We start from the raw sequence: 144,179 nt of genomic DNA, 5'->3' as shown, positions 1-144,179 counted from the left end.
AACATTTCCCTTCTTCAGTCACTGAATGCCAGCGGGAGGAAGAAGAGGTGAAGGTTGTAGTAGGAAAATGGAGAAGATCGGTACCAGTAAAACAGAATAGGACAGGGAGGATGCACAGGCCCCCTGGAGCAAGCGGGCGGGGTCACCATTGTGACCCTTGACGCTACCCCAGTCAACTATGGGGTTTTACCATCCCCCCCAAGTCCTTACTGTCCTGAGCCCACTATAAGGCTGCTTTCATACTGATGCAGTTTACCCACACCATGGGGGCAGCACATGTGCAGCTTTCCTGCGACTTAGCTGTGCTTTGCCATAGACTTCTATTTTATCCTGCAGGTTTGGTGCATTTTCTGAAAGTGCACCAAAACTCATCAAAAAAAGTTTTGGTGCACTTTCAGAAAATGCACCAAACCCGCAGGATAAAATAGAAGTGCGCTTCCCTGGCTTGAGGTTGAAGGACACAAAAGGGCTCCAAGGGCCAAAGGTTTAGCCCCCCTGCTCTATGCCCTATGTTCATAAAAGTACATGAGATTTTGAATATATTCAGGTGCAGTGGTGACTGGTGCTCAATTTTCTTGGGGGGGGGGAGGCCCCACCCAGCTGGCCAACCCCCCCCAGCCAGCCAACCACCCCCCACCCCTGGGGCTTGATCGATTGCCGCTTTCCCTCTGCCCCCCCACCGCTTGATCGATGACCGCTTCGTTCACCTGTCACCAGCCAGGCCCCCCTGCAAGCCCTGCACTTACCCCATCCAGGTCGCGGCTTTCGTCGGTTTTTACCCCTGCGTCTCCTCCCATGTCCCAGCAGTCGCTTCTCCTCCCGGCCAATCAGGACTCGCGGCTAATCAGGGTCTTAGGACTCTCAGCCAATCGGGTCTCAGGACCCGCTTCCTGATTGGCCAGGAGGAGAAACATGAAGACATTAGCAAATATTAATTCACTAATGTCACACAACTGGGTGAGCTCGGGCTGCAGTGCTTTTTGAAGCTAATTAGAGCCTCAGGCTCTAATCGTGTGCTTCCAAAAAAAAAATCCATAGAAATCTATGCGTCCGGTGCCCTGCATGTAGATTAGGGGCCGGGCGCATGAATTAGGGGTATGAGCGGCCGCCACTTTTCAGGTGCTTTTGGTCCTATAGGCTTCGATGTAATTGCCTGTAAACGTGCGCTGCAGGCGTTGTGCACCTGAGGAATTCCTCTCCTCTGAGGGCCCTTTCACACAGGTGATCCGATTAGGTCCGCCTGTCAGTTCTTCACCTGCATACTTCTGGGTCTCATCAGGCCCGCTAAAAAAAAATGGAGGAGCAGTGCATCCACTTTGGGTGGACCAGATCAGAGGCGGCCCTTTCCTCCCGGCCGCCCATAGAGCAGAGCAGGGTCTGTCCGTGTCCAATGAGAGGACATGGACCCGTCATCCGCCCGATCTGTTGCGATTGGCAGGGGGATCAGCTCACAGATCTGCTGATTACGACAGAAGGGGCCCATTTGAAAAGGCCCCGACAGAAAACCACTCTTTCTTCTTGTTATATTTTTGCCTATGGATTGGATACAGTAAATAATAAAACCCTTTTTTTTTTTCATTTTTTGTTTGTCCTAAAAAAAAGGACATACTTATTATGACAAAGGTTTTGCTGCATAAATGGGTCCAATAAATAGTAAAAATTGTGGTCTATAGCAGTGTGGGGGGGGGGGGGGGGAGCTGAAGTGGTTGATACAATAATATGTATATGAGAATATTACACAATTGGTATAAATGATACAAAAAATGACATTTGCTACAAAGTAGAGTGTGATCTGAGCCATGAGGACATTAACCAGTTAAATGCTGCAAATGAAGGAGGTCACAAGAAAGCAAATTCCTGCACAATGTTAGTATGTGGGGGGGGGGGGGGGTAAGATCTAGGACAAACATTGGGGAGGTGACCCCAGATCAGTTGGTGAGAGCTATAGCTATCCATATCAGCTGTGGGAAAGAGCTTTAGGGCCAAAGCACCATCTACCCCGGGGGCCCCATCACAGATAAAAATGCTTCATCGGCACAAAAAGGCACCTGTCACTACACCGGGGAGAGGGGATACATCGTATAATATTGTATAATGCTGAATAATTATGCATAGCATTGTATAAGACTCTATGATACTGTATAATATTGCAAATTATTTTAGAACACAATGTCTTAATTCTACAGTGAAGGATTCACCCCATACCACCCTAACTTACTCTATGGGGACAACTCTTACAATAACCTCTTTAAATGCCTAAATTACTCCACCCAAAACTGAAGCTGTTAAGTGGACCCCCAACAGCAGTTTTGGTGAGGGACCCCCACTCTTCCAGTGGCTGACTGGTTAGCACCTCTGCCTGGCAGCACTGGGGTTGTTGCTTCAAAGCCCAACCATAGTACTACCTACCTGGAGTTTGCATGTTGTCACTGTACTGTACCTGGGTGGGTTTCCTTCCACACTCCAAAGATATGGCGGTAGCTTGTACATGTCTGGTATGTGTACAACTCTGTTTGCTATCCCCTCTAAATCCCTCCCAATTTGTCCACACCCAACACTTGTGGTGCATTTCACATGCCACTATTATACCCACTTCCTAAACTGCCCCTTCTCCATCCCGGAACATAGCGAGCATGGTCTATAGGGTGTCCCTGGATTTGATTTTGAGAATCTGTTCATTTCATTCTATAAGTCAATGAATATTTCTGATTTTCAGAGCATGGACAACCTATGTTCTAGCAGAACATGCTGTGCAGGAGAGGACTGGACTTGGAGGCTGGAGGGGCATTTCTGCAAAATGGTGGTGGTGGTGGGGGGGGGGGGGGCACAGAGCAGCTATAATGTCAGTATAGTGGAAGCTGTTGTAGGGAAAGGATAAGGAAAGCTGAGAGACTTGGGTCAGTTAGGAAATTGTACTTTAATTCTGATTGCTAGCTCCTTGGGCAAACTCCATTGCTGTATTTTTTTTTTATATTAGTAATAAGGCTTTTTTGTCTTTCATTTTATTTTGGGGTTGATTTTAGGTTAACATTAAAACAAATGTGGGTTTTTGTTTCAGGGGTGGTATTTTGGGGTTTTCGTCCCTTTTCTTGTTTTTTGTATTTTTACTTTCATTTTATAGGGCTATTTTAAGTTTGGGACGCTCACAGCGGAGCATCTATTTATTACTGACCATCAGTTCTTCCAGCTGCCTGTTGTTCACAGCACGTTGCGGCATCTTTTGCAAAAGTGTGCAAGTGTATAAACAGTGTGCACCTGAAACTGCATTATATCACTCACATTCACTGCACCCCTCCATCGCTATAGTAAAATAATGGTTAGGGACACATCATTTAGACCCACTATCCCTAATTAAAACTTTTTGGCCAGAGTTACACTATTGTCTGATCTACAGTCACTTCATTGTTGTGGTAAAACACTGGCCTGCACACTGGCCTTTTCTTATACCTCCCCTACACCTATCCTATACTTCCCTTGTACCTGTCCAATACCTTCCCTACACATGTCCTATACCTCCCTACAACTATCCTAGACTTCCCTGTACCTGTTCTAGAATTCCTTGTATCTGTCCTAGACTTTCCTATAACTCCCTACATCTGTGCTAGATTTCCCTGTACCTGCCCTATACCTTCCCTACAACTGTCCTATACTTCCCTTGTACCTGTCCTAGACTTCTCCTTTACCTGTCCTATACTTCCATGTGCCTGTCCTAGACTTCCCTGTACCTGCCCTATACCTCCCTACAACTGTCCTATACTTCCCTTGTACCTGTCCTATACTTCCATGTGCCTGTGCTAGACTTCCCTGTACCTGTCCTATACTTCCATGTGCCCATCCTAGACTTCTCCTGTACCAGTCCTAGACTTCCCTGTACATGTCCTAGACTTCCCTGTACATGTCCTAGACTTCCCCTGTACCTGTCCTATACCTTCCCTACAACTGTCCTTTGCTTCCCTTGTACTTGTCCTATACCTACCCTATACCTGTTCTAGAATTCCTTGTATCTGTCCTAGACTTTCCTATAACTCCCTACAACTGTGCTAGATTTCCCTGTACCTGCCCTATACCTTCCCTACAACTGTCCTATACTTCCCTTGTACCTGTCCTAGACTTCTCCTTTACTTGTCCTATACTTCCATGTGCCTGTCCTAGACTTCCCTGTGCCCGTCCTAGACTTCCCTGTACCTGCCCTATACCTCCCTACAACTGTCCTATACTTCCCTTGTACCTGTCCTATACTTCCATGTGCCTGTGCTAGACTTCCCTGTACCTGTCCTATACTTCCATGTGCCCATCCTAGACTTCTCCTGTACCAGTCCTAGACTTCCCTGTACATGTCCTAGACTTCCCTGTACATGTCCTAGACTTCCCCTGTACCTGTTCTATACCTTCCCTACAACTGTCCTTTGCTTCCCTTGTACTTGTCCTATACCTACCCTATACCTGTTGTAGACTTCCCCTGTACCTATCCTATATATCCCTGTGCCTATCAGATAACTCTCCTGTACCTGTCCTATACTTCCCCTGTACCTGTCCTAAATTTCCCCTGCACCCGTCCTATATTTCCCTGTACCTGTCATTTACCTCCCCTGTACCTGTCCTATACAGTACATCCCCCGTTTCTTTCCTCTACCTCCTCTGTAGCTGTCTTATGCATCCCTGTACCTGCCTACGCCTGTCCTATACCTTCCCTTCACCTGTCCTATATATATTTTCCTTTACTTTTGTAAGCATGTTCTATATGACCCCCTACACCTGTCCTATAACTTTTCTATAACTGTCTTACCCATGTCCTATACCTCCCCTGTACCTGTCCTATACCTTCCCAACACCTATTCTATACTTCCCCTGTACCTGTCCTATACCTTCCCAATACCTATTCTATACTTCCCCTGTACCTGTCCTATACCTTGCCTATACTTGTCTAATACCTTCTCCAAACCTGTCCTTTACTCCCTCTACACATGTCCTATACCTCACCTACATCTGTCCTATACTTCTTCTACTCCTGTCCGATACCTCCACTCTACCTGTCCTTTACCTCCTCTACACCTGTCCCATACCCACCCCTATACCTGTTCTATACCTTTTCTATACCTTTGCTACACCTGCCCTATATCCCCCTTATTTTTACCCTCATGAAATCTTTGTTTTAACCTTTTCTTTTAAATCTTTTTTAATCCTTTTTGTATGTTAAGGTTCCTATTCTTCCTTTTTCCTTCTTTTTTCCATCTCAGTGGATCAGTGCTGTTGATCTCTTCCAAACTTTTTCAATCACTCCCTGTCTACATGCCCTTGTTCCAGAGAGAGCTGTACATCTACATTAATGACAGTGTTGTGTGTTGGCTCATCAATTGTCTCCAAAACTTGCTATGGTAAAGGTTATATGGTGTTGGCTCATCAATTGTCTCCAAAACTTGCTATGGTAAAGGTTAGATGGTGTTGGCTCTCCATTAGGGCAGTATTTATATTTCCTGTCACTCTAGGTCTACTCTTCCACCAAATGGCAAAGTATGCAGAAAAAGCAAATATTACTGATGGTAACATGATGTGTGCTTGATTGAGGGCTGCCCCTCCCCCAGCCTTGCCGCCTCAAACCACGGGCTATATTGGCCATGCAGAAATCTGGCCTTGAGGGCCATCAGGGGTATAATTTGATCTCAGCACCATCAGGTTATGTAACATTCCTTGCAATGAAACAGTAAATTAACCAAAATATTGTGTTGGGAAAATCTATTTATCTATCCAACACATTCTGAAATTCTATGTACGTAGCTATCTATCCATCCTCTTTTGCTATCTATCTGGAACCAAATAGTTTTAGTGGAGGGGGGGAGTGTGTAGCCAGGTGCCGCCGGCTTTAGCCCTCACTAGCCTCTGCTGACTGTGTCGGAGCAGCTCTGTGCTTGAGAGCTGCAAGGTGTGGGTGTCTGCCCACTTTGTTTCCCCTGGCTTCTGCTCCTTTCTGCCTTCTGGGGGCCGCTGCTCGGGCCAGTCGTCAGCAGAAAGAGGATGCAGCAGCCGCATTGCAGACTGAGACAGGTAGATGGCTGCAGAAACTACAGACCCCAATAGAATCTGGAACCGGAGAAGGGGTTAGAAGGTATTTTTAATAAACTGCCTTGGGGCTTTTGGTGCCAGGGGAACTTAGAGAAAGGTAACACTGTCTATATGTCCACCCGCCTTCTGGAAGCCTGCTCAGAGGAGACCCGATTTGGTGACTGGGGGTGAAGACATCTGTTGCAGAGCAGCATTGGCTGCTCCAACAGTTGAACAGAAAGGCTGTAACATTCACCTATCCTCTGCTCCCACCTCTGTTCAATGGAGGCTTTGGGGAGAGATTGTTCTATACCTCCTCTATATCTTTGGCTTTGGGGAGAGACGGAAGGGGCCCCTTTTGCTGTGGACCCCTGAACTAATGAAAGGGCTATCTGCCCAGCGCTGACATTGCTAACAGAGACTGATTCACTGAGAGCAGGACACCAAGTGCACCCAGTTCACACTGCGTCTATAGCAGCCTTACACAGCAACTCTACCAGACTTATACTGCACTTATACTACCAACTCTATACCACCACTCCATACAAAAATGAGTCATTGTAAACACCCGGAAGTTCCTGTGCTGGTCGGGATCTCCATCTAGGTGGACATGGCAAGGTCCCTCTTTAGCAAAGAGGAGGTGCTGCTGATTTGCCGGATTGAATATGAAAATGCCTCTTCTACATAAGCCAGTTTCACTATCCATAGCTTGATGAAGGAGTGCGGCTACCAGAATATCGTAGCCCGTACGCTCAAGAAACGCGTCGCGGCCCTTTGACTTCACAGCCTGTGCGCTTGCCCTCCATCTGCATTCCAAGCCTCACCTGGATTTCCATCATCACCGCGGCCGGCATTAGTGGTATACCAGGAGCTACACGCAGACCTGCCAGCACCACTGTGACTCACTGGATGAACTGCCCCATGAAGGATCATTCCTCTGGCTTCCTATATGCTTTGTTTACACTACTAAAATGTGAGTTGTTTGCATATTGCTTTTAAAATTAAAAATGGCCTTTTATACTACACCCAGGGGCACCTCCCTTCCTTGTGTTTTTTCTATAGATTCTGGAGCTTGGTTTCAGTTCCCTGGAAGGCAGCCCTGCTTGTGGACTATACATTTATCCCTTTTTTACATAGACTTGTTACATGGACCTGTAATGGACTATTCATGTTGATTTTCCCTTTTACATTGCACATGTATCTTTTAAAATTGTAGTTTCTAAAATCGTTTGCTGCTTATTGTAATGTTGCTAAATATTTTCCATTTTTTTTGCGCCTTTTCCTTGTACAACTCTATACCACCACTATATTCAACTGTTACTTGTGACATCATAACAAGGGGCAGGTTCTCCGGGTGATGTCACCAGATGGCCACGCCTCATAGCTATATAAGAAATGTCAGACAGCGGGAGGCAACACAATGGAGGAAGACAGCATAAGAAGAAGATCGGCTTTTTTTGTTTTTAGTGGATAACCGGCAGCGAGGAAAAAGACAGCACAAGGAGGAGACAGCTCGGGGAGAAGACTGCACCGGAGGGAGAAGAAACTATTGCAGGAAGAACACATCGGTACCGGAAAAAGAAGACACGTTGGAGCTACAACGGGGGGCATTTTTCTTTTTAATAAAGGACTCAAAAACCGTCTCATTTATTTTTAACATTTCACTGCTTTTTGGGGTGAATGGGTAGGGGTACAATGTACCCCAGACTCATTCACATGGGGGGGCGGATTCCGATAAACCCCCTGCCCGCAGACCCCTACAACCATCGGCCAGGGTTGTAGGGAAGAGGCCCTTGTCCCCATCAAACATGGGGGCAAGGTGCTTGGGGCAGAGCCCTCCACCCCAAGTACCCATCCCCCATGTTAAGGGCATGCAGCCTGGTATGGTTTAGGAGAGGGGGGGCGCTTGCTCGTTCCCTCTCTTTCCTGAACTGCCAGGCTGCATGCTCGGATAAGGGTCTGGTATAGATTTTGGGAGGACACCACCCCTTTAAAAAAAAAAATTGGCATGGGGGGTCCCCTTCGAATCCATACTAGACCTGAAGGGCCTGGTATGGACCTGGGGGGGACCCCACACCGTTTTTTTCGCAATTTTTTTTCCCAGCAATTTTTTTTTTACATTCAGCTGTTAGCTGGGAACCTCACTGACAGCTGATGACTCATCGGTTGTTAAGGATGCTTTAGCTTGCTCCTTAGCAACCAGCTATACACAGTAATAAAACGGAAAAAAGAACGCAAAACACATCAAAAATCGCATCACAAGCACAACACTTACATTACTGGTGCAATTCCAATGAAGTCTATTACATGCAAAGCATGGGAAAAAAAGTCCCATATCCTTTCTAAAAACGCACACTGGCTGCAAAACGCATAGATCCCTGCCAGTTTTCTTTATTTTGTAAACAATGGCTTGGGGAGCCAGTCGGTATGATCAGGCCACAATGTAGTGTACTTGGAACAAGATGAGAGATTTTTTTGGATAAATTCTGGAGTCTGTTTCTCAGACTTTGGATAGAAGTAGCAGGTGAGGAAAAATTGGTCTTTGGGTGTTGGTGGCGCCTTCACACCATAACCCTATAGAGCAGTGATGGCGAACCTTGGCACCCCAGATGTTTTGGAACTACTACTACTACTACATTTCCCCTGATGCTCATGCACTCTGCAGTGTAGTTGAGCATCATGGGAAATGTAGTTCCAAAATATCTGGGATGCCAAGGTTTACCATCACTGCTATAGCGGTACTCTTGATGAAAGAATTGGTCTTGCTGTCAAAAATTTTAATTAGATGCACCTGTCAAACAAGTGCAGAAAAATTGGTCCTTGGGTGTTAATAATGCCCATAAAACCTATACCATTTCTTCCAGAGAAAATCAACACCCACAATGATAGGCAGCCTAGACAGTCTTGCAGAGATTCCACATCCCAAAAACACTTAATCTGCGATATCTGCATCAGGGGCTTCATAGCTACCTCAACTTCAGAGTAGGAACCAACATCAGAATCAAGCAATATCTGGGCATCGTCAAGGAGCAAGTGGCTGACGATGTGTTCAAATAATTCAGCTGACTCCTCCATGCCTGATGCTGGGGCTATGGCAGGAATAGCTGTGGACAAGGAGGCAGAATAAGACACTCTGGCAGCTGCAGTGGACTGCGCACTAGTCTCTGCTTGGGTGACGGAGGATGAGGAGGATGAGGAGGATGAGGAAGGTTTAGTAATTCCATCACCTCCTCTGCATGCTGTGGCTGAATAACACGGGCAAACTCACTAAACAGAGGAAATGACGCCCTGCCTGAAAACTTACCACATCCACCTTTGCCTGTGCACGCATACACAATGCTGCTGGCCCCTCACAGTGGCATAGGAACGTCTGCCTCTCCTATGTTGGCCATCCAAACATGATGGGGGGGGGTTAATATTACTGAAATGTAATAGAGCACTTTAATCAATACAAAGTGGTGTTTGGTGCACTTTAACTTGGGGACTGCCGCTGACAGAAATGTCAAGACTATAAAAAAAAAAAAAAGGAGAAACAACAGTGCTGCAGTCAGAAAAACTGCGGCTCACAATTTCAAAAAAAGGGAAAACACGGAACAAAAAACCCCCCAAAAAAACCCACAGCAACCCAAAAAAAAGGGGGGGGGTATACAGCACTGTATACAGCACTAAATGTGTAAAACACTGCACTACACAGACACACTCCTCTGTCACACTACAATATACGGCAGTAAAACTACACGGACGCACTACACTGACGCTGCACTATCACTAGATTCACACTACACTGACACTCTACACTCACAATAGAATCACAATAGCACACTAATGCCGCGTACACACGGTTGGACTTTTCGTCTACAAAAGTCCGACGGACGCCGACGGACCAAAGCCAGGTGACAATCCAATCGTGTGTGGGCTTCCCCGGACTTTCAACTGACTTTTCCAGCCACAAATCTGACGGACTTTAGATTTGGAACATGCTTCAAATCTTTATGTCATAACTACGCCGGACCCAGAAATCCGCTCGTCTGTATGCTAGTCCGACTGACAAAAACCCACGCTAGGGCAGCTATTGGCTACTGGCTATCAACTTCCTTATTTTAGTCCGGTGTGCGTCATCACGTACGAATCCGTCAGACTTTTGTGTGATCGTATGTAGGCAAGTCCGTTCGTTAGAAAGTCTGCCGCAAGTCCGCCGCAAGTCTGTCGGATGGGCTGTCGGACTTTTGTAGCCGAAAAGTCCGACCGTGTGTACGCGGCATAACTCGCTAGTAGCACCAAACAGAGCTCTGTTCTATCTCTCGCCACTCCAATATCACACTGCAAATGGCTCCTCTGGGAGGGAACCTTTTATACTGTGGGGTGGGCCTATGAGCAATGAGCCATGAGTGGGCACAGTCATCATTACTTTCTCCAATCTTGGCTCTCACAGTGCTCTGTGCCCTGATTGGGCAAAACCTTCATTGCCTCAGCCAATCAGGGCTTAGAATGCACTGTGCAGCGCGCACTGCATTGTGGGGCGTTTGGCGGGCCGAACAAATGGTGGAACGCCTTGCCAATTCAGGTGTTCGCTGAACGGGTGAACAGCCAATGTTTGGGCTGAACTTTTGCTTGGCTCGAACTGTTCTCCCAACAATACTGGGCACTTACACCCCCTTCATGCCCAGGCCGATTTTCAGCCTTCAGCACTCTCACACTTTGAATGACAATTGCGCGGTCATGAAATACTGTACTCATTTGACGTTTTTAGCATTTTGAGACAGATAGAGCTATTTTTTTTTTTGTGGTATTTAACCACCGCTGGGGTTTTTTATTGTTTATGAAACAAACAAAAAAAGACGGAAAATAAAAAAAAAACAAAAAACGTTTTCTTAGTTTCTGTTTTAAAATTTTGCAAATAAGTAATTTTTCTCCTTCACTGATGTGCGCTGATGAGGCTGCACCGATGGGCACTGAGAGGGTGCACTGATAGGTGGCACTGATGAGGAGGCAGTGATGAGGCGGTGCTGATATGCGGCACTGATAGGCGGCACTGATAAGGGAGCACTGATGAGGCTGCACTGATAGGTGGCACTGATATGCAACACTAATGGGCACTGATAGGTGGCACTGGTGGGCACTGATAGGCAGCAATGATAGGCGGCACTGATGGGTACTGATATGCAGCACTAATGGGCACTGATAGGTGGCACTGGTGGGCACTGATAGGCAGCAATAAAATAAGGCACTGATATGCAGCATCAATGGGCATTGATAGGTGGCACTGATGGGCACTGATGAGGAGGCACTGATGAGGCGGTGCTGATATGCGGCACTCATAGGCGGCACTGATAAGGGAGCATTGATGAGGCTGCACTGATAGGTGACACTGATAGGTGGCACTGCTGGGTGACACTGATAGGCTGCACTGATAGGTGGCACTGATAGGCAGCACTAATGGGCACTGATAGGTGGCACTGGTTGGCACTGATAAGCAGCAATGATAGGAAGCACTGATGGGCACTGATAGGCAGCACTGATGGGCACTGATATGCAGCACTAATGGGCACTGATAGGTGGGCACTGATAGGCAGCAATGATAAAAGGCACTGATATGCAGCATCAATGGGCACTGATAGGTGGCACTGATGGGTACTGATGAGGATGCACTGATTAGGCGGTGCTGATATGCGGCACTAATAAGGGAGCACTGATGAGGCTGCACTGATAGGTGGCACTGATAGGTGGCACTGATGGGTGACACTGATAGGCGGCACTGATGAGGCTGCACTGATAGGTGGCACTGATAAGCAGCACTAATGGGTACTGATAGGTGGCACTGGTGGGCACTGATAGGCAGCAATGATAGGAGGCACTGATAGGCAGCACTGGTGGGCACTGATAGGCAGCAATGATAGGCCGCACTGATGGGCAGTGATATGCAGCACTAATGGCCACTGTTATGCCCCGTACACACGGTCGGATTTTCCGATGGAAAATGTCCGATCGGAGCGTGTTGTAGGAAATTTCAACCGTGTGTGGGCTCCATCGGACATTTTCCATCGGATTTTCCAACACACAAAGTTGGAGAGCAGGAGATAACATTTTCCGACAACAAAATCCGTTGTCGGAAATTCCGATCGTGTGTACACAAATCCGACGGACAAAGTGCCACGCATGCTCAGAATAAATAAAGAGATGAAAGCTATTGGCCACTGCCCCGTTTATAGTCCCGACGTACGTGTTTTACGTCACCGCGTTTAGAACGATCGGATTTTCTGACAACTTTGTGTGTGTATGCAAGACAAGTTTGAGCCAACATCCGTCGGAAAAAATCCTAGGATTTTGTTGTCGGAATGTCTGAACAAAGTCCAACCGTGTGTACGGGGCAATAGGTAACACTGGTGGGCACTGATAGGCAGCAATGATAAAAGCCACTGATGGGCACTGATATGCAGCACTAATGAGCACTGATAGGTGGCACTGATGGGCACCAATAGGTGGCACTGATGGGCACTGATAGGCGGCACTGATGGGCTGCACTGATGGACACTAAAGGAGCTGCACTGATAATCAAGGTACTGATAATTATCTGTGTCCATGTCCCCTGTCAGAATTGCCAGTTACCGGCTCTCCTCTCCTCACTCTGTGACAGAGCGTGAGGAAAGTACTGCCAATAACTGGCAAGTCTGTTTACACTGTGGTCAGCTGTAATTGAACACAGCTAATCACTTGGTATAGGGCTGCAGTGATTGGCCCTTATACAATGATCACAGAGTGCACCAGATGCAAGCCCCAGGGGGCGCCATGAAAGGTGTGGTTCAGGGAGGACGTCCATTGACACCCTCCTGGAACAACAGAGCCGTGCTCCAGCCATCTTTCGGCTATAGTACGGTAAGGAAGTGGTTAAAGTAGCGGAGTGCTGAAAAACAAAAAATATCCTGGTCATGATGGGAGTAAAACCTTTTGGAGGTCAAGTGGTTAACCAGTGGCTCCTTTGGGGGTAGCGCTACATATCTATCTCATATACACATTCTAAATTTCAGAGATATTTAATCTACCCGGGCAAGCAGACCAACCCGAGATTGTCACCTCTATGAAGAATCTTCCACTCCCGACTGTCACTATAAATTATTCTATTATACCACTAATATGGAAAACATTAATAACTATTCACCAAACAGACAGTTCTAGGTTGGAGCCCGGATCTATAATTATTAATGAGAGCCCTCCTATACTATTGTAGATGGTCAATTTTGTCTATTGTTTTCAAGTTTATACATTGCCATCTGATGTTTATATCTTATGTTTTTACAATGTATACAAAATGTTTCTTTTTTTTTGTTACAAATAAACATTTAATACAATGTGCACACCTGAGCACTCTGGATTATCTACAGAAATAAATGTAGAAAAACGCCATATTATCCCCGTTTAAACTGGCCAGTCATGTTACAAATTACAATCTGATCATACAATCTTTGCACAATCTCCTTTAGATTTATTAGATCTATGTAATATGTGATCCTACCTACACAATCTTTACATTTTTGTTTGTATTAAAAAAAAAAAAAAATATATATATATATATATATATATAGTGCCTTGAAAAAGTATTCATACCCCTTGTCCACATTTTGTCATGGTACAACCAAAAACGTAAATGTATTTTATTGGGATTTTATGTGATAGACCAACACAAAGTGGCACATAATTGTGAAGTGGAAGGAAAATGATAAATGGTTTTCAATTTTTTTTACTAATAAATATGTGAAAAGTGTGGGGTACATTTGTATTCAGCCCCCTTTACTCTGATACCTCTAACTAAAATCTATTGGAACCAATTGCCTTCAGAAGTCACCTAATTAGTAAATAGATTCCACCTGTGTCTAATTTAATCTCAGTATAAATACAGATGTTCTGTGAAGCCCTCTGAGGTTTGTTAGAGAATCTTAGTGAACAAACAGCATCATGAAGGCCAAGGAACGCACCAGACAGGTCAGGGATAAAGTTGTGTAGAAGTTTAAAGCAGGGTTTGGTTATAAAAAATATCCCAAGCTTTGAACATCTCACGGAGCTTTGTTCAATCCATCATCCGAAAATAGAAAGAGTATGGCACAACTGCAAACCTACCAAGACATGGCCGTCCACCTAAACTGACCGGCCGGGCAAGGAGAGCACTCATCAGAGAAGCAGCCAAGAGGTCCATGGTAACTCTAGAGGAGCTGCAGAGATCCACAGCTCAGGTGGAAGAATCTGTCCACAGGACAACTATTAGTCGTGTTCTCCACAAATCTGACCTTTATGGAAGAGTGACAAGAAGAAAGACATTGGTGAAAGAAAGTCATAAGAAGTCCTGTTTGTGAGAAGCCATGTGGGGGACACAGCAAACATGTGGAAGAAGGTGCTCTGGTCAGAGGAGACCAAAATTCAACTTTTTGGCCTAAAAGCAAAATGCTGTGTGTGGGGGAAAACTAACACTGCACATCACCCTGAACACACCATCCCCACCGTGAAACATGGTGGTGGCAGCATCATGTGGGGACGTGGGGATGCTTTTCTTCAGTAGGGACAGGGAAGCTGGTCAGAGTTGATGGGAAGATGGATGGAGCCAAATACAGGGCAATCTTAGAAGAAAACATATTAGAGTCTGCAAAAGACTTGAGACTGGGGCGGAGGTTCACCTTCTAGCAGGACAACGACCCGAAACATACAGCCAGAGCTACAATGGAATGGTTTAGGTCAAAGCATATTCAAGTGTTAGAATGGCCCAGTTACAGTCCAGACCTAAATCTAATCGAGAATCTGTGGCAAGACTTGAAAATTGCTGTTCACAGACGCTCTCCATCCAATCTGACAGAGCTTGAGATATTTTGCAAAGAAGAATGGGCAGAAATGTCCCTCTCTAGATGTGCAAAGCTGGTAGAGACATCCCCAAAAAGACTTGCAGCTGTAATTGCAGTGAAAGGGGGTTCTACAAAGTATTGACTCAGGGGGGCGCCATTCAAATGCCCCCTCCCACACTTTTCACATATTTGTAAAAAATGTGGAAAACCATTTATCATTTTCCTTCCACTTCACAATTATGTGCCACTTTGTGTTGGTCTATCACATAAAATCCCAATAAAATACATTTATGTTTTTGGTTGTAACATGACAAAATGTGGAAAATATCAAGGGGTATGAATACTTTTTCAAGGCACTGTGTGTGTGTGTGTATGTATATATATATATATATATATATATATATATATATATATATATATATATATATATATATATTTATATATTTATTTATTTTTTTATTTTTTTACTTTCATTTTTTAATCCCCCATTTATGCATGTAGCTAGATTTTCTATATGAGAGTAGAGAATTTGCCATTCTTCCTTAGGCCCCAAAGGAAATGTATCAATCTTCTGCTCTTCCCACATGTTCTTATTATTTACATTTTATTCTGCAAGGCAGAACAGGGGGAAAAAATAGTTACTCTCATCAACCAATCAGGATCCACCTTGCACTGACTGGAGTTCAGTAAAGTTGATTCTGATTGGCTGCACTTTGCTCCCTGCACTGTTTTTCTCAGTTGGCCCCTTTGTTATATTTTAATCTGACTCCACTCCCAAAAAAAAATTATAAATAATAAAAATAGTAAAATAATAAAATTTCTTATAATAAATAATAACATGAATAAAGAAGACAAAGGCAAATACAGTTTATATACCTTATGTAACATTCCTCATGCTGTAATCTATATGATAAATGTATATAATTTATCAGTGCCAATGACAGTCACAAAAACCTCACACAAGCATTCACAAAGCAGTCACGAATAATCACTGCATTGTGTCTAATATATATATCCAATGAACATCAGCTCCATCTAGTGGCCATTGCGTGGTATTTTCATAATTGAGGCATTTTAGGAAAATTCTGTATTATGGCTACTAGATGGAGATAATGATCATAGGAAATAAACATATTAGACACAAATGGGGTTGATTTACTAAAACTGGAGAGTGAAAAATCTGGTGCTGCTTTGCATAGAAACCGATCAGCTTCCAGTTTTTTTTTTTTGTCAGAGCTTAATTATAAGCTGAGGATAGAAGCTGTTGGCTACCATGCAGAGCTGCACCAGATTTTGCACTCCCCAGTTTTAGTAAATCAACCCAATCAAGTCTATAATGTTTATTTCCTATGATCATCAGCTCCATCTTGTGGTGTTTTCTTAACTGAGGCATTTCAGGAAAATTCTGCATTATGGCCACTAGATGGAGCTGATGATCATAGGAAATAAACATATTAGACACAATATGGTGATTATTCAAGACAGCTGAGTGAATGCAATTTTTCTTAGCCCCATTGAAAATGTCACCTTATGACGAAACGCGTCTGGGAGGTACGTGCTGACGTCACCACGTCGCCCCATTGAGGAGGACGGGAGTTTGTTTGTTGCCGGCCGGCATCGTTCTATCCTATATCGTTTTTAAACAAATCGCTTGTAAGTGTTATTCCTTTATTTATTTAATAAACCAGTTTATACGATATCACACTATTCTGGCATTGTTCCATCTTTTCTGGGCATTGTTCCCGTGCATCATGTGAATCGTGGAGCCCTCAGTTGAGGCTGTGGGTGACGGATATCCACACTTCTATCTACTAAAGCTGTTTATCCGGTTGTTAATTGATCTGCCTTCTGGAGTCTGGCATATGGTAAGCAGGTCCTTTGTACGGTGGTGGTGCCCCTATTAGCTTTATCAATGGTAGAAGTTCGGTCGATGTTTCACGCAACTGCAGGATTCACAACTTGATATTTACCATCTGGTAAGCAGGTTTTCCGTGAGGTGTTGGGTGCACTACTGATTTTCTCACTCGCAGATGGTTTATTCACTTTTATGATTTGCACTTATCAATTATTATCTGGTAACTAGTTTTACCATGACCAATAATGGTTTTTCATTGAGTTTATTGTATTTATGATTTTTATTGAATTTCCAACTGCTGGGACTATTACCTAGGACTCGAATATATTTTTGTTAATAATTTTTCACACAGATTATTTTATTCATTGAATTTTTAAGCGCGGCATTTTTATATTTTTTCAATTTTTCGTATGTGTTATTGGGAAAGTGTATCATCCATATGTGCATTTTTTGTTTTGTTTTATACATAGACCCCAATGAAGATCTAGCTGGGGTGCTTGCACTGTTTCTTGCTCATAACCTGTTGTGCCAGTTCAACCGGAGGAGTGAGACTACCACCAAAGGTAAATACAACAAGCTCACCAAATGTATAGATCTAAAGCCTTGTACACACGATCGGATTGTTGGCCAACAAAACCGTGGACTTTTGTCCGAAGGGCGTTGCCCCAAACTTGTCTTGCAGACAAACGGCAAATACGAATGGGCTCCTTCAAGCTAATTTCGTGTTAGTAGAAGTTTGGTGAGTGTTGATTCGCGCTTTTCATTTCGCACTTTTCATTTCGCGCTTTTCAGTTCGTTTCTGAACGGCCGTTCGTCAACCGGAGGAATCGTTGCGGAATCGGAGGAGATAACGTGTTATTTATTATTGGCCTTGGAGTTATTGCTTTGACATTATTTTTTGGTTGAATAATGATGATTTGATTTGGTATATTTTCTATATTTTTGGATGCATAGAATGCACTTTTTGGTTAAGTTCTATTGGCAGATAACATGTCTAATTTTATTTGTTTTCTTAATGCACAATAAAAAAATTGTGTAGAATAATACTTGGCTATGTGTTTTACTTCAAATGACAGTTTGGGAGTCGGCAGTTACATTTTATAAAATACAATGTAATATTGACAAGGGACACCAACATAGTTATATCTTTGATCTTGAAAAACTACGGGATAATGGTGTTTTGGTAACTTGACCAAAAAAAAAAAAAGGATAATAATATTATTCTTGATATCACTAGAAAAAAAAAAAGCCTTTGAAAATTTGTTTGCAGAAACTCCATCAGTATCACCAGCAAAGCAGCTTCATTATTATCCCATTAAAGAAGAAGAGAATTGTGCTCTACATTTCGAGATTTCATAATTTGCCGCGTCACGAATGTTAATTCTCCATTACGAACGCTAGTTTACAAGACTGACCGCTTCCGGCTCGTCCTTGCTTCCGAGCATGCGTGTTTGTACTTTGAACTTTTGTCCGACGCACTTGTGTACACACGATCGGAAAATCCGACAACAGACATTTATCTGCGGAAAATTTAAAAGCCTGCCATCCATAATTTGTCCACGGAAAATCCGACAACAATTGTCCGATGGAGCGTACAAAACGGTGGGATTTTCCGCCAACAGCCTGTCATCGAACGAGGCTTTAGGGTTACCAAGGTGTCAGAAGCTTATAGCTGCAGAGGAAAAACTCTCCTGATGAGAAACGATCCTGGTTGGGCTCCTCTTTGATCTGGTGGCTTCTGAAGCCTACCCCCCCCTCCCCACACACACATAAACACACAGATCCATGTTAGAAAATAAATACAAATAAAAACAAGAATAAAAAATAAATAAAGACAAGATATAAAACTGTTCACAGCAGAGTGTCAATGTGGCACCCGACATCACAAGTCCAGTAGCTCCATCCCGTGTGTTTCATCCATATGGGCCCCATCATGGGCTCTTGATCGGCATGGGCTTGTGACATCAGACGCCCAACTGACACCCCGGTCTGAGCAGGTTCATATCCCATTTGTATTTATTTTGATTAGCAAAGTAATAATTGCATTGTTATGTTTTCTTTGATTTCTTTCATGGATCCTTGGGGTTGAGCTTGAGAAGCCACCAGATCAAAGGAGGACAGGATTGGTGGTCTCACTCCTCCTGTTAAACTGGCACAACAAGTTGGGAGCAAGAAATCAAGTGACACAGCTAGATCGTTATAGGCTTATTCCCTAATAAGACACCCAACTGTGGTCTTACCTTGAGGGGGGGATCAATCAGTGGGGGGTGTAGAGATCCAACCTGAGCAAGTCCTCACCCAACTTTGTTCAGTGGGGGGGATGTCTGCACACCTCAGCCTCTCCATATACAGAAATCATTTTTACCCAATCTGAACTATATCAACTGATAATTATCCAATGAAAACTAAGAACAAAAAAAACTTCTGAGAAGATTTTCATGCCGCATGAGAACATCCAAGCTTATAAAAAGATGACATTGATACTTTATTATTAATCGTATAGCAACAATATAACAATAAGTGACAACATATAAATATATAATACAATATACGATACATGTATAACAAATTGATGCATACAGTATATACCGTATGTATCATATATTGTAACACATATATAATACATTGTGTGAATAATATACAACAAATATATAAAACTATATATGATACATATAAAACACATATAATATATGATACATGTATAACAAATGTATAATACAAAATATACGATACATACAGTATATACTGTAACACGTATATAATACATTGTGTGAATAATATATAACAAATATATAATACTATATATGATACATGTAAAACACATATACAATATATGATACATACAGTATAAAAGAAATATAAAATACAATGTGTGATACATATATAAAAAATATATTCACTACTGTAATACAATATATGATTCATATAACACATATATAATACAATATATGATTAATATATAACAAGTATATAATACAATGTTACATAACAAATATATACAGTAATACAATATATGATACATACAATACAATATACAGTACGATACATATAAAAACAAATACATAATACAATACATGATTCATATATACCAAATTTATAATACAATGTGTGATATACATATATAACAAATATATGATACATCTAAAAACCACACAAATAAAATCCCCTAACATAGCGCACCGTGTACTGCTAGCATCTTGTTGTTTTCATAAGATAAAATATCTTCCAAATACACAGAATGGTTCTGAGTCCCTGGAGGCCGGGTATCACTGATTACATATTCACTTATTGGATCCATACTCATGATAGAGGTTACCCACAAATATTATAATTTTATAAAATGACACCCAACCACATGTATAGTCAGCATTTCACAATTAGGAAGTCAATATCACATGATCACACTATAGTAAAATTCCTCAGGAGGATAAATGATGGTAAAAGTCTTTCTTATCACTGCCTGCTACTCCGAGCACAAAGATCCTGTAGCATTTATAGCGATCCTCGCAGGTAATACAGATCAGCATACAGATAGACAATCGTAAAGAATATGCATGTAATAATGTTTCCACTACTCCCTGCGTGTATTCACTGATATACAGTATATATGGTTGAAGCCCTATGGCCGATACGGATATGAACAACATAGACTTACCATAAGACTTACAACATGAAATGGACCTGAAGTGTGCCCTGGTCTGATGGACGGCATACCAAAATAAGGGGTCATGCCCAAGATTAGAAATGAATATTTTGTGACGAGAAATTAATTTGAGAAATGCCCTGAAAAGGTGATGGGAGGGTGGGTATCGCGCACAGGAAACCGACCATGACCACAGGCGTGCGGGCTGGTTAAATACCCCCCCGGGCCCCTCCCATAAATTCAGGCCACCATACTGGCCTTCTTACTTATGGTTGAAGCCCTATGGCTAGGGATGAGCTTCGTGTTCGAGTCGAACCCATGTTTGACTCGAACATTGGCTGTTCGGTCGTTCGCCGAATTCCGAACGTTATGGCCCGTTCGCGCCATCTACTGCGGCATCGCAGTGCATTGCTGGCTGATGATTGGCCAAGCATGCACTATGACCCGCATGCTTGGCCAATCACAGTGCCGTCGGTAGAGAGAGCTGTAATTGGCCAAAGCCAGGGTGGCTTTGGCCAATTATGGCTCAGGGGGTTTAGAACACGACCCACACTATATAAGGCCGCCTGCACGGCGGCCCTGTGTAGTGTGTTCCGGCATGCTTAGATAGAGGGAGAGAGACAGTGTCATTTCATTTGAGTTAGCTAGATTAGGCAGGACAGTCAGTGAGTTAGCTGCACTTACAGTGTATTGTGTATATATATGCATCCCAGGTGTTGCATATATATATATATATACACTGTATTCAGTTTAGCTAGATCCATTCTTGTTATCTTCTTACTGACAGGCAAGCTTGTCTTGTTACAGTATTTACAGCTACCTGAAGAAAATTGCTGGTGTTCTTTTGATCCTATTAGTACCACAGTCAGGCAGCTAGACTATTTACAGTTAGTGCAGTGCGTCCTGCTCACAGTGTTCAGCTAAACCTACAAGTTATTTTTTTGCAATCTCTGCACAGTGTTCATCTAAAGCTACAAGTTAGTGCAGTGCGTCCTGCTCACAGTGTTCAGCTAAAACTACAAGTTAGTGGGGTGCGTCCTCCTCACAGTGTTCAGCTAAAACTACAAGTTAGTGGGGTGCGTCCTCCTCACAGTGTTCAGCTAAAACTACAAGTTAGTGCGGTGCGTCCTCCTCACAGTGTTCAGCTAAAACTACAAGTTAGTGCGGTGCGTCCTCCTCACAGTGTTCAGCTAAAACTACAAGTTAGTGGGGTGCGTCCTCCTCACAGTGTTCAGCTAAAACTACAAGCTAGTGTGGTGCGTCCTCCTCACAGTGTTCAGCTAAAACTACAAGTTAGTGTGGTGCGTCCTCCTCACAGTGTTCAGCTAAACCTACAACTTATTTTTTTGCGAGCTCTGCACAGTGTTCAGCTAAAGCTACCTGTAGAAGGTTGGTTGTGTTCTCATACTACAGACAGGCAGTTGATTTTGCTAGCTGCAGTATCACTACATATATATATATATATATATATATATATATATATATATATATATATATATATCCCAGCTTAGTGCAGCTACAGGCCATTAGTATGTCTGGAAGGCCAAGAATGAGAGGCAGACAGTCACAAGCCAATAAGAGAGGGCAAGCAGGCTCTGTGTCTAGTGCTGGTCATGGAGACGGTGCATCCTCATCAGCACGTGGCCATGGGACACGCTTGGCCTTTTTTTCGGCAGCTGCCCGTGTTGAGCCGCAACATGTGGAAGACTTGGTTGAGTGGATGACCAAGCCGTCCTCATCCTCCTCATCCTCTCTCACCCATGCCCAGGGTACTTTGTCTGGCAAAGCAGCGGCCTCTTCCCTCGGCTCAATGTCATCAGTGACTCCTTCCCTAGCCCCACCATGTCCTCCCGAGGAGTCCCTCGAACTGTTTGACCACAGTGTTGGGTACATGCTCCAGGAGGATGCCCAGCGTTTGGAAGGCTCTGATGATGATACTGAGCTCGATGAAGGCAGTAATGTGAGCACGGACAGAGGGGGTGCCCAAGAATGACAGCAATCTGGCAGTCATGCTCCCCCTGCTGCAGCATACTGCCAGGTTTGCTCCAGTGATGAGGAGGGAGGGGATGATGAGGTCACTGACTCAACGTGGGTGCCTGATAGGAGAGAGGAGGAGGAGGACCAGCCTTAGGCCCCTTTCACACTGGGGCGGTTTGCAGGCGTTATTGCGCTAAAAATACCGCCTGCAAACCGCCCCTAAACAGCCTCCGCTGTTTGTTCAGTGTGAAAGCCGAGGGCTTTCACACTGAAGCGGTGCGCTGGCAGGACGGTAAAAAAAAGTCCTGCGAGCCGCATCTTTGGAGCGGTGAAGGAGCGGTGTGTTCACCGCTCCTAAACCGCTCCTGCCCATTGAAATCAATGGGACAGCACGGCTATACCGCGGTAATACCGCGGCTATAGCCGCGCTGTACGAGTGGGTTTAACCCTTTTTCGGCCGCCAGCGGGGGTTAAAACCGCACCGCTAGCGGCCGAATACAGCCGCAAAAACGACGGTAAAACAGCGCTAAAAATAGCGCTGTTTTACCGCCGACGCCCCCACCGCCCCAGTGTGAAAGGGGCCTAAGGGCAGCACATTGACTGCATCACACCCCAAAGCTTCATATGTGCAGGGCGCTGCAGTCTCTGCGCGTTATTCAAAAAGTTCTTTGGTGTGGGCCTTTTTTGAGACGAGTGCATCAGATCGCACCGCTGCTATTTGCAACATATGTCTCAAGCGTATCTCGCGTGGCCAAAACATCTCCCGCTTGGGTACCACATGCTTGACCAGACATATGTTGACCTGCCATGCAGTTCGTTGGCAAGCGTATCTAAAAGACCCACACCAAAGAACAAAGAGGATTTCTCCTTGCTCCTCATCAGCTGAGATCTCCAACCCCACTATACCTTCAGTCCTCTCTGAGTCCTGCACTGAGAGGAATGAAGGTGTAGAATTAGGTGTGTCACAGCCAAGTACTTGTGGGCAATCTGCTTTTGGTACACCGACGTCAGATTGTACCAGGCAAATTTCCCTGCCCCAGCTGCTGCACTGCCGAAAGAAGTTTGCTCCCAGCCATCCACATGCCCAGCGGTTGAATGCTAGCTTGGCAAAATTGCTAGCACTTCAACTGCTGCCTTTTCAGTTACCTAAGTTTCACGGCACATTGGGTGACTCTGCTGGCAGGGAAGGATGCAGGACAAGGTGCAGTAGTGTTGGAGGTTGTTCCGCCATCACGCCTCCGAAATGTCACTACTAATGATTGTGACACACCTCTCTCCTCCACCCCCTCCTCTTCTTCTTCCTCCATGGCCTCTTCCTGTGCTTTGTCCTCGGAACCAGTGGTGCTCCGTAGCCGTTCAAGGGGCTACGCAAGTACGCAGGCCAAATGATGCCATGCGGTGCTTGAGCTGGTGTGCTTGGGGGACAGGAGCCACACTGGGGCAGAGGTTCTGTCAGCTCTGCAGGGGCAGGTTCAGAGGTGGTTGATGCCACGCCAACTTAAGGCAGGAATGGTGGTTTGCGACAATGGCACCAACCTCCTCTCTGCCCTCCGACAGGGAGAAATGACCCATGTGCCCTGTTTGGCTCACGTCCTTAACTTGGTGGTGCAGTGGTTCTTGGGCCGGTACCCAGGCTTACAGGATGTCCTGAGGCAGCCCAGGAAAGTCTGTGTGCATTTCCGCTGGTCATATAATGCCAGTGCTCAGCTGGCGGACCTCCAAAAGGAGTTTAACCTGCCCAAGAACCGCCTAATCTGTGACATGCCCGGCAGGTGGAACTCAACGTTGGCCATGCTGCAGCGGCTGCACACACAGCAGAGGGCCATCAATGAGTACCTGTGCGACTATGGCACCAGGACAGGGTCAGGGGAGCTTGTTTTTTTTCCCCCATGCCAGTGGGCCATGATCAGGGATGCATGCACTGTGCTGTCACCATTTGAGGAGGCCACGGGGATGGTGAGCAGTGACAGTGCATGCATCAGTGACACTGTCCCCCTTGTCCACCTGTTGGAGCACACGCTGCGTGGAATAATGGACAGGGCACTTGAGGCAGAACAAAGGCAGGAAGAGGAGGACTTCCTTAGCTCTCAAGGCCCCCTTTATCCAGACAGTGTTCCTGCGTGCCTGCTGATCACACAGGAAGAGGACGAGGAGGAGGAGGAAGATTGTGTCAGTATGGAGGTGGAGCCTGGCACTCAGCATCAGCAGCAGTCTTTAAGGGATTAGTCCCAAGAAACACATGGACTTGTACGTGGCTGGGAGGAGGTGGCTGCGGACCATGTCGTCCTTAGTGACCCAGAGGACTCCGGACCGAATGCCTCAGCAAACCTACGCTGCATGTCCTCCCTGATCCTGCAAAGCCTGCGTAAGGATCCTCGTATTCGTGGTATCAAGGAGAAGGACCAATACTGGCTGGCAACCCTCCTTGATCCACGTTACAAGGGTAAGGTTGCGGACCTTATCTTGCCATCGCAGAGGGAGCAGAGGATGAAACATCTTCGGGAGGCCTTGCAGAAAGGTCTGTGCAACGCGTTCCCAGAGACTGGGAGGTTACAAACTCCTGTTTCTGGACAACGTGTTGCTGAGGCTTCGGTCAGTCAAAGAAGGAGCGGTGGAGAAGGTGGCCATCTGACCGATGCGTTCTGACAATTTTTTGGTCCGCAACCCCAAGGTATGATCGGTTCCAGCAACCATCGCCAGCGTCTGTTTTACATGGTGCAGGAATACCTAGGGGCAAGGTCTGACTTGGGCACCTTTCCCACCGAAAATCCTCTGAGTTACTGGGTCTTGAGGATGGATCACTGGCCAGAGCTTGCACAGTATGCATTTGAGCTACTGGCCTGTCCTGCATCCAGCGTTCTTTCGGAACGCACATTCAGTGCTGCTGGAGGCTTTGTAACCGATCACAGGGTGCGTCTGTCCACCGACTCGGTCGATCGACTGACCTTCATAAAAATTAATCAGTCTTGGATCACCACCAGCTACCAAGCACCTGATGCTGATGTAACCGAATAATTTTTTTCAGATCCCTTCAAAGACTGCCTATGCTGATGCTGAGTGACTATCCCTGAGTAATTATCCTCTTCCTCCTCAATGATCACGCTGATAGCTTGTAAGAACATTTTTGGTTCTGGGCGCCACCACCAGAGCCTAAGGCCCAATTTTTCAGCCCCTGTTTAACAGGGGCGTGTAATTACAATTTTTGATGCAATACTTTGCAGCAGGGCTCGTTTCTGCGTTCCACCTAGAGCAGGGGTCTTCAAACTGCGGCCCTCCAGGTGTTCAGGAACTACAATTCCCATCATGCCTACTCATGTCTGTGAATGTCAGAGTTTTACAATGCCTCATGGGATGTGTAGTTCTGCAACAGCTGGAGGGCCGTAGTTTGAGGATCACTGAACTAGAGTATCTGTGAGGGGTTGCAGTGTTGTGGCACCAGCACCAGTGCCTAAGGCCCAATTTTTCAGCCCCTGTTTAACAGGGGCGTGTAATTACAATTTTTGATGCAATACTTTGCAGCAGGGCTCGTTTCTGCGTTCCAACTAGAGTATCTGTGAGGGGTTGCAGTGTTGTGGCACCAGCACCAGTGCCTAAGGCCCAATTTTTCAGCCCCTGTTTAACAGGCGCGTGTAATTACAATTTTTGATGCAATACTTTGCAGAAGGGCTCGTTTCTGTGTTCCAACTAGAGTATCTGTGAGGGGTTGCAGTGCTGTGGCACCAGCACCACCACCACCACCAAAGGCCCGATTTTTCTGCCCTTGTTCAACAGGGGCATGTAATTACAATTCTTGATCTAATATTTCACAGCAGGGCCCATTTCTGCACCCACCAAGAGCGAGTGAGGGCTTACAGTGTTGTGGCACCAGCACCACCACCACCAAAGGCCCAATTTTTCTGCCCTTGTTCAACAGGGGCATGTAATTACAATTCTTGATCTAATATTTCACAGCAGGGCCCATTTCTGCGCCCACCAAGAGCGAGTGAGGACTTACAGTGTTGTGGCACCAGCACCACCACCACTAAAGGCCCAATTTTTCTGCCCCTGCTCAACAGGGGCATGTAATTACAATTCTTGATCTAATATTTCACAGCAGGGCCCTGTGAGGGCTTACAGTGTTGTGGCCACAACAACACCTAAGGCCCAAAAGGTCCAAATTTCTGCTGAGTATATAGGGCAGGCCCCTACTTTCAATCATCTAACTTACAAACGACTCCTACTTGCAAATGGAAGGAGACAACAGGAAGTGAGATGAAATCTACCCCTAGGAAATTCTCTCCTGTAAGAGTTAATATGGGAAAAACATTTCTCCTTTCCACTGATGCTTTCCAATCCTTGTTTCACAAAAAAACCCACATTTTCAAAAAACATTTGTCATTGGGACAAAAAGTGAGGTGAAATCTTCTGAAGAGGAGGACAGACAGCAAAACAAATGTCACAGGGGTGATAACCCTTCCCTATGTTTTCCAAAAAGCTTAAAAAAGATTTTTTGGCTGGAGCTAAACACGTTAAAAATGTACCCGTTCAAAATTACAAACAGATTCTACTTAACAACAAACCTACAGTCCCTGTCTTGTTTGCACCGCCTGTATACTGCTGTTCAGAGTATATAGGGCCTGGTGGCCCCACACCTTTCCTTATTTTAATTTGGGTGCGGGGTTCCCCTTAATATCCATACAAGACCCAAAGGGCCTGGTAATGGACTGGGGGGTACCCATGCCGTTTGTCTCACTGATTTTCATCCATATTGCCAGGACCCGACATTACATTAAACCTGCAAGCAGTTTTAAATGAGATTTTTTTCCTTTAAAAATGACATTTTGTGCATGGACTGTTCTAAACACGGGAAACACGCGCCACTTTACAGGCATACTATAGACACACCCCAGGATATTTAAAGGAATATTTCACTTTTTTTTTTTTTACTGTAAGCATCATTAAAATCACTGCTTCCGAAAAAACGGCCGTTTTTAAAAAAATGTTTTGTATTGATACATGTCCCCTGGGGCAGGACCCGGGTCCCCAAAACCTTTTTAGGACAATACCATGCAAATTAGCCTTTAAAATGAGCACTTTTGATTTCGAACGTTCGAGTCCCATAGACGTCAATGGGGTTCTAACGTTCGTGCGAATTTTCGGTCCGTTCGCAGGTTCTGGTGTGAACTGAACCGGGGGGTGTTCGGCTCATCCCTACCTATGGCCGATACGGATATGAACAACATAGACTTACCATAAGACTTACAACATGAAATGGACCTGAAGTGTGCCCTGGTCTGATGGACGGTATACCAAAATAAGGGGGCAAAAACATTCAGGTATGGGTGTAGTTTTATTAGTTTTAGCTTTATTTATTGAGCAAGTTTGGTGAATGCTTGTGCCATTTCCACCTGAGGATTGGGGATGGACCGGGCGAAGCAGGCAGACTTCCAGTCTCTTAATGACGTGATCTGGGACCCCATGCAAGGGATGCTGCCGAGACTGCTCCAATACGGAAAGAGTGACCGGAGCACAGACTAGTGTTGAGGTGTAGGTTGCGTAGAAGAACCCCCACGTGTTTGACAAACTGGCAGGCACTCAAGGGTTTGATTGGAAAAGGTAGTAGGGGACTAGAGTTTGACTGTTCCGGTAGGAGTGACAGTGGGCGGTCGAGTATGGTTACTTGACACCAGACGTTGATGGTTTTATAGAGATGGATGTCTACCCCGGAGCCTGATTGCTGGGTTTTAGAAACTGCAAGGTGGAGAATGAAATGGTCTTGGTAGCGAGCCAAGTGATGTCTATGCAGAATTCGGCCTGCGGGGTTGCTGCAGGTGAACTCGCTAGGCTGCAAGAACTCGTAGTAGGCTAAGTAAATGGCTGCTTGTATGACCAGGCTGGGGGGAAGGCCAAATGGCGAACTAGCAAGGATAGTAAACATGTCCCTGAAGATGGCACTTGTTATAGGCAGATGTTTGGCATTGATTATGGGTTGTCATTTTGGATGCTGCGTAGGATGGCTCGGATTGCATGGGATAAAGATGGTTTTTACGGGATCTCATAAGGCTAGAAAGTGCTGGACGCCGGCTAAATATAGTTGGATAGTGTTATGGGATAGGGCCAAATGATTATGGCAATATGAGATAAAAGCCAGTATGTGCTTGGTGTCTGTTGTTGTTTCCGCAGAGCAGGATGTTAGGAATTTGCTGAACATGTTCAAGCTGTGTGGTAGGCTTTGAGCGTGTTGTGGGACAGAGACTGGTTGATAAGCTGGGTCGCTCCGTGCAGATGCTGTACTAGTCCAGAGTCAGTTGAGACCAAGGAGGGATAAGGGCTGGTACTGGGTCGGCTCCGGGTTTCTGCTGAAAAAAGGAAGTGTAATTAAAGTGGGACAGTGTGTCTGCTGCGAGGTTGCACTTGCCTGGAATGAAGGTACAGTGGACATTAAACTGGTGCTGTAGAGATAATTGTACCAGCCTGCGTAGGAAGGACATAATTGAGAGCGACTTGGACCTGCCTTTGTTAACAAGATCGGCCATGGCCTGGTTGTCGGTGGTGAAGGCCACGGTTTGTCCTGTCCAGATATGACCCCAGAGTTGAGCGGCTGCCACGACCGGGTATAGTTCGAAGAGGGAGGAAGTCCAGGTAAACCCGAGGATTAGGAGTATCTCTGGAGGCCATGGTCCTGCAAACCAATGGTGGGCAAAAATTGCAGCGAAGCCTGTGGAGGCTGTGGCATCTGTCACTACCTGTGGTGATAGGGCGATATTGATGGTATAAACATTGATATACCGTTCCATGTAGTAAGGAACTCCTCCCACATTGACAGGTCTGCTACTGCCGCTGTGTCTAAGTTAAGGATCTGATTGCGGTCCTGTGTCTAGGAGAGGAAGACCAGGAGGCGTGACACAAAAGATCGACCCTGGGGAATGATCCGCATTGCAAAATTGAGCATTCCCAAGAGAGATTGAAGCTGCTTCTTAGTACACCCCCTTGTATGGGTGAAGTCTTGGAGGACTGACCTGATGCGAGTCAGCTTGTCGAGGGGCAGGCTGGCCTGCATGGAGCAAGTGTCTAGGTTGACTCCAAGGAAGGTGATGGTGTGTGCTGGGCCGTCTACTTTGTGTTCCGCAATGGGAACATTGAGATCCCAAAGACAACTCTTAATTTGTCGAGGTCTCCTCGGAGCACACCGGCTGTTCAATTAACAAGACGTCGTCCAAGTAGTGGATGACTTTTTGACACTGAGCTTGGTGCGACAGTATCCAGGTGAGGGACTGTGCATAAGTGTCAAAGAGCCAGGGGCTACTCTTAGAGCCAAAGGTCAGTTTGGTAGCAAAGTAGTACGACTCTTTCCACTTAATGCCGTGCCAGCACCAGAGGGACGGGTGGATAGGCAGAAGTTCGAATGCATCCGAAATGTCAGCCTTGGAGAGCCAGGTGCCTGTGCCTAGTTTGATAATGGCCTGAATTGTCATGTCTACAGAAGCATACTTCAAGGAGAATTCCTCCGAGGGGATTAGGGAATTCAGGCTCGGAATGTGGGAAGAATGAGGCACAGACAGGTAGTACACCAAATGGACTTTATTTGAGAACTTGCCCTTGACAAGCCCAATAGGGCTAACTCTCCAGGTGCTGAAAGGGGGCTGAGTGAAGGGGCCTATGATGAAGCCTCATTCCAGTTCGGCCTGTAACAGCTGGTCTATGGCCTGTTCCTTGGTGGCCGCTGAGCGGAGGTTCCTAGATTCATAAGTTGTGTGGGGGAGGACATTTACTCTGCCTCGTCAGGACTTTTTCTGCTGCTTGACCTGGCATAGATTTTTTGGGTGCACCCTGTGGCATACAATGCAGACGTGTAGCAGGCGGCATTGGCTGAAATTGCACGACCCGTAATTAAAATTATTGCAGATGGCTGCTTCTCCTACTGTCTGAACGGAATGTCAAAACTTGTCCACCTGGGGTTTGTCTGCAGGGGCCGGACTCTTCCCTGTGATACCTGCAGGAAGGGGTGTCAGAACCTGGGCCGCGGCTGGGTCATGGATGGCCGTGGCCGGGCGACCCTCCAAGAGTGCCACTCTAGCTTGGACATCTGTGACTGTGGTAGACAAGGATGACACCGTGGTGTGGAGTTGAGAGATGGCGGCAGATATCGACTGAAGGGACGCCTGCTGGGTGCTGGACCCAACTGTGGCTGGCGGATGGAAGAGGAGCCAGGAGAGCTCGGCCTTCCTGGCTGTAGCTGAGAAGGGCACACGCCTGCGCCTCAGTTCCACTGTCAACTTGGCGATAGTCCATCCCCTGAGGGACTGCACGCTGCCACTCTCTGAAACCGGAAAAGGTGACAGAGGGGCTGTGAAGTCTTCACTGCCGGCCTCAGACATGGCTCTGGGTGACTTGTGCCCTAGATGCGATGTCCTGTCTTTGTGGTCGAAAGTTGATCAACCGGAAACTATATTAGGGGAGACATGAAAGTCGGGTTGATCTTCTTTTCTATAAACACATACGTACATGGTTCCTGCCCCTTTGTTTTTTTTTCTTTTTTACCTGGAGAAATAATGTCCAACCTGGTGCAGGATGGACCTACTGAACTTGACTGACCTAGAGGAGAAATGACAGATGACAAGTGGTGAGAGGCTTTGACTACCTAAATTAGAAGATAACTAAGTGGCCAAATTGTGTAACTTTGTCATGCGTTTGTGCGACTATTAGGGGAAGTAGCAGTGAGGCAAAAGTTTTAACTAATGAATTGTGAATTGAGACCCTGACTGAACTTCAAAGGAAGACGGGGTGTGTTTTTTTTTTTTTTTTTGCGTCGTAGAGGCATCTGAGGTCGAACATCCGTGGAGCCATGTTTAAGAAAATAGAGAATGCACGAAGGACTTGATATGAAGTGACTGCCGGACCTGGGGAGGAATGACTGGCAACACGCAAACGATACCTGTAAGGCTGAAATGGTGGGTGCGAATTGGTGCGTTGTTGGTTCGAGTGGATTCGACTCGAAGCGACAGGTGTGTGAAATGAAATGAGTGAAATGTTTTGCCATGATATAGGCATGAACTGGTGTGCCGCGACTGCGACAAACAACGAGTCGGACTGTGGAGCACGGAATGAAAGGAGGCCAAGACAACTGGGGCACACCGGGACGAAACGGTGCATCTCGGATGCTACTGGATTTGAATCGGAGCACGGTACGTGACAGTGAAATGAGTGGCCATGACAGAGGCACGAATCGGTGTGTCGCGACTGCGACTGACAATGAACTGGACTCTGGAGCATGTACTGAAATGAGGCTTAAAAAATAACTGGGGCACACCGGAACGAATCGGTGCATCTCGGATGCGACTGGATTGGAATCGGAGCGCGGTACGTGACAGTGAAATGAGTGAAATGATTGAAATGATTTGCCATGACAGAGGCACAAATCGGTGTGCCGCCATTGCGACTGACAGCGTTCCGGACTGTGGAGCCTGGTATAAAGATGAGGAAAACAAGTGAGACACACCTGAACGAACCGGTAGGATGCATACGTGACTGGATTCGAATCAGAGTGAGGTACGTATAAATGAATGAAATGTTTTGGTATGATAGAGGCACGAATCGGTGGCTAAATACTAGGGCTGCGTGCAGGGTTTCTTTAACGAATGACTCGTAAGTTCGGTATCGAGGTTTGGCGATACAAGATATCTTACAAATAGTGCTGCATGAAATGAAAAAAGTCATATGAAACCCTACCTGCGACAGCCAAGCCAGATACGAAAACTGCGAACGGGAATCGAAAGCCTCTGAAAGTTTTGAACACGCAACTCACGAAAGCCAACGAGTTGAGTAGTCAGCCTAGTGACGTAGTATCGTGCACAGCAAACCGACAAAGACACAGGCGAGCGGTTAAATACCCCCCCCCCCCCCGGGCTCCTCCCATAAATTCAGGCCACCATACTGGCCTTCTTGCATATAATATCAAATCAAGTCATTTCAATGTCAATAGATATTTTTCCTTCTCATTGCGCTGACCATACATGCAATCTGATTGTACAATCTCCTTTAGATCTACCGTCAACCATGGTGGTATAAGGGCCTGCTCGATTTGGTACTAATTGAATGGATTGTTGTTTTTGATTAATCTAAAGAAGATTGTACAATCAGCCTTTAACAATCATAATTCACAATTATCCCTTGTCATGTGTTTCCAGAGTCCATAATAAACGTGTCTGCCCCATATTCTGCTGTGTGGGGTACAATCGGGTCCAATGGACTGGATTTACGAATGTCCATGCTGGGAAACTTTAGGTGGTATAATCTCAATATCTGGGAATGGGGGTTCATCATCGGGGAATGGGGGTTCAGCATCTGGGAATGGGGTTCTGTCTGGAAATGGGGGTTCATCATCTGGGAATGGGGGGTTCTGTCTGGGAATGGGGGTTCATCATCTGGGAATGGGGGTTCATCACCTGGGAATGGAGGGTGCTGTCTGGGAATGGGGGTTCATCATCTGGGAATGGGGGTGCATCATTTGGGAATGCTGGTTCGGTCTGGGAATGGGGGTTCTGTCTGAAAATTAGGGTTCATCATCTGGGAATGGGGGTTCATCATCTGGGAATGGGGGTTCATCACCTGGGAATGGAGGGTTCTGTCTAGGAATGGGGGTTCATCATCTGGGAATGGGGGTTCATCATCTGGGAATGCTGGTTCGGTCTGGGAATGGGGGTTCTGTCTGAAAATTAGGGTTCATCATCCGAGAATGGGGGTTCATCATCTGGGAATAGGGGTTCATCACCTGGGAATGGAGGGTTCTGTCTGGGAATGGGAGTTCATCATCTGGGAATGGGGGTTCATCATCTGGGAATGCTGGTTCGGTCTGGGAATGGGGGTTCTGTCTGAAAATTAGGGTTCATCATCCGAGAATGGGGGTTTATCATCTGGGAATGGGGGTTCATCACCTGGGAATGGAGGGTTCTGTCTGGGAATGGGGGTTCATCATCTTGGAATGAGGGTTCTGTCTGGAAATGGGGGTTCATCATCTGGGAATGGGGGTTCTGTCTGAAAATTAGGGTTCATCATCTGGGCATTGGGGTTCATCATCTGGAAATGGGGGTTCTGTCCCATGACACCATTGTGAAAGGCTTTCTCAAATGGGTGGGCGTAGAAAATGTACACATACCTGAGGTCCGGTGTGGACAGGCTTTGGGTTTGAGTCAATAACATCAGTTTGAGACACTTCTGATGTCATTCAGAACTCATTTTTTAGAAAAAAAATGTAACACTTATGGCCATCATCCATAATGTACACAGAAAAAAAAGGGGGGGGAGGGGAGAGAGAGTATTAGACTGTACAGGCCAGAAAAGGAGCATACCCGTATACTAAAATGGTAAAAAATTACATATTTTATTTAAATATCAAAATTTTAAAAGAATTGTTGATGCCAACGCATACATCTTAAAAAGAGCTAGATGAGGGGTTTTCATGCGTATGGTTTTATAACAAGATTTAGAGTACTAGCATGGTAGGTCCTCATGTGCCGTACCATACTAGTACTCAAATTCTTGTTACAAAACCATATACAGGAAACTCCCTCATCTAGCTCTTGTGTTTTTAAGATGTATGCGTTGGCATCAACATTTCTTTTAAAATTTTGATATTTTAATAAAATATGTAATTTTTTACCATTTTAGTATATGCTCCTTTTCTGGCCTGTACAGTCTGATCATTAAGAACTCATTGATGGCTACATCTGACCTGCAGTTGACATCCTTCTGACCTGCAGTTGACCTGCTTTAACCACTTAATGTAAAATGATGGCCGGGCGGGACTTTCATCATTCCTGATGGACGTCATATGACGTCCTCCCGGAACGCAGCCGCACTGCAGCGCGATCTGTCACCGTCCACCAGACACAGCCAATGACTGATCGCTGTACCGGTTCCCTGCTAGTACCATGTGATCGCTGTGACCAATCACAGCAGATCACATGATAATTGTAAACAATTAATGGCTTCCTTTAATGCCATTCAATGTGTACAATTGTGTTGCTAGCTGCAGTTGGTCCCAGCGATCACATGGTACAGACAGACAGGACCAATCACAGCTAATCACAACAATACATACTGAATGAATCCGTTTCATTCAGTAAAAATTATGCTTATACCAGTGAAATTCACTGGTATAAGCAATCATAATGTGTAAAAAAAAAAAGTCTCTGATAACTTCCCCAGAGTAGTACAATGTTACTATTGTAACACTGTATTGCTCTGTTAACAGAAAAAAATAAATAAATCGTAAAAACTTCAAAAAACATGAATGCCTCTTACTAAATACCTTGGACTGTCTACTTCAAAAAAACGGTAAATTGTATCATACTTACCGTAATTTTCCTTTCCTGGTGCCTATCCATGGCAGCATACCTGTGATAAGCTCCGCCCCGGACTCCTCCGCTCAGGATAGTGAATTCATTATAAAAAAGAGAACCACACCTCCCTAGCATTCTCCTGTTACATCGAATACCAAGGGAGGGCATGTATGCTGCCATGGATAGGCACCAGGAAAGGAAAATTACAGTAAGTATGATACAATTTTCCGTTTTCCTGGTGCCTCCATGGTAGCATACCTGTGATAAAATAAATAGCTACAAAAACTGGCTGGGTAATGCCTATAACAAAAACATATATTAAGGAATCGAGAGAGCTGACTCAATTGTCAAATTCTATAACTTTGCATGAACGTGCCCTGAGATTTTTCCAAGTAGCCGCTCTGCCCATTGTTTCCAATGAGACGTTGTCACCCAGGACGAAGAAGCTGCCCTTGATGAGTGGGTTCTAACCACCGGAGGATCCAACCCTCTAGCCCTATACGCCTCTGAACCAGCTTACAAATCCTGGATGCAATTGCTCTTGAGGCCGTTTCCTACCTTTCTGATCTCACCCCAAGGGAGTATGCACAAAATGCTTGATGCTCCAAAGGGTGCTGTAAGCTGTAGACAACATATTAAGATCTGGAAATGTCCAAAGCTTGCAAAGACCCTGATCGTGGGACTGGAAGGCTAAGTAGAACCCACGCTTCCAAGAGTCACCGCCTTGTCTTTCTTAATGGCAGTTTGCTGTAAACTCAGTTGCTTATATTGCTAACCATGCGTGTCAACTCTTCCTGGTAGCCGGATTACACCAAGGAGACCATGGGCACCGTTCAGGTAAGAGGTTTTCCTTACAGGTGTATGAGAATTTAACTATGGGTTTTTTACCATTCAGTCACTCTGGTTTAGCCACCATTAAGCATTGGCCTAAATTGGTTCTGCACTTATCCCTTAGCAGGCAAAGCCCTAAATGTATCATAATGACTCCTAAAGGGTTGTCACACTTATTGAATATGCGGGAAACCCCCTCTTGGGCAGCGTTTACATTGGCTTGACTCCAAAGCTGCAACAAAGAAGTGTAGGTCCCTTTTCAAAGCCGCTGAATTTCCAAGACGCATAGATGGGGACGAATAACATCGAGATTAATGGGCTGTAACCGAGAGAGTAGCCCGGGAAGGTACCTTGGGGAAGAAAAATCTTGTCCTGTCTGCAATTCCACTCTTATCCAGAAAAGGATATGTGTACATCTTGTGCCTCCAAAGGCTTGCACTTCCGAAGCCCTCCTTCCAGAAGTTACCACCAACTGAAAGGTAGTCCTGCGTCAGGATCCATTGATGGGAGGATTCTGATGGGGCGAAAGGCTGAGCCATCCGACCACCCAAGATAAAGGGCAGATTCTAAGAAGGTTTCATAGATAGTTGAAAAAATTTTTTTTTTTTTGTTGAAGATTTGGGTTAAAAAACAAGTCTTCTCCCCCATCTCTCTTGCGTCGCTATAGAAATAACTACTTACGCCTCCAGAGAACTTGGTCTGAGACGAGGATACGGGCAGTTTGTACAAAAAATTAAGAGGAGTGCAGAAGAATGGACCGCGGCATTCGAACACCTGTAAGTTGCAAAGAATCTGAATCCATTCCAGACTTTGCGTACACAAAATTCGTGGAAGGCTTTCTGGCCTCAAGCAGTGTAGACATTACTTTTGCTGAGCCATGTAGGGCTTTGGAAATTTCTCCCTCTCCGCATACAACCATGCCATTTGTGAGGTGCTGCGTGCAAACCTCTTGAGAGAGAGATGAGGTAGAATCGGAATCTTGACGAGGCGACAGGCACCGAGATACAGTGGCCGGGGGAACCGTGGCCTCTTTGGCCAGAAGGGGAGTATTGCCTCCACATCGACCGGCTCCTTCAACAATTTGAGGAAACCTCGAAATTATGGGTTTGGAGGAAATGCCCAAGATTGACCTGCACCGCCAAGGACTCAAGAGGGTATCCACTGCATTTGCATGAGGGTGCGGCAGGCACAAACGAAAACTTGGTAAATTGTCCTCCATTGATGAGACAAATAAAACACCTTCCAGTGGACCCTGGGGAGACATGACCCAGTTGAATATCGAGGGGTGAAGAGACCACTCGCTGCTGTCTTGCAGATTCCAGGACAGATGAACTCCCTCCACGTATTGGTGACTCGGAAGGTAAACTGCCTGCAGTACCAGCAGGTTCTCCCACTAAACTCAATAAAGGAATATATGAGTACCCTGTCGTTGGAAATATGGCACTGTCACCCTGTTGTCCAAGCGAAACAGGACCAGCCCCTGCAGTAGATGAATGCCTAGGCTCACCAGGGCTAGATAGGCTGCCCCCATCTTCCTGGCGTCCAAGGCTATTCTCGTAATGGGAATGACCCATCTTCCTAGTACCGTCTCTTCCATTGTGACCAGAGGCCTTCATGAAGAAAACAAAAAACCTCAGGAGGCAATGAGCCCAAGGTAGCATCGGGATGCAGGATGACATGGTCTTGAGTCAACTTAAACCGACTGACGTCAAGAGGAGAGAGAGAGCGAGCTGACGCAACAGATCTTCTAGAAAATAGTCGCTACCCACTGGGGAGGCAAACACACTGTTCTGGTTGCAGCAATGAGGAGAGCACCTAGGTAAATGAGTGGGATGGGATGAGAAGACCCTTTTCCCCATTTATTGGCCACCCGAATTCTGGAAGGGAGGAAAGCCGGACCCCTGAGAGGTGCTGGGCCTGAAAACACTATACAGGGGCCTGCATCTTTGCAGCCTGGGTTAGAATATCATCCTCTTTTGGTATGTCCAAACTAAAGTGTTTTTGAAGTACCAGAAGCATTGACAATAGGATCAAGGTTGAAGAGAGACCTAGAATTGGCCCTTCTTTAACCTCCCTGGCGGTATGATTATTTCGGATTTTTGCGCCTCAAAGCGGTACAATTATTTTGCATAGAAATTTGGCTTTTTATATTGTAGGTCTGTAATTCTTAGCAATAACACACTTAGATCTGTCCACCAAGAGTCTAGTGGATATACCGGGTATGATAACGTTTGAAACACAAAATCATAAATTATAATATAATAAATAATTAATTTAAAAAATTAAATAATATAATAATAATAAAATAAATTTCCCCACGATTCACTATCGCTCAATTCTGCAAGTGTTCTAATTTACTATCGCTGTTTTCTAGCTGGTCTAAAGGAACACTTTTTGGTTGCTATGGACAATCTCAAGTTTCCAGGCAGAAAGAACAGTATATGTAATATAAAACTGCATGCAGGGCATGGGCCAAAGCACTGGGGACAAAAGGGAAATGAAATGATTTCATACAGTACTGTAATCTGTAAGATTACAGTACTGTATGTGTTATGATTTTTACATGTTTTTGAATTTGCCACCAGGCTCCTCCCCCGTGCGTCGCAACGCTCGCAGGAAATGGAGCCCGGCACAGAGAGGCTTCAGGAGGAGGACAGAGCCCGCGGACACAGTGGTGGGACATCGCAGGATCCTGGGGACAAGGTGAGTATACCGCACCAGGATCCTGAGATGTAATCCCGAATGTGGCTCGGGATTACCACTAATGGTGCTGAAATTTAACCCTGAGCCACACTCGGGAAAACTACCAGGGAGGCTTAGGTAAAAAAAAAAAAAACAATAGGCTTAGTAGGCCTAATGGCATCTGCAGAAGACAATCCCTGTCCAGAGATGACTTAAAGGTCTCCCCCGAGCAGGTGCAGAGGATGAAGGGGAGACACTGGAACTGGAGATGTGCGTGACCAACCGCCAGCCTAGAAAAAACATCTTGAGGCTCTACTTGGATCATGCAAAACTCACAGCTGCACCAGTTGGATGATGGCTAGTCAGGATTCCAATTTGCAGATATTTAAGTGCGTGAAGAGAAATAGAGGATTCAATATCCACTCCTGGTCTTCATTCCACATCCTTTTGGGGATCACAACACAAAGCGTTAAATAAAACACTTTGAGTCTCCTGCCCTTGCAGGGAGACTGGAACTTTGCCCGGGAAATAAAACTTCCAGGAGATGGACTGGGAAGCCTAGACATGCCCAGAACAGACGGTGGATACCATCCAGCAATCCTTGCAATGGCTGGACCAGCCCCATTAAAAAGGTTTGGCCCCCTCCTGAGTATTGGGAGGATTCCATTGCTTACTAGATTTCAAGATAGTGACTTGAATGTTTCTCCAAATCCTGTTAGGATATCTGTCCTGCCGGACCCATCAGACATTCTTGTTCCTGGAGGAATGACCTTTGCAGGCAAACTCTATAACATGTGACCTCCTCTGTCTTGAGGGGAAAAACCCTGACTTCCCTCGAGTAACCCGGGAGCATGCCTTTTCAACTAAGACCTTCTTGTGACAGAAAACTTTTGCTCCTGTTCCATTTAGAGGATGCATATACAGCCTAAGGCTTCATCCATAGGTCCCGCTCGGTATCTTGAGCTCCCCCAGTGCCTCTATGATATCTTTGGCGTAACTTGCCGTATGGCCACCTCAATGTCTTCAGTCTAGGCCCCTATGGCGTTTATAACTGACGTAAATGCCACCGAGTCCCTGATGACTTTCTTGATTAAACGTGTCGCTTGGCCCTCAGCCTAGTGTGATTTGCTCCGAACAATCCTTGCAGACCAGCATATCTGACATAGGGACGCCCCAGAAGCTCGACACCTCAGTCTGGGAGAATATGATGAATGGTGTCTCATAGATGTGGACCTTTCACCAGAATGGCTGTGTTTGGAGCTTGGCTGGGAATGACTGCTGCAGCGACCAGTAGTCTTGTTAGACTTGCATTGTCGCATAGCGCTGAAACAAAAGTAACAGCGTAAGGAACTCTTTTTCGTTCCAAAAAATAAGAAATCCCCCCAAAAAAAGGAAAAATTGTTTTTTTTTTTGTTTTGTTTTTTATTACATTATCTGCAAGCCTTGCCTAACAAAACGAGGGTCGTGGTCTGACAGCGGCTGTTCTCATAACCGTGGGGGCAGGCAGAGACTGAAAGGCAGTAGAGCAAATAGTAGAGAATAAAGTAAAGGGAAAGCCAAAACAAGAAGGGAGGGGGGGTTAAAAAGCACAGCCCCACCTTCTGACACTAGGTATAGCCTAGGAACCAAGTCTTCTTTTCCCTCTTTTTTTTTTTTTTTAAATATACCATAAAAAAAGAAACATCCATATAGTGAAGAAAATATATTTAATTATATACAAGCACTAAAATTACTTCTTTAAAATCAGCCCAAGAATACTTACCATAAACGCCCAATACTGAGGCCACCGGAGCACTCAGAAGGACCTGCAGGGACACAGCCTAGACTAACTAAACCACTTTGGATCATAAATTAGACAAGGGGAGACGGGACACACAGGGCTCTACCCACAAGTAAGATGGCGCCGACGTCGCTCAGCCAATCAGGGCTCCCAGCGAATCCAGAAGTGGAACCAATCAGCTGCGCTTTCGCGCCTGTGCGCTCGCCGCTTCTGACCATTAAAAATAGGAACAGGGGAGGCGGCCACATCCGCCCCCCTTCTCCTGTTCTGCCCACAGACGATTATGTACCAAGTGAGAGAAAATCCATAGGGCTTTCCCCACAAGAAAGATGGCGCCGTGAGCGTCATCCACCTGCGCTGAACGGCCTGGGAGCACCGCTCGGCCAATCAGAGATCACCAGAGTTTATTATATCACCCCCTCAGCGGCGCTTTCGAGCTCGCCGCTCAGAAGAAGCTGAGAAAACAGACAAGCAGGAATAAGCACATATATAAATACAAAAAGGCTCAGAAAAGAGCCCCTACCTGTCCCCACTGCGAAAAACCAGCTTTGCCTAAATTGCAGGACTGTTGCTCCAAGTTTGGAAGCTGCTGCTGTCCCAAAAGACCCTCAGAAGGGGCTCCGCTCTTATCAGTGCTGTTAGGGGACTGCATCTGGGAGAGGCTTGAACCCAGACGGAAGCTGCATATGGCAGAGGCAAGACACACACTGACACTATCCATCAGGTATGAGGAAAAAATGGAGAATTCTAGGGGGGGTGTGGTTCTCTTTTTTATAATGAATTCACTATCCTGAGGGGAGGAGTCCGGGGCGGAGCTTATCACAGGTATGCTGCCATGGAGGCACCAGGTGTTTTTGGGCCTCAAGAAATGAGATCGGTCATCAGTACATCGGATTAATCAATTTTCAGATCTATATCCCATAGTTTGTGGACTCTAGAACTTTCCTACAGACTAAATAATATACACAGATTTGGGTTATTTTCACCAAAGAAATGGAGCATAATACATTTTGGCCTAAATTTATGAAGAAAGATTGGGGGGTTATTTACTAAAGACAAATCCACTTTGCACTGCAAGTTCACTTGGAAGTACAGTTGCTGTAAATCTGAGGGGCAGATCTGAAATGAGTGGAAGCTCTGCTGATTTTATCATCCAATCATGTGCAAGCTAAAATTTTGTTTTTTATTTTCCTTGCATGTCCCCCTCGGATCTACAGTGACTGCACTTCCAAGTGCACTTGCAGTGCAAAGTGGATTTTCCTTTAGTAAATCAACCCCCATTATGTATTTGCAAAATTTGCAAAACAGAAATGACTTTTTCAAACCCAATGGTGATTAAATAGATTAAATGCCACCAAAAGAAAGCTCTATTTGTGTGAACGAAATGATAAAAATATCATATGGGTACAGTGCTGCATAATCGCGCAATTATAATTCTGGGGGGGGGTTATTTACTAAAGGCAAATCCACTGTGCAATTCCAAGTGCACTGCAAGTGCAGTCATTGTAGATCAGAGGGGGACATGCAAGGAAAATAAAAAAAAAAGCATTTTGATTGGATGATAAAATCAGTAGAGATTCCCCTCATTTCAGATCTTCCCCCAGAAAGTGACTGCACTTGCAAGTGCACTTGTAGTTCAGAGTGGATTTGACTTTAGTAAATAAACCCCAAAGTGTGGCAGCGCTGAAAGCCAAAACTGTATTGCTCTGGTCACAGCCGTGCCATAAAATAAAGAAAAAAAAAGTAATGAAGAAAAAATGCTAGAAAATTTAAAACAAATGAATAATCTTTTTTTTTAAAACAAATGAATAAAATTTTTTTTTTAAACAAATTAATAATAAATAAAAAAAAAATATTGGCATGCCTCTTATTTAATACCTTGGACTGTCTACCTTCCGTTTCCAAAAAGGGTCATTTGGAGCTTGGGGGTATTTGAACTGTCCGGGCGTTTTTGGGCCTTAAGAAATGAGATAGAACAGTTATATATTATTTATGGTCATGGCCCTAAGACCGAGACAAATGTGGATCACATAAACATGCGACAAGACTCACAACATAAATAGACCTGAGGTGTGGCTTTTGGTTGTCTGGTAGGTATGGCAAGAAAAGGGGCCATACCCAAGATAAGTAATGGATGATTGTGGTGGAGAATGTGCTGAGAAGTGCTGTAAAAAGGGGGAATGGGGGGGAGGGTATCGTGCACTGGAACCGACAAAGAGGAAGGGTAAGTGGTCAGCTTAAATACCCTCCAGGCTCCTCCTATAAATTCAGGCCACCATACTGGCCTTCTAATTTATGGTCATGGCCCTAAGACCGAGACAAATAAATATGCCACAAGACTAACCAAGTTAAGCTTGGTTTATCCCTTGGATTTATCCTTGGTCTTGTTTATACCGGGAAAGGGAAAATCCCTGCGTCTCAACTCAGCTATGAGTTTGGGGATGGTCCGTCCCCTGAGGGATTGCACGTTGCTGCGCTCTGAGCCTGCGGAGGGTGACAGAGGGGCAGGAGTGAAGTCCATGCTGCTGGCCTGCGACATGTCTCCTTCCAGAAGACAAAAGGGGGCAGGGGGCTCATGTTTAAGAGGAGTCATAGCCGTAAGATAGAGAGCGGAGTGGTAAAAAGAAAACTCAGAGAGGAGGAAAAAAGGGAGAAATACAGAAAAAGGAATGATAGGTGTAGACAGGAGCTGACAGAGTTCTGTTGTGCAGAACTTATGTAGAGTGGAAATTTAGAAAACTCAGAAGAGTGTGAGGCGCCCAAGGTGGGCCTGGAGGTGACTGGTCAGGTGACCAATAGCTCCGATGCCTGTTTGTGGTGAGTACAAACCTGAAGACCAGAGCCCCGGGGCGTACTGGGGCGAGAAGTAAAAGTTTGGTATGGCCTATGTAGGAATGTTGCGGTCTGTAGTGGGTGACGTGTGCTCGGCCTGCTAACACTTGCTCTGCCAGCAAGCCTACTGTTAAGCAACCTTGTCTGCGAGGGTAAGGGTCGCCCTTCGAAAACAGAGTGTCATGTATAGGACATATGTGACAGAACTAACGCCTGGAGATCACGTCCAATGATGTATGTGAAGTAACGGTACAGTGAAAGGGTGCTGCAGAATGATGTGATAGAAAAGCCTGTGAACTACGCCCTGACTGACGCTCTAATAGTGAGGTCCTGGTTAGGATCAAAACTCGGTCGACCGGGAACACCTGCAGTAGGGGTGACATGAGTGCAACAAGATTTTTTTACTCTCTCTTTTTTTTGTGACCCCCTTCTTTGCGACTGGCCCTGGTGAAGATGCAACATTTTTTTTTTTTACCTGGAAAATAATGTCCAGCCTGGTACAGGATGGAACCTGAACTCGACCGACCTGAGGGAGAAAAGACAGACAAAAACGATGAGTGGCTCGTATGAATGCCACTGGAGACGAGTGACCGATTAAGTGCCACTAAAAATAGAAGTGGGCTGTATGAGCATCACTGAGTGCGCTTGGAGCGATTGCAAGGAGTTATGCTGAGATGCAGTGGTGTATTTAGGTTTTGTGCTGCCCTAGGCCTGGCTAAACTCATGCACCCTCTAATTTAAATATGACCCACCCCTTCCTGTCATGGCCACACCCATTTCTGTTTAAGACCCGCCCTGAAACTTTCGAGTGGAGAGACTAGTTCTGAGGGCCTGGGGGGGGGCAATGGATCCCCTTAATTTGCATAGATTTCCTCTTACTTCCTGTTTGGCTATGGGGCAGGAAATGAAGGGAAATCTCTGCAATGGGACAGGGATGGTAAAAAATAAACTAACAGGGGCTATAACCCTCCCTTATTCTATCCAAAATGGAAAAAAAAAAGTGTTGCCTATAGTTCTACTTTAAGCACAAATTTCTGATAATTTTATGGAGAGGACTAAGAAGATATAACCACACCGATGGTGCAGCAGAAAACATATAGCACAGTGAGGAAGGTTTGTGGTCCAGGATGAATGAATGAATGAGTGACATGTATAGCGCTACCAATGCGAACTGAATCACCTCAGGGCACTTTGCCACCGGTGTCCATCTGTGGTATAGCGCTGTCCTTTACCCCATAGGGTCCCGATGCGCTTACGAACACATACACATATTATGGCCAATTTTATAGACAGGGTCTAATTAACCTACCAGCATGTCTTTGGAGTGTGGGAGGAAACCGGAGTACCCGGAGGAAAGCCAGGCACAGGGAGAACATGCAAACTCCAGGCAGATGGTGTCGTGGTCAGGATTTGAACCAGCAACCCTATTGCTCAGTGGCGGCCCATCCATAGGGTGCACATGGGCGCCGCCCCCCTCCAGGCAGTCACAAAAAAAATGTCTAAAAAAAAAAACTTTAATACTGGCCCTTTGAAAAAAAAATACAAAAAAAGGTCCTTAAGTGCACTGTGTTCGGACGCCGGACTTCTATGCAATCACAAGATTGCAGACGCGGCGCTTAATTTGCGGGCTTTTATCCCACCGTGCGGCGCTTTCTGAGCGCCGAGTAGCTTCCGCCGGGCGCTCGTAGTATCTATTACTACAGCCGGGAGGTTTGATTGACATCTTAGTTTGATGTCACTTCCTGTTTTCTCTCTCCCATTGCGCCCAGGAGAGAGGAAACAGGAAGTATGAGAGGAGCGGACCCCTCCATCGCCGCTGTGGAAGGAGCACCGCAGAAGAGGACAAAACACAGCAAGGTAAGTACCGCTGTGCTGCTCCCACGGAGTACGGGGGGGGTTCGATGTGACACAGGCTGTATTTGGTGGGACACAGGCTGCATTTGGTGGGACACAGGCTGTATTTGGTGGACACAGGCTGCATTTGGTGGGACACAGGCTGGCTGTATTTGGTGGGACACAGGCTGCATTTGGTGGACACAGGGTGTATTTGGTGGACACAGGCTGCATTTGGTGGGACACGGGCTGCATTTGGTCGGACACAGGCTGCATTTGGTGGGACACAGGCTGCATGTGGTGGGACACAGGCTGTATTTGGTGGACACAGGCTGCATTTGGTGGGACACAGGCTGGTTGTATTTGGTGGGACACAGGCTGCATTTGGTGGACACAGGATGTATTTGGTGGGACACAGGCTGCTTTTGGTGGGACACAGGCTGGCTGTATTTGGTGGGACACAGGCTGCATTTGGTGGACACAGGCTGTATTTGGTGGAACACAGGCTGCATGTGGTGGACACAGGCTGTATTTGGTGGGACACAGGCTGCATGTGGTGGACACAGGCTGTATTTGGTGGACACAGGCTGCATGTGGTGGTACACAGGCTGCATGTGGTGGTACACAGGCTGCATGTGGTGGGACAAAGGCTGCATTTGGTGGGACATAGGCTGCATTTGGTGGGACACAGGCTGCATTTGGTGCACACAGGCTGGCTGCATTTGGTGGGACACAGGCTGCATTTTATGGGACACAGACTGCATGTAAGGACGGACTCCGCTGGGGACACCTGATGGCATCTGGTGGCAGGCGACGTGGCTAGTGACACGCTCAGGGTTCCCACTGATTCTGCATTATAGTGAGTTGAATGATTTCATTTTATATTACAATGTAATAATAGAAATAATGCGCTTCAATCATCCTGACAACATAACAACCATGGTGCCGGGATGATTGAAGTTCTAACAGCAGGTGTTTGGATTATCTTTATCTGCTGATTGTTAAACTTTCTAGAATACACATATTTCTATTGTTGTGTAGGATCTGGGCCTGCTGTCCCTCCATCCCTCTTTCCCTCTCCCTCCATCCCTCGTTCATCTCAGACGCTAACCACACCACCTTAGAGCCACACCCACTATTTCACTGAAACCACGCCCATTTTCACCAAGTGGGAGGGGTCAAAAAGGAAGGGTGGGGTCTGGTGCCCCCCCCATCCTAAAACTTGACCAGCCGCCACTGCTATTGCTGCTAGGTGAAAGTGCTAACCACTACACCACTGTGCTGCCCCCTGATGCTAGGACAGTCAAAATTAGAAGCGCCACCCCCCTACAGTTGCAGAATGCCAGCCGCCCATATAACGGAAGCAGTGCGGCCGCTTTATGGGGGCGCTCGACTAATTTGTCTAAAATTACACATGGAACCATATTACCTGCAAGGATTCATAGAAATACTGTAATCTTTGTGTTCAGGGTAACAGACAGAGAAAACCAAACTTTTACCATCATTTCCAGACAGAACCCCCATTCCCACATAATGAACCCCCATTCCCAGATGATGAACCCCCATTTCCAGACAGAACCCTCATTCCCAGATGATGAACCCCCATTTCCAGAAAGAACCCTCATTCCCAGATGATGAACCCCCATTTCCAGACAGAACTCTCATTCCCAGATGATGAACCCCCATTTCCAGACAGAACCCCCATTCCCAGATGATGAACCCCCATTTCCAGACAGAACCCTCATTCCCAGATGATGAACCCCTATTTCCAGAAAGAACCCTCATTCCCAGATGATGAACCCCCATTTCCAGACAGAACCCTCATTCCCAGATGATGAACCCCCATTTCCAGACAGAACCCTCATTCCCAGATGATGAACCCCCATTTCCAGACAGAGCCCTCATTCCCAGATGATGAACCCCCATTTGCAGACAGAACCCCCATTCCCAGATCATGAACCTCCATTCACAGATGCTGAACCCCATTCCAAGACAGAACCCCCATTCCCAGATGATAATCCCCCATTCCCAGACAGAACCCCAATTCCCAGATGATGAACCCCCATTTCCAGACAGAACCCCCATTCCCAGATGATGAACCCCATTTCCAGACAGAACCCTCATTCCCACATGATGAACTCCCATTTCCAGACAAAACCCCCATTCCCACATGATGACCCCCCATTCCCAGATGATGAACCGTCATTCCCAGATGATGAACCCCCATTCCTGGATGAAAAACCCCCCATTACCAGACAGAACCCCCGTTCCCAGATAATGAACCTCCATTCCCAGATGATGAACCCCCTTTTCCAGACAGAACCCCCATTCCCGGATGATGAACCTCCATTCCCAGATGCTGAACCCCCACTCCCAGATGATGAACCCCCATTTCCAGACAGAACCCCCATTCCCACATGATGACCCCCCCCCATTCCCAGATGATGAACCGCCATTCCCAGATGATGAAACCCCATTCCCAGATGATGAACTCCCATTTCCAGACAGAACCCCCATTCCCACATGATGACCCCCCATTCCCAGATGATGAACCGCCATTCCCAGATGATGAACCCCCATTCCCGGGTGACAAACTCCCATTCCCAGACAGAACCCCCACTCCCAGATGATGAACCTCCATTCCCAGATGCTGAACCCCCATTTCCAGACAGAACCCCCATTCCCAGATGCTGAACCCCCATTTCCAGACAGAACCCCCATTCCCAGATGATGAACCCCCATTCACAGACAGAACCTCCACTCCCGGGTGACAAACTCCCATTCCCAGACAGAACCCCCATTCCCAGATGATAAACCTCCATTCCCGGAGGATGAACCCCCATTTCCAGACAGAACCCCCATTCCCAAATGATGAACCCCCACTCCCAGATAATGAGAACTTCCCACCTGAGGTTTCCCAGCATGGACATCGGTAAGTGCAGTCCACTGGACCCGATTGTGAATTATGATTGTTAAAGGCTGATTGTACAATCACAACAATCCATTCAATTAGTACCAAATCAAGCAGGCCCTTATACCACCATGGTTGATGGTAGATCTAAAGGAGATTGTACAATCACATTGCATAGTGTATGGTCAGCGTAATGAAAAGGACAAATATCTATTGACATTGAAATGACTTGGTTTGATATTATATATACTGTATATCAGTGAATACACACAGGGAGTAGTGGAAACATTATTACATGCATATTCTTAGCGATTGTCTATCTGTATGCTGATCTGTATTACCTGCGAGGATCGCTATAAATGCTCCAGGATCTTTGTGCTCGGAGTAGCAGGCAGAGATAAGAAAGACTTTTACCATCATTTATCCTCCTGAGGAATTTTACTATAGTGTGATAATGTGATATTGACTTCCTAATTGTGAAATGCTGACTAGAGGAATGCGGGTAGTTGGGTGTCATTATATACAATTAGAATATTTGAGGGTAACCTCTATCATGTGGATCCAATAAGTTAATATGTATTCAGTGATAGGAGACCTCCAGGGACTCATTCTGTGTATTCTCTTATGGAAACAACAAGACGTTCGGAGTACTCGGGGTCCTGCAGGGAGCTTTTTTTTTGTGTGTGTTTTTAGGTGTTTTTAGATTTATTATATATTATTATATATTTGTGTTCTGTCACATTTTAGATTTCTTTAATATAATTTGTAATAAGATTAAAGGAATTTCTTCAGGTCTGCAAACCTTCTCCAAAATGTTTTTTTATCAGTTTGCTTATAGCATGTTTGTAGAATAGTCATCCTTTTACACCTATATGTATATGTATAGATCCAGGGCCGCTGACAAGGCAGTACAGCCGGCCCTCCTGTACCGGGCCCGGGCCCCATCAGTTCAAAAGAGGGGCTCAGGAACCTGCTGAGCATAAGCAGGGCGACGGCTGTGCTGCCTTATCGCCATCTCTTGTGGCTCCCACTGCAGCTCTGCTGGCTTCTCCTCCTTCTCCTTCCTCCGGATGCACTGCAGGGGGGATTGGTATCTGCGTCCCCCCCCCACTGTCTGGGCCTCCCTGTGTGCCCCCCTCCCCTGCAGCATTGCCAGCTTCCCTCTCCCTCCAAGAGGGCACACAGGGGAATTTTTCAGGATGGAGAGGGGGGTGTGTGCTGTAAATATGTCCTATTTACCGGCCCCTTCCTTTCCTGAATGAACACAGTGAGCGCTTGGCACCGATCACTCACTGTGTCCATTCACACCTGAAACATAGTAACTTGTTTACTGTGCTTCCATTTTTTTGTGAATGAACAGGGAGAGCAATTCCCATTCATTCACTGTCCAGTGCAGCTGAGGCTGCAGAGAAAGGGACTGGGGGATCTCTGTCCTCAGTTCCTTTTCTCTGTCCCAATAGTGAGACATCAGAGTTCTGTATAGCCCCCTGATATTTAACCAAAGCCCCCCCCAACAAGGCTGATCAATGAATAGATGAATAGATCATTCATATATACTTTTCTAAAATCATCTAATGTATACAGATGCCTTAAAGTGGTTCTAAGGGCTGGTTCACACTGCTGAGAATTCTATTGCAAATTTTAGCCGTTGCGATCGCTCAAATTCGCAAGTCATTTAAATAACATAGTTTTCCATTAGTGCCGTTCACATCAATGCGTTGCGAATCTAAGCTGCGTACAAAAAGGGTCCTGTGTGAGTTTGATCCGTGTGCGATGCAAATTCAATGCAAATATTTTCCGTAGAATCGCAGTAGAATCGTTGAAAATTTGCAACGCAATCGGATAAAATTTGTGTAAAATTCACACCGCAGCAGTGTGAACCGACCCTAAAGCCTAAACAGTTTTTACCTTTATACCAGCATCAGATGGTGTTTTTCTTTTGGGGGGGCGGCAAACAACCCCCCCCATTTGTCGGTGGCATCTCAGCAACCCCCCCGCCCCGCACTTACGTCAGCAGGCCCCGGTGGGCAGGTTGTGGGCTCCGGCAGGCTTCGGCGGGTTGTAGGCTTCGGTGGGTTGCAGGCTTCGGGGTGAGTTGCAGGCTTCGGCAGGTTGCAGGCTTTGCTGGGTTGCAGGCTTCGTGGGTTGCAGGCTTTGTTGGGTTGCAGGCTTTGGTGGGTTGCAGGCTTTGGTTTGTTGCAGGCTTTGGTGGGTTGCAGGCTTTGGTGGGTTGCAGGCTTCGGTGGGTTGCGGGCTTCGACGGGTTGCGGGCTTCGGGGGGTTGCGGACTTCGACGGGTTGCAGGCTTTGGTGGGTTGCAGGCTTCGGCGGGTTGCAGGCTTCGGTGGGTTGCAGGCGTCGGCGGGTTGCAGGCTTCGGTGGGTTGCAGGCTTTGGTGGATTGCAGGCTTCGGTAGGTTGCGGGCTTCGATGGGTTGCAGGCTTCGGTGGGTTGCAGGCTTCGGTGAGTTGCAGGCTTTGGCGGGTTGCAGGCTTCGGTGGGTTGCAGGCTTCGGTGGGTTGCAGGCTTTGGTGGATTGCAGGCTTCGGTAGGTTGCGGGCTTCGACGGGTCGTGGGTTTGGCGGGTTGCGGGCTTCGACAGGTTGCAGGCTTCGACAGGTTGCGGGCTTTGGCGGGTTGCAGGCTTCTATGGACAGCGGACGGGCTCCCGTGTCTTCTGTGCAGCCCCCCCCCCCTTCTTCTCCTAGGCGTCCAATAGGATCGCCATTAGCCAATCGGGTGACAGGTATCAGACCCGTTTCCCGATTGGCCAGGAGGACGATCAGTGTTGCAACAGCAAACATTCATTCGCTGTTGCAACACACCTGGGTAGGCTCAGGATGCAATGCTCTGCTCCCCGCATCCACCCTATTTTGAAGCCTATTAGAGCCTCTGGCTCTAATCAGGGCTTCAAAAACCACCCCCCATAGGAATTCATGCTCTCGGCGCCCTGAAAGGGGCCAGGCTCATTGGATAGGAAGGGCGGCAGCATGGATAGGTGGGGCGGCGCCCGTGCGCCCACAATGGATGGGCCGCCCCTGCTTCATACATTCCTTGCATTAGGGTAAAAAATGTTTAGGTACCAGTATCCCCCCTCCCCCCTTTTACTTGCCTGAGCCCTCATTGGATCCAGCGCATTGCATGTCTCCCGCTCTTCTTTCCCCTCACTTCCGCCTCTCACTGGCTTTGCTGGGGCACAGGGAGCCATTGGTTCCCAGTGCTGTCAATCAAAGCCAGTGACGAGGGATTTTTTGCATTAATAGATGCAGCGGGGCTTATGAGTAAGCAGTAAGTGCGGTTTGTTTTGTTCCGAATCGAAATTCGGATTAATTTTTTCCTTATTTGGAAATTTGGATGTATCCAAATTTCCAAATGATAATAGTAACTAATTTAAACAAATCTGAAACAACAAAACAACATTTCGGATACAATTTTAACTTGAATAGGCTTTTAATAGAATTTGAATAGTTTTCAAATCAAATTCGAATAGTTTTTTTATTCAAATTTGAATCATTTTCAAATCAAATTTCCGAATAGAATAAAATAGAATAGAAAATAAAGGAACAGAATAGAACAGAATATTAAAAAAATAAAATAAAAGAATAGAATATAAATGAGTAAAACAAAACAGAATAAAAAATAAAAGAATAGAAAAAAATAGAATAGAATAGAAAATAAATGAATAGAGTAGAATATAGAAAACAGAATAAAACAGAATAGAAAATAAAGGAATAGAATAGAATAAAAAAGAAGAGAAAAGAATAAATTAGAAAGAATAGAACCATCTTTGAAATTCTAATTTCAAATAGAATAAATTTGAATTTGAATACAATAGGAAATAATAGAATATAATAAAAAATAAAATAGAATAGAATAAAATAGAAAGAATATAACCATCTTCCGAAATTCGAATTTCAAATAGAATACATTTGAATAGAATGGAAAAGAATAGTATAGAATCGAAAATAATAGAATAGAAAAATAAAAGAATAGAATAGAAAAAACAATAGAATAGAATAAATATAACAATATAACCATCTTCCTAAATTCAAATGTTGAATAGAATAAATCTAAATTTGAATAGAATAGAATAGAAAAACAATAGAATGGAATGGAATAGACAGAATATAACCATGTTCCAAAATTAGAATTTCAAATAGATTAAAATTTCATTTCGAATTGAATTTGAATTGATTTGAATTTACAGAATTCGTTCGAACTGAGTTTCGGCAAATTCTTATTGATTCAAATTCGAATAAACAAAACGAATTCCCGAGAAATAATTAAACAAATTTATTTAGACAAATTTTTGTCTACCTAAGATGTGGTGGCTGCATTATTGTTCATTTTTTTAGCCCTTTTTTTTTTTTGCATCGCACACCTGCGATGTCCTCGAGGTCCCCGCTGGTGGCCGCATCCATCTTCACCCCTCTTCCTTCCGGGGCCGTCGACTCCGGCTCTGTTACTGGCTGGAGTCGAGCCGATGGTCACGGCACAGGCCCTTTAGATACGGTACGATCGTGCCCTTTCTTCAGTGCGCATGCGCCTATGACGTTGGCGCAAGCGTATATGGTAAATATATCCTAAACCGTGCAGGTTTAGGAGATATTTCCAGTACCTACAAATAAGCCTTATTATAGGCTCACCTGTAAGAAAAAGTGGCATGTAAGGGTTTATAACCACTTTAACCGCTTGCAGATCGGCTCACACTGATATACGTCGGCAGAAGAGCACGTACAGGCATATTAACGTACCTGTACGTTGGCCTTTAAGAAGCAGTTTCATGAGTGTGATCGTGGGTCCCGTGGGCTCGATGTCCGCGGGGATACCCGCGATCGTCTCACGGAGAGGAAGAACTGGGAAATGCTAATGTAAACAAGCATTTCCCCATTCTGCCTAGTGACAAGGACACTGATCACAGATCCCTGTAATATTTTTTACTTTTTGCTATAATAAATTTCCCCCCAAAAAATAAAAAAAATAAAAATGTCTTCCTCAGTTTAGGCCAATATGTATTCTTCTACATATAATACAATGATATTCCTGCGCTACCAAACGTGTGCGTTTTTTTTAAACAATATGCTGCAACACTGAAGGAAACATCAGAACCCAGAAAATATATAAAGTGAAAGTAGTGCTGCGCTATGAACCTAAATACTGTGCTTAATAAAGTGCAAAGGTGCTCAATAAAAGATATAGTTGAAAGAGGCAATGTTCAAAGGTCAAAATATATCTAATCCTAGGCAGTATAAAAACGTATCGCATGCCCTGCGATTTCTTCGGATAAAACAATAAAAGTGGATCAATAAGACAATAAAAGTATATCAAACACTCAAATGATTCTTGATAGAACAGTGATAAGAAATACATCCATATGGTGTACAAATGAAGTGAAAAAACAGTGCTAAAAAAAAAAGGTGCTCTAAAAGTGTTGGTGACAATTAGGGATGAGCTTCGAGTTCGGCTGTTCGCCAGTTCGTGGAACAGCGAATAATTTAGGGTGTTCACGGCAAATTCGAATGCCGCGGAACACCCTTTAAAAGTCTATGGGAGAAATCAAAAGTGCTAATTTTAAAGGCTTATATGCATGGTATTGTCATAAAAAGTGTTTGGGGACCTGGGTCCTGCCCCAGGGGACAAGGATCAATGCAAAAAAAAGTTTTAAAAACGTCCGTTTTTTCGGGAGCAGTGATTTTAATAATGCTTAGTGAAACAATAAAAGTGTAATATCCCTTTAAATTTCGTACTTGGGGGGTGTCTATAGTATGCCTGTAAAGGGGCGCATGTTTCCCGTGTTTACAACACTCTGAGAGCAAAATGACATTTCTAAAGGAAAAAAAAGTAACTTAAAAGTGCTAGCGGGAGCGGCTATTAATGAATTGTCGGGTCTCTGCAATACACATAAAAGTCATTGAAAACAATGACATGGGGTTCCCCCACAGTGCATTACCAGGCCCTTTGGGTCTGGTATGAATATTAAGGGGAACCAAAATTTAAAAAAAAAAATGCGTGGGGGTCCCCCCAAATTCCATACCAGGTCCTTCAGGTCTGGTATGGATATTAAGGGGAACTCCGCGCCAAAATTTAAAAAAAATGGCGTGGGGGTCCCCCTCAAAATTCATACCAGACCCTTCAGGTCTGGTATGGATTTTAAGGGGAACCTCGCACCAAAATTAAAAAAAAAAATGGCATGGGGTCCCCCTAAATCCATACCAGACCCTTATCTGAGCACGCAACCTGGCAGGCCGCAGAAAAAGAGGGGGGGGCGAGAGAGCGCCCCCCCCCTCCTGAACCGTACCAGGCCACATGCCGTCAACATGGGGAGGATGTCACCATGTTGATGGGGACAAGGGCCTCATCCCCACAACCCTTGCCCGGTGGTTGTGGGGGTATGCGGGCGGGGGGCTTATCGTAATCTGGAAGCCCCCTTTAACAAGGGGACCCCCAGATCCCGGCCCCCCTGTGTGAAATTGTAATGGCATTTCACAAAAAAGTGTCAAAAATGTTAAAAAAGACATTACCTTTATTAATGTCTTCTTCTTTCCCCACTTCTTCTTCCATCTTCTTCTGGTCTTCATTCAGTTTTCTTCCTCCATCTTGTTCTTCCCCCACTTCTTCCTCTGCTTCTTCCTCCGATCCTCTGCTTCTTCCTTCGGTCTTCTCGTCTGCATCTTCCTCCGGCTTCTTCTTCCCCGCTTCATTCTTCGGACGATCCGCATCAATGGGAGGTTCCCGCTGTGTGACGCTTCTAAGTACCCATCATTCTCTACAAGGCAGCACTCAGATTGGCAGAGGGAGGGGTCACATTCTGCGCCAATCAAGGCTCTGTGTGTTTGCACTGTGCTGTCAGTCTAACACTGTGAATATTCTTACAGGTAGGTCACAGGGATGAATGCTGTTGCTCTTTCAATGTCCAATTACAGGAAGGGGCAGATCTTGGACCTGACTATGTTGCTTTGCTGCAGTATAGTCTGCAGAGAGGTGCAAGACCTGGCAGTAGTGTGTAGCTGCAGTGCAGTGTGCAGAAAGGTCCGGGACCTAACTATAGTGCTTAATTGCAGTGTAGTCTGCAGGAAGGCCCAGAACCTGGCAAGAGTGATTATGTATAGTATGGCCTGCAGAAAGGTCCAGGACCTGGCTAGAGTGCTTTGCTGCAGTACAGTCCTTAGAGAGGTTCAGGACCTGGCTATAGTACGTACCTGTGGTGTGGCCTCCAGAGAGGTCCAGGACCTGGCTATAGTACGTACCTGTGGTGTGGCCTCCAGAGAGGTCCAGGACCTGGCTATAGCGCTTTGCTGCAGTGCAGTCCATAGAGGGGTCCAGGACCTGGCTATAGTACGTACCTGTGGTGTGGCCTCCAGAGAGGTCCAGGACCTGGCTATAGTACGTACCTGTGGTGTGGCCTCCAGAGAAGTCCAGGACCTGGCTATAGCGCTTTGCTGCAGTGCAGCCCATAGAGAGGTCCAGGACCTGGCTATAGTATGTACCTGTGGTGTGGCCTCCAGAGAGGTCCAGGACCTGGCTATAGTACGTACCTGTGGTGTGGCCTCCAGAGAGGTCCAGGACCTGGCTATAGTGCTTATCTGTAGTGCGGCCTCACAGAAGAAGTCCAATTGGACAAAATGTACGTCAGGCCAGGCACGGAGCAGTGATGACGTCTCGGCACCCGTGGAGGGTGTTGGACGAACGTTTGTTTTCAATTAGACTATTTTAAATATCTTTGCTGTAAGTAGAACCTTGAAATAAACTCTTGTGTGCTTTTCATGAATGTTGTGCAATGACTTTGTTTTCCTCTTCCATCTGGTATACCATGTGATCGGGTTTGGAGTTCCCTAAAGGATAATTTGCTGTGGGGAATTACATCATCGAAGTCCACTAAGCAGGCTGAACAGATGAGGCGGTATATACCCAAAGTGAGGGGTGATTGCTCACTTGCACTTAGACCTTGGAAGGTCTTAAGATCTGGTAAGCAGATATATTTGCCCTATCTATACTGTGGGGAGCACTGGGTGTTTGCACCGATTGAAATTGGAAGGACACTTTTTTCACATTCACTTTGTGGATCTGCAATCGGTTTTGGACTTTGCAATCTATAAGTTTATATATTCATTCCTTAGATGAGACTTTTGTTTGCCTAATCACAGATAAGGCATTAAAAACACATATTTATGATAGTGCAACACGTTATTTATCATTTGTTTGATATGGTGTATACATATTTGTGAGTGCTGGTGTTTTGTCACTAATCACGTTAGTCAACCTTATTCGTTATTTACACTAAGCGCATTTTTTTCTTTTGCATATATTACTATGTGTCAGCAGTGTGGTCTGCAGAAAGGTCCAGGACCTGGCTATAGTGCTTATGTTTAGTATGACCTGCAGAAAGGTCCAGGACCTGGCTATAGTGCTTCGCTGTAGTGCAGTCCATAGAAAGGTCCAGGGCCAAGCTATAGTGCTAATCTATAGTGTGGCCTCCAGAGAGGTCCAGGACCTGGCTATAGTGCTTGGCTGTAGTGTGGCCTCCAGAGAGGTCCAAGACCTGGCTATAGTGCTTATCTGTAGTGTGGCCTCCAGAGAGGTCCAGGACCTGGCTATAGTGCTTATCTGTAGTTGGGCCTCCAGAGAGGTCCAGGACCTGGCTATAGTGCTTATGTATAGTATGACCTGCAGAAAGGTCCAGGACCTGGCTATAGCGCTTTGCTGCAGTGCAGTCCATAGAAAGGTCCAGGGCCAAGCTATAGTGCTAATCTATAGTATGGCCTCCAGAGAGGTCCAGGACCTGGCTATAGTGCTTATCTGTAGTGTGGCCTCCAGAGAGGTCCAGGACCTGGCTATAGTGCTTATCTGTAGTGTGGCCTCCAGAGAGGTCCAGGACCTGGCTATAGTGCTTATCTGTAGTTGGGCCTCCAGAGAGGTCCAGGACCTGGCTATAGTGCTAATCTATAGTGTGGCCTCCAGAGAGGTCCAGGACCTGGCTATAGTGCTTGTCTGTAGTGTGCCTCCAGAGAAGTCCAGGACCTGGCTATAGTGCTTATCTGTAGTGTGTTCTCCAGAGGGGCCCGGGACCTGTCTATAGTGATTAACTGTAGTGTGGCCTCCAGAGAAGTCCACTACCTGGCATTACTATGTGTCAGCAGTGTAGTCTGCAGAGAGGTCCAGGGCCTGGCTATACTGCTTATCTGTATTGTGGCCTCCAGGGAGGTCCAGGACCTGGCAATAGTACTTATCTGTAGTGTGGCCTCCAGAGGGGTCCAGGACCTGGCTATAGTACTTATCTGTAGTGTGGCCTCCAGAAGGGTCCAGGACCTGGCTATAGTGCTTTTCTGTAGTGTGGCCTCCAGAGAGATTCAGGACCTGGCTATAGTGCTTACGTGTAGTGTGGCCTCCAGAGGGGTCCAGGACCTGGCTATAGTACTTATCTGTAGTGTGGCCTCCAGAGAGGTCCAGGACTTGGCTATAGTGCTTATCTGTAGTGTGGCCTCCAGAGAGGTCCAGGACTTGGCTATAGTACTTATCTGTAGTGGGACCTCCAGAGAGGTCCAGGACTTGGCTATAGTGCTTAGCTGCAATGCAGTTTGCAGAGAGGTCCAGGATCTAACTAAAGTGCTTATGTATAGTATGGCCTGCAGAGAGGTCCATAATTGGCTATAGTGCTTATGTGTTAAGCCATTGTATCTAATTTTTAGGGACTCATTAATGACAGGAATAGTACCACTCGATTGGCGTAGGGCCAACGTGGTGCCTATATTTAAAAAAGGAACAAAGTCTTTACCAAGTAACTATAGACCTGTTAGTTTAACTTCTATAGTTGGGAAGTTACTGGAGAGTTTATCCACTTAAGCCCCGGACCATTTTGCTGGCCAAAGACCAGAGCACTTTTTGCGATTCAGCACTGCGTCGTTCAAACTGACAACTGCGTGGTCGTGAGACGTGGCTCCTAAACAAAATTGACGTCCTTTTTTTCCCACAAATAGAGCTTTCATAGTTACAGTGTAGTGTACAGAGAGGTCCAGGACCTGGCTATATTGCTTATCTGTAGTGTGGCCAGCAGAGAGGTCCAGGACCTGGCTGTACTAAGTGTCTGCAGTGTATTCTGCAGAGTTTCGGGACTTGGTTCTAGTGCTTAGTTGTAGTACATTCTGCGGAGAAGTCCAGGACCTGGCATTACTATGTGTCAGCAGTGTAGTCTGCAGAGAGGTCCAGGACCTTGCTATAGTGCTTAGCTGAAATGCAGTCTGCAGAGAGGTCTGGGACCTGGCTATAGTTACATAGTAGGTGAGGTTGAAAAAAGACAGTCCATCAAGTCCAACCTATGTGTGTGATTATATGTCAGTATTACATTGTCCTGTATGTTGCAGTCGTTCAGGTGTTTATCTAATAGTTTTTTTAAACTATCGATGCTCCCCGCTGAGACCACCGCCTGTGGAAGGGAATTCCACATCCTTGCCTCTCTTACAGTAAAGAACCCTCTACGTAGTTTAAGGTTAATCCTCTTTTCTTCCAATTTTAATGAGTGGCCACGTGTTTTGTTAAACTTCCTTCAGTGAATATGTTGTATCCCTATTGTGGGGTCACCAGTACGGTATTTGTAAAATGAAATCATATCCCCTCTCAAGCGTCTGATTACTGCTAATGATACCGTTGTCATTACTAAAATCTTGTATATAGTCCCTTATCATCCCCTCCAAGAGCTTGAATACTATTGATGTTAGGCTAACTGGTCTGTAATTCCCAGGGATGTATTTTGGGCCCTTTTTAAATATTGGTGCTACATTGGCTTTTCTCTAGTCACCTGGTACCATTCAAGTCAGTAGACTGTCAGTAAAAATTAGGAACAATGGTCTGGCAATTACTTGGCTGAGTTCCTGAAGTACAAGCCATCTGGTCCCGGTGATTTATTAATGTTAAGTTTCCCAAGTCTAATTTTAATTCTGTCCTCTGTTAACCATGGAGGTGCTTTCTGTGATGTCTCATGAGGATAAACACTGCAGTTTTGGTTACTGAAGCCCCCCCGATTCCCTTGATAGTGCAATAAGATAGTGCTTATCTGTAGTGTGGCCTCCAGAGAGGTCCAGGACCTGGCTATATTGCTTATCTGTAGTGTGGCCTCCAGAGAGGTCCAGGACCTGGCTATAGTGCTTATCTGTAGTGTGGCCTCCAGAGAGGTCCCGGACCTGGCTATAGTGCTTAGCTGCAATGCAGTCTGCAGAGAGGTCCAGGACCTGGCTATAGTACTTATCTAAAGTGTGGCCTCCAGAGAGGTCCAGGACCTGGCTATAGTACTTATCTATAGTGTGGCCTCCAGAGAGGTCCAGGACCTGGCTATAGTACTTATCTATAGTGTGGCCTCCAGAGAGGTTCAGGACCTGGCTATATTGCTAATGTGTAGCGTGGCCTCCAGAAAGGTCCAGGACCTGGCTATAGTGCTTAGCTACAATGCAGCCTGCAGAGAGGTCCTGGACCTAACCTGGCTATAGTGCTTATCTGTAGTGTGGCCTACAGAGAGGTCCCGGACCTGGCTATAGTGCTTAGCTGCAATGCAGTCTGCAGAGAGGTCCAGGACCTGGCTATAGTACTTATCTAAAGTGTGGCCTCCAGAGAGGTCCAGGACCTGGCTATAGTACTTATCTATAGTGTGGCCTCCAGAGAGGTCCAGGACCTGGCTATAGTACTTATCTATAGCGTGGCCTCCAGAAAGGTCCAGGACCTGGCTATAGTGCTTAGCTACAATGCAGCCTTCAGAGAGGTCCTGGACCTAACCTGGCTATAGTGCTTATCTGTAGTGTGGCCTGCAGAGAGGTCCCGGACCTGGCTATAGTGCTTAGCTGCAATGCAGTCTGCAGAGAGGTCCAGGACCTGGCTATAGTACTTATCTAAAGTGTGGCCTCCAGAGAGGTCCAGGACCTGGCTATAGTACTTATCTATAGTGTGGCCTCCAGAGAGGTCCAGGACCTGGCTATAGTACTTATCTATAGCGTGGCCTCCAGAAAGGTCCAGGACCTGGCTATAGTGCTTAGCTACAATGCAGTCTGCAGAGAGGTCCTGGACCTAACCTGGCTATAGTGCTTATCTGTAGTGTGGCCTGCAGAGAGGTCCAGGACCTTAATAACAGCTCTGGAACTTGCACCTTTAACGCTAAGTCGGTAATGTCGGTTTCCATATTACTCTCAAAGCTTCACTAAAAGGATTTCATTATTTCAGGAATAGCCCTGGTCTGCAATCTGGGTGTTGGATTCTCTCCATCTTCCAGATTTTGTAGTCTGATAAGTGGTTCACTGAGACCGCACACTATCCATAAATCCCCGTATAGTATAATCCACTGTCAGATCGCACTGCGCCAATCGCTGGGATACCTGGACGATGACGCTCCTGGAAGACACAAGATTTATTGTACTCACCTTGTGTAGGTGCAGAATCAGCAATATGGAGCCTTAGAGGGAATTCCGGGGGATCTCCGTACATGGAATAAATCATATACAATGTAACACGGTCACTTTGATTTAATAAAAGGATTAAATAATGTTCATGTTGCAAAATAAATGTTCACTTAGCTTTCTATCCCAAGGTAGATTTTACATTGAAATACCACTCAGCATCCATCGACTTCAATGAGTGAGCTTGGCAAGCAGCACCACCGTGCCACACCACAAAGTATTGCAGCAAGGGAGCATGTGCACAGACCTGAGCAACCATCATGTTCATTTGTAGGTGGGCGATTGGGTGGTAGTAAACATGTGGATCAATCCCCTGTTTTTACCACCATGTGAACGTGGTCCCGATTTGTCACTGGGACAGTGATAAGAAATCTAAAAAGATTACTGTTGTCACCAGAACAGGACAGGGGAAATCTTCCGGTGGGGACACCTGGACAACTGTCTAAAGCATATATGTCAAACACAAGGCCCACAGGCTGGATCCGGATTAAGTGTGCCTTGCACCCAGTTTTACAGTGCACCCCTAAACTCTATACACATTGCACATCTGAACTCCGCACTCTGTACGTAGCACACCCCTAAACCCTGCACTCTGTACGTAGCGCACCCCTATACTCTGCATTCTGTATGTAGCACACCCCTAAACCCTGCACTCTATACGTAGCACACCCCTAAACCCTGCACTCTGCACATAGCATGCCCCTAAACCCTGCACTCTATACGTAGCACACCCCTAAGCTCTGCATTCTGTACGTAGCACACCCCAAAACCCTGCACTCTGCACGTAGCACACCCCCAAACCCTGCGCTCTGTATGTAGTGCACCTCTAAATCCTGCATTCTGTATGTAGCACACCCCTAAACCCTGCACTCTGTAGGTAGCACAACCCTAAACACTATACTTTGTATGTAGTGCACCCCTAAACCCTGCACTCTGTATATAGCGCACCCCTAAACCCTGCACTCTGTACGTGGTGCACCCTACTACCCCTCAAGCCTGCACTCTGTATGTAGTGCACCCCTAAACTCTGCACTCTATACGTAGCACACCCCTAAACCCTGCACTCTGTACGTAGCACACCCCTAAACCCTGCACTCTGTATGTAGCGCACCCCTAAACCCTGCACTCTGTACATAGCGCACCCCTAAACCCTTCACTCTGTACATAGCGCACCCCTAAATTCTGCACTCTATATGTAGCACACCCCTAAACCCTGCACTCTGTACGTAGCACACCCCTAAACGCTGCACTATGTATGTAGTGCACAACTCTGCACTCTGTATGTAGCGCACCCCTAAACCCTGAACTCTGTACATGGTGCACCCTACTACACCTAAACCCTGCACTCTGTATGTAGTGCACCCCTAAACCCTGCACTCTGTACGTAGCACACCCCTAAACCCTGCACTCTGTACGTAGCGCACCCCTAAATCCTGAACTCTGTATGTAGCACACCCCTAAACCCTGAACTCTGTACGTGGTGTACCTTACTACCCCTAAACCTTGCACTCTGTATGTAGTGCACCCCTAAACTCTGCACTCTATACATAGCACACCCCTAAACCCTGCACTCTGTACGTAGCACACCCCTAAACCCTGCACTCTGTATGTAGCGCACCCCTAAACCCTACACCTCTGTATGTAGCGCACCCCTAAACCCTGCATTCTGTACATAGCACACCCCTAAACCCTGCACTCTGTACATAGCGCACTCCTAAGCTCTGCACTCTAAATGTAGCACACCCCTAAACCCTGCACTCTGTAAGTAGCGCACCCCTAAACCCTGCACTCTGTACATAGTGCACTCCTAAACTCTGCATTCTGTATGTAGCACACCCCTAAACCCTGCACTCTGTACATAGCGCACCCCTAAACCCTGCACTCCCCTAAACCCTGTACTCTGTACGTAGAGCACCCCTGACCTCTGCACTCTGTACATAATGCATTCTTGAACTCTGCACCTCTGTGGTATGTTGAAAAAAATGATCCGCACTCCGGTTGTTGCTCTTAAAACTTCTTCATTTTATTAAATAGCAAAACAGCAGAACAAACGCAGATTAACTCATTTGGTGCGTTTCAGCCTATAAGGCCTTAGTCATAACCTGTGGTATCTCTGGGACAGGAAAATAAGTACAATCTTTCCAACACTACACAGACAGTTAACAAGTCCCTACTCCATCCTAACAGGGGGAAAAAAAGCTTTTGGATTACATGTACATGAATTCTGATTGGTTGCAGGGGATTATTGCAATGTGCACACGTTCACTGCTAGTACCAGGGCTCAGCATTATTGTCCTTGACTGTCTGAGTGATTAATATACATGCTTGTGTTGGCCGAGTGTAAATATGCATACATTGAGCAGATACCTCCCTCATTTTCCAAAGGAAGAATAGTGATTGGATAATGGTGGTGCAGGGGGTGCCTGCAGAGGTCACTTTCTGAGGTGACCACAATTGGACAGGACATGCGGTGTCTTTAGGGTTAAGAGGAATAGAAAGTCCCCCATGCTGTGACCTCACTAGCAGAGATGTCAGTGACCTCCAGGTCTGCACTGGTGACCAGCAGCACTGACACTGTATCACCCTACACATGCATCCATCCAGCTGTAGAGTGCAAGCTCCTGGGTCCAGAGGGGTGACAAAGACAGGTGAAGGTGACGCAGGTATTTTCACTGGTTGCTAAGGTTTAACCCCTTCCTAGCTCTTCCCCGCCTGCTTAAAGAATCTCTCGGAGTCCTATGAGATTTAGCACATGGGGTAGAAAAGGAGAGACTCGCAACCCTCACATCTCTCTGACATCTTCCTTCCCAGTCTGCACAGAGGACAAACCCTACTCTCTGCAGCAGAAACCTGCAAATTATACATGGGACAACATTCCCCAATCTCTGCCCCAGGAACTAGCAATCAATACTGAAAACACACCCCCCCCCCTTACCCCAGCAGCTTGCAATCTATATAACGGAAATAGCCCACTCTCTACCCAAGGAGCTAGCAAATAATACTGTTGACCTTCTCCCTCTGTCGCAGGAGCCAACAGTCTACAATATAAAACACTGCCTGCCCCAGGAGCTAGCAATCTGTTCAGGGGATCTACCCCCATTACCTGTCCCAGGAGCTAGCAATCTGTTCAGGGGATCTACCCCCATTCCCTGTCCCAGGAGCTAGCAATCTGTTCAGGGGATCTACCCCTATTCCCTGTCCCAGGAGCTAGCAATCTATACAGGGGATCTATGCCACTCCCTATCCCAGAAGCTAGCAATCTGTTCTGGGGATCTACCCCCATTCCCTGTCCCAGGAGCTAGCAATCTGTACAGGGGATCTATGCCACTCCCTATCCCAGAAGCTAGCAATCTGTACAGGGGATCTACCCCACTCACTGTCCCAGGAGCTTGCAATCTGTGCAGGGGATCTACCCCACGCCCTGTCCCAGGAGCTAGGAATCTGTACAGGGGATCTACCCCACTCCCTGTCCCAGGAGCTTGCAATCTATACAGAGGACCTACCCCACTCCCTCTCCCAGGAGCTAGCAATCTGTACAGGGAATCTGCCCCACTCCCTGTCATATGAGCTAGCAATTTATACAGGGTATCTACCCCAGGAGCTTGCAATCTATACAGAGGACCCACCCCACTCCCTGTCCCAAGAGCTAGCAGTTTTTACAGGGAACCTACCCCAGAAGATGTAATCTATGCACAAAACCTACCCCTCTCCCTGCCCCAGAAGCTAGCAATCTATACAGGGAACCTACCCCTCTCCCTGCCCCAGAAGCTAGCAATCTATACAGGGAACCTACCCCACTCCTTGCCCCAGGAGCTAACAATCTATGGGGACCGACCTCACTACTTGCCCAAGAGCTTGCAATCAATACATGATACCTACCTCTCTCCCTGCCCCAAGAGCTAGCAATCTGTACAGGGGATCTACCCCACTCCCTGTCCCAGGAGCTAGCAAATTATACTGGGGATATACCCCAGGAGCTTGCAATCTATGCAGAGGACCCACCCCACTCTCTGTCCCAAGAGCTAGCAATTTATACAGGGGATCTACCCCAGAAGATGTAATCTATACACAGAACCCACCCCTCTCCCTGCCCCAGAAGCTAACAATCTATACAGGGGACCGACCTCATTAATTGCCCAAGAGCTTGCAATCAATACATGAGAGCTACCTCTCTCTCTGCCCCAGGAGCTAGCAATCTATACAGGTGAGCTACCCCTCTCCCTGGCCTGCACCAACAGCTTGCAATCTATATATGACAACTACTCCTCGTCCTTGTCCCAGGAGCTCGCACTCATAGGATCCATTGCCCGGATCTCACACCTGCGGAGATGTTCGGTGTGTTCGGGGCGCCCCCTAGCGGCCGCTGATCGTCTGACCCCGCATTCCTCCCCACCGACCGGTTATTATTCACCCCTCCCCCGGGCAGATCGGGGAGGGAACTGTCACCGCAGCCCTTATATCCCCCCTGAAAACGGGACTGAGGACTGTGCTGGGACTGAGAGCTCCACTAGGAGGACCAGGTGAGTGCAGCTGGAGGAGTGAGACTGCTCTGCCCACAATGACCAATGTGTGTACCTGTACTACCCACCCTTCCTAATGTGTGTGTGTGCCCTGTGCTACCCACCCTACCACCCTTCCTAATGTGTGTGTGTGCCCTGTGCTACCCACCCTACCACCCTATCTAATGTGTGTGTGCCCTGTGCTACCCACCCTACCACCTTATCTAATGTGTGTGTGCCCTGTGCTACCCACCCGACCTACTCCTGTTCCTGCCCCAGGAGCTAACAATCTATATATCGGACCTAGCCCTCTCCCTGCCCATAGAGCTAGCAATCTTTTCAGGGGAACTAGTCCTCTCCGTGCCCTAGGAGCTAGCAATCTATACATGGGACCTACCCACTCATTGTCCTAGGAGCTTGCAATCTATATATTAGACCTACCCGACTTCCAGCCCTAGGAGTTTCCAATCGATACAGGGCAAGAGCTAGCAATCTACAATGTGGACCTACCCTTCTCCCTGCCCCAAGAGCTTACAATCTATATATATGAGACCTACCCCTATTTCTTGCCACAGGAGCTAGCAATCTATACGGGGGGGCTGCCCCTCTCCCTGCACCAACAGCTTGCAATCTATACATGAGACCTACCCCTCTTCCTTGCCCCAGAAGCTCGCACTCATATGATCTCTGCATTGCCCGGGTCTCTAACCCTCTCTAATGTGCATGCCATGTACTAACCATCCACCCTACCACCCTCTCTAATGTGCATGTCCTTTACTACGGTACCCACCTGCCACCCTCTCCAATGTGCATGTCCATCACTACCCACCGTACCACCCTATCTTCTGAGAATGCCCAGCACTACCCACCCTCTCTAATGTGCATGCCCTGTACCACTCACTCCAATGTGTATGGCATGTACTAACCACCTTCCACCCTCTCCAATGTGCATGTCCTGTACTATACATCCTACTACCCTCTCTAATGTGCATGCCCTGTACCACATATCCTATTAACCTCTCTATCGTGCATGCCCTTTCATACCCACCTCTCCTTATGTGCATGCCCAGCACTACCACCCTCATTAATGTGTATGCCCAGCTCTACCCACCCTACCACACTCTCTAATGTGTATGCCCAGCACTACCCACCCTACCACACTCTCTAATGTGTATGCCCAGCACTACCCACCCTACCACATTCTCTAATGTGTATGTCCAGTTCTACCCACCCTACCACCCTCTCTAATGGGTGTGCCCTGTACTACCCACCCTTCCTAAAGTGTGTGCCCAGAACTACGCTGCCTACTCTACCACCCTCTCTAGTGTGTGTATCCTGTATTACCCACTCTACTATCTTCCCTAATCCCTAGTGTGTATGCAAAGTACTATCCCCCAATGCCCTTTCTAAAGTATGTGCCCTCCCAACACATTCTTTCCTACCCTCTCTACCTTATTACTACCCACCACCACCATCCCTGTCTTGTATATCTAGTGGTGCCCACTGCTCTTCCTTCCTAATGTTTCTGCCCAGTGCTATCATTCCAACAGCCACCCTGCCCTTTTTACCCTGTATTGCTGAATATCTTCCACCCCACTACCCCACTGCGTGCCCTCCCCCCCCCCCTTCCACTCTGGTCACCCCTACCCAATAACTTCCCTTGCCACTATGTAGACCTAATAGTTCCTGATACACTCCATGCCCGCTATGTGTGCCCAGAACTCAATACCACCTCCTTATTGGCAGTGCCCTCTCTGTCTTCTGTATACACGATACATGTGCCCTCCTGCCCTCCCTCTCTGCTCTGTGTACCCAGCAGTGCACTACTTGATATCAACCTTTACTATGTGTTTGACCCTACCCAGAGACTTCGTTATGTGCCCTGCAAAACCCTCCGATCCTTCTTGTGGGCCAGTACTACACAGTATCCTCATAGAAGCCTCATTTACAGTATATACAGTATATGCCCCATACCCAACACCTTTCTAACCTGGCTTCTCTAGTCCTGTGTAATCTGTGTGCTCCCCTTTGTACAATGGGTCCCCACTCCCCAGTGTCCTCCCTTTGTATAGTGTGTACCCTATTCCCAGTGCCCTCTATTTGTACATTGTGTGCCCACTCCCCAGTATCCTTTCCTTGCACAATGTGTGCCCACTTCCCAGTGCCCTTCTTTTGTACAGTGTGTGCCCCCCACCCAGTGCCCTCTACTTGTACAGTGTGTTCCCACTCCCCAATGCCCTCTCTTTATACATTGTGTGCCCACTCCCCAGTGCCCTCTACTTGTACAGTGTGTTCCCACTCCCCAATGCCCTCTCTTTGTACATTGTGTGCCCACTTCCCAGTGCCCTCCCTTTGTACATTATGTGCTCACTCCCCAGTGCCCTCTACAAGTGCAGTATGTGGCCACTCCTCAGTATCCTTTCCTTGCACAATGCGTGCCCACTTCCCAGTGCCCTCCTTTTGTACAGTGTGTGCCCCCCACCCAATGCCCTCACTTTGTACAATAGGTGCTCCATACCCAGTGCGCTACCTTTGTACATTGGGTTCCCCCACCCAGTACCCTCCCCCCCATTTGTACAATGGGTGCCCCATACTTAATAGCCTCCCTTTCTACAGTAGGTACCCCCTACCTAGTACTCTCCCTTTATACATTAGGTGCCCCTACCCAATACTCTTCCTTTGTACAGTGTGTGTCCCCTACCTGGTGCCCTCACTTTGTACAGTAGGTGCCCCCTACACAGTGCCTTCCCTTTGTACATTGGGTGTCCCCTACCCAGCACTCTCCCTTTGTATTTGGTGCCCCCCACCCAGTGCCCTCCCTTTGTACAGTGGGTGTTCATTGCCCAGTACCCTCCCTTTGTGGGTGTCCAGTCCCCAGTGCCCTCCCTTTGTACAGTGGGTGTCCCCTACCCAATACCTTCCCCTTGTACAGTGGGTGCCCACTCTCCAGTACCCTCTCATTTTACAAGTGGTGCCCATTCCACCGTACCCTCTTTTTGCACAGTTTGTGCCAACTCCCCAGTACTATCCCCCTGTACAGTGGGTGTTCATTGCCCAGTACCCTCCCTTTATACATTGGGTGTCCCCTACCCAGTACTCTTCCTTTGCACAGTGTGTGTCCCCTACCCGGTGCCCTCACTTTGTACAGTGGGTGCCCCCTACCCAGTGCCCTCTCTTTGTACATCGGGTGCCCCCTACTCAGCACTCTCCCTTTGTATTTGGTGCCCCCTATCCAGTGCCCTCCCTTTGCACATTGGGTGCATCCCACCCAGTACCCTTCCTAGTGCCCTCCCTTTGTGTGCCCCCTACCCAATACTTTCCCCTTGTACAGTGTGTGCCCGCTCCTCAATGCCCCAATAATACTCTTCTGCCCTGCCCTCACACTCTCATATTCTGACCTGTCACTATCCCCCCCCCCCCATGTGTCAGCTCCAGTTTGCCCTCCAGTGTGATTGTGCCCCCTCTACCCCTCCTATGCCTGGAGGTATCTCATTGTGTTATCATTGCTTGGCGTGGTCGCCTCCAGGTCACCTGATGATTGTACTGTGTATTGTACACTATCTTGTGCTGTTTGGTAAATATTGGTTTTGTTTTGTTGTGTATATTGCGGTAGATGCAGAATAACTGTAACTGTCATTGGGATTATTTTACTTTTATATGGAAGGATTTTCGATATCACACCTCTATGGAGAGGAGGGAGAGGCAGCATTCTCACCAGTGTCAACGTTCAAAAAACTTGGCAGAGCTGAAAGTTGTGGTGCCCTGCAGCCCTGTGTGTGCTCAGCTATCAGTCTGGTTGTACCAATCAGAGTGCGGCTTTATCAGGTTTTACTTTCATTTAACTCTTTATGGCCGGCCACACATGAGTCCGTTTTTTTTTTTTCGTACAACCAGCAGGTCCTCCATGAGAATACACAGATCAGCACTGCAGCCTATTGCCCACGGTGCTGATCGAATAAAAAAAATACTGCCAGGGCAATTGACCACCTTCCGGAAAGTTTTACCCCCCCTTCATGACCAGGCCATTTTTTTTGCTATTCAGAGCTGCGCTACTTTAACTGGTAATTGCGCGGTCTTGCAACACCGTACCCACGTTCAATTGATATCATTTTTTTCACAGAAATAGAGCTTTCTTTTGGTGGTATTTGATCACCACTGGGTTTTGTATAGTATGCTAAATAAATTAAAAGAGACCAAAAAAAAAAAAAAAAAGTATACTTTCCGATATAAAACATAGCCAATAAATTAAAAAAAAAAAAATCAAAATTTCTTCATAAATTTAGGCCAATATTTATTCTGTAGAAGAGAACAAGAAGACCAGGACAGCCGCACACCGGAATGGATAAATTTGTCTTTTTTATTGTTCAAAATACAGGATAATTGGGTACACAAGACACGACTGTGGGGTGGTACAAAAATTCTGACGCGTTTCGCACTTACACCAAGTGCTTACTCATAGCAAGCTAAAATGTTTATTCTGCTACATATTTTTGGTTTAAAAAATCCCAATAAGTGTATATTGAGTGGTTTGCATGAAAAGTATGGCATCTACAAACTATGGAATATATACTGGAATGTATTATTTTATTTTTTCATATACTACTAATGGTGATGATCAGTGACTTATAATTGGACTGTGATAGTGCAGTGGGCAATCTGACACTAACTGACCCTAGGGTTACCAACTGACACTGACCTCACCAGTGACATTATTACAGTGATCAGTGCTAATAATATACACTGTCACTGTTCTAATGACACTGGCTGGGAAAGGGGTTAACATCTCGGGTAATCAAGGGGTTAACTGTGTGCTGCTTTTTTTTTACAAAAAATTTCTCTTTTTCTTCTCCCTGCAAAGCGGGGAGAAAAAACGGAGAGATTGCTCCATCTGTACAGAGCTCTGTGTTGATTGTCAACACAGGGGCCCTGGGCTGTGATTGGACACAGCTGATCAGCAGGCGTCGGCCATGAATCATTGGCTGGGACCTACTGACAATCTTGCGCAGTGTACAAGCATAGTGGGAGGCGGCGAGCGGGGTGTGCGCCCTGTACCCGGTATGGGACCATCAACATACAGGTATGTTGATAGGTGTGCGCAGCCTATTGCATTATGGTGTTCCCCCCCCGGAGCACAAAATCCCCTGTGCGCATGCGCCGCTGCAGTCAGCGGCTCATAGCAAGGGGAATATCTCCTAAACCGTACAGGTTTAGGAGATTTTTTTTACCTACAGGTAAGCCTTATTATAGGCTTACCTGTAGGTAAAAGTGTAAAAAAAGACTATAGAACCACTTTAATAATTTTTCTTCATTTTTTTTCATTTTTTTTTATTATATATTTTTTCTTTTCTTTTACCTTTTTTAACTCACTTTGACCAGAGCAATATAATGTTACAATAGTAACATTGTACTACTCTGAGGAAGTGATCAGTATTCAATAATTTTTTTTTACAATTTTTTTCGTTTTTTTATTATATATTTTTTCTTTTTTTTTTTTACATTCTTTAACACACTTTGACCAGAGCAATATAATGTTACAATAGTGTATAGAAATTTCCCTAGGGGGTTTTGAATTGCAGCACAACAAGTCCAAGATATTGTATAAAAAAAGTTTATTACAAATTTTAGTATGTACACACACAGCTGTCCGTCAAGACAGGAGCTCTAAAATCAGCTGGAAGGCTGAAAATTAGGTTGTTTTTTGGTAAATATAAATTCTATTACTTATTCTGTAACCTTGTTAACCAACTAATGTTCTTTGGTTTTCATTGTACTGATTGATGTCATGTATTCCTTAGAAGTCTATATCCTTATACCTCCTGAAGAAGACCGCTACTATATTATGGTCGAAACGCGTTGGGTTTGACTTTCTGTATGACTTTTTATAGTTTTTCACCATCTATTTGTCTTTTGTACCTAATGTATAAATATGCAATTTATGCCTTCTAGCAACTGATTTTAGAGCTCCTGTCTTGACGGACAGCTATGTGTGTGTACATACTCAATTTTGTCATAAACTTTTTTATAAAATATCTAGGACTTGTTTTGCTGCAGTTCAAAACCCCCTAGGGAAATTTCTATACTCTATATGCTTTCATTGAGGCGTGCAGCCAATTCTTGCTCATACTTCTGTATCGCTTTTTTTTGTTTCCAGCAATGTTACAATAGTAACATTGTACTACTCTGAGGAAGTGATAAGTATCTTTTTTTTTTTTTACACATTGTGCTCGCATATAGCAATGAATTTAATTGCTATATGAAAGCATTTTACTGAATGAAGTTGATTTATTCAGTTTGATTTGTTGTGATTAGCTGTGGTTGTCCACAGCTGATCACATGGCACAGATGGGCCTTGATTGGCCCAGTCTGTACCATGTGATCACTGTGACCAATCACAGTGAGCAACACAATTGTATACAATGGATTGCTTTGAAAGGAAGCCATCCATTGTTTCCAACTATCATGTGACCTGCTGTGATTGGTTTACAGCGGTCACATGGTACCGGCAGCGGGCTGGTACAGTGATCAGTCATTGGCTGTGTCTGGGCAACTGTGCTCAGGGTGTGATCCGGGAGGGCATCATATAACATCCACCTGGATTGATGAGAGGTTGGCCCCTGGCGTCATCTGCCCATGGGCCGGGTGGGAACGGATTAAAAATGGGTCAAGGACTTCTTTTTACATATTTCTTGCATGTAGGGCTGCCCATTGAAATAAATGAGCTGCCTCATACACGAACCACAAGAACACATGAGCACTCCATTGCATTTGCATGGGGTCAACGGAGCCTTAACCACTTGCCGTCCAGCCGCCGCCATTGTTCCGCGGCAGGTGCGGCCCTATTGTGCGAATCGCAGTAGGTGTACGGTGCTTCGTGCAGTAGATACAGTGGGCACGCGTGCACGCCCAAGGCGCGTGTCTGGAGCCGATGTGTGTGGCTGGCGGCCGCGATGTCCGCTGGTCACCAGCGATTGCTCCACAGAGGGCCAGAACGGTGATCTGTCAATGTGTCAATGTAAACAAACAGATCCCCGTTCTGTCAGGGGAGTGGAGAGAGATCTGCCGTTTGAGGTGATCAGGAACAGCGATCTCTCTCTACTCCCAGTCAGTCCCCTCCCCCCACAGTTAGAAACACCTCCCTAAGGAACACATTTAACCCCTTGATCGGCCCCTAGTGTTAACCCCTTCGCTGCGTGTCATTCATACAGTAATCAGTACATTTTTATAGCATTGATCGCTGTATAAATAAATGCCAATAGTCCCAAAAAAGTGTCAAACGTGTCCGATCTGTCCGCCGCAATGTCGCATTCCCACAAAAAATCGCTGATCATCGCCATTACTAGTAAAAAGAAAAAAAATCATAAAAATGCCATAAATCTATCCCCTATTTTGTAGACACTATAACTTTTGCACAAACCAATCAATATACACTTATTGCGATTTTGTTTACCAAAAATATGTAGATAAATACATATCGGCCTAAACTGATGAAAAAAAAATGTTTTTACATTTTTTTTTTTTGGGATATTTAATATAGCAAAAAGTAAAAAATATATATTTTTTCAAAATTGTCGCTGTGTTTTTTATAGCGAAAAAAATGAAAACCGCAGAGATGATCAAATACCACCAAAAGAGATTGTAGGGGAAAAAAGGACATAAATGTTGTTCGAGTACAGCGTCGCACGGCCACGCAATTCTCAATTGTAATGAAATGAAAATTGTAATGAAAGCTGCTCGTGATAAAAAATTAAAACTTACTTTTACATTTCCTGGCCTGGTGACCATGATCTCCGGTACAGGAAGTGGAAGTGAAGTGGTGGAATATCAATGAGGAGGATATCCCTTTGCTTTGAATAGATCTCCTATCATTTTCTGTTCTGGGACAGGAAGTGAAGAGAAATCTCCCCAATCTGATAGTTTTTTTTTTTTTTTACCGTTTTCTTTAAATAAAATATAAAAAAACACAACTTTCCTTACACTTGTATTAGTACATGTCATTACACGCACGCATTAGGCATTGTATTGAGCGGTGCTGTTCTCACCCGTGTGATGCGTTGATGTGCCGTGCCCTTCTTTTGTTTTATGGATCAACACGTCTTATACAGCCCATGGAAGACAGTGATTATTGGTAATGCATATAAGGTGCGAATACAGCTTTAGATCTGACCTCCGGCCTTTCCTTCGGTCTTGCACAGTTGTACCGGCTCCTCTCCTGGACGGAAATGATTTACTCTGATTTCACTGCACACTGTGAGCTTCTCACCGTGTGCATTAGAAGCTGCAGCTATCAGATAGAGCCCCGCCTCATTTCTTGGCTGGAAAGCATCCAATCACATGGACCTTTCCTCCACATACTGACTGTCCTTGGACCACCGTCTTTCATTCATTGGATTCCAGTTCTTTCAGGGCCGGGGCAAGGGGTGGGCAGGAGGGACCTCTGCCCTGGGCGCAATTATTGCAAGGATGGAGGTGCCCTGACCCTAAACCTAAGAGACTGGGTGGGGGGGTTAAATTTGGTATCTTTGCCCTGGGTGCTGGATGACCTTCTCCCTGAACTGCTTTCAATCATAGAGTCTCAGCATCAAAGTGGGCTTTACTTATGCAAATACAGGCTGCCTGTGGGAACACCCACTTCTCCAGAATGACACCCACCCATTAAGGCATTTCATATTTGCATAACTCCTCCCACGGACCAGCCCACTGCTTGCATTAAGACTGAGGGCTCTTGAGAGGAAGCGATAAGTTTAGCAATGAGTTTAGCAAAAGGCATGGGGCAGGGCTGACACCAATCAGTTAAAAAAAATGCTGTCCGACTAAAACAGAATATATATATATATATATATATATATATATATATATATATATATATATATATATATATACACAGTATCTCACAAAAGTGAATAGATACATATTTATTTATTATTCCTGCTTTCACAAACACTTTTAATTGGAGCTGAACTTTTTTTTTGTGTTTTAATAAAGGCTGCCCACACCCCTCTCATCCCAAAGGTTAATAAATAGGCAGACCAGAGGTTCCAATCTATGCAGTGCTCCTCTGCACTCACATGATTCTTCTCAGACAGCTGAATGGAGGTGCTACTCCTGTGCTAATCCATTGCATAGACATCTATGAGCTGCCTGACGGTTGGTGCTACAATGGAGGGAACAGGTTTTTGCTGTTCCGTATTTCATGTAACTACTAAACTACTACAAAAACGCTCCCGTTATTTGTAGCAGCATTTGGCTACACCACAGGGGCGGACTGACAACTCATTGGGGGCCCCTGGGCAATAGGAGAATATTATGGGGCCCCCGGGCAATAGGAGATTATGGGGCCCCCAGGTAATAGGAGATTATGGGGCCCCCAGGCAATAGATTATGGGGCCACGCAGTATACACACACACATACAATATACACACACAGACACACAATATACACACACAGACACACAATATACACACACAGTATACACACAATATACACACACAGTATACACACACTGAAAAGGTACTGGAGAGGTGGAGAGGTGGGGCAGCTATAATCTTGGGATTTTTAAAAAAACACAGATTTTTACATAGTGCCCCTATTATTATTTACATAGTGCCCCTTTTATTGAGGCTGGCAACCCTGATGTGGCCCCTTAGTGGCATGGGGCCCTCGGGCAGCGCCCGAGTGCCCGAATGGTCAGTCCGCTCCTGCTACACCATCATAAACAGATCCCCAGAGATAGCTGAGAACCTAAATCGCCGATGCCCACCACTTCTTTCAGGGTTAACAATGAGATCACATGTCCATCAGCTTGTGGTCTGTCCTGACTGGTTCCTGAATTCTACACAAATAGGTACATTGCTGTACTAAAGTGATGGTACACCCCTGAATTAATTTTCAATCCTGCTGGAACACCAGTGGTGAGACCTCCCTTTGATCTGCTCATAGACAATGGACAATAACCACCTTTCCTGTATATAACTCAAAGAGCAGAAAATTGTTTGGCTATATCAACCAATCAGATGCCTGCATTCGTTTCTAATTTTATCTAGAGAAAAGAGAGTTGAAATCTGCCCGGTTAGTATAGGAAATGAGAAGCTGTGCTGTGATATCAACTGCCCAACTTTCCACAGCGACCAATGAAAACCCGGGCTTTATCTCTCAGATGCTGAAACTTAGTTACAGGCGAGGTTGAAAAAAGTCCATCAAGTCCAACCTATATGTGTGATTATATGTCAGTATTAATTGATTGGTTGCTCTGGGGAAGCTCTTATACTATGCAGTCATTATAAACAGTGTCAGTTCTTCTACAGAATTCTGTCTCATCACCGCTTTGGCTCTATGTTCTCCGTCTGTGTTTGCTGTACATGCCGGGGTTGCACAATGTTTGCAGAGGGATTGAGAAAATATTTTCGGTATGTTTCCATTTAGGTGAAAGTCTATTCACCAAAGAATGAATGTTACAAATGTGTCACTCCTCAGAGTTCATCAGAGATCAGGGTGTAGAGGAGATACTGATATTTCACCTATAGGTGGAGTCCCCTGGGTGGAGTCATCTGTCGTCTTCCAGTGTTCTAGATCTCTCAGGTCTCCAGTGGTCTCCATGCTCCTTTCGTTTTTCACCCAACACTATGTGCCCCAGCCCCAATGGAGTGTCCTCCTCAACCTGATGGCTCCCCCCCCCCTCCATAGAGTGTTCCCACTTGGCTGTGTCCCTGCCCCCATAGAGTGTCCTTACCCACCTGTGTGTATCCTTGCCTACATGGAGTCTTCCCACGCACTTGTGTGTGTGTCCCATGGAGTGTCCTTACCTACCTGTGTGTGCTCCCAACCCCATGGAGTGTTCCCACCAACTTCTGTGTGCCCCTGCCCCAGTAGAGTGTTCCCACCCACCTTTGTGCGCCCGCCAACATGGGATGTCCCTACCAATCTATAAGTGTCCCCACCCCTATGAAGTGTTCCCTCCCACCTCTATGTGCCCCTGCCCCAATAGAGTGTTCTGATTAACCTAGTGTCCCCGCCCTCATAGAGTTCTCCCACCCACCTCTGTATGCCCCCACCCCAATAGAGTGTTCTCATCCACCTGTGTGTGCCCCCCCCCCCATTTCCATGGAGTATTCCAGCCTATCTGTGTGTGTCCCCACCCCCATGGAGTGTTCCCACCAACTTCTGTGCGCCCCGCCCCAGTGGAGTGTTCCCACCCACCTGTGTGTTCCCACCAACATAGGATGTCCCTACCCATCGCAGAGTGTCTCTGCTCCTATGGAGTGTTCCCTCCCACCTCTATGTGCCCCTGTCCCAATAGAGTGTTCTCATCAACCTGGTGTCCCCGCCTTCATGGAGTGCTCCCACCGACCAGTGTATGCCCCCACCCCAATAGAGTGTCCTCACCCACCTGTGTGTCTCGGCCCCATGGAGTATTCCAGCCTGTGTGTGTGTCCGTGGAGTGTTCTTATCTATGTGTGTCCCCATCCCAAAGAAGTGTCCTCACTCACCTCTGTGTGCCCCCACCCCAATAAATTGTCCTCATTTACCTGTGTGTGTCCCTACAACATGAAGTGTTCCCACCCATCCCTATGTCTTCACTCCTTTGGACTGTTCCCTCCCACCTCTGTGAGCTCCCGCCTCTATGGAGTGTTCTCATCAACCTGTGTTTGTGGTCCCATGGAGTGCTCCTGCCAATCCCTATGTGTCCCTACCCCTGTGGAGTGTTAACTCCCACCTCTGTATGCTTCTCACCAACCTGTGGGTGTGTGTGTCCATGGATTGCAAGCATCCACCTGTGTCCTTCCCACCCCCATAAAGTGCTCCTGACCAACCCAATGTGTCCCCAACTCTATGGAGCATTCCTGCCTACCTTTGTGTGTCCCTGCCCCTATGGAGTGATCCTGCCCATCTTTTTGTGTCTCTGCCCCATGAATGTTCCCACCCACCTTTGAGTGTTCCCACCTCTTTGGAGTGTTATCATCAACCTGTGTGCGTGTCCCCATGGCGTGCTCCTGCCCATCCCTATGTGTCTCCACCCCTAGGGAGTGTTCCCTTCCACCTGTGCCCCTGCCCCAATAGAGTGTTCTTTTTAACTGGGTGTCCCCGCCCTCATGGAGTGCTTCCACCCACCTGTGTGTGTCTCTGCCCCCATGGAGTATTCCAGCCTACCTGTGGGTGTGTGTCCATAAATTGCTCCCATCCAACTGTGTGTCCCAGCCCCTATAAAGTGATCCTGCCCATCCCTATGTGTCTCCACCCCTATAGAGCATTCCTGCCCACCTTTGTGTGTCTCTGCCCCTATGGAGTGTTCCTGCCCTTCCCTATGTGTCTCCACACCTATAGAGCATTCCTGCCCACCTTTGTGTGTTTCCACCCCTATGGAGTGTCCCTGCCCAACCCTATGTGTCTTCACCCCTATGGAGCATTCCTGCCCATCTTTGTGTGTCTCCGCCTCCATAGAGTGCTCCTGCCCATCCCTATGTGTCTTCACCCCTTTGGAGCATTCCTGCCCACCTTTGCGTGTCTTTGCCCCTATGGAGTGTTCCTGCCCATCCCTATGTGTCTTCACCCCTGTGGAGAGTTCCCTCCCACCTCTGTGTGCTCCCACCCCTATGAAATGTTCCTGTTCCCCCCGTGTGTGTCTGCATCCCAATGGAGTATTCCCATCCAACCCTATGTGTTCCTGTGCCCATAGAGTGTCGCTGCCCACCTGTGTGTTTCCACCCCATAGAACGTCCTAACCCACCTCTGTGTTTCCCTGGCCATATAGAATTTTCCCACCCCTATGGGGTGTTCCTACTTACCTTTGTATGTGTCCCCCCCCCCAATTGAGTGTTCCCACCCATTTGTGCCCCTGACTGTGCAACCCGTGTACCCCCCTGCAGGCAGTCCCATTCATTCCAACTGGGACATAATTTGAGATCCATGTGGGTGCAGGTCCCTGAATGAAGACATTGTGATTTTAGGGGCACCCATTCACACAGGTGCGAAATTGGGAGCAGAGGCTGTGTCCCAACTGAGATCAATAGAACTGCCTGCAAGGGGGATGTACAGAACACCTATGCATCCCACGGCCCTTCGTACGGGTGTATCCTTAAAGTGGTTGCAAACCTCAGACATGAAATATGAAAAACGCACATCCCTCTGTAGTGTGCACTTGTCTCAATCCAGAGCACTAAGTGTCATTTCTGTCTGCTGCTTCCTTCCTCTGTTGTCAGCATGAGCCACTTCTGACAAGTTTTCCTGACACCAAGAGAAAAAAGGTGACAGGGGAGGGACTTCTAGCTGATTCACAGCCTCAGCTTCCTGTATGCTGTGATTGGGGGGGGGGGTTGTTTCTTCCCTCCAATCAGCTCTCAGACCTCTCCTCGCTGAGCTCTGCAGAGTGTAACTTCTTCTGTCTGCCCCCTTTTTTTCTGAATGCTCAGACAAGCCGTATAAATCCATCCTGCACTTTGAATTACTATAGTGAAGAGAGGGCTGCACATAAACCGGTACAACTTATGTAGGATGATTTGTTTCATCTCTGTGTATTACCTGAGGATAGTCGCTTCACTGGGTATAAAATGAGGCCTGCGTCCCTCCATCCTGTGTCACTGAAACAGAAAGTGATGGAATATCCCAAATTTTCCAATGGGGACGCCTGTTCCAGTGACAACTGCCTAAGAAAAAAAAAATCCTCCCTTTGCCAGCTCTGGCTCCGGCTGCATAGGAACTACAAGTCCCAGCATCCCCTTCCAGCCAGCAGTAGAAGGAGGATTCTAATTAGAGAGCCCAGAGACAATAGGAGTGAGAGCTTGTCCCAGGAGCTGACAGTCCGATGTGAACACATGAATAGCTGAGCAGGGAGGATCCATCTGTATGACATTTTTTTCCATGGTACACATTCGCAGGGATTGTGCTCTGTCAGTTAATCGGCCTCGCCCTCTCCGCCCTGCAGTGGATTCATTCGGCCTGACACATTTTAGACATTGTATAAACATCAGCTGGGCAGGTCTGGGCCTTCCTGGCCCGTATTTCAGGTTGGGCTGGAGGGCTTGGAGACCCCCTCCTGGGGTCGGAGTTGGGAACCCTGTACACGGACCTGCCCCTCCTGTAATGCCGGCTTTGTGATGTCGTCCAGAAAAGACCACCCCAAGCAAGACAAAACCTGGAAAATAACAACTCAGCTCCTCCCGACTATGGTATCCAGTTTAGGCAGATATCAGCTAAAGTGGAATTCCTGAAAACATAACAATGACAGATCTGTTACAGTCCATTCATACCATTAACACAGGAATCTTTCCTTCTCTCCTTGTACCATAGAGTGACAACAAATCATCAATGCTGTTCATTCTGCGAAGGGATCGCACAGCAGCGTTGTCACCTTGTGTATTGGATAGTCTTAGATGGACATGTACCGGTAGTTTTAAATGAACTTTAAAGAGGTATTGAATCCAAAATTCTTATATTGAAGCTTGCCAGTTCTTATACGTGGTGGCTGCATTTGTTTTCTTTTTTTTAGGCTTTTTTTCATCAGTTGCTGGTGAGGAACTTTCTTTTCACTGAGCACCAATGTAAGTGGGCCCTTCTCTACTGACCACCAGTGTAAGTGGAGACCATCTCCACTGACCATCAGTGTAAGGGTGGATCTTCTCCATTGACCACCAATGTAAGGATCCCTTCTTCAATTACCACCAATGTAAGGGACTCTTAACCACTGATAACCAATGCAAGGGACTCTTATGCCCCGTACACACGGTCGGATTTTCCAATGGAAAATGTCCGATCGGAGCGTGTTGTCGGAAATTCCGACCGTGTGTGGGCTCCATCGGACATTTTCCATCGGATTTTCCGACACACAAAGTTGGAGAGCAGGAGATAAAATTTTCCGACAACAAAATCTATTGTCGAAAATTCCGATCGTGTGTACACAAATCCGACGGACAAAGTGCCACACATGCTCAGAATAAATAAAGAGATGAAAGCTATTGGCCACTGCCCCGTTTATAGTCCCGACGTACATGTTTTACGTCACCGCGTTTAAAACGATCGGATTTTCCGACAACTTTGTGTGACCGTGTGTATGCAAGACAAGTTTGAGCCAACATCCGTCGGAAAAAATCCTAGGATTTTGTTGTCGGAATGTCCGAACAAAGTCCGACCGTGTGTACGGGGCATTATTCTCTGACCATCAATGTAAGGGGCCCTTCTCCACAGATCACCACTGTATGGTGGACCTTGTCCACTGACCACCAATCTAAAGGGGCCCATCTCCACTGCCCACCAATGTAAGGGATCCTTCTGCCTTGACCACCAATGTAATGAATCCTTCTGCCTTGACCACCAACGCAAGGGACCCTTCTCCACTGACCACCAATCTAAAGATCCTTTCTTCAATTACCACTAATGTAAGGGACACTTCTCCACTGATAACCAATGCAAGGGACTCTTCTTCTTTGACCATCAATGTAAGGGGCCCTTCTCCACTGATCACCACTGTAAGGGATCCTTCTGTCTTGGCCATCGGTGTAAGGTGGACCTTGTCCACTGACCACCAATCTAAAGGGGCCCATCTCCACTGCCCACCAATGTAAGGGATCCTTCTGCCTTGACCACCAATGTAAAGGATCCTTCTGCCCTGACCATCAATGTAAGGGACCCTTCTTCACTGACCACCAATCTAAGAACCCCTTCTTCAATTACCACCAATGTAAGGGACACTTCTCCACTGACCACCAATGCAAGGAGGGATATTATCCACCAAACACTAGTGTAACAGGGACCACTAATGTAAGGGACACTTTTCCAATCATTACCAACATAAGGTGCCCTTCTCCACTGACCCCCCAATGTACACGGCCCCTCTTCAGTGATCACTGATGTAACCGACCATTGTGCCTTGACCACCAATGTGAGGGACATTCTTCACTGATCACCAATATAAGCGACCCTTCTGTCTTGACCGCCAGTTTAAGGTGGACCGTCTCCACTGACCACCAGTGTAAATGGGCTCTGTCTCCACTGCCCACCAAGGGACCCTTCTGTCTTGACCATCAATGTGCTTCCTTTCTGGCCATTACTAAAATTCGTTTTATTCCTAGAATATTACAGAAAATAATTTTGTTGCGCAAGAGAGGATGGAGTGAGTGGGTTTAGAGAATTTTCTGCTCTTAGTGTTTAATACTTGGGTACTCCATCTTTTTTTTTCCTCTATTGCATGGAAAACATCTTAATTGGGGCATTTTTCAAGTCACACGTCCATATTTTCAACAAACACAACCCACAAAATAGCGACAGAAAAGGAAGAAAATTACACTTCAACGCAATACATTAAAAACACACCAGGAACGCATTGTAGGAAGACACATGTGCGTTTTCTAACGCAACGGTGTGAATGGCCTCTAGTCATCTTAAAGCACAGTGAGCTGTCGATAGAATCATTTGTATCTGGGGTTCCCTAACCCCTGAATGTTATTTCGAGGGTTCCTCCTAGGCCGCCCAGTATCCATTATAAGGTGTCCTGCTGTACTGGAATGGGCTGTGTGACCGCTCGTCCTCTGGAATGTGGTCGCAAGGTCTCCGTGGCCCTCATTATTCCTCATTATCCTGGCAGCCTGTGCTGGGAGCCCTGCGGGAATCCACCACAAACACCTCCCTGGATCTTCTATTTGTGTGCAAGGCTACTTAGTAACCACAAAACAATCCAACCGACTTATGTGAGATTTCACTACTGACACCGGCTCCGCCCAGAAGAGGATTTCATATATAATCAAAGACACGCAGAGAATGCCAAAGTATGACTAAAGGCATTTTTTTTTTGTTATAGAGGGATTAGACCCCCTGTCAGTTTTCATTGCTGTCTGTGTCCCCGTTAGGAAGATCCCCCCTCTCTGTTTTTCCTGATTACCCTTTTCACCAAAAATGAAAGAAAATCCCCAATTTTTGGGTTGTCAACAGAACAGGAATAGAGGGGAAATCTTCCAATTGGGACCGTTATTATTATACATGATTTATATAGAGCCAACAGTTTACGCAGCGCTTTACAATATAAAAGGGAGACAATACAGTTATAATACAATAAAATACAAGAGGATTAAGAGGGCCCTGCTCATAAGAGCTTACAATCTAATAGTGTAGAATGTATGTTTTTATTATAGATGTACACTGTTCTCCACAAGTGAACGCCCCTGAAGAAAGGACAAGATCCTGAAACGCGTCGGCGTCATTTCTACTTAGGAGACAATACCATTGTCATATTGTATCCATGGTATTGTTTGATATTGCTCTGAACCACGCGCCGACCAGCCGCCGTAGTCGTACTGCGGCAACAGGGCTCGCCTGCCCGAATCGCCGTCATGTTACGCCGGTAACATAGAGGGCCACCAGGGGAGCCGGAGCCGATGTGAGTGCCCAGTGGTCGCGATCGCTCGAGGCACACCGAGAACCGGGATCTGTGTGTGTAAACACACAGTTTCCGGTTCTGTGAGGGGAGAACAGATGATCTGTCATCTCCCTTGCACAGTCCCACCCTCCCTTCAGTTAGAACACACAATAGGACACATTTAACCCCTTCACTGCCCCCTAGTGGTTTAACCCTGTCACGGAACGTTCCACACTCCGCTTGTGCTTCCGTCAGTATAACACTTCCTCCCAGTCTGGACTCAGATATCCGATATTCCAACCGCTTATAAGCACAAAACAAGGCGACACTTGTTTCACTGCTAACAGTAATCAATGCAATGTTATAGCATTGATCTATGTATAAATGACAATGGTCCCAAAAATGTGTCAAAATTGTCAGACGTGTCCGCCATAATGTTGCAGTCCCGATAAAAATCGCAGATTGCCGCTGTTACTAGTGGAAAAAAAACTAATAATAAAAAAGCCATAAAACTATCCCCTATTTTGTAGACGCTATAACTTTTGCGCAAACCAATCAATATACGCTTATTGACATTTTTTTTACCAAAAATATGTAGAAGAATACATATCGGCTTAAACTGAGGAAAAAAAATGTTTTTTTATATATTTTTGGGGGGACATTTATTATAGCAAAAAGTAAAAAATATTGAGTTTTTTGCAAAATTGTCGCTCTTTTTTTTGTTTATAGCGCAAAATATAAAATCCGCAGAGATGATCAAATACCACCAAAAGAAAGCTCTATTTGTGGGAAAAAAAGGACATCAATTTTGTTTGGGTGCAATGTTGTCAGTTAAAGCGACGCAGTGCCGAATCTCAATAAGTGCTCTGGTCAGGAAGGGGGTAAAATCTTCTGGTTAAACAGTCAATTACAGTGTTATGCATTTATTGGCTTTATACAATATTTAATAAATCACGTTTACTATTAACAAACATTTGGTCTTGCACCGATACTTAGTTGCCTTTAAAGTCCCAATCCTCTTTGGGGGACCATTTCTTACAATCTAATAGGGTGGGGCTGGTGGTACAAAAGGTTGTAACTGCGGGGAATGAGCTGATAGAAGTGGTAGGAGATGAGTTGGAGACGTGATTGTCTTCCCTGAAGAGATGAGTTTTCAGGGATCGCCTGAAGGTAGCAAGACTAGGGGATAGCCGGATAGATGGAGGTAGTGAGTTCCAGAGGATGGGAGAGGCTCTGGAGAAATGCTGGAGACGAGCATGGGAGGAGGAGATGAGAGAGCTTGAGAGTAGGAGGTCTTGAGAAGAACGGAGAAGACGGTTTGGGTGATATTTGGAGATAAGATTAGTGATGTAACTCGGGGGGCAGAGTTGTGAATGGCTTTGTATGTTGTGGTTAGTATCTTGAATTTAATTCGCTGGGTGATTGGAAGCCAGTGTAGGGATTGGAGAAAAGTTCTGGTGAGAACTAATTTTGGGGGGGATTTCCTCTCACTTTCCGTTTTGGCTATGGGACAGGAAGTGAAGGGAAATCTCTCCATTGGGGAACACCAGGGCTGTCAGCCCCAAAGTGGTGTTTCAGTTATAGGTGGAGTCCGGTGAGCTAAGCCACCTCCTGGATTTTTTTTCTTAATTTGCCCTGGGGGACCCCAACAGTGACACCCTTAATATTAATATCAATAAACATCAATATCAAAAAGAACCCGAGGATACTGGGAGGTCTGGGGATCCATATTCTTAGTGGGAGGGTGTAGGTATGTGGGTGGGAAGTGTGTGGGTTTCCTGGGGGGAGGGAGGGTGGTCTTGTAGGGTGTAGCAACCTCTGTTTTATGCTGTGATCTTTTTCATTCCATAAACATGTATTTTTGAGGAGCCTTTGGGTGTTTGCATACATTATTAGTTTTTCTTGCAATTTTTATTTTTTTTTAATTAAATATCAATATCAACCCATAGTTTATGACTATATTCCCACCCACCCAAGTGTATTCCCATCCACCATGGGGTGACTCTGCCTTGTGTGCCCCCCCCCCCCCCCCGCTCCTCACTTAATATAAAATACATTTTAAAAAATAACAGGGATGATGGGAGTCTCTTAGTCACAGAATTGAACTCTTCCACCTAACATTGAAGTATTAGCTTTAGCGACCATCTAAAAATGGAAGAGGTGCATCCGAGCTACTATAATGACTGGTGAGCCCCAAGAACACGGCACTCAGCCTGGGAAGTCTCTGCAAACCTCCATGTAATTCATGCAAAAAAAGGGAGAAAACTGGTGCAATGGAAGTGAGCTAAAACATTGATTTATTATAGCGTGTGAGCAACAGTCAAAAAAGCCAATGCATTTTGGCCATTAGGCCTTAATCAAGGCTCATGATTAAGACCTAATGGCCAAAACACGTTGGATTTTTGGTGGCACAGTGGTGTAGTGGGTAGCACTCTCACCTAGCAGTAAGAAGGGTTGCTGGTTCGAATACCAACCACGACACTACCTGCCTGGAGTTTGCATGTTCTCCCTGTGCCTGCGTGGGTTTCCTCCGGGTACTCCGGTTTCCTCCCACACTCCAAAGACATGCTGGTAGGTTCATTGGATCCTCTCTAAATTGTCCCTAGTATGTATGAATGTGAGTTAGGGACCTTAGATTGTAAGCTCCTTGAGGGCAGGGACTGATGTGAATGTACAATGTATATGTAAAGTGCTGCGTAAATTGACGGCGCTATATAAGTACCTGAAATAAATAAAATAAATAAATAATTTTTGAACTGTTGTTCACATGCAATAATAAAATGATGTTTTAGCCAACTTCCATTGGACCAGCGCTTCTCCCTTTTTTACCATCTAAAAATGTTTGATATTATCAATTATTAATTGTTATTAATGATTATAATAATATAATAATTCTGTATTCAATAATATCATTATTATACATTAATAATTATTATTATTTGTTATTATTAATTATCATTATTATAATTATTAATAATTAATGATTATTATTAATTAATAATAATAGGGTCTGTACTCCAGAGGTGGGGGTGGGAGGGATCAGCGATCATGGGACCAATGTGATTATTATTATTATTATTATTAATAATAATAATAATAATAATAATAATAATAATAGTTATTATTATTCACCCCTTCCTGCCCAGCCTAGGCATCCCTTTAATCGGGTCTGTACACCAGAGGTGGGGGTAGGAAGGATCATGTGATTATTATTATCAATTATCATTATTATTATTATTATTATTATTAAAATAATAATAATAGTTATTATTATTCACCCCTTCCTGCCAAGCCTAGGCATCTCTTTAATAGGGTCTGTACTTCAGAGCAGTGCTGGGACAAGGTCATCTAAAGCCCAGGGCACACATGCCAAATTGCGCCCCCCCCCCCCCATCTATGAGCATTATGTGTCAGCATCTCCCCCCCCCCTTCAAAAAAAAAAAAAAAATTGATTGCTAATCTGCATGCTTACCCCCTAACCACCCAGTTCAAATCTTCTCTCTCCCCATATGCCCCCAGCACAAATCCCCCTCCCCCAAATAAATAAGTAAATAACCCCCCCTCCTAGCACAAATCCTCTACCCCTCAACTTTCCCCTTCAAGCACAATCCTCTCCCCCCCCACACACTTTAAACCCCCCCTTCCAGCACAAATCTCCCCCCACACATTACCCCTCCTAGCACAAATACCCCCCAATCACTCCTACTAGCACAACCCCCCCAAAAAAAAAAATTCCCTCTAGCATATTACTTTTATAGCACAAACCCCCCTACCCCCCCTCTTAGCACAAATCCTCTTCCCCCATCCCCCCTCCCAACGCAAGTCCCCCCAAATTAGCATTCCTAGCACACCTCCCCAAATCTGCCGTTCCAGAAAAATTCCTAACCCCTGCCACCCCCCAAATTCCCCCACCCAACACAATCCCCCCCCCCCAATCTCCTTGTGGTGCCCCCCCACCCCACATAATACCACAGTGCCCAGGGCAGCCGTCCCTCCTGCCCACCCCTTGTCCCGGCCCTGCTTCAGAGGTGGGGGAGGGAGGGATTAGCGATCATGTGACTATTGGAATTATTATTATTATTGATTATTAATATTATTATTAATGATAATAATATTAATAATAATAGTTATTATTATTCGCCCCTTCCTGCCCAGCCTAGGCATCTCTTTTATAGGGTCTGTACTCCAGAGGTGGGGGCGAGAAGGATCGGCGATCATGTGACCACTCTGATTTGCCGTCACAATGGTCACATGATTGCGAGCCGATCCCACCTGCTACCGATCGTTAGTGGGGACCCAGAAGCGGTCTTTGTCAGCTCAGTCTCTGTCCTGATAGGACGCAATAAGCGCGCTCTCAGCGCGGAAACATTGTCTGCCCAATGACGAATATTTATGGCGTCTGGGCATTAAAGCTGACCCTTTTGCTTTTTACATGGGTGGCAATATAATATTATTTTTATTATTATTATTATTATTATTATTAATAATAATTGTTATTATAATATAACAAAGGTAACCTCCAAGCTGGCCACACACAGAATTCTTCGTTTCCCAGCGATTGTCCTCTGCGTGCTCCGCCCACAATTGTTCTCCCTTCGGCTCTTTCAGGTTCAGTTCATTGCTATTTTCCCGTCTCTGGCTCCCAGCGCCTCTCTCTGATTGGCTGCGGTAACGTTTCCCATTTGTCTCGTCCTCCGCACTAGCGATTCCACTCTTGTGGTTTCTGGCACGCTGTCAGTTTCAGGCGGAGCGATTAATTATGAAAGAGGAAAAGAATGTAATTATTATGTGTGATAAATTCTGACTCCTCTCATGTACTAATCACTTTCCCACTTCAAAGTTCTTGACAGGTCCGGACTCCGTCCTGCGCTCCACTCCGTGCCGCCTCACCGACGGGAACCGCCATCCGCAGCAAGTCAGGTAAGGTCGCCTCTCTATTCATTTCTGATATACAAATGAATATATATATATGTGAATGAAAGGTCTGAGAGTTTCCTGAAGATTTTCCCATCCCTGGTAACAGGTAAGGGGGGGGGGGTTGTATCAGTCTTCAGCTGATGGTGGAGAAATGCTCCTGTGTGTGATTGGCTGACGATGGAGGGGGGGGGGGGGGTCAGTGCGGGGAATGCTGGGGGTGTTGGGGACACACTTATTTCTTGGTGCACCAATTCAGCTTCTTGTGTCACCTCTTCACCTCCAGAATTCTAACTCGATAAAAGAATAACCTGATCACTTCTGTCCCAATGATCAGGGAGTGAAGCTGAACAAGGACATGGCAGAGCAGAGCCGGGACAGGGGGGGGGGGCAGGAGGGACAGGTGCCCTGGGCACCGTGGTAACATATGAGTTGTAGGGGCACCACAAAGAGATTGGGGGGAGGGGACTTGTGTTGGGTGGGGGAATTTGGTGGGCAACAGGTCAAGAATTGTTCTAGGAGGGGAAATTGGGGGTACTAGGAAAAGGTGATTTGGGGGATTTGTGGTGGGAGGGGGGATGGGGGAAGAGGATTTGTGCTAGGAGGGGATTTTTTTTTACGGTGGGGGGGGGGTTGTGCTAGTAGGGATGATTGGAGGGTATTTGTGCTAGGAGGGGAAATTTGGGGGGAGGGGGGATTTGTGCTAGAAGGGGGAATAGGGGGATCTGTGCTGGGAGGGGGGATTTAGAGTGGGGGGTGCGCACTTGGAGGGGAGATTTGAAGAGTAGAAGATTTGTTCCAAGAGGAGTAACGTTTTTTTTTGGGGGGGGGGACTTGGGGAAAGAGAGGATTTGAGCTGGTGGGGGGGGCAATGATTTGTGTTGAGGGGGTATTTCAGCAGGAGGGCAGATTTATCCTGGGAGGAGGGGGATCTATGCTCTTTTTTTGGGGTATTTTTGCTGACACATAATGTCCATACATCTTGGGGGGGGGTGCAGTTTGGCATGTTTGCCCCGGGCTCTAGGTGACCTTGTCCCAGCACCGTGGCAGAGTGCTGGTCCTGGCCGTGCTTTGTGGAAGGTGTATAAAGCACTAGACTGGCCATACAGAGTTGGATATCCTCTGGCAGGTAGAACGCCCCCTGTACATATTGACTGCCTGGAGCTCCAACTTTAAGCTAAACAGGCAAGTTGCTGAGCACAAAGGTGAAATAATTGGTTTTCCGGGAATTTCTGATTCTGCTCAGCCAGTTCTGTGATCCAGTCTGGACAATGATAAAGCCGCAGCTTACTGTGGTGCACATGTGACAGAGTGTGATTGGCTCCCAGCGCCTCCCCCTCCCTCTCCCAGTCTCAGTGCAGCTGTACAAGGCCCGACAGATAATATAAATACAGATTCTGCGCTTACACTAGATAAATATATGAACGGACAATAAAACTGATAGAGACGTGTAACATTAACCAGCTGTGGACATAGGACCTTCTACCCTGTCTCCCCCCCCCCCCTCTATTTGGTGGCAATTCTCAGCTATCAAAAACTTGACTCCGTGTTTATAAACATTGATCAGATGGGTATAGAGAGATACAAAGTACATGGTTTACAAGACATTAAACAGACAGGAGATAGAAAGATACAAAGTAACATTGTTTATAAACATTGTTCAGAGAGGAGATAGAAAGATACAAAGTAACATTGTTTATAAACATTGTTCAGAGAGGCGTTAGAGAGATACAAAGTAGCACTGTATATAAACATTGTTCAGAGAGGAGATAGAGAGATACAAAGTAACATTGTTTATAAACATTAAACAGACCGGAGATAGAAAGATACAAAGTAACATTGTTTATAAACATTGTTCAGAGAGGCGATAAATAGATACAAAGTAGCGTTGTTTATAAACATTGATCAGGTGGGAGATAGAGAGATACAAAGTAACATTGTTTATAAACATCGTTCAAACGGGATGTAGAGATGCAAAGTAACATTGTTTATAAACATTGTTCAGATTGGAGATAGAGAGATACAAAGTAACATTGTTTATAAACATTGTTCAGGTGGGAGATTCTCGAGATACAAAGTAACATTGTTTATAAACATTGTTCAGGTGGGATGTAGAGATGCAAGGTAACATTGTTTATAAACATTGTTCAAGCGTAAGATAGAGTGATACAAAGTAACATTGTTTATAAACATTGTTCAAAAGGGATGTAGAGATGCAAAGTAACATTATTTATAAACATTGTTCAGATCAGAGATAGAGAGATACAAAGTAACATTGTTTATACACATTGCTCAGACAGACAGGAGATACAGAGATACAAAGTAACATTGTTACATTTGTATCTACTCTATTTCATTCATCTGCATTTCAAAGGGGTGAGCTTCCATCTGCATGTGATGTCATTTACAACAACCTTACAAGTAAAAACACTCACAGCGCACACTTACACAGCGCAGAGCCCACCCTTATACAGCGCAGAGCCCACCCTTACACAGCGCAGAGCCCACCCTTATACAGCACAGAGCCCACACTTATACAGCGCAGAGCCCACCCTTACACAGCGCAGAGCCCACCCTTATACAGCGCAGAACCCACCCTTACACAGCGCAGAGCGCACCCTTACACAGCGCAGAGCCCACCCTTATACAGCGCAGAGCCCACGCTTACACAGCGCAGAGCCCACCCTTACACAGCGCAGAGCCCACCCTTATACAGCACAGAGCCCACCCTTACACAGCGCAGAGCCCACCCTTATACAGCACAGAGCCCACCCTTACACAGCGCAGAGCCCACCCTTATACAGCACAGAGCCCACCCTTACACAGCGCAGAGCCCACCCTTATACAGCACAGAGCCCACCCTTACACAGCGCAGAGCTCACCCTTACACAGCGCAGAGCCCACCCTTATACAGCGCAGAGCCCACGCTTACACAGCGCAGAGCCCACCCTTACACAGCGCAGAGCCCACCCTTATACAGCACAGAGCCCACCCTTACACAGCGCAGAGCCCACCCTTATACAGCGCAGAGCCCACCCTTATACAGCGCAGAGCGCACCCTTACACAGCGCAGAGCTCACCCTTATACAGCGCAGAGCGCACCCTTACACAGCGCAGAGCTCACCCTTATACAGCGCAGAGCCCACCCTTACACAGCGCAGAACCCACCCTTACACAGCGCAGAGCCCACCCTTACACAGCGCAGAGCCCACCCTTACACAGCGCAGAGCCCACCCTTGCACAGCGCAGAGACACACTATGATTGGCTGCACAGTGGTGATGTCATTGAAATCCAGTTATCATTGGCTGAGCACAAGCTGTCAGTGACAGCTCAGTTAGTTTTGGGGGGACCAATGGAGCGAGCTCCAGAACAAGATATTAATGCAGGAAGCCCCGCCCACCCTATTACTGCATACTGTATATTGCCAAATAAATGTCCCATAGTGGAAATGTAGACACTGCTCTGGTCCATGAACTGGTTAATACCGGATCAGGGAGGGCGTGACGTTGTCATCGATCTGCACAGCGACGTGTGATTAATAACATTGAGAAATATGAATTACTGATCTCATTCCAACTGTGATGTCACCAGGACTGTGAATAGTACACAGAAGATCCCCATATACCACCTCTATGATGATAATGTCATAGATTATAATACTGTATAGGAAACTCAGGGGAAGGGGCAACGGGTCATGTGACCTGCAGAGTCACCACCTCCGAGGAGCAGGTAGGGGGGATCCCATCATATATTGTCCTATAGAAATGTCTTCAGGGTGGAAGTATTTGTGTCATACATCCTAATAAATCATTTCTTACGTGCAAACATCCGATTTCCATATCTAATTACTTTTCTAATTCCCTCATTAAGTCTGATGGTGATTTGTGGTGACATTGGTGTCAGTCGGTGATCTCTGTGATGAGTTAGAGACATAATCTGAGCATTATGAACATTGCTGCTGACATTCCTCCACCCTCTTCTAGTTTATAAACATTGATCAGACGGGAGATACAAAGTAACATCATTTATAAACATTGTTCAGACGGGAGATAGAGAGATACAATGTAACATTGTCTATAAACATTGTTCAGACAGATGATAGAGAGATACAAAGTAACATCATTTATAAACATTGTTCAGACAGGAGATAGAGAGATACAAAGTGACATTGTTTATAAAAATTGTTCAGACAGGAGATAGAGAGATTCAAATTAACATAGTTTATAAACCTTGTTCAAACAGTAGCTAGAGCGATAAAAAGTAACATTATCTATTTATAAACATTGTTCAGACAGGAGATAGAGAGATACAAAGTAACATTGTTTATAAACATTGTTCAGATGGGAGATAGATACAAAGTAACATTGTTTATAAACATTGTTCAGATGATAGATACAAAGTAACATTGTTTATAAATGTTGATTAGACAGGAGATAGAGAGATACAAAGTAACATTGTTTATAAACATTGTTCATATAGGAGATAGAGAGGTACAAAGTAACATTGTTTATAAACATTGTTCATATAGGAGATAGAGAGGTACAAAGTAGCATTGTTTATAAACGTTGATTAGACAGGAGATACAAAGTAAAATTGTTCAGAAACATTGTTCAAACGGGATGTAGAGAGATGCAAAGTAACATTGTTTAAAAAAACTTTTGTTCATGTGGTACACTGATCAGACGGGAGATAGAGAGATACAAAGTAACATTGTTTATAAACATTGTTCAAACGGGATTTAGAGAGATGCAAAGTAACATTTTTTTTAATAACCTTTGTTCATGTGGGTTATAGAGAGATCCAAAGTAACATTGTTTATAAACATTGTTCAGACTGAATATACAGAGATACATAGTAACATTGTTTATAAACATTGTTCAAATGGGATGTAGAGAGATACAAAGTAAAAAAAATTTTAATAACCTATGTTCATGTGGGATATACAGAGATACAAAGTAACATTGTTTATAAACATTGTCCAGACTGGATATACAGAGATACATAGTAACATTGTTTATAAACATTGATCAGACAGGAGATATATATGTGATTACTGGGGGGGAGTGATTATTGGTAGCAGCTATAGCAACTGGTAATAATTGTATGCTAGAAATCCGACATGCTGGTTGTAGCCAAGTTGATCGATGAATCGTCTTGGGTACAATCAGACTTCCCATACATGACTCCAATCTGAACCGGTCCTCACTGAACTGGCTGAGATTTGAACCATCTATGTTCTCACCTTCGCACTGCGTTTACACAAAGCACATTATCCTGCATTCTCCATGCGTTGTGTTACTTGAATCATCTCTCTCGCACACTGAAATGCACAAAAAGAGAGGTGCCTTGTTTTTCCTTTGAGAAGCGGGTGACCCGTTCCCATGCATTGCATTGGCAAGGTGCGCTGAACCCGAAATACAGCCATGAGAATATGGAAGAGCAGTCAGGAGAACAGGTGAAAGTCACTTCCCCGCGGGCGTCACCGTGAGATCAGAGATGAGATGTGACTCATGGCTTCTCCTCTGGGATATGAATATACAATCGGATCGGATCCGGTGTCACGGCACAGTCACCCGGCACCCAGCCAGATCTATGACACCTGAGCAGTGCATTGTGGGGCGGCAGATCCTTGGCAGGACGGCATCCATAGGCGAGTCTGAGCGGATCCCTCATGCTGATCACGTCTCCTGTCTGGAGTTCAAATACTTCCTCCAGACAAGTTCAGGATTCCTCTGAGGAACTCACCCAAGATCCCCCCCACACACCTCAAAAGTATAAAAGTGTGTTCCCATGCATTCCTGCAGGACTCAAGCCCTGCCCCCACAGCACTGTCCTTCTCTGCCCCCTTCACCCCCCCCCCCCCCCCCAGTAATGTCCTCTTCACCCCCCCTAGTAATGTCCTCTGCCCCCTTCACTCCCTCCCCCAGTAATGCCCTCTTCCCCCTTCACCCCCCCAGTAATGTCCTCTGCCCCCTTCACCCCCCCAGTAATGTCCTCTGCCCCCTTCACCCCCCCCCAGTTATGTCCTCTTCCCCCTTCACCCCCCCAGTGATGTCCTCTACCCCTTTCATCCCCCCAGTAATGTCCTCTACCCCCTTCACTCCCCTCCACAGTAATGTCCTCTGCCCCTTCACACTCCCCCCCAGTAATGTCCTCTGCCCCCTTCACCCTCCCCCCAGTAATGTCCTCTGCCCCCTTCACCCTCCCCCCAGTAATGTCCTCTGCCCCCTTCACTCTCCCCCCAGTAATGTCCACCTCTATCCCCTTCACCCCCCCAGTAATGTCCTCTACCCCCTTCAACCCCCCTCCCCCAGTAATGTCATCTGCCCCCTTCACCCTCCCCCCCAGTAATGATCTGCCCCCTTCACCCCCCCCAGTAATGTCCTCTGCCCCCTTCACTCCCTCCAGTAATGTGCACTTCTATCCCCTTCACCCCCCCAGTAATGTCCACCTCTATCCCCTTCACCCCCCCAGTAATGTCCACCTCTATCCCCTTCACTCCCCCCCCCAGTAATGTCCTCTGCCCCCTTCACTCCCCCCCAGTAATGTCCACCTCTATCCCCTTCACCCCCCCCAGTAATGTCCACCTCTATCCCCTTCACTCTCCCCCCCAGTTAAGTCCACCTCTATCCCCTTCACTCCCCCCCCACCCAGTAATGTCCACCTCTATCCCCTTCACTCCCCCCCAGTTAAGTCCACCTCTATCCCCTTCACCCCCCTCAGTAATGCCCACTTCTGTCCCCTTCACTCCCCCCCAGTTAAGTCCACCTCTATCACCTTCACCCCCCCCCAGTAATGTCCACCTCTATCCCCTTCACTCCCACCCCTCAGTAATGTCCACCTCTAGCACCCTTCCCAACAATGTTTAGAGAACTTCAATTCTGGTTGGAGTTTGCCTTTAATTAGAGGCAATGTACAGCGGGGGGGGGGGGGGGATGTACAGCGGGGTACAATGTACAGCGGGGGGCAATGTACAGCGGGGGGAGCAATGTACGGGATGTAGGGAAGGCAGGATTCTGTAGTTTTGGGTGTCAAAGAAAGGAAGAGAGACACACAGATCGTTCCCGGAGCCCAGGTGCCCCCCCCCCCCCCCCAATCCAATGAATGGTACCACTCCTCCACGCTCTTTGTCTGCAGCTCTCTGTGATATTTACACACGGCAATAATAATAAAATAATGATATGAGCAAATTACAGACTCACCAGCCGCCTCCACCCTGCCAAGATCAACACGCAGCAATATACCGCTAACAGAGTAAAAAACAGCCGGGGTGCCAGGACTCCACCCAAAGCACCAACAACAGAGAATTCAAATCCAGAGAGACCATCACCCATCGCACCCAATCAGATTACAGATAGCACAATCATTGGTTCACTCAGGTCCTTTGCCAGATGAATTTGCCAGATGAAAGCTGAAATCAGGCTGGCAATGGGTGTGGCTTCTCTTTATGCTTTATTGAGCGGGGGGGGGGGGAGTGAGCATTGCTGTACACTATGAAGAGTGGTGTCACCCTCCTGACTGATGCAGGTGTTCTGTGCCTCTGTCCCGGAGGCAGATTACATTCTACCCCCCCCCCCCCCTAACGTTTACCCTCCGGGGCAAATAACCTGGCCCTGCGATGGTGGAGCACGCAGAGGAGAACTCACACAAACTCCATGCAGACAGTGCCCTGGTGGGTAGTTAAGGCAGGACTCCAGCGCTACCAATGAGCCTTTGTTACAATGCATCGCAGAGCAGGTGTACAGCGCACACCAGTGCATACACACGCCGTAATGCATGCCCGCTGGTGTGAACAGCCCCTCAATGTGAGAAGGCTTCGGACAAGACTTTGAGTTCACCCCTTCTCCAGATGCGTAAGTCACAACGCAGGAATTTTTCCGAATATTCGTAGATTCGTAAAATTTGATAATCCGGAAATTCGAAAATACGGAAATACGGAAATTCAAAATTAAAAAATAAACGAAAATACAAAAGAACGAAAATTCGAAAATCTGAAATAATAACTAACTAATAATAAGTTAACATTGCTAATCATTTATAGGAATTGGAATTTCCTTTCAAATTTGGCTGTTAGTGAATGTAACAAATACGAATTTATCCGAAGTTACAAATTTTCCAAAATAACGTAAATTTGAAAATCCGGAAATTCGAAAAACCGAAAATCCGGAAATTAGAAAATACAGAAATTCGTACATTCGAAAATCTGAAAATCCAAAAATTCGGAAGATTGAAAATTCGAAAATCCAAAAATAAACAAAAATTCAAAAGAATGAAAATCCGAAAATAAGAATGAAAATACGTAAATTTGAAAATCTGAAATAATAACTAACTAATAAAAACTTAACTATTACTATTAAATTATAGGTATTGGAATTTCCTTTCAAATTTGGCTGTTAGTGAACGTAACGAATACGAATTCATCTGAAGCTACAAATTTTCTGAAATAACGAATGCCGCATCTAAACGAATGTAACGTAACTAATTAATAATAATAAATAATAATAAAAACTTATTATTATTATTATTATTATTATTATTATTATTAATAATAATTATTAATTAGTTCCGTTCCATTTGTTTAGATGCGGAATTCGTTATTTTGGATAATTCGTAACTTCGGATAAATTTGTATTTGTTACCTTCACTAACAACCAAATTTGAAAGGAAATTCCAATACCTATAATTTAATAGTTAGTTATTATTTTGAATTTTCGGATTTCGGGTTTTCGAATTTCCGGATTTTTTTGTATTTTCGGATTTATGAATTTTTGAATTCCCGGATTTCGGATTTTCGAATTTCCGGATCTTCTAATTTACGAATTTCGATCATAATGAATGACCCGAAAAACATAGAAAAAAAAAGAGAAAGAAACGAAAACTAACAAATTTTTCGGCAGTGCACATGTCTAGTAGCATGTGTGGTAAGCAGTGCACAGCAATTATAACACAGGAAACATGTCTTTATGAAGAAATGAGTGTGGTGTGCTGAAACACGAGACTGTCTGTGATAGATTTGTGCACTGGTGTCACCTATACTCTAATCTGGGTGATGCTCTTTACCCCACAGCCTCAGTTCCTGAGCACATCGCCCCCCTCATCGCGTTTTCCAGCTGTTGACCATATCAGATCTATGATCTCAGACAAACAGACTTTCCCCACATAGAGCCATAAAATGAGACTTTATTGGGACTCTAGGCGACATTTTTCTGTTCCTTGGTATCACTTTATTTTATTTTATGGCAACAACAAATTCCTTTGCGCTGTACGGAGCACATGGACAACTCACGCCGCCACGTGCTAGTCGTAGTCGTAGCCAGGGGCGGACTGACAACTAATGGGGCCCCAGGGCAATAAGAGATTATGGGGCCCCCTGGGCAATAGGAGAAGATTATGGGGCCCCCGGGCAATAGGAGATTATGGGGCTCCCAGACAATAGGAGATTATAGGGCCCCCAGGCAATATATTATGGGGCCACACAGTATACACACACAGACACACAATATACACACACAGTATACACACACAGTATACACACACAGAATACACATACACACACTGAAAAGGTACTGGAGAGGCGGGACAGCTATAATCTTGGGATGCTTTAAAAAACACAGATTTTTACATACTGTCCATGGTTTTATTGAGGCTGGCAACCCTGATGGGGCCCCTTAGTGGCACGAATGGTCAGTCCGCCCCAGGTTGTAGCCATTTTAGGTTGAAGGAGGCTGAATAGTTTGGGTTACCCTACTTCCTCTTCTACATAATCCATCTGCAAATTCCATTGTATAGCGTCAGAGACCTAGAAGGGTCCTCCAAACCCTCATCCACCAACACCCTCCCTGACTCTCCTTTGTGACACAGAAAAATCCTACTCAGACAGAATTTCTGACCGTCAAAGCACTAAGGGTGTTGGTGGATGAGGTTTGGAGGACCTCCAAGTGTTCCACCCCCATGCAGGTCTCCATCACCCAGTGACCTCGAATACCAGACATGACCCCTTCCTTTATGGCTGAGGATCAGCTGAATGCTACAATTCTAGAAGAAGAATTTTATAATTGTGCAGAGGAATGCAAGTGAGATTGGCTTCATGGTAGCCAACTTGAGGCATCACTAATGAGATTCAACCTTTCAAGGAAGGCTTGCGTCTGATTGGCCTGAGACATTGGGAAGGAGCTTGTACCTAGCAATAGAAAAAAAAATCTAATCTGATATCCAACTTTTGGAGGCAACTCTCTATCAATTGTGGGATCTCTAAGGACCTGCAGGAAGGTGTCTGAGAATTCCTCCTCTACATTACATGGGACGTGTTGGTGGAATAGAAGAAAGTCAAATCTATTTAACATTACCCTATTTTATATTCTTACAAATATTGTCCAATATTTTTTCCAATTACTGTCAACGCATTGAGGAGTTACGAGCCCCTGAAAAATGTTGGCTTTAGTAAGTAAGGTTCTATTGGACTTACTCCAGATTCAAACTTTGCATACTCTCTAGACTACTTCAGTGTCTCTCGTGGGTCCTCTGGCTGATAGAGAGTGAGCTCTTAAGGCTGGAAATCGGATTTGATTTTTTCTGTTTCTGAGTTCAGAAGAACTGAAGTGTTTTGGGGGTTCCCCCTTCCATCAGGGCTTGTGCTGGCAAGTGATTGGAAATAATACTGCACAGAAACTGTAAGAAGAGAAAAAGAAGGTAATGGTAATTTGGGTTGGAAATCTGGCAGCCCATCACTCCCAGAACCAGCCCTGATGAAGGGGGGCCCCAGAACGATGTTGGCTTTTTCTTCTGACCTCTTTTCAGGAAAAACACAATTCTGCTGGACTCGCTCCAGATGTGTGGCACTCTCATTCTTTACAAGCTCTGCAGACTACTTCAGCAACCCTGAGGGATCCCCCAGCCGATACAAATTTGCCTTCAAAAGGTGGACTTCTGATTTGATTTCCTTCTAATCCTGAATTCTATAGAAAGGCCAATGTGTTTCAGGGGCTCAAATTCCCTTTTCAAAAGGTCTTGTGCTGGTAATGATTGGAGATAATACAGGACAATGATTATACGATTGGAAAAATAAGGTAATGTTGACCTGGTCATCAATCTGGATGTTGACCTGGTCATCAATCTGGCAGCCCAATCACTACCAACATCAGCCCTGATGAAGGGGGTTGCTCTACTGTTGGCTTTTTCCTCTTGTCAAGAAAAATAAAGTTCTACTGGACTCCAGATTTATGGAATTCTCATCCTTTGGATATTCTCCAGATTATCTTAGGAGCCCTCAAGGATCCCCCAGTTGGTAGAGAACTGCCTCCAAAAGCTTGATTTCAGATTTTATATGTTTATTTTTTGCTGGGTTCAGGAGAAAAAACAATATGTTTTGGGGTCCCTAAAATGTCCTCTTCATTAGGGCTTATGCTGGCAATGATTGGATGTAATGTTGGACAATAATAATAAGGATATAAAGGTAATGCGGATTTGGGTAGCCAATCTTGCCGTCCAGTCACTACCCAGCACAAACTCTGATGAAGGGGGAGCTTTGAGTCCCCAAAACATGTCGTCTTTTTCTTCTGACCTCTTGTCATGAAAGATAAGGGCTCCTATAACACTGACCAAAGAAGGGGGTCCTACATCAATGCTGGGATGGATAAGCATAGGCCAAAGCAGGTCACTGAGCTCACTGTACATATCTCAAGGAATAATTATCTGTTGTACTGGCGGTGTTACAGCCTAAGGGCAATGTAAGGTGTTATACTGAATGACGCTGTTAAGGGCAAGATTTGGGCTTAGCTACCAGGGTCAGGTTGGAGGTTAGGTCCCAGGCTGGGATTCTAGTAAATGATTTAGGTGCGGATTACCAGTGTAATTTTGCTGTAAGACCTGCTCCAATCTGGATTTCGAGTTTCATGTTCCATGATGCTGATCTCATGTTGTGTCATCTCATTCTTGTCATATTATAGATTCTTGCTCTGAGAGGTGAATAGTCTCCTCTTGCAATGGCAGCAGCCCTGCCCAGATTTAGGAATGTTTTACACTGATGTAATCGATTTATGGTGAAATGTAACTGACGCCTCCGCCTGTCCCCTCTGGGCCAATCTCCAGAGATTTCCCAACTTTTGGCTGTAGATAGATAGGTGTCGAAAAATTAGCCATGACCTCACTGTACTTCCAGAGAGGCCGTGTTCATAGCAACTTCTGTAAGAAGAGAATGAAAGCCAGAGCTGAAAATGTGGGATGACTTTAAACCAGTATTAGGGAAAGGGTGGGGGTATTGGTAAGTGGATAGGGACATGTCAGGAACCATGAATCAGACAGAGACAGAAAATGCCGTTAAAATCACACCTGTTAATATAATGGTAAAAAAAATGGTACAAATAGTAAACGTAGTCAAAACATAGCCAGGGTAGCCAAAGCGGGTAGTCAGAACAAGCCAGTAAATCAGGAAGCCAGAGATCAGCGTAGTCGGAGGCAGCAGACAGGATCAGGAACCAGAAGGGACGTCAGTCTGGCAAGTCTTCAACAGGAACACAGCAGAGAGTCTCCAGATATGTTTGACCAAGGCGAAGGCAGGGAAGGAATGAACCAGGCAGTTTAAATAGCCAGAAGGGGCTGGCTGACGAGCAGGAAATGATCACCAGGCTAACCACTGTGGAGCGATAAGTGCTGGCAATTATCCGACAGCTGAGCAATCTGAGCACTGAGAAGAGAGAACTGAGAGCCCAGCCCTGACAGGACATTAGGGAAGGATGTTTGGAAGTTAGGGATGGCTAAGAGACATTAGGAAAATGGTAGGGGTATTAGGGAGGGAATAGGGTATTAAGGAAAGGGTGGGGGTATTAGTAAGTGGGAAGGGACATTAGGGAAGGATTTTGGGGTGTTATGGAGGGGTTAGAGATATTAGGAAGATGGTAGGGGTATTAGGGAGGCAATATGGTATTAGGGAAAGGGTATGGGTATTAGTAGGTGGGTGGGGACATTAGGCAAGGATGTTGGGGTGTTAGGAAGGGGGTAGAGACATTATGAAGATGGTCGGGGTATTAGGGAGGGAGTTATTGGGGAGAGAGGTAGGTCTATAAGAGAGGGGGGGGGGGAACAATAGGGAGAGCATAGGGGTACCAAGGAGGTGGAGGAGAATTAGGGATAAAGTAGGTATTAGGGAGATGGAGGGATATTAGGGAGAGGGGATTGACATTGAGTAGGAGGAAGCCATATTGGGGAGAGAGTAAGGACCATTGGACCAGTGGGACATCCATCATAGGCGCTGCAGGCTCCAGAAGGTGGGACTTGCTATGTGACTCGGCCACAATCGGCCAGACTCGGCGGCGCTCGTACTCAGATCGGTCCCCGCATGGCGGCACTCAGGGCTAACGATAAAATTGGGCACACCTGAGACCCGGGCTTTTTGGGGACTCATTCAGGGCTCCAGCCCCCCCCTCCCGACACCACTGGGGTGGGGATATTGAAGAGTTGGTAGGAGTATTAAGGGGGAGTAGGGGTATTAGGGAAGAAATAAAGGTATGAAGAATGAGGTAGAGAGGAGGTAGGAGCAGGGCCGGGACAAGGGGTGGGCAGGAGGAGCGGCTGCCCTGGGTGCAGTTGTTTACTGTAGCCATGGGGGGCGCCTTCCTTCTCTTACAAGGCTGACTGCAGCAGTGATTTTGACAAGCGAGAGACTGCTGGGCGTAGGATCCCCTAAGCTGAACGGGGAACGGGAGGGGTGCAGTTTAGCATCTTTGCCCTGGGCACTGGATGACCTTGTACCAGCACTGGGTAAGGGTATTAGAGGTGAGGATATTCAAGAGTTTGTAGGCGTATTAGGGAGGAAATAGAGGTATGAAAGATGAGGGTAGGGTTCATATAGAGGGGGTAGGGACATTAAGAAAAGGATGGAGGGGTATTACAACAAAATGTACATGTCTGCTCACTATGGAAATCCAGCACTCCCTTTTTAGGTCATGTGACTTAATGATGCAACCATCGCACCCTGGGGCACCAATGTCAGTCACAGTAAGTGAAGACTCTATGATGTCATCGCCCACAATGCAGAGTCATGTGATTTCAAACCACCCGATGACATGACATCATCACCGCTATTGTAACATTTTAAGACTTGTCAGTCTATAAATACTGCACAATGTGCTATTATTATTATTATCATTATTATTACATGTACAAACTAAACGCTGAGGCAGCACAGATGTCTGCATTGAGACACAAGACTGCACCCATTTCTGTTCGGGATATAAGGCACCAATGATTGCCACAGTGAATAGGTCCTTATCACTGCCATGGTGGATACGTTCTTAGAACTGCCATAGGGAACTGATCCATTTAATTGCCATAGTAAATGGTGAATATTCCAATATCATTGTCATTGTGAATATGTTGGATCATTGCCATAGTGATTATGTCTACATCATTGCTATAGTAAATATTCCAGTATCACTTCCATAGTGAATATGTCTATTCCACCACATCCCAAAGGTGCTCTATTGGATGAGATCTGGTGAGTGTGGAGCTCTATTGGATGAGATCTGGTGAGTGTGGAGCTCTATTGGATGAGATCTGGTGAGTGTGGAGCTCTATTGGATGAGATCTGGTGAGTGTGGAGCTCTATTGGATGAGATCTGGTGAGTGTGGAGCTCTATTGGATGAGATCTGGTGAGTGTGGAGACCATTGGAGTACAGTGACCTCATTGTCCAGTGGTGAGATGATTGGAGCTTTGTGACATGGTGCATTATCCTGCTGGAAGGAGCCATTAAAAGATGGGGACACTGTAGTCATAAAGGGATGGACATGGTCAGCAACAATACTTAGGTAGGACGTGGTGATTAAACCATGATCAATTGGTAGTAAGGGGCCCAAATTGTGCCAAGAAAATATCCCCCCACCATTACACCACCACCAGCCTGAACCAGTGATACCCCATCCCCCACACCATTACACCACCAGCCTGAACTGGTGATACCCCATCCCCCACACCATTACATCCCCCACCACCAGCCTGAACCGGTCATACAAGGCAGGATGGATCCATGTGCCAAATTCTGACCCCACCATCTGAATGTCGCAGCTGAAATCCAGACCCATCAGACCAGGCAACGTTTTTTTATTGTCCAATTTTGGTGATCCTGTGCCAACTGTAGCCTCAGTTTCCTGTTCTTAGCTGACAGGAGTGGCACCCGGGGTGGTCTTCTGCTGCTGTAGCCCAGCTGCTTCAAGGTTGGATGTGTTGTGCATTCAGAGATGATATTCTGCATACCTTGGATGTAACGAGAGGTTATTTGAGTTACTGTTGTCTTTCCATCATCTGGGACCAGTCTGCCCATTCTCCTCTGACCTCAACAGGCGTTTTTCCTCCACACAACTGCCGCTCACTGGATATTTTCTCTTTTTCCCCGCCATTCTCTGTAAACCCTGAGAGATGTTTGTGTGTGAAAATCCCAGAAATACTCAGACCAGCCCGTCTTCCACCAACAACCATGCCACGTTCAAAGTCACTTCAATCCCCTTTCTTCCCCATTCTGATGCTCGGTTTGAACTTCAGCAAGTCGTCTTCACCACGTCTAATTGCCTAAATGCATTGAATTGCTGCCATGTGATTGGCTGATTAGCGATTTGTGTTACCAAGCAATTGAACAGGTGTACCTAATAAAGTGGCCGGTGAGTGTACTTGATTTGAAAAAATATATATTTTACTGTAACAAAAAAAAAAAAGGTAAGGTAGGGGGAGGGGGGAGGGAGCATTTTTTTAGAATAGTTGTAGTTATCCTTATCTTCTATTATATGTAATAACAAAGCGATCACCAAATAAATGGTCCCAGAGGGAGAATTTAAACAATGTCTCCACGCCTTGAGGTGTATACAGGTATGAGAGCGGAAGTGATGATGCAATGATTGTACAATGCTATGTCTGTGTGTCTCGTGTGGCCGGACCCAAAAATCACTTCACATTCCTGAAACACCTAATGGTGTCCCTGGGCTCAGCTTCTGTAATCCCCAGAGGCTGGGAGTGATGAGGGGTGTGTAGAGATCTGTACAGGGCCTCTCGGGGTCTGCATGGAGTCTGTTACAGAGAACGAGTCTCTTTTTATACAGCGCCCTTTAGAACCTGGGGGTGTGATGGGTGTAAAGGGGAGGGAGCTCCAGCACACAGCCTATGATTGACAGCCTCAGCTCTGTTCCTGTGCGCTGTGAGAAGGGGGGTGTGTGTGTCTCTTCCCTCCAATCAGCTCTTAGTGAGCTCTGCAAAGTGTGACCTCGGCTCCCCAGAAGCTGTGAGGCGTGTCAAGGTGTTTTTTGGGCATATTGTAACCGGGATTTGTTTGTGGCACCGGCACAGTAATGGCTTCTCTCTGGCAACTCAACCATGCAGCTCATTTTTGTTCAAGTATCGTCGTATTGTGCTCTTTGAAATGACCACACCGTCTTTTTCTTTCTTTTGGCAGCTGTGGCTGCAATGTTTCTTGGTCTACCTGCAGGGCTGGTGCTACCACTAGGCAAACTAGGCAGCTGTCTAGGGTGCACAGCTGTCTAGGGCGCCCCGACACTGGTGTTCCTACTCTCTTCTCTCTGTAGCAAGCAACTAAGTCTCAGAATCAGCAGGCAGCCGCCGCTCCGTTCGCACATAGAGTCAGAGGCGCAGCGGCGGTGGAGGACTGTGTCTGTGTTCCGACTCCTAAATGAATGAAAGCAAGCAAACATTCATTGATGGGCGCTGGTGAGGCTGCATTGATGGGAGCTGGTGAGGCTGCATTGATGGGAGCTGGTGAGGCTGCATTGATGGGTGCTGTTAGGCTGCATTGATGGGAGCTGGTGAGGCTGCATTGATGGGCGCTGGTGAGGCTGCATTGATGGGAGCTGGTGAGGCTGCATTGATGGGAGCTGGTGAGGCTGCATTGATGGGCGCTGTTAGGCTGCATTGATGGGCGCTGGTAGGCTGCATTGATGGGAGCTGGTGAGGCTGCATTGATGGGCGCTGGTGAGGCTGCATTGATGGGCGCTGGTAGGCTGCATTGATGGGCGCTGGTGAGGCTGCATTGATGGGTCCTGGTGAGGCTGCATTGATGGGTGCTGGTAGGCTGCATTGATGGGCGCTGGTGAGGCTGCATTGATGGGCGCTGGTGAGGCTGCATTGATGGGCCCTGGTGAGGTTTCATTGATGGGCGCTGGTGAGGCTGCATTGATGGGCACTGGTGAGGCTACATTAATGGGCGCTGGTGAGGCTGCATTGATGGGTGCTGGTGAGGCTGCATTGATGGGTGCTGGTGAGGCTGCATTGATGGGCCCTGTTAGGCTGCATTGATGGGCGCTGGTGAGGCTGCATTGATGGGAGCTGGTGAGGCTGCATTGATGGGCGCTGTTAGGCTGCATTGATGGGCGCTGGTAGGCTGCATTGATGGGAGCTGGTGAGGCTGCATTGATGGGCGCTGGTGAGGCTGCATTGATGGGCGCTGGTAGGCTGCATTGATGGGCGCTGGTGAGGCTGCATTGATGGGTGCTGGTAGGCTGCATTGATGGGCGCTGGTGAGGCTGCATTGATGGGCGCTGGTGAGGCTGCATTGATGGGCCCTGGTGAGGTTTCATTGATGGGCGCTGGTGAGGCTGCATTGATGGGAGCTGGTGAGGCTGCATTGATGGGCGCTGTTAGGCTGCATTGATGGGCGCTGGTAGGCTGCATTGATGGGAGCTGGTGAGGCTGCATTGATGGGCGCTGGTGAGGCTGCATTGATGGGCGCTGGTAGGCTGCATTGATGGGCGCTGGTGAGGCTGCATTGATGGGTCCTGGTGAGGCTGCATTGATGGGTGCTGGTAGGCTGCATTGATGGGCGCTGGTGAGGCTGCATTGATGGGCGCTGGTGAGGCTGCATTGATGGGCCCTGGTGAGGTTTCATTGATGGGCGCTGGTGAGGCTGCATTGATGGGCGCTGGTGAGGCTACATTAATGGGCGCTGGTGAGGCTGCATTGATGGGTGCTGGTGAGGCTGCATTGATGGGCCCTGTTAGGCTGCATTGATGGGCGCTGGTGAGGCTGCATTGATGGGTGCTGGTGAGGCTGCATTGATGGGCGCTGGTGAGGCTGCATTGAAGGGCACTGGTAGGCTGCATTGATGGGCGCTGGTGAGGCTGCATTGATGGGCGCTGGTGGGCCACATTTGATGGGCGCTTCATTAAAAAGGTGGGGTATACATGGGCAGGGCTAAGGGGGTGGAGTCAGGTGTGGAGCCAGGGGGGTGGCAAAATGAGGTTTCACCTAGGGTGTCAAAAATCCTTGCACCAGCCCTGTCTACCTGACCTTGGCTTGGTATCAAGAGATCCCTGAATTTCCCGCTTCTTAATAAGTGATTGAACAGTACTGACTGGCATATTCAAGGCTTTGAATATCTTTTTTATATCCTTTTTAATCTTTATATTGTTCCATTACCTTGTTACGCAGGACGTGTACAAGTTCTTTTCTGCTCCCCATGGCTTAGAATCTAGCCTGTTCAGTGCATTCACGTGAGAGATAACAATCTCGTGGACTATTTATACGCAGACACGGATTGTAATTTAGAAAGTAGGCAAACTTTTGAGCACAACTGTATGTGGTGGCAAATCATTAAAGCCCCCCACCGTATTTCCGTATATATATATATGTGTACAGCCAGCAGGGACAGGTTACAATGCATTCAAATGAATGGGCTGCCTTGACGCAATGCAAGTCAACATGTCATGTAAAGTGTGTGTCGTCACCAGACCAATCAGATGTGAAGGGCCCTCACTGTTATCACACACACTACCTCTGCTGAAAGTCCATTCCAGGCATCTACTACTCCTTAGAATAATACTTTGTGATATTTCTTCAGTGTCCTCATTATCACGCCATCCATCCTGCTGACCCATCAGATAGACCTCCTCATGTCCATGGTAGGCGGTGGCTGTGTGTTGCCGGGCAGGTCTCGGCATGCTCTGCTCTCCTTTCCATAGCTCAGCGGGGAGCGGCCCGTCATCCGGGGGGTTTTCATCGTTTTTGCAGCTGGTGTGTGGATATTATCAGATCAGTGATGTATGTATCAGAGATGAGATGTTATACCTTCCGGGTCCTGACCTGCTATGTCACCACCTCCAGGACCGTCTTCCCCTGGGAGATAAACGATTACATTTATATTTTGTGGGGAAATGTATCATTCGTGGGCACAGTGCCAAAAGATCTGGAGCCATTGTATGAGGTTTGATCGATCTGGAGCCATTCTATGAGGTTTGATCGATCTGCAGCCATTGTATGGGGTCTGATCAATCTGCAGCCATTGTATGAGGTCTGATCGATCTGCAGCCATTGTATGAGGTCTGATCGATCTGCAGCCATTGTATGAGGTCCGATCGATCTGCAGCCATTGTATGAGGTCCGATCGATCTGCAGCCATTGTATGAGGTCTGATCAATCTGCAGCCATTGTATGAGGTTTGATCGATCTGCATCCATTGTATGAGGTCTGATCGATCTGGAGCCATTATATGAGGTCTGATCGATCTGCAGCCATTGTATGAGGTTTGATCGATCTGGAGCCATTGTATGAGGTCTGATCGTTCTGGAGCCATTATATGAGGTTTGATCGACCTGGAGCCATTGTATGAGGTCTGATCGATCTGGAGCCATTATATGAGGTCTGATCGATCTGCAGCCATTGTATGAGGTCTGATCGATCTGCAACCATTGTATGGGGTCTGATCGATCTGGAGCCATTGTATGAGGTTTGGTTGATCTGCAGCCAATGTATGAGGTCTGAGGCTGGTGGGAGGGGCCAGCAGGGGGCTTCCTAAAACATATTAGCCCCCCCCCCGCAGTACTCTTCTCCAGAGATCTTGGGAGGAGTTATGCAAATATAAAAATGCCTTGGTGGGCGGGTGTCAGTCTAGAGAAGTGGGCGTTCCTAGGTAGGCTGTATTTGCATAGGTAACACCCACCACAGGTAACGCTGAGCCTCCCTGATTGAAAAAAACTAGAAATCCAATAAATGAAAGGGGCAGGGCCAGGGACAGTCAGGCTGGGGAGGAAAGGGCTAGATGATGCTGGACGTCCTCCAGCCAGGAAATGAGGTGGGGCTCTTTCTGACTTTCGGCAGCTTGTAATGCACACTGTGAGAAGCTCTGTGTTGTGTTTCTGCCCTGTGAGCCCCGGCTGGCCCCGTCCCATCACCAGCGTGTCAGTTATGTAGGTGTTGTCTCGGCTCTTTGGGGATTTCACAGGACGGGCGCCCAGGAATGTCGCCGGGTCAGTCCCTGTACCTGTCATGCAGGCGAGAGTCAACAACACCAACCTGCGCCAACTTGCAGTGAAAGTGATCAGTGACCCCCCTTTCTCTGCCAGTCTGCGAGCCAATCAGATGGCAGAATAACCCTTTGCCTGCCAATAAAGTGTGGCGAGTGTTCCGCCTCCCCGGGTAACCCTTTATTGTACAAACAGAATGCAGTGCTGCCCGGGACAGTCCGGTGCTGAAAGGGTTCAATCCGAAGCCCAAACTTGTCATTTGGGATGGATGGAGGGAAATGATGTCATCACCCAATGAACGGCTCTCCCTTCTGGTTTGTTAACCCCTTAATGATGGTAAAACGCTTTACACCTGAACCCAGTTTTGCATCTTCGACGTGTGTCAGTAAATCTGTACAAATTATCCCAACGACTTACCAGACATGTGCAATCCGTTTTGTTCCGAATTCGTTCTTTAACTAATTTCGACAAATTTGGAAATATCCAAATTAACGAAAACCCGTGTAACAAATTTTTCAGAAAATTCAGAAATTTTCGAATTTCCGGATTTCAAATTTTCAAATTGACAAAACTTGAAAATTCAAGAATTTTCGATAATTCAAAAATCCAAAAATTCAGAAATTCCAAAAATCCGAAAATAAACGAAGATTTAAAAGAAGAACGAAAATCCCAAAATTGGAAAATCCCAAATAATAACTAACTAATAATAACTTAACTATTACATGATAGGTATTTCAAATTTGGCTGTTAGGGCCGCTTCACACCACATGCAGTCCAGTGCGTTTTTTTTCTGCATCAAAAACGCATTGGAAAGTAGGTTATATGGTTTTCAATGGCATAGTTCACACCAGTGCGTTCCAGTTCCAGAAACAAAAGTAGAACATGCTGTGTTTTTCCTGCACTAAACTGTACTGGAACGCTGTAAAAAGCATCAAAAACTCACGGGAACGCACCAAAAATGCACTGGAACACCCATGTTCTTATTTAAGGTTAAAGGAAAAAAAGGGGGGGGGGGATGCACTGGACTACATTAAAGAGCGCATCCGGACTGCGTTTCTATGGTGTGAACTGGCGGCGATCTGCGATTTTTATCGGGACTACGGTTTGATAACCTACTTTCTATGTGTTTAGTGAACGTAACAAATACGAATTTATCCGAAGTTACGAATTTTCCGAAATAACGAATACTGCATCTAAATGAATGGAACGTAATGAATTAATAATTATTAATAATAATAATACAAACTTTTTTTTATTATTATTTTTATTAATTATTAATTTGTTCCATTCCATTGGTTTTTAGATATGGCATTCGTTATTTCGGGTTAGTTTGTAACTTCAGATAAATTCATATTCCTAACGTTCACTAACAGCTAAATTTGAAAGGAAATCCCAATACCTATAATATAATAGTTAGTTATTATTAGTTAGTTTGTTAGCTATTATTTTGAATTTCTGGATTTCGGATTTCCTAATTTTCTAATTTACGAGTTTACAAATTTAAGGATTTCGGATTTTCGAATTTACGAATTTATGGATTTTCGAATTTACGAATTTGCATCATAACATATGACCCGAAAAACAAAAAACGAATGGAAACGAAAACGAACACATTTTTTGGCAGTGCACATGTCTACTACTTACCATATCCAGGTGAATTATATTGCATTTTTTTTTCAGGACAAAAGGGGTCAATTCACGAACGTTTACTGCATGCAATAATACGGTCACAGGACTCATTTGCATAAATTATCGCATGCAGTAAAAAAAAAGCAAATTCACATAAACTTAAAAAGAATAACGATTATGCGGTACTTACCGAAAAATGAAAAATGTGTCGGTAAATAACGCCAAAATACCACGCGGTAAGCTCCTAAGTCCAATTCACAAATGGAACCCGAGAATAAAAAAAAAAAAACGTGCGATATTTATCACCAGGGTTTTGCTGGCGGTATTTGTCAGGAACAGTGCGGGAGTCCGTCCGTCCCCAATAGCTGGTTGCTAGGGGGCGGGGGCCTTCGCATCCTTAACAACAGTTGACTCATTGGGGGACCCGCTGACGGCTGAATGTTAAAAAAAAAAAAACATGCCTGCAATTAAAAATTATGAAAAAAAAACAGCGTGGGGTCCCCCCAATGCATACTAGGCCCTTCGGGTCTGAAATGGATTTTATGGGAAACTCCGCGACAATCTTTTTTTTTTTTTAAATGGCGTGGGGTCCTTTCCAAAATCCATACCAGACCCTTATCTGAGCATGCAGCCTGGCAGGTCAGGAAAGGGGGGGGGAGCAAGTGCCCCCCCCTGAACCATACCAGGCCACATGCCCTCAACTTGGGGGTGCTTTCAGTTTCTAACAATTCCTTTATTATATATAGAAAAAAATGTCCCTCGAAATAGATCCATCGTCAGTAACAAAGCCCACCGCAGCGCCGAACCGTTAGGTTCCCCTTAAAATCCATACCAAGCCCGAAGGGCCTAGTATGCACTGGGTGGGGGACCCCACGCAGTTTTTTTTTCCATCTTTTTAATTGCCGGCTTGTTTTCTTTACATTCAGCTGTCAGCGGAGAATCCACTGACAGCTGATGAGTCATCTGTTGTTAAGGACGCGACGGCCTGACCTACTCCTTAGCAACCAGCTCAATGGGATAAATTACCGCATGAAAATGCTTCAGGTCCGGAATGGATTTTAAGGGGAACTCCACGCCAACATTTTTTTTTTTTTTAAAACAGCGTGGGATCTCCTCCAAAATCCATACCAGACCCTTATCTGAACATGCAGCCTGGCAGGTCAGGAAAGGGAGGGGACGAGCGAGAGCCCCCGAACCATACCAGGTCACATGCCCTCAACGTGGGGGTGCTTTCAGTTTCTGACAATTCCTTTATTAAAAAAAAAAATTTAAAATGTCCCCCAAAGTAGATTCATCATCAGTCACAACGCTACTTAACCCAAAAAAAGGATAAAAAAAACCCTCCGGCCCAGACAAAGGCTCCGGCCGACTGCCTGCTCAATAGCTAAGAAGAGGAGTCACCCAGTGATGTCACTGGCTGGCCCCGCCCCTTGCAACATCATCGGCCAGGAGCCCGCTCGCTCGTCCCCTCCCTTTCCTGACCTACCGGGCTGCATGCTTGGATAAGGGTCTGGAATGAATTTTTTTTTGGGGGGGGGGACCCCCACGCAGTTTTTTTTTTCTTTTTTAGAAAGGGGCTCATGTGCTAGAACCAATCCTCTTGCAGTGCAGCCGGAGGAAGGGCGAGGAGGAGAAGCCGGCAGTGCTGCAGGGGGGAGGCAGAAGAGGATCGGTGTCTGCAATAAGACAGTACAGCCGGCTTTCCTGCTCAGCAGGTTCCTGGGCCCCCCTTTTTGAATGGATGGGGCCCGAGCCCGGTACAGGAGGGCTGGCTGTACTGTCTTCTCAGCAGCCCTGCCTGTAGGGTTAACATGCAGGCATTCATCTCTGGGCTGCTTCTCTTCCCCACACAAGTCAATGTAAATGTGAAGGTAGCTCCAAAAGCATGCTGCGTGTGACTTCTGAGTCTGGCTCCCGTGTCCGTGGTTTGGTAAGTACGGCACATCTGACCTGAGAGGAAGGCGAAATTCTCCCTGCACTGCGTCATTTGTTTATATGAAAAGCAGAAGTGCATTGTGGGAAGCCGGGCTTTCATTAAATGTAAATATCTGTTATGCCCATAATCACTTTCCATGGCTGCGCACGTACGGGCGGTGACCAGACGGGTCACACCCAGCCGCCGCTCATCACACCGTCTGTCCTCGTAGAAATTTACATAACTAATTACTATAGAGAGTCACAAGAGGCGATGTCTGAACCGGTCAGGGGGCTCCACCCAGACCTGGCATCCTGTATATAATGATACACAGGGATAATATCACATACATATACCGTAGCAGAGTTGGAGGGGTGAATCAGAGTTGGAAGATCTGTTCGCCCAGATTGTCATCTATTTCGAGATAGATGCCTTTCCAGTCATTACTGCAGTGCCCAGGCCACCCCACTGCCCTCCTGTCTGTAAGCTGGTGGTCTGGGAACACCGGCCTGTAGTGTAGGAACGTGCATTCCCAGACACGCCCACTGCAGGCTCTGCCCTGCTAATCGCATACAGAAATCCTGACTACTAAGTATTCGTGCTAAGATGGTCCTCGAAAACCACCAAACCTGCCCATCCAACTATGATCAGCCAGCGCCACCCAGTGCTCAGATTGCAGTGCTACATCCAACTCAGGCGACTTAAAGCATTTGTTACCCCTGTTATTCCTGATATGAGCCCGCTATACCATTTCCTTGTATGAGAAAGTCTCCTGTTCTCTTTGTATTGCTTCCTTTGTGTGAAATCCCCGGTGCTTCTGCCAGTCCCTCTGCCTTCCTATTAAAAACTGACCACACCAAGCAGGAGAGCACACTGCGCTCAGTTCTCTAGCTGTGCTGGGAACTCAGCCTGCTCTCCAATGATCAGACTTTTCCTGACAAGCCCGCCTCCTGCACAGCCATTCTCTGGGAAGCTCAGTGTGCTGCTGCTTCACCTCCCCCACTTCTTATGCAGCTGAGAACAGAGGGAATGTGATCACTTATAAAAAAAAGATATTTATGATTTTTTTATAACTATACAAAAATGCCTTTCATTTCTATTTTAACCACTTCCTTACCACAGGCTGTCATATGACGTCCCAGGCTTTCAGTGGGGATATCTGAATGAAGGGTGCAGATGTCATCTTTTTCAGCCGGGGATTCCCTGCACCGATTGTTTTTACCGGTGCCGGGTGCCCGCCGCCCTGCGGTGCTTCTACCGGCTTGCCCATGTGCGATCGGCGAGCCGGAGAAGGAATCCTCCGGTGCCGGAAGTTAACCATAGAGAATACCGAGGACCAGATGGTCCCTGGCAGTCTTTATGACTCTTGGAGGCGTTATGATGTCACGTCTGGCCTGGCAGTTGTAAACACTGCCATGTACTCGGCTGGAAAGGCCGAGATTTTTTTTTTTTTTTTTTTTATCTTGGTCTTTCCAGGCTAGAGGAGAGTTGTGGGGACTTATTGACCCCAGATCTCTCCATAAAGAGGACTTGTCATGCCCTATTCCTATTACAATGGATATTTAGATTCCTTGTAATAGGAATAAAGATGATAAAAAAACAACATTTAAAGGGAAAGTGTAAAAATTAAAATAAAATAAACAATAAAAAAAAAAACTAAAACCAAAGCGCCCCGTCCACACGTGCTTGCACGCAGAAGCGAACGACTACATAGGTCACGTCCGTATATTACAGCGAGAGCAATAATTCTAGTACAAGGCCTCCTCTGTAACTCTAAACTGGTAACCTGTAAAAATTTTTAAAGCATCTAGCATGCTAGGCTGGGAAAGGGGTAACGTCTAGGGGCGATCAAAGGGTTAACTGTGTGCCTAACCAATAGATCTCTTTGTTTCTTATCCCTGCTTTGCACAGACAGCAATAAAAACCTAATAGGGGTTTCTAATCCACCTCCACTCTATCCAAAACTAAAAAAAAAAAAGGTTTGCCTTTAGTTGCACTTTAAATTAAACTTCACATTTTAAAGCTACACAGTGATTGTAATTTTACTGGGGCCTCTTCCTTGCAAATTGCGTTTTATTACAAAGGTGAACTTGGCCTTCAAACCTGTTTTATTATTGTAGACAGGAATGCCTTTCCTGCAATAAAGGGATGGGAATGCCATCCATCCAACATTGATCAGCTAGCGCCACCCAGTGTTCAAATCACAGTACTACATCAGATCAGCCAACTAAAGCTTTACATTAATATTATTATTATTCTACAGGATTTATATAGTGTCAGCAGATTGTGCAGTGCTTTACAATATAAAGGGAGACAATACAGTACAATAATATACAAAGGTTAAGAGGGCCTTGCTCATATGAGCTTACAATCTAATAGTGATAGATTTATTTTGTTCAGCAAATGAAATCTAACAGATTCCTCCATCCATGCTATACAGCGTGGATGGATGAATGCCCCCCCTGCTAGGCTACTGTGATTTGGAAGCAGCGTTGGCAGCTGTCAAAGCATCCAAACAGCTGCTGCATCTGGCTGGATATCCAGCAGCAGTCTATATGCTTACGCTGCTCTTTGATCTGCTTGTCACTTGATCGTTCGCAGTGTTCTGTTTTAGTGCCCCCCCCCTCCCCCAGACTCAGCCTGTCCCTGCAATATGGTCACCTGCTGACTTGGCACCATCCACAGGCAGCTTAAAGTGGTTGTAAACCCTTTACAACCACTTTACACTACAGGTAAGCCTAGATTAAGGCTTACCTGTAGGTGCTTGAAATATCTCCCAGACCTGCATGGTCTAGGGTAAATTTGCAAATCGTCGTAGGGCGATTTCTTCTGCGCATGCGCCGGAGTTAGAAATGGCACCGCTGTGCCGTTTCTAGCTCGGGTCATGCTGTTAAAGGCGGCTCCCGCGCGCATGCGCGTGAGTGACATCACGCAACGTTACGAGATTCCGGGCAGTCACAGAGCCGGCCCCCGGAAGGAAGAGGGGTGAAGAATGGACCCTCGCTACTAGCGAGTAAGACAGGGACATCACGGGCTTCTCCTGCAGGTAAGTGTCACATAATGGGCTACTATGCGATGCATAGTAGCCAATTTTGCTTTACCTTTGCAGGTAAACAAAGAGGAAGTAAACCCATCAGGGTTTACTTCCTCTTTAACCCTGCAATAAGATATAGACGTCGAATCAAACTTACATCAGCATTTTACATCAGCAAATTTCAGTACAGAGTTTTGCTTTTCCATTGACAATGACTTTCCTAAGCCCTATCCCTGCGAAATACCAACCCCCCCCGTTATTTGGATGTGTCGCTACACGCACCATAATATATTATGTTTGTTGGTCTCCTGATAAAGCATCAAAATTGTGAAACGCATTGGAACCTACCATAATCCTCCTGTGTTTTTGCTCTACCCTTTAACAATATTCCACAAAGGTGATAATAACTTTTTTGAACATGTGCAACATATTGTATGTATATGATTAATAAGGCTTAGCAGGAAATAGAGCCTTTTCAGGGATGATATTAATACATTTGATATGATTTTATGGAATGCTTTTAACTCATAAACTAATAGTTTTTTTTGAAAGGTTTTGTAAATCGAGGTGATGTGTGTTTATTTCTTGGAGTTATGTATAGCACCCTAGCACCCTTTCCTGTTCATATTTTTTCTTTCCTTTCCTTTCCTTTTCCTTTCATTTTTTTTTTTATTTCCTTTTATTTTCTTTTTTCCTTTTTTATACAAATGTTTAAATGTTTTGCTGCTTAAAAAAACCCCTGGGGAAACGTTGCATTTTTTGAACTTTTCTTTTTTTTGGGTTGTGCAGCCCAGGTATTCTGACTTACGTGTTTTTCCTATTTTTATTTTCTTTTTCCTTTCTTTTCCTTTTCATGTTTTTTTCTTTAATTTACTTTTCTTTCCTTTCAATTGCTTTCCTTAATAATAAGAAAAAAGGACACTCTAGAGTACGGACAGGGAGGCTGCACACCCCAAATATAGAATTAAAAAACAGAAAATCCCCCTAGTGGGGCTTTAATGCAGCCAATGGTATATGAAACACAAAATACAAAAAGGTGTTGTGATGGCCATTTTAATTTGGTTAATACAGCAAGTACTGACAACAAAGAATTTGGGACATAGACTTAAATCCAAGGATGAAAATAGGAAACAATGCCAATAACAGAGGACAGTGTACAATACAATTACATCACAGGCAACAGTAATACAATAGCACAAAGATGTTGGTTGTGTGAGATCCTGACGCGTTTCGACCCCAATGGGTCTTCTTCAGAGGATAGGTATGTGTAAAAACTGTAAAAATGTAGACATGTGTCAAGCAATTTCAAGCCAAAACAGAAAGAAAGAGTATATAAACAATTCCATATGGTGTATCTTTACCAGTCACGATGTACTCGATGGTTACAAGTGGCCATAATGTGAAAGAATATCCCTCTTGATGTATCCCCGATATCCTAGCGGGTGGGCCAGTCACAAGGGGAGCGAGTGCCACCCACACGTCTTACAAGGAATCACACACTATGTAACCCCAAAGGGGCGGAGGGAGAGAAGGGGGTACACACTGCACCTGCGATAAAATTACAATATATATATTTATTAAGTGGCGGGTTCCAAAATAAGATTTGTACGGCAAAAGAGTCAAAAGAAAAATGTGTCTATTTGCTATTACAATTTCGAGAGTTTTAGCTGGATAACGGGCGTGGTGGGATGACGGAGCCATGCAAGAGGGAAGACAACAAGGATAGCAGGTGTGAGGGAAAAAAGTGAGGGAAGAAGAGTGAGGGAAAAGAAAGGAAGGAAAAGATGAGTGATGAGCAGGGATGGAATGGAGGGGAAGGGAAGGAAGGGGAAGGAACGGCGGGGAGGTATGGTATGGTAAGGAAAACACATATATAATGCATGGGTCGGCTCCCAAATCACGTCCGTATATGTAAGGAACCTGAGAACACAGAGAGAAAGTGTAGCGACCAGTGAGTGTAGGAGAGGCCCATCAAGGGGCCAGAAAAAGTGAAAAGTGAAAAAAACAAGAATAGTCGTGAACCAAACAAAACAGAAAAGCCCCCAAGCAGGTGTGAGTATGTGAGTGACATGTGAGAAGAACAGAGTGAATGAGGGGGGCATAGGATTAAGAGTGAAATAAATAAGGTTACCGATAAGATAATTGAAAATAGTCCATGATATCACGGATTATGGAACGGGTAAATCAGAATTTCAAACAAGATGAAAGAAAATATATCACATTAGTGGTGTGAACCGAGCATGATGAGCGCAGTAAGAAGGTGTATGAATCAGTAGAGAATATGTACTTACCACCAAATGGGATGATAAGGCAGCACAGAAGCGTCCAGTGGAAACAAATAATCCAACTGGACCTTCCCTATTGCCAACCTAATTTATAGAAGAACTTATTTGCCAAAGTATCCCGCAGGTGCAGGTGTCCCTCCCCCTCCATCCATTCCCCCATGAGGAAAGAGCGACGCAATGGCGGCGCCCTTGGTGTGACTCCCTCGGCGTTCCGGAAGAGGAATTCTCCCGGATCCACCGTCACCCCCGCCGCAACTGCGTAAGCGTCGTGACGTCACGCGCACGCCCGTGGTATCGCGCGTGCGCGGGAGGCCAGGACGTCCGGAGGGGATCCGGAACGCCGCTGGCAGGGATAGAAATAGCGTCCACCTAGTGGGCGCTTGGAGAGACGCAGGACCCTTTGCGCCTCCCCACCCTGCCAGGAAGGCATGTGTGTCACGTCTCCACCCCCCAAGGGACCCGGCCCCCCGGGCCACTAAATGGTGGCTATAACACGGAGAAGGGGGGAAGAGGGAAGGTCATAGAAGGAGTTAAAGGGCCATAAATAGATTGTTCTATCGTGTGTTGGCAATGACATACCTATAGTTAACACTGTCCCTCATAATCATGGAAAAAATTGAATGCAGTAGGTAAATTTAGCCACCAAAACAATACAAAATAAAACAATTTCCAAAAGAAAAAACGGTGAACTAGTTGATGTGTCAAACAACAACCCTGCAAAAGCGAAATGATTTATTAGTGATGTGGAAACCCATGGGTTGTATCCTAGGTTGCTGAGAAATGTAAAATTATATTTACTGTAGTTAAATATCCAACTGGGTACGTTGGATAACAAGAGATTATTGGATAATGTGTCTGTACCTTAAGGAAACATTTCAATCAGCATATACAATCCCATGGGAAAAAATACCAAAAATGAAGTAGCAAACATCTTTCATAAGAATGGGTTTCAGGGTATTGCTGTCAAGGCAGGTCCTCACAGAAGGAGGTAATACCTGCCAGAAAAGACCCTCACAGGGCCATTGGGCACAAACAACAGTTCACAGTTTGTGTCTGGACCCGAGTGTCAAAGCGGCGGGGGAGGGGTGTTTAACCACCCAAAATTTGACAATAAGAAAAAAGGACACTCTAGAGTACGGACAGGGAGGCTGCACACCCCAAATATAGAATTAAAAAACAGAAAATCCCCCTAGTGGGGCTTTAATGCAGCCAATGGTATATGAAACACAAAATACAAAAAGGTGTTGTGATGGCCATTTTAATTTGGTTAATACAGCAAGTACTGACAACAAAGAATTTGGGACATAGACTTAAATCCAAGGATGAAAATAGGAAACAATGCCAATAACAGAGGACAGTGTACAATACAATTACATCACAGGCAACAGTAATACAATAGCACAAAGATGTTGGTTGTGTGAGATCCTGACGCGTTTCGACCCCAATGGGTCTTCTTCAGAGGATAGGTATGTGTAAAAACTGTAAAAATGTAGACATGTGTCAAGCAATTTCAAGCCAAAACAGAAAGAAAGAGTATATAAACAATTCCATATGGTGTATCTTTACCAGTCACGATGTACTCGATGGTTACAAGTGGCCATAATGTGAAAGAATATCCCTCTTGATGTATCCCAGATATCCTAGCGGGTGGGCCAGTCACAAGGGGAGCGAGTGCCACCCACACGTCTTACAAGGAATCACACACTATGTAACCCCAAAGGGGCGGAGGGAGAGAAGGGGGTACACACTGCACCTGCAATAAAATTACAATATATATATTTATTAAGTGGCGGGTTCCAAAATAAGATTTGTACGGCAAAAGAGTCAAAAGAAAAATGTGTCTATTTGCTATTACAATTTCGAGAGTTTTAGCTGGATAACGGGCGTGGTGGGATGACGGAGCCATGCAAGAGGGAAGACAACAAGGATAGCAGGTGTGAGGGAAAAAAGTGAGGGAAGAAGAGTGAGGGAAAAGAAAGGAAGGAAAAGATGAGTGATGAGCAGGGATGGAATGGAGGGGAAGGGAAGGAAGGGGAAGGAACGGCGGGGAGGTATGGTATGGTAAGGAAAACACATATATAATGCATGGGTCGGCTCCCAAATCACGTCCGTATATGTAAGGAACCTGAGAACACAGAGAGAAAGTGTAGCGACCAGTGAGTGTAGGAGAGGCCCATCAAGGGGCCAGAAAAAGTGAAAAGTGAAAAAAACAAGAATAGTCGTGAACCAAACAAAACAGAAAAGCCCCCAAGCAGGTGTGAGTATGTGAGTGACATGTGAGAAGAACAGAGTGAATGAGGGGGGCATAGGATTAAGAGTGAAATAAATAAGGTTACCGATAAGATAATTGAAAATAGTCCATGATATCACGGATTATGGAACGGGTAAATCAGAATTTCAAACAAGATGAAAGAAAATATATCACATTAGTGGTGTGAACCGAGCATGATGAGCGCAGTAAGAAGGTGTATGAATCAGTAGAGAATATGTACTTACCACCAAATGGGATGATAAGGCAGCACAGAAGCGTCCAGTGGAAACAAATAATCCAACTGGACCTTCCCTATTGCCAACCTAATTTATAGAAGAACTTATTTGCCAAAGTATCCCGCAGGTGCAGGTGTCCCTCCCCCTCCATCCATTCCCCCATGAGGAAAGAGCGACGCAATGGCGGCGCCCTTGGTGTGACTCCCTCGGCGTTCCGGAAGAGGAATTCTCCCGGATCCACCGTCACCCCCGCCGCAACTGCGTAAGCGTCGTGACGTCACGCGCACGCCCGTGGTATCGCGCGTGCGCGGGAGGCCAGGACGTCCGGAGGGGATCCGGAACGCCGCTGGCAGGGATAGAAATAGCGTCCACCTAGTGGGCGCTTGGAGAGACGCAGGACCCTTTGCGCCTCCCCACCCTGCCAGGAAGGCATGTGTGTCACGTCTCCACCCCCCAAGGGACCCGGCCCCCCGGGCCACTAAATGGTGGCTATAACACGGAGAAGGGGGGAAGAGGGAAGGTCATAGAAGGAGTTAAAGGGCCATAAATAGATTGTTCTATCGTGTGTTGGCAATGACATACCTATAGTTAACACTGTCCCTCATAATCATGGAAAAAATTGAATGCAGTAGGTAAATTTAGCCACCAAAACAATACAAAATAAAACAATTTCCAAAAGAAAAAACGGTGAACTAGTTGATGTCTTTTCTGGCAGGTATTACCTCCTTCTGTGAGGACCTGCCTTGACAGCAATACCCTGAAACCCATTCTTATGAAAGATGTTTGCTACTTCATTTTTGGTATTTTTTCCCATGGGATTGTATATGCTGATTGAAATGTTTCCTTAAGGTACAGACACATTATCCAATAATCTCTTGTTATCCAACGTACCCAGTTGGATATTTAACTACAGTAAATATAATTTTACATTTCTCAGCAACCTAGGATACAACCCATGGGTTTCCACATCACTAATAAATCATTTCGCTTTTGCAGGGTTGTTGTTTGACACATCAACTAGTTCACCGTTTTTTCTTTTGGAAATTGTTTTATTTTGTATTGTTTTGGTGGCTAAATTTACCTACTGCATTCAATTTTTTCCATGATTATGAGGGACAGTGTTAACTATAGGTATGTCATTGCCAACACACGATAGAACAATCTATTTATGGCCCTTTAACTCCTTCTATGACCTTCCCTCTTCCCCCCTTCTCCGTGTTATAGCCACCATTTAGTGGCCCGGGGGGCCGGGTCCCTTGGGGGGTGGAGACGTGACACACATGCCTTCCTGGCAGGGTGGGGAGGCGCAAAGGGTCCTGCGTCTCTCCAAGCGCCCACTAGGTGGACGCTATTTCTATCCCTGCCAGCGGCGTTCCGGATCCCCTCCGGACGTCCTGGCCTCCCGCGCACGCGCGATACCACGGGCGTGCGCGTGACGTCACGACGCTTACGCAGTTGCGGCGGGGGTGACGGTGGATCCGGGAGAATTCCTCTTCCGGAACGCCGAGGGAGTCACACCAAGGGCGCCGCCATTGCGTCGCTCTTTCCTCATGGGGGAATGGATGGAGGGGGAGGGACACCTGCACCTGCGGGATACTTTGGCAAATAAGTTCTTCTATAAATTAGGTTGGCAATAGGGAAGGTCCAGTTGGATTATTTGTTTCCACTGGACGCTTCTGTGCTGCCTTATCATCCCATTTGGTGGTAAGTACATATTCTCTACTGATTCATACACCTTCTTACTGCGCTCATCATGCTCGGTTCACACCACTAATGTGATATATTTTCTTTCATCTTGTTTGAAATTCTGATTTACCCGTTCCATAATCCGTGATATCATGGACTATTTTCAATTATCTTATCGGTAACCTTATTTATTTCACTCTTAATCCTATGCCCCCCTCATTCACTCTGTTCTTCTCACATGTCACTCACATACTCACACCTGCTTGGGGGCTTTTCTGTTTTGTTTGGTTCACGACTATTCTTGTTTTTTTCACTTTTCACTTTTTCTGGCCCCTTGATGGGCCTCTCCTACACTCACTGGTCGCTACACTTTCTCTCTGTGTTCTCAGGTTCCTTACATATACGGACGTGATTTGGGAGCCGACCCATGCATTATATATGTGTTTTCCTTACCATACCATACCTCCCCGCCGTTCCTTCCCCTTCCTTCCCTTCCCCTCCATTCCATCCCTACTCATCACTCATCTTTTCCTTCCTTTCTTTTCCCTCACTCTTCTTCCCTCACTTTTTTCCCTCACACCTGCTATCCTTGTTGTCTTCCCTCTTGCATGGCTCCGTCATCCCACCACGCCCGTTATCCAGCTAAAACTCTCGAAATTGTAATAGCAAATAGACACATTTTTCTTTTGACTCTTTTGCCGTACAAATCTTATTTTGGAACCCGCCACTTAATAAATATATATATTGTAATTTTATCGCAGGTGCAGTGTGTACCCCCTTCTCTCCCTCCGCCCCTTTGGGGTTACATAGTGTGTGATTCCTTGTAAGACGTGTGGGTGGCACTCGCTCCCCTTGTGACTGGCCCACCCGCTAGGATATCGGGGATACATCAAGAGGGATATTCTTTCACATTATGGCCACTTGTAACCATCGAGTACATCGTGACTGGTAAAGATACACCATATGGAATTGTTTATATACTCTTTCTTTCTGTTTTGGCTTGAAATTGCTTGACACATGTCTACATTTTTACAGTTTTTACACATACCTATCCTCTGAAGAAGACCCATTGGGGTCGAAACGCGTCAGGATCTCACACAACCAACATCTTTGTGCTATTGTATTACTGTTGCCTGTGATGTAATTGTATTGTACACTGTCCTCTGTTATTGGCATTGTTTCCTATTTTCATCCTTGGATTTAAGTCTATGTCCCAAATTCTTTGTTGTCAGTACTTGCTGTATTAACCAAATTAAAATGGCCATCACAACACCTTTTTGTATTTTGTGTTTCATATACCATTGGCTGCATTAAAGCCCCACTAGGGGGATTTTCTGTTTTTTAATTCAATTGCTTTCCTTTTCATTTTTTTTCTTTCCTTTCCTTTTCATTTTTTTAATTTTCTTTAATTTTCTTTTTCCTTTCCTTTCCTTTCCTTTCTTTTTCATGTTTTTTTTTTCTTTAATTTCCTTTCCTTTCAATTCAATTCCTTTCCTTTCAATTTTTTTTCTATCCTTTCCTTTCCTTTTCATTTTTTTTCTATCCTTTCCTCTCCTTTTCTTTTTTTTTGTTTCTTTTAATTTTCTTTTTCCTTTCCTTTTCTTTTCATTTTTTTTCTTTCCTTTCCTTTTCATTTTTTTATTTCCTTTAATCTTCTTTTTCCTTTCCTTTGCTTTTCATGTTTTTTTTCTTTAATTTCCATTTCTTTCCTTTCAATTCCGTTCCTTTTCATTTTTTTTCTCTATCCTTTCCTTTCCTTTTTATTTTTTTTTAATTTCCTTTCCTTTTCATTTTTTCCTTTCCTTTGCTTTCTATTCCTCTATTCTCAAGACTCCCTGCTCTCTAGCTCCCTCATCACCTCCTCTCATGCTCGCCTCCAGGAATTTTCCAGAGCCTCTCCAATCCTATGGAACTCCTTACCCCAACCTGTCCGATTATCTCCCACTCTATTAGCTTTTAGACGATCCCTGAAAACCCCCCTTTTCAGAGAAGCCTACCCTACCCACACCTAACAACTGCATTTTCATTTTCTCCATCTGATCATCCCCCACTTGACCCTCCCTTCTAGATTGTAAGCTCTAACGAGCAGGGCCCTCTGATCCCTCCTGTATTGATTCGTATTGTAACTGTACTGTCTGCCCCCACATTGTAAAGCGCTGTGCAAACTGTTGGCGCTATATAAATCCTGTATAATAATAATAATTCCTTTCCTTTTCATATTTTTTATCTTTCCTTTCCTTTTTCCTTTCCTTTTCATGTTTTTTTCTTTCCTTTCCTTTCCTTTCCTTTCCTTTCCTTTCCTTTCCTTTCCTTTCCTTTCCTTTCCTTTCCTTACTGTTTCTTTCCTATTCATTTTTTTTCTTTCCTTTCCTTTTTCTTTCCTCTCCTTTTCATGTTTTTTTTCTTTACTTTCCTTTCCTTTCCATTTTTTTTCTATCCTTTCCTTTTCATTTTTTTTCCTTTCCTTTTCATTTTTTGTATTTCCTTTCCTTTTCATTTTTTGTATTTCCTTTCCTTTTCTCTTTCCTTTTCTTTTCATGTTTTTTTCTTTCATTTCATTTCCGTTTTTTTTTCCTTTCAAATCATTTCCATTCCTTTCCTTTTCATTTTTTTCTATCCTTTCCTTAACTTTTCATTTTTTTCCCTTTCCTTTCCTTTCCTTTCTATTCCTTTTCATGTTTTTTTCTTTCCTTTTCTTTTTCCTTTCCTTTTCATGTTTTTTTCTTTTCATTTTTTTCTTTCCTTTGCTTTCCTATTTTTCCTTTTATTTCCTTTATCAGGCTTGGTTCCTATGTGTTATTTAGAGCCTACAAAACATGTAGTGGGAAGCTCAAGATTATAAATATAATTTATTGCAATTAACCTCTGGCAAGGATCGCAGTATCCAGTTTGCCACGGGGTGAAGTGTTAACACTGTGTGAGAATTATCTGATATGACGCAGATGATAATTTATTGGTGCAGTGTACACCTGCCATACACAAAGCTAATCTTTATTCTTTTTCTTCTTTTTTTTTTTAACAGCATCTGAAAAAAAGTCTGGCAAGAGTGTGGAGTAAAGTCGTCACAGGCCACAATAATGGAGCGCAAAGGTCATCACGCACACGAGAAGCAGAACAAGGTTTCTCACACAGTGAAAGAGACGGTCGGCAAGGTGGAAACTCCCTTTTTACATGGTCTTCAGCAGTTCTCACATTCATCCGGTTCTCACAGCCATCAAGAGTCCAGTTTTCATGGCCATCATGAGTCCAGCTGTCATAGCCATCATGAGTCTGGGGGTCTCCATGTCACCGGCCACATCGGTGGAGCCGACAGTCACCACGCCATCACTCACATTCATGGGGCTGTAGGCCACCACAAGGCTGCATTCCACCAGGAGAAAGCTGATAAACCCATCAAAGTCAGCGGCAACATCGGTGGAGCTGAGATCCACCACGCCACCACTCACATTCATGGGTCTCTAGGCCTCCAGGCCCCCACTCAAATTCATGGGTCTGTAGGACACCACGAGGCTGTATGCCACCAGGAGAAAGCTGGTGAACCCATCAAAGTCACCGGCCACATCGGTGGAGCTGAGATCCACCACGCCACCACTCACATTCATGGATCTGTAGGCCACCACGCCACCGGCCACATTCATGGTTTTGCGGGCCACCATGCCACTGGCCACATTCATGGTTTTGTGGGCCACCACGCTCACTTTAAAGGCCATCATGTCAAGACTCCCATCCAAGATTCTGTATGCCACCACAAGGCTGTGTGTCATCAGGATAAACCTGATGAACCTATCAAAGTCACTCCAAGCATCGATGGCTTCTTTGTGTTTCAGACAAAGGAGAAAGTTGGCATTTACCAAGCCCTACAGAAGAATCTTGTCTCTGGGGAGGTGGCTCTGGCTCTGCTGGAAGCACAAGCTGCTATTGGCCATATCACCAGTCCATCAAACAACCAAAAACTGACTGTAGAGGCAGCTATTCAACAAGGCATTGTTGGGCCAGAGTATCAACAAAAGCTGCTGCTGGCATATAGTGCAGCCACGGGCTACAAACACAAAGAAGAAACAATATCTCTCTTTCAGGCATTTAAAAAAGGTCTTGTTGGGAAAACGGATGCAGTGCGTTTTCTACAAGCCCAAATAGCAACTGGTGGAATAATCAATTACAAGACTGGAAGCAGAGTACCATTTTCTGAAGCATTGAAACTTAACTACATAGATGAGAGTTTGTTCAAAACGCTTACTGGGCCATCAGAATTCTCAAGCTGTTATCCTGACCCCAATTCAAAAGAAGGCTCCAGCTATCAGGAGCTTCTGTCCAAAAGCTTCACAGATTCAGAGACTGGACTGGTACTTATCCCTCTACAGGAAAGTCTGCAGGGTCTGAGAAAGTCTGTCAATTTGGAGCAATTGTTCAAGGCCAATATAATTACTCAGGTTCAGTATGATGAAATCAGAGAAGGCAAACAAACCATTCAGCAGTTGGGAGAACTGCAAGAGGTCCGGCAGTATCTAAATGGGTTGTTGAGTCTTGGAGGAGTAAACATAGAAAGCACAAAGGAGAAAATCAGTATATATCAGGCTTTGAAGAGAAACTTTCTTCCAACAGATTATGCAATTACCCTATTGGAAGCTCAAGCAGCATCAGGCTTCATCATAGATCCAGAGAAGAAAAAAACTTTCACTGTCACCGAAGCTGTTCAAGAAGGAGTGGTGGGATTTGACCTCAAGGAGAAGCTACTGAATGCTGAACGAGCGGTCATTGGGTTTAACGATCTATACACTGGGAAAAACATTTCCCTCTTTCAAGCAATAAAAAAAGAGCTGATTGATCGAAACTTGGGCCTTAATCTTCTTCAAGTCCAGCTTGCAACAGGAGGCATTATTGATCCATTCCACAGTTTTCATGTCCCTTTGGAAACTGCCTATAAACGAGGTTTATTGGATGAAGAGACAGCAAAACTGTTATCCATAAATCGTGGTTTCCTGGATCCCAACACTAATGACTGGGTTACTTATCAGGAACTTAAATCGAGAGCCACATTTGATCCAGACTCAAATGCATACTTCTTTCCTTTGAAACTTGCCTTCCATGGTATAAGGGGAAAAGTTACAAGCAATGAGTTACTGAACTCTAATATCATTGACCAGGCAACATTTGAAAGCCTCCAGCAAGGAAAACTATCCATCCAAGATGTTGCTGAACAGGAGAGCGTGAAGCGCTATCTTCAGGGAACTGGCTTAATTGCTGGAGTGGCAGATATTTCAGCCAATAAAATAATAAGCATTTACCAAGCATTCAAAGAACATCTTCTCATGCCAGGAACGTCCATAGCTCTCCTTGAGGCCCAGGCCGCCACTGGATATTTGATAGACCCTGTCAAGAACTTGAAATTTTCTGTGCCCGATGCAGTGAAAAATGGCTTGCTTGGACCTGAGCTTTATGAAAAACTTCTGTTCGCTGAAAAGGCAGCCACAGGTTACAAAGATCCCTCTTCTGAAGAGAGACTTTCATTGTTCCAAGCAATAAAGAGGGGTTTTGTTACTAAAGATCATGGCATCCATCTTCTGAATGCCCAGCTTGCCACAGGTGGAATCATTGATCCATCAAAAAAGCATCGTGTTCCATTAGAGGTGGCTTATACACGTGGTCACTTTGATAAAGATACAAATGAAGTTTTGCTTGCTCAAACCAATGACATTAAGGGATTTTTCGATCCAAACTTAAAAGAAAATGTTACCTATGAGCAACTGCTGGAACGGAGCGTTATCGATGTTCACTCTGGGCTCTACCTGACTCCCGTATTTGACAACACACAGGAGGCACAGAAAACCACACATTCATTTATAGATTATAAGACCAAAGTGATTTTCGATGGAATAAAACTGACTCTTACATTTGGCAGGTTTAAAGGACATCTTGTTTCCCTGTGGCAAATCCTTTTCTCAGAATATTTCAGCTTTGAATTAAGACAATATTTCATCAACCTGTATAAAGCTGGAAGTCTTTCGATAGAAGAACTGTCTAGAAAAGTCGAAGCAGAGATTAAGCAAGCAGTATCCTCCACCAAAGTCACGTTTAAAGGCCTTAGAGAATCTGTAACTCCTGGCCAACTGCTGGAGTCTGAAATTATTGACAAGAACTTGTTTGATAAACTGCAGCAAGGCGAAGCTTCCGCAAAGGATGTGGTGAACATTGATACGGTCAAGAAATACCTGCAAGGCACGGGAAGCATAGGTGGATTAATCCTAGCAGACAACCAAGAAAAGATCAGCATCTACCAAGCAAAGAGAAAAGGCTTCCTAAGACCAGGGACCTCCTTGATTCTCCTTGAAGCACAAGCAGCAACAGGTTACATTATTGATCCAGTGAATAATAAGAATTATTCAGTGGAGGAAGCCCTCAAGGCAAATATTATCGGTCCTGAGTACTACGAAAAGCTTTTGGCAGCAGAAAAATCAGTTACCGGATACAAAGATCCATACACAGGTGAAAGAATTTCCCTGTTTCAAGCAATGAACAAGGGCTTAATTGTTAAAGAACACGGTGTTAGGCTCCTTGAAGCCCAGATTGGCACTGGCGGCATTATCGACCCCATAAACAGTCTCAGAATCCCAGTCGATGTTGCCTACAAGCGAGGCTATTTTGACAAAAAAATGAATCTAATACTCTCAGATCCAAGCGATGACACAAAAGGGTTCTTTGATCCAAACACACATGAAAACCTCACCTATCTACAGCTGAAAGAGAAATGCATTACAGAGCCGTCAACTAACCTTTGTCTTCTACCCTTGGTTAGCAAGCAGCGGCAATTCAATATTAATGACCACATCAGGAATTCTTTCAGAAATGTGGAGATTTATGTCAGATATGGAAGATTCCAGGGGCAAACAGTAAACGCATGGTTCCTCATCAACTCTGAGTACTTCAATGAGTGGAGAAGGAGAGAGCTATTAGAGCAGTTTAGACTGAAAAAGTTGACCCTTGAACAAATTATCATCATCATCGAAGAGGAAATAAAGAAATGGACAGCGTTCCGTGTTTCCACATTAAGGGGACAAGTGAACATTTATGAGCTGTTGGAATATGAGATCATTGAAAAAGAATTGTTTGAGCAAGTCCTAGAAGGAAAAGTGACAGTAGAGGATGTGCTTAATATCGACAAGGTTAAGAAGAGCTTGCAAGGGTCTGGTGTCCTCGGTGGAGTCATTATCCAACCCTCCAATCAGAAGTTCAGTTTTTACGAAGCAACAAAAAATAAAATGTTGCTGCCTAGCACCATCTTGCCGTTATTAGAGGCTCAGGCTGCTACTGGACACATAGTGGACCCGGTCAGTAACCGGAAACTCTCAGTTGATGAGGCTCTCAAAGCAGCTGTTGTCGATCCACAGTTTTATGAGAGACTTGCTTATGCAGAGGAAGCTGTAACAGGTTACACAGATCCTTTTTCAGGGAAGAAAATCTCCCTTTTCCAAGCCATGAAGAGAGGTTTTATTGAAGAAAAGCATGCCAAACAGCTTCTTGGAGCCCAGCTAGCTACTGGTGGAGTCATTGATCCAATACATGGCTTCCACCTTAAAGATTCTGTAGCCAAGAAGTATGGCTATATTAACGAGGAGCTACTTAAAGATCTCTCTCACCCTACAGATGACATAAAAACATTCTATGACCCAACTACCAAAGAAAAGGTCACTTACTCCGAACTTCTCAGTCGGTCACAAAAAGATGAATCAACTGGTCTCCATTTGCTTCCATTGCCTCAAGATTTTGCAGAGGTTCCAGTAATAAATTTATATTCTGATGAAGAAGTCCGGCAGCTCTTGAAGACCGCTAGGATCGAAGAGAGAAATATCACAGTCTGGGAACTGATTCATTCCGGATATTTTACAGAAGAACAGCAATTTGAAATCCTGGAAAAATTTAGAGCTAAGAAACTGAGCCTTCAGGAACTGACCACTGAAATCCTACAAATAGTCAGAAATAATGAAATAAAAAGGACAACTCACATTCATTTTCAAGGACTCAGAGGTCCCGTCCCAGTTGTATGGCTCTTAGACTTAGGTATTATTACACAGAAAACATTTGATGAACTTGCTCAGGGTCTCAAGTCTGTTGAGGAGATTTCTCAATTAGCTGAAGTGAAGAAAAGTCTAGAGGGCACCGGTTCCATCTCTGGAGTATTCCTGCCATCTACAAAGGAAAAGTTGAGCATTTATCAGGCCTTGAAAAAAAAATTACTCCTTCCTGCCAATGCCATAAGGCTTCTGGAAGCCCAAGCTGCAACAGGATTTATTATAAATCCAGTAAAGAATGAAAAATATACAGTTGACAGTGCAGTGAAAGCTGGGGTTGTAGGCCCTGAACTTCATGAAAAACTCTTGACTGCAGAAAGTGCGGTAAGTGGATATACCGACCCTTACACAGGAAACAAGATATCTCTAGGTCAGGCAATCCAGAAGAAACTGATATCAGAGAAAGAAGGTGTTCCACTCCTCCAAGCCCAGTTGGCTGCTGGTGGAATAATTGATCCTCTTCATTGTCATTTTGTACCGATACAGCTGGCATATAAATTGGGATTTCTTGACGAAGAAATATCCAAACAAACAGCAGACCTGAAAGTCTACGTTGATCCAAACACCAAAGAAAAAGTGAGCTATGAGCAACTGAAACAGAGATGCTACACCGACCCTGAGACAGGCTCGCTGCTTCTGGCTCTTTCGGAGACTGCAGCTTTTTTTGCTGAAGGGCATTTCATTGATGTTTTCAAATCATTTACAGTTACTGTCAATGCAGGAAGGTTCAAAGGCCAAACCGTGTCTCTCTGGGAGCTTCTGAATTCAGAGTACGTTAGTGCAGATAAATTAAAAGAAATTCTATTTAAATACAAAACCAGCAGCTCTGAAGCTTTACAGGAAATCATAAAGACGGTCACCACCATCTTTGAGGAAACTGAGGCAACAAGTACACAGATCAAGTTCAAAGGTCTTCGGAAGCAGGTGTCTGCAAGTGACCTGTTCCAGTCAGATGTCATAGACAAGAAAACTCTGGATGAGCTGAACCTGGGAAAGAAGACCATAGATGAAGTGACAGAAATGGAGGCTGTTAAACGTTACTTGGTAGGAACAAATAGTATTGCTGGTGTTCTTCTTCAGGCCTCAAACAAAAAGATGAGTATTTATGAGGCAATGCGCAAAGGCATTTTGAGGCCTGGTACTGCCTTGGTACTCTTAGAAGCCCAGGCAGCCACAGGCTTTATAATTGATCCAGTTAGGAATGCAAAGCTGTCAGTTGAAGAAGCATTTGCTGAGGGTCTAATAGGGTCCGATGTACATGCCAAGTTGCTGTCTGCAGAACAAGCCGTGACAGGGTATAAAGATCCATTTAGTGGAGAGAAGATTTCCTTGTTTCAAGCCATGCAAAACAATCTCATAGTTGAGACCCATGGTATTCGTCTGCTGGAAGCTCAGATTGCCACAGGTGGCATTATTGACCCAGTCCACAGCCACAGAGTCCCTGTAGAAGTAGCTTACAAACGAGGCTACTTCAATGAGGAAATGAACAAAATTCTGTCAGATCCCAACGATGATACTAAAGGTTTCTTTGACCCCAATACTCATGAGAACCTTACTTATCTGCAGCTATTAGAAAGGTGTATCCAAGATCCTGAAACTGGGCTGTATTTATTACAGGTTGTAAAGAGAGGTGAAAACTACTTCTATATTACTGAGAAAATGAAAGCTGACTTACAATCAAGAACCATTAGACTTCAATTTGGAAGATATGTCAATCAAACTGTGTCTATTTGGGAAATACTCACTTCTCATTATATCACAGACCTAAAAAGAAGAGAACTTGTTAGACTGTACATCTTGGGGGTACTCACCATAGAGCAGCTAATCTCCAGCATCACTACAGTTATAGAAGAATATGAATCTAAGAGCAGTAACCTAAAACTGAAAGGAATTCGTGGAGAAGTAAGTGCCACTGATTTGTTCAATGCTGACATAATTGACCGAAAAACCTTAAGTGACCTGAAAGAAGGCAAAATATCTGTGGAAGCTGTTTCTGAACTGGAGTCTGTTAGAAGATACTTGAAAGGAACAAGTTGTATTGCTGGAGTTTTATCTCTGCCTACCAATGAAACTCTAAGTATCTATGAAGCTGTAAGTAGAGGAATCCTATCTAGAGACATTGGTTTGATTCTTCTTCAAGCCCAAGCTGCCACTGGCCATCTTATTGACCCCATCAAAAATCAAGTGCTTTCCATTCCCAATGCAGTGTCCCAAGGTCTAGTTAACTCTGATGTTCAAGAACAGCTTGAAATTGCTGAAAAGGCAGTTACTGGATATACAGATAAAGAATCTGGGAAAATAATTTCTCTTTTCCAAGCCATCAAGAAAGGAATTGTGCCCAAAGGGCTAGGAATTTCTCTCCTTGACGTCCAACTGGCAACTGGAGGGGTTGTAGACCCAGTTTTAAGCCATAGAATTCCTTTGCATATAGCTTACCAGAGGGCTTATCTGGATGAAGACTTTTACCTTCTCATCTCAGATTCTGGAAAGAAAGAATTTGTAGACCCCAACACGCATGAAAGAATTACATATAAAAACTTGCTGGAAAGATGTGTCAGAGACCAAAAAACTGGACTTTATTTGCTTCCACTGACTGAAAGGCGTGATGATTACTTCTACATTGATGAGCCGACCAAGAAACTCCTGCAAGAAACCACTGTGAAAATGAACAGTGGCAAGCTCAAAGGTCAAGATATTTCCCTTTGGGAACTTTTGAGCTCCACCTATATCTCTGAAGAACAACGAAAGCAGATCATCAAGTTATATAAAACTAAAATTTCTTCAGGACTTAAAGACATTGTAAGTGTCATCACATCAGTCATTGAAGAAAAGGATAAGGGTCAAAACGACATCTGGTTCCAGGGACTGAGGAAGCAGGTGACCGCTGCAGAATTATTTGATGCAGAAATTATCAACCAAGAGACTTTTGATGGTTTAAAGAAGGACTTGCAGACAGTGAATGAAGTAGCAAAAATAGATTCCATTAGACGATACCTTGAAGGCACCAGCTGCATTGCAGGGGTGCTTATCCCTTCAAAACTTGACCCCACCAAAAAAGAAAAGGTTAATATCTACGATGCCATGCTGAGGCGTGTTCTGAGGCCTGGGACAGCACTGGTTCTTCTGGAAGCCCAGGCCGCTACCGGATTTGTTATTGACAGCATACAAAACCGTAGACTTTCAGTTGATGAAGCATTATCAGCTGGGGTGATTGGCTATGAAATTTATGAGAAACTTCTGTCTGCAGAAAGAGGAGTTACAGGCTACAATGATCCCTACACTGGTGTAAAAATGTCCTTGTTCCAAGCCATGCAGAAAGATATAATTGTAAAAGAGCATGGTATACGCCTATTGGAAGCCCAGATTGCTACTGGTGGCATAATAGACCCAGTACACAGCCACCGTGTCCCCGTGGAAGTGGCTTATAAGAGGGGCTATTTTAATGAAGAACTGAACCAAATTCTTTCAGATCCCACTGATGACACAAAAGGTTTCTTTGACCCAAATACTCACGAAAATCTCACCTACCTGCAACTGCTCCAGAGATGTGTCCAAGACCCTGACACTGGATTGTATATGCTGGAGCTTAAAGACAGCAAGTTCTCCCCAACACAGATCCAAAATAAATTACAATCCAGTTTTATTCAGATTGCCATTGGAGAGTTTCAAGGAAAAAGTGTTTCCATCTGGGAGCTTTTCAACTCTAAATACTTCACAGCTGAAAGGCGAGAGGAGCTACTGAAGAAATTTGAAGCTGGTACTTTAACTATTGAGGAAATTCTGACCATAACTATTAAAGTCATTAATGAAAAAGAGCAAATATTATCTCAAGCCAGTACAACAGTGTCTCAAGCTGATACCACAGACTCCGCCGAGCAAGTAGCTAAAGCCCAGACTTGGCTCCAGTCAGAAAAGGTGAACGTGTCTGTGGGCGACTTCAAGGGACAAAGCATTTCTGTTTGGGAGCTCCTGAATTCTCATTATATCTCTGGAGAGAAACGAAAGGAAATATTAAAAAGGATACAGTCTGGGACTCTGACCATACAAGAAATTATCACAATTCTCATCACCATCATCACAGAAACAGAAACAACAAAGGTGGTCCAGAAGAGTGTATCTGTACCAGATGAGAAGCCTGTGGAACTTGATCATTCTGTACAAGATGATGAGATTGAGAAGGCATTACAAAACATCAGTGTTACAGTCACAAAAGGTCAGTATGCTGGGCAAGAGGTCTCTGTGTGGGATCTGCTTAATTCAAAATATATTCCTGAAGATATCAAAAAAGAACTAATAGAAGAATACAAACTGACTGTCCAAGACATCATGGAACTGGTGGTGAATTCTATCAGAGCAGATCAGAGCAGATTCAAAACTGAGTACAATTTGAAACTAGAAGTTTACAATGTTGTGCAGACCGTGCAGATTGAAGTTACTGAAGGAGAGTTCAAGGGTCAGAAACTTTCTGTATGGTATCTTCTGAACTCTAAATACTTTTCAGAGGAGAAAAGACGTGAGCTACTCGAGAAGTTTAATTCTGGCACACTAAGTATAGATGAACTTATCAAAATTATCATCACTACTATAACAGAGACTGAAGAACATAGCAAGAAATTGAAATTCAAAGGCCTCAGGAGACAAATTACAGCATCTGAACTGCTTACATCTGAAATTATTGACCAAACTACACTGAGAGAGTTGGCTCAAGGACAGAAGACTGTAGAGGAGGTGACTCAAATGGACAGTGTGAAAAGATACTTAGTAGGAACAAGCTGTCTAGCTGGAGTACTGGTTCCATCTCTTAAAGATCCTTCAAAGAAAGATAAGATGAGCATTTATGACGCTATGTTGAAGAACATCTTGAGGCCAGGGACAGCTCTTATTCTTCTCGAAGCTCAGGCTGCCACTGGATTTATCATTGATCCTGTGAGCAACAAAAAACTGTCAGTAGATGAAGCTGCAGCTGCTGGTCTAATTGGCCATGAACTTCATGCAAAACTTCTTTCTGCAGAAAGAGCGGTAACTGGCTATAAAGACCCATATACTGGTGACAAGATCTCCCTCTTCCAAGCCATGCAAAAAGACCTCATTGTAAAAGATCACGGTATACGCTTACTGGAGGCCCAAATTGCCACCGGGGGTATCATTGACCCAGTACACAGCCACAGAGTCCCAGTGGAAGTGGCTTATAAGCGTGGCTTCTTTGATGAAGAGATGAACCAGATACTTTCAGATCCATCCGATGACACTAAAGGATTCTTTGATCCCAACACTCACGAAAACCTCACTTATTTGCAGTTACTTAGCCGATGTGTTCAGGAGCCAGATACAGGATTGTACATGCTGACCATGAAAGACAAGCAAGCTGTCTTAGCAGAAAAAACCTTTGAAACTAGTCTGCAGTCACTAACTATTCAAGTTAAAGTTGGACAGTATGAAGGGCAGACCCCATCCTCCTGGGAGCTTCTCCACTCCAAGTATTTTACAGAAGAAAAGAGACAGTTACTTCTGAATAAGTATAAATCAAAGACTATAACAGTTGAGGAATTTATTTCAGGTATTCAATCAGCCATTGAAGAGTGGGAACAACGGAGCAGTAGCCAAACTGTGGATGGTGCTAGCCTGGAAGTGGCAGTCCAAGATATTACCAAAGAAATTAAGAGAGATGTGACCATAGAGAAAAAAGAAGTTTATGATATTGGCTTTGTTCCTAAACTAGAACAATATGTAAAACCAGATACAGATGAAGACCACAAAGCTTTAACAGTTTTTACTGTTCACGTACAGGCAGAAGAGTTTCAGGGTAAACGAGTGTCTCTCTGGGAAGTGCTCCAATCTAAATATGTTTCAGATGATAGCCGCAACACCCAGCTACAAAAACACCAAGTTGCCATAGAAAAACTTAAACAGAGAATCCTTGGATTAATTGAGAATGTTGAAATTAAAGCTGGAACAGGAATCCAACAAAAATTAGAATTAAAGTCTGTGGAGGTCAACATAGGAGAATTCAAAGGACAGAATGTTTCTTTGTGGTCCCTGCTCTACTCCAAGTACATCACTGAGGAAAAAAGAGCTGAACTACTTGAAAAATTCAAACTGGGGTCCTTAACTGAGGAAGAGCTTTTAAGAATAATTAATACAATAATTGAGGAAACTGAAGGGAGTATTAAAATCAAAAGAGAGAAAGAGATACAACAGGAGTTGGAGCTGAAGCTCACAGAGGTCACAGCTGGAGAATTCAAAGGTCAAAATGTTTCTGTCTGGTTCCTTCTCAATTCCAAGTATATCACTGAGGAAAAGCGAAATGAGCTGCTTGAAAAATACAAATCAGGAACCTTAACGGCTGATGAGATGTTAAAAGTAATTATCACAATAATTGAAGAGACAGAGAAGAGGCCTGAATTCAAGTTTTTGGGTCTCCGTCAGCAGGTGACGGCCTCTGAACTGCTCCAGTCAGGAATCATAGACCAGAAAACTTTGGATGACCTGACTCAGGGCAGCAAGACAGTAGAAGAGGTCACTCAGATGGACTCTGTGAAGAAATATCTTGGAGGAGCTAGTAGCATTGCAGGAGTGTTTGTTACATCTAAGACTGATCCTTCCCAAAGAGAAAAGCTGACCATCTATGATGCCATGTTGAAACGTATACTGAGACCGGGAACAGCTTTGATACTTCTTGAAGCACAGGCTGCTACAGGATTTGTGATTGATCCCATTCAGAACAAAAAGCTTTCTGTAGAGGAAGCCTTAGCTGCAGGACTGATTGGGCATGACATATATGATAAACTTCTGTCTGCAGAAAGAGGAGTCACTGGCTATAACGACCCCTACACTGGTGAGAAAATCTCTCTCTTCCAAGCCATGAAGAAAGATCTTATTGTTAAGGATCATGGCATACGTCTCCTGGAAGCCCAAATTGCCACTGGTGGAATTATTGATCCCGTACACAGTCATCGTGTACCTGTGGAGGTTGCATATAAACGTGGATACTTTGATGAAGAAATGAACCAGATCCTCTTAGATTCTTCTGATGACACAAAGGGATTCTTTGATCCTAATACGCATGAGAACCTCACTTACCTGCAGTTGCTCCAAAGATGTGTCCAGGATCCAGAGACTGGACTGCATATGCTGGATGTGAATGTAAATAAAGTTCCACCTACCCAGACTGGGAAAGAGACTATTCTAAGAACAAAACATATTAGGGTCACACAGACTCACATGCAAGAAAAAAACATTTCCATCTGGGAGCATCTGAATTCCATGTTTATTTCCACAGAGAGACGAGAAGAGCTGTTTAAAAAGTACAGTTCAGAAACCGTATCTGTTGATGAACTTATTACTATCATTATCAAACTTATTACTGGAACAATACTTTTGACTGATACAACAGCCTCAGCAGATAAAGAGACTTTACTGAAATCAGAAAAGGTGGATGTGTCAATAGGAGACTTTAAAGAATATGCATCTGTATGGGAGCTCCTGAATTCTCATTATATCACCGAAGAGAAGCAAAGAGAAATGATAGAAAAATATAACAATGGGACTCTGACCATACAAGAAATGATAAGGATTCTCATTACAACCATTACTGAGGGGGTCTCTCAAAGTTCAGTCATATCAGTACAGCAGCAGATACAGCCTGAACCTTCATTACAAGAAGATGAGATTCAGAAAGCTTTGCAAAGCATCAATATCCAAGTTAAAAAAGGAGAGTATGCTGGGCGGGAGGTTTCTGTGTGGGACCTTCTGCACTCCAGATACATCTCAGATAAAAAAAGACAAGAGCTGCTCAGGAACTACAAGCTAACTCTTGAAGACATAATACGACTTGTTATTCAGACCATTGAATACAGTGATCAGAGGAGCATCCAATCTCGCTTTAAAATAGAATACAATTTGAAGGAGGAAACGTTGAGCACTGTGCGGACCACCCAGATTGAAGTAACAGAAGGCGAGTTCAAAGGTCAAAAATGGTCAGTGTGGGACCTACTAAATTCCAAGTACTTTTCAGAGGAGAAAAGACGTGAGCTGCTTGAGAAGTTTAACTCTGGCACACTCAACACTGATGAGCTTATCAAGATTATCACTACAATAATACAAGAGACAGAGGAACACAGTAAGAGTTTGAAATTTAAAGGCCTCAGAAGACAAGTTACTGCATCTGAACTGCTTTCGTCAAAAATTATTGACCAGAATACACTAAGAGAGTTGGCTCAAGGACAGAAGACCGTAGAGGAGGTGACTCAAATGGACAGTGTGAAAAGATACCTAGAGGGAACAAGCTGTATAGCTGGAGTACTGGTCCCATCGCCTACAGATCCTTCAAAGAAAAATAAGATGAGCATTTATGACGCTATGTTGAAGAACATCCTGAGACCAGGAACAGCTCTCGTTCTTCTGGAAGCTCAAGCTGCCACTGGATTTATTATCGACCCTGTGAGCAACAAAAAACTGTCAGTAGACGAAGCTGCAGCCGCTGGTTTAATAGGCCAGGAACTTCATGCAAAACTTCTATCTGCAGAAAAAGCAGTAACTGGCTACAATGACCCATATACTAGTGAAAAAATTTCCCTTTTCCAAGCCATTCAGAAAGACCTTATTGTAAAAGATCATGGTATCCGTTTGCTTGAGGCCCAGATTGCCACGGGGGGCATCATTGACCCAGTACACAGTCACAGAGTCCCAGTGGAAGTGGCATATAAACGGGGTTACTTTGATAAACAGATGAACCAGGTACTTTCAGATCCCACTGATGACACAAAAGGATTCTTTGATCCCAACACTCATGAAAACCTCACCTACTTGCAGTTACTTAGCCGATGTGTTCAGGACCCAGATTCAGGATTGTACATGCTGACCATGAAAGACAAACAAGCTGCCTTAGCTGAAAAGACTAGTCTGCAGTCACTAACTATTCAAATTAAAGTTGGACAATATAAGGGACAAACTGTGTCCTCCTGGGAGCTTCTCTACTCCAAGTATTTCACAGAAGAAAAGAGACAGCTACTTCTGAATAAGTATAACTCAAAGACTATAACAGTAGAGGAATTTATTTCAAGTATTCAATCAGCCATTGAAGAATGGGAAAAACAGCATAGTAGCCAGAAAGTGAATGGATTTAGCCTAGAAGAGGCAGTCCACGATGTTACAAAAGAAAATAAGAAGAGCCTTCTCCAGTCTGAGCTTGTGGAGATTACCAAAGGCAAACTCCAGGGCCAGAAGGTCTCTGTGTGGGACCTTCTCAACTCTGAGCATATCGAAGTAACCAAAAAGGAAGACATCTTACAGAAGTATTTCTCAGGTGTCTTGACACTAGAAGAGATCATTAAAATCATCACAGTCACCATTCATCAGGCCACCATTCCAAAGCCAGGAGAAACTGTAATAATAGCCACAGATGAACTTGAAAGAGCCCTAAATGCAATTGTGGTCAATATTAAAATCAGCCATCAACAAGAGCAGAAAATGTCACTTTGGGACGTCCTCCATTCCAATTATCTCCCCGAGGACAAGCGTATTGACCAGCTTATCAAACACAAGTTAACTGTGGAAAATTTAAAGCAAACAATTGCTTTCTTAATTGATGAATCTGAGACCAAAGAAGACACTGAAATTCAACAAGCATTAGATGTTAAGCTCACTGAGGTGAACGTTGGAGAATTCAAAGGGCAGAATGTTTCAGTGTGGTTCCTTCTTCATTCAAAATATGTCACTGAGGAGAAGCGAAAGGAACTTCTGGAAAAGTATGCATCTAGGATCTTAACAGAAGAAGAGATTTTAAAAATAATTATCACAATAATTGAAGAGACTGAACAAGGCCAGCAAATACAAGCAGAAAGAGAAATTCAACAGAAGTTGGATGTAAGGCTCACTGAGGTCAATGTTGGAGAATTCAAAGGACAGAATGTTTCTTTGTGGTTCCTCCTCTACTCCAAGTACATAACAGAGGAAAAAAGAACTGAACTACTCCAGAAATACAAATTGGGGTCCTTAACTGAGGAAGAGTTTTTAAGAATAATTATTACAATAATTGAAGAGACTGAACAGACCCAGCAAATACAAGCAGAGAGAGAAATTCAACAGAAATTTGAACTGAAGTTCACCGAAGTCAATGTTGGAGAATTCAAAGGCCAGAATGTTTCTTTATGGTTCCTTCTCTACTCTAAGTACATCACAGAGGAAAAAAGAACTGAACTACTTAAGAAATACAAACTGGGGTCCTTAACAGAGGAAGAGTTTTTAAGAATAATTATTACAATAATTGAGGAAACTGAAGAGAGTCTTAGAATCAAAAGAGAGAAAGAGATACAACAGGAGTTGGAGCTGAAGCTCACGGAGGTCACAGCTGGAGAATTCAAAGGTCAAAATGTTTCTGTCTGGTTCCTTCTCTATTCCAAGTATATCACTGAGGAGAAACGAAATGAACTACTTGAAAAATACAAATTGAGAACCTTAACAGCTGATGAGATTTTAAAAATCATTATCACAATAATTGAAGAGACAGAAAAGAGACGTGAACTGAAGTTTAAGGGTTTCCGTCGGCAGGTAACAGCCTCCGAACTGCATCAATCAGAAATCATAGATCAGAAAACTCTGGATGAACTGACTCAGGGCAACAAGACTGTAGAAGAGGTCACTCAGATGGACTCTGTGAAAAAATATCTTGAAGGATCTAGTAGCATTGCTGGAGTGTTTATTACATCAAAGACTGATCCTTCCAAAAAACAAAAGCTGACCATCTATGATGCCATGTTGAAACTTATACTGAGACCTGGAACAGCTTTGATACTTCTTGAAGCACAGGCTGCTACAGGATATGTGATTGATCCTATTCAGAACAAAAAGCTTTCTGTAGAGGAGGCCTTAGCTGCAGGACTGATTGGGAATGACGTATATGCAAAACTTCAGTCTGCAGAAAGAGGAGTCACTGGCTATAATGACCCCTACACTGGTGAGAAGATCTCTCTCTTCCAGGCCATGAAGAAAGATCTCATTGTTAGGGATCATGGCATACGTCTCCTGGAAGCCCAGATTGCCACTGGTGGAATTATCGATCCCATATACAGTCATCGTGTACCTGTGGGGGTTGCATACAAACGTGGGTACTTTGATGAAGAAATGAACCAGATCCTCTTAGATCCGTCTGATGATACAAAGGGATTCTTTGATCCCAACACTCATGAGAACCTCACTTATCTGCAGCTACTCCAAAGATGTGTCCAAGATCCAGAGACTGGACTGTATATGCTAGATGTAAAAGATGCCTCTGCTACAAAAGAAGATCTAAAAATCAAATCAACTCTTCAGTCTAAAGCTGTTCAAATTTCAGTTGGGGAATTTCAAGGGAAAAACATTTCTGTTTGGGATCTTCTTTACTCTCGGTATATTTTAGTAGAAAAGCAACAAGAGCTCCTGAAAAAATACCGTGCTGGCAGCTTGACTATTGAGGAACTTATTACTATTCTTATTACCATAATTACTGAGTCAGATAAAGCAGAGAAAGAAGAAAAACTATCACCAGAAATTAAAGAAATTAGAAAATCTTTCCTGTCTGTAAAAATAGAAATCTCCATCGGGGACTTTCATGAAAAAGCTATGTCACTCTGGGACCTGCTCCATTCCAAATATATACCTGAAGATAAAAGAGAAGAATTGATTGAAAAGTTCAAATCCAAAACGTTGACTATCGAAGAAATTATCAATATTGTTTTAGGCATGATACAAAAAACAGAGATGCAATCAAGGAAGACAGTGATTGTTCAGGAGCACACAGTACTATCAGTTTCAGATGAGACATCACATTGGCCTTCAGAAGACCAGTTACAAAAAGCATTACAAGGGATTCCAAGTAACCTATCAGGACAGCCATCTGAAGCAGGCAGTATTTCTTTATGGGATTTCTTGCATAGCCAAAATTTACCTGAGGAGACTAGAAACATTCTGCTACAAACTTACAAGTTTTCTGTTAGAGAAGTCATGAGCATTTGCACCAACATTGTCAAGGGAAATGCTACGGAAGTCTCCATTGGCCAAAGTCTAGAGAGCTCCTCAACCGAGCAAGAATCTACACAAGCCAACAAAGGTGCAGAGACCCAAAATTTACTCCAGTCTGTAGAAGTCGATGTGACAGTGGGTCAACAAGCAAGTAAGACATATTCCCTTTGGGAGCTTCTGCACTCTTCATACATAACAGGCGATACCAGGAATGAACTCATAGGAGGGTATGAGACTGGTGCCATTGGGCTTCAAGATCTCATGAAGAGGATAATGCAAATTCTCATGGAAGCTGAGAAAACCAGTGTCCAGATCGCAAGTCGCCAGAAGGTCACACTAAAAACTGAACAATTAAGCCTTGAGTCCATTCCAGAACCAGTTACAAAGTCACTTCAGGTATTTACTGTTTCTATTTCCAGCAGTGAATTTACAGGAGAAAATATTTCATTGTGGGACCTACTCCAATCCAAAAACATCACCAAAGCCATGCGTCTAGAGCTCCTCAAGAAGTACTTTCTCACAATTAATGGCATTATTTCAATGCTGAGTGGTTCATCATCTAAAACAGTTACTGTGGTTACACAGAAACCAGACACGGCTACCTTCCTGAAATCTGTAAGAGTCCAGGTCGACATTGGAGGATTCAAACTAGAAGGCGAATCGCATTCTCTGTGGGAGCTCCTTCATTCAGAGTACATCACAGAAGAGAAAAGAAAGGAGCTTATTCAGCAATACGAATCTGGCACCATAACTTGGGAAGAAATCTTCGAAAACATTACCACCATCATAAAAGAGACAGAGGAAAAAACCCAGAACATCAAGTTTAACGCTTGAAGCTGTTCGAAGCAATGACTCGGTCCAATAAATGGTGGTGCCCTAAGCATGTGCATGTCATCTCTCGGAATCTCTCTGGGGAAGATTAGATTTCTGGGGTTTTACTTAACTTTGTCCATGTCCCTTTGGGTTTCAATTAGGGTTTCTTTGAGTGCAATTATACCAGCTGATGGACTTGTCTCCTCTAATACCTCAATACGCATTTTCTTCAGAGTCACTATTGGAACTGGCAGGGTCATTGTAAAGAAATATCGTGGAGCCATTTTATATTCAGAAAATACATAATTAGCAGATTACTTGAGCTCGCAAAGGGTCAGCTGGGTCTGATCTCTAATAAAAATTTGTTCTGCACTATGTACCAGCCAGATCCAAACTCTGGGGTTCATTTACTAAAACTGGAGAGTGCAAAATCTGATGAAGCTGTGCATGGTGCCCAATCAGCTTCTAACTTCAGATTGTTCATTTAACCTTTGACCTAGAAGCTGATTGGTTTCTATGCAGAGCTGCACCAGATTTTGCACTCTCCAGTTTTAGTAAATCAACCCTATTGTGTAATTGTAGGATGCTCTTAATCCTCAAACGTGGCCAGGTCATTCCATCCACAATCTGTGTTCTGTTAGGTCTGATACTCTGAATGACAAAAAAATACTTCAACAGTTTCATTTTAGTGGCATTGTTGAGGTTTAAAAACAGAATTTTTAGAAATTAGAGCTCATCAATGTGTCAGCCACCTAACACTGTACGATGCAATATTTTCTATACTGTTTCTTGTTACTTTTTATCTACTTTATTATTAATAAACTCTTGACTTTTCTAAAGTGACGTTTTATGTGTGAGTTTTATTATGCAGTGCACAATGCACTAGTGTTAATGATTTCTACTAAGCAGCGTCTGTACAGGGGCAAAACATAACCTTCTTTTAACCTCACTTCCTGTCCATGTGACACCCATACAAGAAAAAGTGGATGGGGGTGTCACCGGGACAGGAGGGCACAGACAGCAATAAAAACATTGTCAGTACATACCCTTCGTTGGGGTCGATTTAATAACTATGGAGAGTGCAAAATCTGGTGCAGCTGTGCATGGTAGCCAATCAGCTTCCAGCTTCAGCTTGTTCAATTAAGATTTGACAAAAAAAAAAAGCTGGAAGCTGATTGGTTTCTATGCAGAGCTGCACCAGATTTTGCACTCTCCAGCTTTAGTTAATCAACCCCAATGTATTTTTGTGTTGCTGTTGGAGAGATTTCCCTATAATTCTTGACAGGAAGTGAGGGAAGATCTTCCTAACAGAACAGGGATGCTGTTAAAAACCACAGGGCCCCATACAGCTAACCTGACAGCCCCCCCCCCCCCAACTAATCACACTGTATGATTGGTACCAATCAGTTATTGTGTTCATTCAGGAAAGGAAGAGGCTGGTAAATGTGACATTTATCGGACCCTTCCCCCACACTCCATCCTGAAGGTTTAATTGTGTGCTTGCAGCTTCCGGCAGGAAGGAGAGGAGGGAAGCCAGAAACACTGTGGGGGTGGGGGGTGGCATGGGCAGCAGGGGGAAACACATGGTGCTCAGGGAGGGTGATCGTGTGGCGGTGGGGGCAATTAAGGTGGGGGCAATTAAGGGGGGCAATTACTGAAACCGACCCCCTGTATGGCTCTCTCTGCAGCAGGTGAAAGCTGGCAGGAAGGAGAGGAGAAAAAGCCAGAAACACTACAGAGGTGGCATGGGCAGCAGGGGGAAATGTATGGTGCAAAGGGAGGGTGATCGGTGTGGCAGGGGGGCAATTACTGAAACCAACCCCCTGTATGGCTCTCTCTGCAGCAGGTGAAAGCCGCCGGGAGGGAGGAGAAGAAGCCAGCTTTCAGCAGCTGCAGACAGAGCCATACAGGGTATCGGTTCCAATAATTACCCTGCCACCCCCCACCCTCCCCCACTGTGCGGATCACCCTCCCTGCCCACATTCAATTCACCCTGCTGCCTGGGCCCCCCTACTGGCCCGGCCCCGTATAGGAGGACCGTTTGTACCCCCTTATCCCAGTCCTGGCTACAGAAACACAGACAGCATGAGAGAGGCTTTGCCCCTCAATTGATGTATCCAAAACAGAGTTTAGCAAAATGGCTGGAGTTGGGCTTGTGGTTACCATAAAACTAAAATCAGACTGTCCTTGGTTTATGGGGTTTGGAAGGATTGGAATCTTTGTCAGGTTTTTATTGCTGTCTGTGCCCCCCTCGGGGAGTTTCACCCTCACCTGGTTGCCATCGCCGCTGAGACAGAAAGTGATGGGAAATCTCAAATGTTTCAAAACGTATACATTTTAAAAAGTCCCGGTCCGTGAATACCAGTCCAACAGAAGAGCACCCACCAACCCACCACCATACTGTTTTTGTGGCCTCGGTAACCCAACCGAATTCAAGACAAAAAAAGGACCCCAGCTGAGAGCAGCCAGGTGTGTACAGCACGAGGTTACTTAACCACTTGCCTACCGGGCACTTTTACCCCCTTCCTGCCCAGGCCAATTTTCAGTTTTCAGCGCTGTCGCACTTTGAATGACAATTGCGCGGTCATGCTGCACTGTACCCATATGACATTTTCATCATTTTGTTCACACAAATAGAGCTTTGTTTTGGTGGTATTTAATCACCACTGGGGTTTTTATTTTTTGCTAAACAAACAACAACAAAAAAAATTCATAGTTTGTTATAAAACTTTGCAAATGGTAATTTTTCTCCTTCACTGATGGGCCCTGATGAGGTGGCATTGGTGGGCACTGATGGGCACTGATAGTTGGCACTGATGAGGAGGCACTAATAAGGCTGCACTGATAGGCAGCACTGATGGGCACTAATAGGTGGCACTGATAGGCAGCACTGATAGGCAGCACTGATAGGCGGCACCAATGGGCACTGATAGGTGGCACTGATGGGAACTCATAGGCGGCACTAATGGGCACTGAGAGAAGGCACTGATAGGCGGCACTGATAGGCAGCACTGATAGGCACTGGAAGGCGGCACTGATAGGTAACACTGATGAGGAAGCACTGATGGGAACTGATTGGCAGCACTGATGGGTTACACTGATAGGCAGCACTGATGGGCACTGATAGGCAGCACTGAGAGGTGACACTGATGAGGAGGCACTGTTGGGCACTGATTGGCAGCACTGATGGGCACAGATAGGTGGCACTGAAGGGCAATGAGAGGTGGCACTGATAGGCAGCAATGATGGGCACTGATAGGTGGCACTGATGGGCACTGATAGGCAGCACTGAAGGGCAACGAGAGGTGGCACTGATAGG

General features: G+C 45.2%; 1 protein-coding gene across 1 annotated transcript; it reads left to right on the top strand.

Annotated features, from left to right (window-relative positions):
* The first annotated feature begins 64,414 nt into the window (after positions 1 to 64,414).
* On the top strand, positions 64,415 to 141,699 carry EPPK1 (epiplakin 1). Its single transcript, XM_073632341.1, has 3 exons — positions 64,415 to 64,482; positions 86,641 to 86,720; positions 123,007 to 141,699. Exon 3 carries the CDS (start codon positions 123,062 to 123,064, stop codon positions 140,879 to 140,881), a length of 17,820 nt encoding a protein of 5,939 aa, XP_073488442.1. The 5' UTR covers positions 64,415 to 64,482; positions 86,641 to 86,720; positions 123,007 to 123,061; the 3' UTR covers positions 140,882 to 141,699.
* Positions 141,700 to 144,179: the final 2,480 nt, after the last annotated feature.

Source organism: Aquarana catesbeiana, linkage group LG05 (genome assembly GCF_042186555.1).
Source record: "Aquarana catesbeiana isolate 2022-GZ linkage group LG05, ASM4218655v1, whole genome shotgun sequence".
Lineage (NCBI taxonomy): Eukaryota > Metazoa > Chordata > Amphibia > Anura > Ranidae > Aquarana > Aquarana catesbeiana.
Note: the sequence above shows the minus strand (reverse complement) of the source record. Positions and strands in the feature narration are given on the sequence as shown.

Bases quoted from the DNA above. Each gene is read 5' to 3' on its own strand.
- EPPK1 (XM_073632341.1), top strand. From the start codon at position 123,062: ATGGAGCGCAAAGGTCATCACGCACACGAGAAGCAGAACAAGGTTTCT.